The sequence below is a fragment of the Amaranthus tricolor genome, chromosome 8, assembly GCF_026212465.1.
Source record: "Amaranthus tricolor cultivar Red isolate AtriRed21 chromosome 8, ASM2621246v1, whole genome shotgun sequence".
NCBI classification, from domain to species: domain Eukaryota; kingdom Viridiplantae; phylum Streptophyta; class Magnoliopsida; order Caryophyllales; family Amaranthaceae; genus Amaranthus; species Amaranthus tricolor.
Genome location: NC_080054.1, coordinates 24,070,569 through 24,202,734, shown reverse-complemented (window position 1 = coordinate 24,202,734; position 132,166 = coordinate 24,070,569). Strand labels below are relative to the sequence as shown.

At 34.0% G+C, this 132,166-nt stretch overlaps 12 protein-coding genes across 25 annotated transcripts; 4 read left to right on the top strand and 8 right to left on the bottom strand.

The window, feature by feature from the left end:
• Positions 1–265: 265 nt before the first annotated feature.
• LOC130821387 (replication factor C subunit 1) lies at positions 266–14,031 on the top strand. 2 transcript variants are annotated; one of them, XM_057687133.1, is made up of 23 exons: positions 266–392; positions 773–871; positions 979–1,101; positions 1,382–1,873; positions 2,008–2,075; positions 2,255–2,330; positions 2,420–2,481; positions 2,564–2,712; positions 3,826–3,983; positions 4,113–4,301; positions 4,389–4,510; positions 4,588–4,795; positions 6,332–6,385; positions 6,491–6,660; positions 7,019–7,109; positions 7,395–7,576; positions 7,693–7,732; positions 9,785–9,909; positions 11,356–11,428; positions 11,539–11,631; positions 11,705–11,948; positions 12,479–12,535; positions 12,622–14,031. In XM_057687133.1, exons 2-23 carry the CDS (start codon positions 869–871, stop codon positions 12,777–12,779), a joined length of 2,937 nt encoding a protein of 978 aa, XP_057543116.1. In that variant the 5' UTR covers positions 266–392; positions 773–868; the 3' UTR covers positions 12,780–14,031. The 2 variants fall into 2 exon arrangements, with proteins under 2 accessions (XP_057543116.1, XP_057543117.1); XM_057687134.1 differs by having other exon boundaries at positions 267–642.
• Positions 14,032–14,756: 725 nt separating this feature from the next.
• Positions 14,757–24,601, bottom strand: LOC130821388 (uncharacterized). 2 transcript variants are annotated; one of them, XR_009045362.1, is made up of 8 exons: positions 24,211–24,601; positions 23,349–23,503; positions 22,968–23,077; positions 22,787–22,872; positions 18,078–18,182; positions 17,854–17,988; positions 16,968–17,079; positions 14,757–15,118 (listed from the first exon to the last, which is right to left on the bottom strand). XR_009045362.1 is itself a non-coding variant. In XM_057687135.1 (7 exons), the coding sequence occupies exons 1-6, from the start codon at positions 24,318–24,320 to the stop codon at positions 17,868–17,870; spliced, it is 687 nt and encodes a 228-aa protein (XP_057543118.1). In that variant the 5' UTR covers positions 24,321–24,600; the 3' UTR covers positions 14,757–15,118; positions 17,854–17,867. The 2 variants fall into 2 exon arrangements, 1 of the variants encoding a protein (XP_057543118.1); XM_057687135.1 differs by lacking the exon at positions 16,968–17,079 and having other exon boundaries at positions 24,211–24,600.
• Positions 24,602–35,434: 10,833 nt separating this feature from the next.
• LOC130821386 (choline/ethanolaminephosphotransferase 1) lies at positions 35,435–49,360 on the top strand. Of its 2 annotated transcripts, none has more exons than XM_057687132.1 (20): positions 35,435–35,672; positions 35,826–35,996; positions 36,172–36,181; positions 36,301–36,351; positions 37,096–37,173; positions 40,208–40,283; positions 40,698–40,720; positions 40,792–40,892; positions 41,271–41,365; positions 41,946–42,014; positions 45,186–45,255; positions 45,472–45,535; positions 45,628–45,668; positions 45,740–45,824; positions 46,200–46,262; positions 47,108–47,166; positions 47,246–47,298; positions 47,597–47,669; positions 48,879–48,932; positions 49,011–49,360. In XM_057687132.1, exons 2-19 carry the CDS (start codon positions 35,860–35,862, stop codon positions 48,898–48,900), a joined length of 1,170 nt encoding a protein of 389 aa, XP_057543115.1. In that variant the 5' UTR covers positions 35,435–35,672; positions 35,826–35,859; the 3' UTR covers positions 48,901–48,932; positions 49,011–49,360. The 2 variants fall into 2 exon arrangements, with proteins under 2 accessions (XP_057543115.1, XP_057543113.1); XM_057687130.1 differs by having other exon boundaries at positions 49,002–49,360.
• Positions 49,361–51,326: 1,966 nt separating this feature from the next.
• Positions 51,327–52,781, bottom strand: LOC130821385 (photosystem I reaction center subunit II, chloroplastic-like). The gene is made up of 2 exons (XM_057687129.1): positions 52,401–52,781; positions 51,327–51,853 (listed from the first exon to the last, which is right to left on the bottom strand). Exons 1-2 carry the CDS (start codon positions 52,639–52,641, stop codon positions 51,483–51,485), a joined length of 612 nt encoding a protein of 203 aa, XP_057543112.1. The 5' UTR covers positions 52,642–52,781; the 3' UTR covers positions 51,327–51,482.
• Positions 52,782–53,758: 977 nt separating this feature from the next.
• LOC130821384 (photosystem I reaction center subunit II, chloroplastic-like) lies at positions 53,759–55,401 on the top strand. The gene is made up of 2 exons (XM_057687128.1): positions 53,759–54,327; positions 54,875–55,401. The coding sequence occupies exons 1-2, from the start codon at positions 54,087–54,089 to the stop codon at positions 55,243–55,245; spliced, it is 612 nt and encodes a 203-aa protein (XP_057543111.1). The 5' UTR covers positions 53,759–54,086; the 3' UTR covers positions 55,246–55,401.
• A 1,113-nt stretch (positions 55,402–56,514) lies between these two features.
• On the bottom strand, positions 56,515–63,067 carry LOC130821383 (transcription factor BIM2). 3 transcript variants are annotated; one of them, XM_057687125.1, is made up of 8 exons: positions 63,019–63,067; positions 62,795–62,920; positions 62,397–62,481; positions 60,406–60,475; positions 60,215–60,310; positions 59,074–59,474; positions 57,251–57,380; positions 56,515–57,006 (listed from the first exon to the last, which is right to left on the bottom strand). In XM_057687125.1, exons 1-8 carry the CDS (start codon positions 63,050–63,052, stop codon positions 56,905–56,907), a joined length of 1,044 nt encoding a protein of 347 aa, XP_057543108.1. In that variant the 5' UTR covers positions 63,053–63,067; the 3' UTR covers positions 56,515–56,904. The 3 variants fall into 3 exon arrangements, with proteins under 3 accessions (XP_057543108.1, XP_057543109.1, XP_057543110.1); XM_057687126.1 differs by having other exon boundaries at positions 63,009–63,061; XM_057687127.1 differs by having other exon boundaries at positions 63,039–63,057.
• A 4,926-nt stretch (positions 63,068–67,993) lies between these two features.
• On the bottom strand, positions 67,994–73,944 carry LOC130821382 (serine/threonine-protein phosphatase 7 long form homolog). Its single transcript, XM_057687124.1, has 5 exons — positions 73,622–73,944; positions 69,376–70,282; positions 69,201–69,288; positions 68,706–69,125; positions 67,994–68,627 (listed from the first exon to the last, which is right to left on the bottom strand). The coding sequence occupies exons 1-5, from the start codon at positions 73,851–73,853 to the stop codon at positions 68,106–68,108; spliced, it is 2,169 nt and encodes a 722-aa protein (XP_057543107.1). The 5' UTR covers positions 73,854–73,944; the 3' UTR covers positions 67,994–68,105.
• Positions 73,945–81,267: 7,323 nt separating this feature from the next.
• On the bottom strand, positions 81,268–83,769 carry LOC130821381 (UDP-glycosyltransferase 89A2-like). Its single transcript, XM_057687123.1, has 2 exons — positions 82,976–83,769; positions 81,268–82,149 (listed from the first exon to the last, which is right to left on the bottom strand). Exons 1-2 carry the CDS (start codon positions 83,720–83,722, stop codon positions 81,502–81,504), a joined length of 1,395 nt encoding a protein of 464 aa, XP_057543106.1. The 5' UTR covers positions 83,723–83,769; the 3' UTR covers positions 81,268–81,501.
• Positions 83,770–91,941: 8,172 nt separating this feature from the next.
• LOC130821380 (uncharacterized protein At5g64816) lies at positions 91,942–97,865 on the top strand. 7 transcript variants are annotated; one of them, XM_057687120.1, is made up of 4 exons: positions 91,946–92,155; positions 92,249–92,292; positions 94,201–95,647; positions 97,248–97,865. In XM_057687120.1, exon 4 carries the CDS (start codon positions 97,308–97,310, stop codon positions 97,686–97,688), a length of 381 nt encoding a protein of 126 aa, XP_057543103.1. In that variant the 5' UTR covers positions 91,946–92,155; positions 92,249–92,292; positions 94,201–95,647; positions 97,248–97,307; the 3' UTR covers positions 97,689–97,865. The 7 variants fall into 7 exon arrangements, with proteins under 7 accessions (XP_057543104.1, XP_057543103.1, XP_057543098.1 ...); XM_057687115.1 differs by having other exon boundaries at positions 94,185–95,647; XM_057687121.1 differs by lacking the exon at positions 94,201–95,647 and having other exon boundaries at positions 91,942–92,155.
• Positions 97,866–98,737: 872 nt separating this feature from the next.
• Positions 98,738–109,446, bottom strand: LOC130821379 (uncharacterized). The gene is made up of 15 exons (XM_057687114.1): positions 109,248–109,446; positions 108,115–108,518; positions 107,605–107,682; positions 107,062–107,117; positions 106,466–106,585; positions 106,308–106,378; positions 105,928–106,021; positions 105,575–105,784; positions 102,068–102,319; positions 101,550–101,658; positions 101,389–101,456; positions 100,935–101,004; positions 100,714–100,788; positions 100,519–100,610; positions 98,738–99,058 (listed from the first exon to the last, which is right to left on the bottom strand). Exons 2-15 carry the CDS (start codon positions 108,433–108,435, stop codon positions 98,983–98,985), a joined length of 1,692 nt encoding a protein of 563 aa, XP_057543097.1. The 5' UTR covers positions 108,436–108,518; positions 109,248–109,446; the 3' UTR covers positions 98,738–98,982.
• A 2,596-nt stretch (positions 109,447–112,042) lies between these two features.
• On the bottom strand, positions 112,043–117,448 carry LOC130821378 (uncharacterized). Its single transcript, XM_057687112.1, has 5 exons — positions 117,127–117,448; positions 116,670–116,802; positions 113,475–113,599; positions 113,221–113,367; positions 112,043–112,402 (listed from the first exon to the last, which is right to left on the bottom strand). The coding sequence occupies exons 1-5, from the start codon at positions 117,325–117,327 to the stop codon at positions 112,268–112,270; spliced, it is 741 nt and encodes a 246-aa protein (XP_057543095.1). The 5' UTR covers positions 117,328–117,448; the 3' UTR covers positions 112,043–112,267.
• Positions 117,449–120,254: 2,806 nt separating this feature from the next.
• On the bottom strand, positions 120,255–130,552 carry LOC130821377 (uncharacterized). 3 transcript variants are annotated; one of them, XM_057687109.1, is made up of 6 exons: positions 129,983–130,552; positions 127,124–127,344; positions 126,517–126,749; positions 124,173–124,950; positions 121,893–123,884; positions 120,255–120,569 (listed from the first exon to the last, which is right to left on the bottom strand). In XM_057687109.1, exons 3-6 carry the CDS (start codon positions 126,745–126,747, stop codon positions 120,520–120,522), a joined length of 3,051 nt encoding a protein of 1,016 aa, XP_057543092.1. In that variant the 5' UTR covers positions 126,748–126,749; positions 127,124–127,344; positions 129,983–130,552; the 3' UTR covers positions 120,255–120,519. The 3 variants fall into 3 exon arrangements, with proteins under 3 accessions (XP_057543092.1, XP_057543093.1, XP_057543094.1); XM_057687110.1 differs by having other exon boundaries at positions 127,124–127,209; positions 129,983–130,488; XM_057687111.1 differs by lacking the exon at positions 120,255–120,569 and having other exon boundaries at positions 121,234–123,884; positions 127,124–127,209.
• Between the last annotated feature and the right edge of the window lie 1,614 nt (positions 130,553–132,166).

The following is a 132,166-nucleotide window of genomic DNA, read 5'->3' as shown; positions in this document are numbered from 1 at the left end:
TGAGTTGAGACTTTCATTTTATCTCTTCTTTTCAAGTCACAACCGTGACAAACAAGGGATAGACATTTTTATCTTCAAAGTCTTAACTTAAAAATCTCATCTTAAGTTTCACAAGTCTCATTCACTTATATCAAACATCCGTAATTATAATTAATTTATATAAATTATCACATTTTACAACAAATATTTAATTTTAATAACGATAATATTATCTATATCATTCGATTATATATTCCTATAATAACAATTTTATACCTTACAACTTGCACCTTGCACGGGTTTCATTCGAGTAGGCGTTTTGTTCTCTATATTCGTCATATATGACAAGCTAAGTGCCCCGTGTGGCCGTGCCCAAAGCAGTCGAGTGGCGGGAAAATTGTCTGACAAGCCAGGTTATGTGTCATTCTCTTCATATTCATCTCAATCTTCTTAGCAATTTGCAACAATTAGGGTTTTCAGTATATAATCTCTGATTCTTTGTGTTCCATGCACTGTATTCCACACCCAATCATATGAAGTATTACCCTAAAGAACCGTTGATGATTATACATTAGAGTCTTGTCGTTGAATCGTTAGATTATAGTCATTTTTACTTTCGTCGGCGTCTAAAATTATTTCACGTTTTCTTTCCAAGAACATAAGGTTGAAAAAAAGTCAAATTCTTTATGAAATTCTTTAATTTTTGATATCTTAAACCCTAAAAGTTTTAAACTGTCTGTTTAACCCTTCTGATTTTTGTGCATTGTCGTTTAATTTATATGTGTTTTTGCAGTGGTGATTAAGCGATTTAGGATTGTGCTTATATATGTAATTCTTATCCGTGTGAACAAATTTGAAACAATTTCGGTTGCTGATTTTGTATTCAGACATGGTGAGTAAACGAAATGGTGAAGTAATTTTAGTAATTTCTATTTTTTCTTTTAATTGTGTGTTTTTTAAATCTTCGTTATTTTTTAATTCCTTATTTCTTCTATACAGTCAGATATTCGGAAATGGTTCATGAAGAAACATGATACTGGAAATGACAGTGCTGCCAAGCCTTCCGCGATGAAGCCTTTGCCTGATAAACCTCCTGCCACTACTTCGCACACACCAAAACCGGTCAGTGTATTAATTTTTGGGTGTATTTTTCAAATTGTTTGTTTGAAGTTAAACCTCAATTTTTCTAGGTATCTTGTATTCTGTTTGACTTAGTTTGCTGAATTATGTAGTCCCATTGATAAATTTTTGTTGTATTGCGTCCTTCCTGGAATCGTGTTCCTGAAGTTGATATTTCCCATTATTGTAGTATGTATGAAGAATTTTCATTTGCTTAAGATTGATCTTAGAGATTTTAAGTTAATTATTGAATCTCCCTGTTGTCATTACTATTGTGAGTTAGGGAGGTCAAGAAAGTGCTGCGAGGAGGAAAACAAGCAAATATTTTGATAAAGATCAAGAGAAGTTGAAGGTTGAGACCAAAAAAGTGGAGGTGCCATCCAAAAGAAAGTCAGAAAAGGGAGATGAGGATTCTCATATTGATATCAAACCTTCACCTGCAAAGAAGGTCCACAAAGTAAAGGATGTAGATGATGCTGATGACGACTTTACTCCAATTAGTTCAAAAAAGAAGTCTGTTGATACTACTCCTAGCAAAAGACAAAAGGGAAGTTCAGGAAGTGGTGTCTCCAAGAAAAATGTAGTTGCTGATGAAGGTGATGATGAAATGGATGAGGATAAGGAGACACCAACTCCTGTCAAATCTGCTGGAAGGGGTCGTGGGAGGGGAGCACCATCAGGCACTTCGTCTGGTGGAAGAGGAAGGGGAGCTGGTGGACGGGGAGGATTTATGAACTTTGGTGAGAGGAAAGACCCACCCCACAAAGGAGAAAAGGTATCAAAATGTTAAATATGTGATGTTTTTACCATGTTGTCTTGCTTAGTGCCTGATGTTGTATTAAATCCATTTATTTTTTTTCTTCTCCATCCTCATTGTTGTATCTTACCTTTTGCCTTTCTGTGGTTTAGGAAGTCCCCGAAGGTGCCCCAGATTGTTTAGATGGGCTGACTTTTGTTATTTCTGGGACACTTGACAGGTATAGCGTTCTAGATATAATTGTTGACATGACCTTCTGTGGTTCTAGTTTTTGACATTTTTGAAAGTAATGGATTATTTCCTTTTCCTTTTAGGAAGTTCATTTGTCTTGTTTCATATATTTGATTTGTGAGCATTACATATCTTGTTGATTTCCTAACCTCCGACTCTACCTTATAGCTTGGAGAGGGAAGAAGCTGAAGATTTAATCAAAAGACATGGAGGTCGCGTAACTGGGTCTGTTAGCAAGAAAACGGTTTCCACCTCTGACCTTTGACTCCTATTTTTGTTTTACTCTCACCTGCATACATCCATTCTGCTGTTTACTAGAGTTTGTCTTTTCAGAATTATCTTTTGTGTGATGAAGATATTGGGGGACGGAAGTCTGCTAAAGCGAAAGAATTAGGGTTGGGTTCTTTTTCTCATTTGCTGAATCATCCTTATTATTATTAGTATTACATCTCACTAGTGTCGTGCTTTGTCATGTAGAACTTCTTTTCTTACAGAGGATGGCTTGTTTAATTTGATCCGTGCATCTCAAAAATCAAAAATCCTTGCTTCAGATAATTCAAAGAAACCATATGAAAGCACTCCATCATCTGCTGCAAAGAAAACTCAGCAGAATGTGGAAGTGAAGAGTATGTGTGATAGCTTTTAATGGTCAAGTTAATTTTGTTTACTTGTAACTTGTTTTGGTGCTTTTGATTGCAACTTGGATGATGCTTAGATGTTTCTAATCTCGTTTTATTAATATATTGGCGGGCCATGTGTGTATCTTATCATGTCAAATTTCATATATATATATATATACATATATATATATATATATATATATATATATATATATATTAAAGGTCACCAAAAAGGAAAAAAAATTCGATCTTAAGCTTCCTCTATCTAAGCACAAGATTTTATAGGATATATCATGAGAGGAAAGGATTGTATTGCATCAATGCACTAGATCTTATAAAATGTATTATAGGAGGGCATGGTGGCCCTTTTTTTCCTTTATCTTTTTTCCCTTCTTTCATTTTCCTTTTCCCCCCTTGTATATGTGGGTGTGTTTGATACCATCTCTGGCTGCTTTTGCTAAAAACTTGCAACCTTAAAGTTTGAGATCTGGGATCACCTTAATGTAAATCAACTTGATAATGCCTTAGTTAAATGCTTCTTGTCAGAAGGAAGCAACATATATATTAAGATACGACTTTCTCTTTCACAAGATAAGCCCACTTATTTTGATAGCATGCTAAGCGCTATAGGAACTCAGCCATAGTCAGATTAGATAGTTTTGAGAAAGCATTCAAGACGCTAGAAGACTCTGGTTTGCTGCTATTTGGGTAAGAAATTAGCGAAAATACACGTGCCATAATCTTTGTGCAATTCTATGCAATGTCCATCATGAATGGAACCAAAATATCTATAGTTTAGCTTTAGATTACAATGGACTATAGTGAAATGACTTATTTAATCATTTACACTTCTTATTTATGTGAATGCGTACATTCAACCTCTAAAGCCCTGCTTAGATGGGAACCACTTAATGACATTGGGACGATAGGACAATCTTTGCATTACTAAGTGCATAATGTTTGCTTGTATTTTGACATCAACTAAATAATGTTTGCATGTATTTTGACATCAACTAACAAACTTTAAGTGTATATTTTAATTTTATACTTGGTCGGTTATATGTTTTATGAAGTCATAAGCATGTCTTATGCGTGTATCTATTGATTTGTTTGATGCAGAATTTGGAGGGATCTCGTCTTCCAATAAGGCTCCAAATTCATCAGTTAGTTCATCCCCTGCAAAGAAAAAGGATATCTCAAAGAAAGGCGCTTCTTTGACATGGGCAGAGAAATACAGACCCAAAACTCCAAATGATATAGTTGGCAATCAGGCACTTGTATGTCCTTTATTGATTACGCTGGCTCTTTATTCTCCATGCTCATGCTTTTGCAGTTCAACTAATATTGAAGGGTGACATCTTTTTTGAGATTAAGGCTTTGGCATTGTTGTTGTTGGTGTGTTGCAGGTTAAACGTCTTCATGATTGGTTGTCACATTGGGAAGAGCAGTTTCTGCATAATAAAGGAAAGGAGAAGGGGAAGAAGCAAAGTGATTCTGCAGAGAAAAAGGCAGTCTTAATGAGTGGGACTCCAGGTATAGGGAAAACTACCTCAGCAAAGTTAGTTAGTAAGATGCTGGGTTATGAGACAATTGAGGTACTGCCATCATCATCAGTAAAATCTTTATTTTTGTAGATATGGATACTTTTGTTTATGTGTTTTGTGTCTTCTCAATCCCTTTAGGTCAATGCTAGTGATAATCGTGGAAAAGCTGATTCTAAAATTGGCAAAGGAATTAGTGGAAGCACTGCAAATTCCGTAAAGGAGCTTATTAGTAATGAATGTCTTGGTGGTAATCTGGATAGGTTGGTTCCCTTCATTGGCTAGCACATCTTTATGCGATATTTTACTCTGCTACTGGTTAATGAGGTTGAAATTATAGGTCAAAGCACCCAAAGACTGTTCTGATTATGGATGAGGTTGATGGCATGTCTGCTGGTGACAGAGGTGGGGTTGCGGACTTGATTGCTAGCATCAAGATATCCAAAGTCCCAATAATCTGCATTTGTAACGATCGTTATAGTCAGAAACTGAAAAGTCTAGTAAACTACTGTTCACAATATAATTTCCGGAAGCCTACAAAACAGCAGGTATTGTTAGTTTGTACTTAATGTTTATGAAGATTGTAACATTGAATGATTGTGCCTTTTTAGTAACTTATTAATCCTGTTATATGAGGGTTAGTTGTAAAATAGCTTATTTTGTCTTCATATTATGAATGAGTAGTCTAGTACTATTAGGAATCAACCTCACATACACAACATAGAACATTTGGGAAACAATGAAGAAAAAGAGAATCTTGTAATTTCCTTCCTTCTTTTTGTGGAACTTTTAGTTCTACAATGCCATTCACAAGTATACCTCCTCCTTCAATGTTAGGAATTGTGATTTGTGATTTTTTATTAGGCTTCAATTCTCTTCTCTTTAACTAAGCCTTAATCTACCGCACCTGTTTTCATTTTAGTTTAGTTTAGTTTTGCTCAATTGAATTCCATGTACGTTTTCACTGCTCTTGTAGTTTATTTTTATTCCATACAATTTTGTTCACTTCCGTTCATTTTGGAAGAACATGCCCTAATTTAAAATAACTAACATGATTAGGATGGGATGCACTTAGTCATCAAATTTATACTCTTTACGTTTGCTAAATACTATTACTTACCTTCTTGATTAGCAACCCCACAACAATAATGGCGAAACTTCAATCCCAAATGATCATTTAAATGGATTCTTCTCCATTCATTTCGATTTTCTACCATTTTAATTTGTAAGGCAATATCATTCATATCCTTTTCACGTTTGTCCTCCAAGTCATTTTTGGTCTTCCTCGTACTCTTTTTAAGTCTCTCGAGCTTCGACGTTTTATCTTTTTTACGGTTTCACTAATATCATGTCTTTGCACATGCCCAAACCATCTTAAACGATTTTCTTTCATCTTTTTCTCAATATTTACCCCTCCTAAACCTTTTTTATATCTTCGCTTTAAAATTTATCCCTTAAGGTATGCCCACTCATTCATTGAAGCATTCACATTTTCGCTACTCCCATCTTTCTACAATGATCCCTTCTAGAAGTTAAACATTCTAATCACATAGTAGCACCGGTCTAACGGTCGTTTGTTAAAACTTTCCCTTTAAGCTTAAGGTTACATCTCGATCTCATAATATTTTAGTAGCCACTTTCCATTTTTGCCACACACATCTGATTTTATGGATCACTTCTTGTTGGATGTCCCCACTACTCTGAAATATGTACCTAAGATATTTGAAGCATCCACTTAAAGCAATTATTTCTCTTCTAGCTTTATAGTGTCTCTCGCTATCTCATTTATGCTAAAATTACACCATGTACTCTGTTTTGCTTTGACTTAATTTGAAACCTTGTGACTCCAACTCTTGTCTCAATTGTTCTAACTTAGCATTTGCCCCCTCCTTGGTCTCATCTATCAAAACAATGTCATCAACAAACAAAGCACCAAGACACGTTTCCTTGTATCGATCATGTTATTTTTGGGGTTTTTTCTTTACATCTCACGAATTGCATTATTGGTCACCAGAAATGTAGCATGAAGAGACCTCTTTATCAAAGTTTCAACTATTAATCTCATATATATCCGCCTTTTGTAGATTGCAAAGAGGTTGTCGCAAATCGCAAATGCAGAAGGGCTTAAAGTGAACGAGGTATTTACTCAGAAAGAAATATTTCCTATTTTCCATATCATTTTTGAAACTCCTAATTCATCTTCTTTAAAGTGGATCATGGATGATTTGTTTGCATTTGTGTAGATTGCTTTGGAAGAGCTGGCAGAGAGATGTAATGGAGATATACGCATGGCTGTGAATCAGCTGCAATATATGAGCTTGTCCATGTCAGTTATTGGATATGACGATATAAGGCAGCGCTTTCTTGGCAGCGCCAAGGACGAAGACATTTCACCTTTTACTGCTGTTGACAAGTATTTACTGAAATCCTCATTTTCTCAATTGGTTTGCTTACCTATGGAAAGTAGTTGGCCATAAAGGTTTGCTAATGGGTAGCTTTTTTAATATATGCAGTTCTTAGAATTTTTTGCTTGAATAGATTGATTTTTTCGTTGTCTTATTTTTCAAATGGTTATATGGCCTGGAAATATTGATTGTCACAAAAAGTCAAAAATTAACATAGAACATTTCGAAGTATAAGCTGCATCTATAGATATTTTTGGGTATCTTGCCATGGTTTTTGGGAAAGAAGGGAGGCTTTTATAAGTATTGTTGCTGTCATGTTTGCATTGTTTATGGAGTATACATTAGCTTAACAGTGTTATCTTGTAGGCTGTTTGGCTTCAATGGTGGGAAGTTAAGGATGGATGAAAGAATTGACCTGAGTATGAGTGACCTTGATTTGGTTCCACTTCTTATCCAGGTCTCGTCTTCATTTTAAATCACTTGCTTGAACTTTTTATCACACTGGAAGTCATGTACTTAATGGCCTAATTATTTGATTTTTGATACAAAATTATTTTAACATTATTGTGTAAAGCTTCAACTGAATGCATAAAAAACTCGAGTTGCTTGCATTTTCTCGCTTGCTTATTTTCTTACATTAGAAACTGCCCAATTTATATGCTATTTTAGTTTGAACAAATAAATGATTGCATGATTGTATGTGAGCCTGGTTTTTTGTTTTGAAGTTTCTCATTCATGACAGGAAAATTATATAAATTATCGGCCAAACTCTGCGTGTAAAGATGATGGTGGGATGAAAAGAATGAGCTCTCTTGCCCGTGCAGCCGAATCAATTGCTGATGGAGATATTATTAATGTACAAATAAGAAGATACAGGCAGTGGCAGCTCTCTCAAAGTAGCTGTATTTCCTCCTGCATAATACCGTATGTTTCTTCGATATTTTTTCTGTTCTTTTGTGAATTAATGGAATGCTTCCTTTTCTATTTAATTAATTTCTACTAATTTTCTGTACCTGCCTGCTTTACTTTCTTTCCATTAGGGCCTCATTGATGCATGGACAGAGGGAGACATTTTTGAAGGTATAGGCTTATTTCTACTTTTGTGGAATTACATTTGCCTCCTTATATGATCAAATATGCTAATTCATGGCATATTCCATTGGAGGACACCTATTCTATTTCTAGTGCTATATGCTTCCTGCAAACCGTTTTTCTTCCTATCATTATATAACTCCTGTCACCAAATTCATATTTGGCTTCCATTCTGTCTCTTAAATTTCGATACCCGTCTCTCCATTTTCTTAACATTGAATCATTTGGTCAACCTCATACATGCCCATATTCTTATCCATATCCGTTGGATAATGTAGTCGTTTCCTTCTTATCTTGTCCTCAATTCAAACTTTCCCTCATATATCTTCATTTTAAATTCTATCTCTCAAGGTACTTCTAAACATCTTTTTTAACATGTGCTTAGGTGCATACACATTTCTAATTGAGATAACGGTTTCCAGTTTCATCCTACAATTAGCTTTTTAAAGTACTTATATTTTCAAATAAATTCAAAGTATTAGCTGAAGCTAGCATTATTTAAGTTGTACCAAAAATTCATAGGAAAATTGTAGGTGAATTGGGACAAAAAACACTTCCTATAAATGAGGCATATATGTTGAATTGGCAACTGACAGTCTGACACATCAAAAGGAATGAATGCGGGACTCGTAGAATCCTTGTACTGCATGCTAAGGTTCAATGAAAGAACAAGTTCCAAGGGTTTTCTTTAACTTTGAGAAAATGGTTTAGGAAGCCATATACTAGATAAGAGCTAATAAATTCATTCACATAACATGATAGTTTAGTTATGGTCCATTGAATTTGAATTTCAAAGAAATTCAAAAGTTTAGATGGTAAAAATTTGAGGTGACACCGTGAAAGACTGACAATGATGTAGCATGAGAAGATAACGTTTTATATGTTTTTAAAGAAACTTTACTGTAATTGGGTTTTTCCTATAACTTTTGATTTAGGAAAATTGAGTTAATGATCAAGGTTAATTATTAGGTTAGTTGTGGTAATAAATATAAATTTTAAATAGGTTCATACAATCATACTTCGAATCAGGGCTAATTAATTTAGATAACTATGTTAAGTTCAAATAGGAATTCTAAGTTCTTTTAACAATTTAAAACAAAGTTGAAATAAAGCGAATGAGTTCAAATAAAAACTTAAAATGTTAGATAATAGTTAGTTACTTGAGATTGGTGTCATTATGTTGAGATTAGTTTAAATAACATTAAAAAGTAAGGAAAAAAAAATCCAATTTTTAATCTACTGGTGGTAAAGTTATTAACTGTTGTTTTTTTTTTTTTGCTATGAGATCAATTGAGGATAAGTTTTTGTAATTTTTTGTGAGATTGTCACTGCCTCACGGTGAAAGCTCACACTACATATTGCTTCTCCATTCCTTATTGCAAAATATTCTTATTGTATTGTCATCACCACTCATTACTCCTTTTAGAAATGAGAAAAAATAGAGTTTGAAAAGTTGTAGATAATATTTTCAATCAGAAGTTAAGCTTAAATAACCTTTTTGTTATACAAGGGTAAGGTTGTATACATCCCCCTTAAACCTTGCATGAGTAGGAACAATTAAGTTGCATTGGGATAATGGAATGTTATTGTTAACATTCTTTTCATGATAGTTCTCTATTTTTCCTCTTAAAATGGTCAAATATCGAGCTATTGTCAATTTATTATCATGACTTTTTTAATCTTGTCACATCTCTATTGTAAAGTATTCGCAAGCTACTGGTGTAAACAAATAATTTATTTGAACCAATTTATTAAGTTGATGAGAGTTTGGCTCATCTATTATTGAATCTTCTCTTTTTTATTTGGAGTACTAGATAAAATCTATTAAAAATGGAGTTATTTCACTCTGTTTTGTCTTCAAGGTTAAATTGCCTGAATATTAGTGTTGGTGCTTCTGTTCTGTCCTGTGTTGTTTTCCGATGGCCAAGTTTAGATGACTAAGGTGATTTGGCAGTTTTAATGACCCATTTTCATGCCGCATCGCAATAACCTAAGTGGACGCTGCCATGTGTAGCTGTAAATCTGACATGAATTTTGCAGGGTGAAAGAAATTTCAACAGGTTTGGTGGGTGGCTTGGAAAGAATTCAACAATGGGAAAGAATCTAAGGATTCTAGAGGATCTTCATGTCCATATGGTTGCATCTAACAACTCGTATTTAGGGAGGTACATCTATGCTCTTTCACGTGTCGATCCATCTATGGTTAATATTTCGTACTCTTTTTCATTTTTGGAAATATTCTTTCATCATGGCCTATATAGCTAAATGAGTTATTCACTTCGTATAATTTGAAAAATACAATTCAATGTTACTTATGGAATACAACAAATGTACTTTGCTTTTGTATAAAAAATTATATTTATAGGTCGTTTAAGAATTTTTTTTTTGGCATGTGCATGGTTGCTTGTCTTCCCTTGTATTCTCTCATACGCTTAACTATTTTGCTCATTGTTGATCCTATGCTTGGCTTTTCCAAGATGTATGTGTGTGGTTGCTTAAAGATATGATTTTGATGCATGTATGCCTTATATATTGAATGCAAGCTCTTCTATTATTAGTTCTATATTCTCTTGGATGCCCGTATATTTTTTATGTTTACTTTGACAACTTTGATGTGTCTTTTTGCTACGATCTGGGAGTGTGATCAAGTTTAGTTTAGCTTTACAAAATTAATCTATGCCGTTTCATTTATCTGCCAGTGCCCACTGTGACTCCCTGCATAATTTTGCCTTTAGCTACCTTGCTTTTTACTCCCATTAATTTTACTTTTACTACTAGAGTACGCGGTGATAATATACCGGTACTTTACTGCGTAGGAGCACCTGATTATTCTTGTAAAGTTGAAAGCTTGAAGTATCAAATGCTGATTGATCGAATCACATGTTCGTTTTGGATCTCATACATATTTAAAGTTGGATATTATCCAGTAGCTATATTGCTATACATGAATAGTTTATTGATGTATATGGTGTGTGTGTGTTGCTGTAGTTCACTCTGAGGTTTGTGAGTGTTGCAACTTGCATCTTGTGGTCTTCCAAGTCTTGAATAGATGAGCTTGAATTGAATCTGCCTTTTCATGTTTGTGTTGTATAAAATATTATGTCATACACAGTAGTGCATGTATCATCCATATCTCCATTACGGTTGTAGGAGTTGAGTATTGGGTTTTGCAACTTTCGGTATGACCGTATGAGTACGAGAGGCTTTAAGCAAGTATCACAAAGGTGGATGCTTCAATATAGTTGTTTATAATGGATGTCTTTTTTTTCTGTTTTCTTGTATTTGCATTTCTCTACTTATTTTTTTGTCAATGTGATGGTTTTGTAATTATCCTATTAAAGTGAAGTAACTTTTGTTTCTATTGTCTCTGTTTAGAGAAGGGATAAATGAAAATTCTAACTTAGCTTTTATGCTTCGTATGTTTATATGGGTTGAAATGTACTTCTTGGTTGTTTGAAGCTTTCTTTTATCTTCTTTTTCCTAGCTTAGCAACTTTGTTTAATCACCTATCCTCTTATAATATGTTTTTGTCACAACTGCCTATTCCTTCACCTGGTTTTCTGGTTTTAAGAATGCTTACTCTTCATCTCTATTTTTTTAATGATATGCAGGGGAACTTTACGTCTTGATTTCCTTACACTTCTTTGTAAAAAGTTGACTGAACCACTTCGGGCTCTTCCTAAGGTCAGGATCTATTTTATCAGTCAAGTCTGATGTATTATACAATATCCCTACTCTACTATTACTGTCAACAGTGGTTTGCACTTACTGGCAGTGCTTTTTTTGATTCGCAGGAGGAAGCTGTAAAACAAGTTGTAGAATTTATGGATACTTACTCATTGAATATGGAGGACTATGAGACGCTAATGGAGCTGTCGAAATATCAGGTGTTTACCCGTCATTGCATTTTTTAGTTATGCGTGTATTTGTCACTTGAGCTTTTCATTTGTGCTGTATTAGGGACGTCCTAGTCCAACAGATGGTATATTGCCAGCAGTAAAAGCTGCTTTAACAAAAGCATATAAAGAAGGTAGCAATTTACGCGTGGTGCGGACAGCTGACATGATCACCCTTCCTGGATTGAAAAAGGCTCCTAAGAAGAGAATTGCTGCTATCTTGGAGCCGGTCGATGAACTTGGTGAGGAAACTGATGATATCAACGAGGAAAATGAAGAAGAGAATACTGAAGATACTGAAGAGCTCGGTAAGCTCTCTCCTAATGTCTGTTTACTTCCTGTTTTTCATGCCAAGTACCTTCAAATATCTATATAAGGAATATCATTAAATTTAAATTCTTTTTCCCTGTATAATAGCAAACAGGTTGTCTTAAGAGAACAACTGCATCTGAGATTGCTTACACATCATTTGTCAACCCTACATTCTTCAGTAGTTTGACTCAATGTTATTGCATTATCTTTGACCTTGAACTTATTGCCCATAAGCTGTAAACTTTGGCTCGCATGAAAAAGCTCTTCTGTGTAAAACTTGTAACTTTATGGACATAGTAGGACAGTGTATTGATATTACGTTGTTCCTGAATGACTTGTGATCATTTTGCCTTTGTTTTTGCTTCATCATACTCCCATGTTGTGAACGCTTGAGAATGAGATGGAAATGAAGTCTTTTGTATATTAAGCAAGTAATGGATTGTTTTGTCTATATGGCATTTTTATTTTTTAGGTGTATCCTATGATTTTTCTGACTCAAAAATCATATGATTTTCATCTCGTGCAGATGATACTGATGATGTGAAGAACATCAAGTTGGATCTCGAGAGCAACCATGCAAAAGGTCAGCTGCGTAAAAATTACTTCATATGCCTGTCTTCAAACATATGTGTTTTTTAACGAGCAAAAATTATATTGGCTATTCTCTAGGGGTTGTGGTACAATTGGAACTGAAAGGTGCTGGAAGTTCAGGCACCAAAAAGGCGCAAAAGGCTCCAGCAGGGAAAGGCAAGGGAGGTGCTGCTGAGCCCGCATCAGGGAAGAGAGGCGGGCGTGTGTCAGGAACTGCTGCCAAGAGGAAGAGATGATTGTTGAGCAAAAAAAAAAAGTTAAAAAACGAGTTGCCAGGTCTAATCATTTATCAATGGTACTACTCTTCTTATATTTCTATTGTTGGGACTAATTGTTTATGTAGATTTTTGGTATATTTTTCTTGTAGTGTTTAGTCTTCTGATTGCTTTTACGATCTACCCTATCAAAATTTTGTATGTAGTTCTGATAGGATGAATTTCTATGATATAAAAAGGGGGCAAGTCGTTCATTAATGAATTACGAATTATGAATTATGATCTCAGGGTGCATAGGATAAATTCTTGCTTGTAATGACTAATGAAGCGGGCCAAATAGGATTAGGTTCTAAAGCCTAAGGAGTTATACAATGGTCTGGTTCCGCTGTGGATCTGTTTTGGTTCGTAAATTTGCAAACCTCAGTTGTGCTCCGCTGAGTTGTAAAATTTTAAAATCTACCAAACATGGATTTACACATACAATACAACTTGAGATATCTATCTCAATTAATTAGAAGTTTACTTTGGATTTTCTACCGATGCTAGAATTTTTTTAGTTTTTTCAATTTCTTTCCTAATACTTTGACTTATTTCCTGTAAATTATTGTTCAGAGTACAGACTACATAGGTACAGGTTGTTTGCATGATAATAATATGTTGAAAAAGTAATCCCTTCTCCTTACTTAAAATATGAATATGATGAAGAGTCTATTACTCAATCTAATAGTTAGAATTACTTGATAGAGAAAAATATGGGGAATTTTGAGATTTTATTTTTTATTCTTAAATAGATGTCATAATCTTAATAAGGGTAATAGTAAAAAGTAATAGAGAAACCTAATATCTGCTCCATAAGCTATTATAATTGTCATGTTTTTATTCGACACTGCTTTTCTTTCCCTTGGTCAACGTAACCCCTTTGAAAAGTATTTTTCAAACTAAGCGTCTAGGAAATAGTTGTCCAAAACAGTGAGTTGGAATCCTATTCGGCTGAAGTATGAGTTTCAAGGGAGAACTAGAAGTCGCTGGTAGTGATAGTGATCTAACTTAAATAAAAATTGTTATTCGTAGCATTTTTTTTACTGCTCAAAATGGTAGAAAATAGAGGAAACTGAATTTTTCATTTAAGAAAAATCTCAAAGTAATTTTATCAAAAAACAAGGAAAAATTACTTCAATTGTGTTCAAATTTATGCTTCCCAACTTTCAAATCATTGAAATAAATAGTCTATTAAAATCAAAAATAAGAAATTAAGCGTTTAAGTCGAGTGATTTTTAATTTCTTGATCAAATGAACCCAATTTCTTTAAAAGAAATTCTAATCATTATATTTTCCAAAAAATTACATTTTGGATGTCTAACTTTCTTTTTCGAATATAAATGAACCAATGGATTATTTTTAATTCTTGAACAAGGGAATTTTGATTTGAAATATAAAATTTAAATAACAATTAAGTCTGACAATATTTTCAATTTCTTTAAGCCTGGACTCTTTAAGATTTGAAATTTTCAAATTATGATTAAATTCAGTCAATTTTAAATTAATTTCGAATCAAATTAAACATCAACAAATCTAATAAAAAAATATTTTGTTTGGATTGAAATTTGATCACTCTGATTAACATTACTGCTTTTCTTGATTGATAAGACTAAAATAAAACACGTAATTTATGAAACATACTTAATGATATTATTCAAGTAAAAATATCAAATTAATTTTCAAATTATTCATTTTCATCATCCATAATCATTCTAAATAGAATATGGTAAAAATGTTCACCAACGTATAATTCATGGCAATGTAAACAATACCCAAAACTTTAACAAATAATCCAATTCTTAGGGTGATCCACATCTCAAGTATCTAGTTTTATTTATAAAAAATATTTTTTATAGAAAAATTAATTTAAATTATAAATATAGATAAAAAAAATATTTTAAAAAAAAAAAAAAGCCACATATACTATCACATCAAACTAATGGGTTTCACATTTTGCCATGTCACCAAAACCTAATTTTGCAAATTATCAATGGATCATAACCCAATAAAAACAAATTGACCCCTAAACCCATCTAAAATAATTTTTTCCACAAAGGCAACTCCAGTTTCAAACTCCATACACTTAACAACATGCTTCAAAAATAATTGAAAGGTAAATGTTAAGTAACGAACAAAACTTACTTAGCCGTTATCCTATCGAGTTCACAAATTTCCAAAATTTTGGGCCAACAATTTTACATAATTCCCGTAATTTTGTTCTACAATCTACTCCGTTGTTACATTTCTTTTCTTTTCAACTTGAACTCAGCACATTCACCTAATAATGTGATTTGAGCGTCGTCTCCAACAAGCAGACGGATCTGCAAGAGCCACGAGAAACGTCATTACATGGCACTGGTCAATTAAACGTGTTGCTCCCAATAGAAAAAACAAACTAATCATCTCATAGTGAAATTTTGACATAGGGGGTTTTTGGTTTTTGGTAACTCAACTTATTGGGGTTTTTCGGCTGAATGGAGGTGGTAGCTGATTCATACGTTCAAACAAGTTAAAAATAGTGTTCGGTAACTCAGCTGATTCAGGAAGCTTCTTGAGGCAAAATCAGCTAATTTGAACAAGTTGCACAAAGCACTACATCGGGTCAAAAGTTAATTTTACTGGTGGTCAAATCAGCTACCTATCAGCTATCAACCGTTTAGCAAACACTCCCATTGTTTTTATAGTATTTGCTCAACACTTTGATTGTCTCCGGTTAAAAATGAATTCAAAAAAACATGAAATTAATATCTACCAATCAAGGCCTTCAAAGTAAAACAAAGGTCAAAGCTCTCCATATGAGGATAGTCCCACGGGCCACAACAGACGAACAAAAAGAAAGTCATACTTGTCAACGTATTCAAGTAAAATCAACATCAAACTATATAAACACTATAAACAGAAAAACATACTAGATACATACTAGTATAAGTCATTGATATCTCATTGAAAGAAGTTGGTGGGTGGAAAGAAATGAAGTTTCAACAATTAATTTGTGATCCTAATCTTTTTTTTTTGCATTCACTATAGATATCAACATGCCTTCTATATATCCTTTAAATAGAATAAGAAAAGCAATTTTTCTAGAGCCTCTACACAAAGCACGCTTTTTAAAACTAATAGTGCAGCAACGCAAATACTCATTCTGATAAAGTTCCTTGTTAAACATTCCTACCAAGCTCTATCTTTCTCCTACAAAATAGATGGCAAAATTCCTGAATCTGGTGCTCCTATTCGTGGCTACATTGAGGTGATCCTATTCTCTCTTCCTACATGTTCCCGATACCTTCTCGCTACGTATATCAAGGCTAGCTAGGGAGAAATTATATTTGCTACAGCATATTTACTGGGTGCAGTAATGTTCGGTCATTGCTGGTACAATAAATACACATGAGAGAGCTTTGGGTCAAAAATTAAATCTTAGCAAGACACAGGGTTTGTTTAGGAAATGTCTTGTAGTTACTAGACTTGAAGAAAATTGTTGGTGTTTCTGGGCACGAGAGAGGTAGGTAATCATAAGAATATTGTGGTCTATGCACTATAATTGGAAGATAAAAAATAAAATAAAATAAAGCAATTATTTCTTGTTCCGGGGAGAGGATGGAAAAGACATCAATGGGCACAAGGATAAATTACTTTTATCTGTCAAATTGCAGATTGTAATCACAAAGCAGTGGACTGCATACCTGAAAATGATACCAGTTCAGCTGAATCTACTATGGGCAGTTTTCTAAATGGCTGGTTTGACTTAACCAGTCTGAAAAAGGGCAGTTTTTAGTTTTTGTTGTGTTATTTTATTGATTGTTATGAACTCCAAAATTATGTACATAATAAAAAATGATGATATTCCATATTAATTTTGTTATTCATAGTAAACTACGCCCAATGAAATATTGAGCTTAATGCTATTCCAGATAAACAACTACTAAGCTTTAGATCAATGGTAAAGGATGCTGCCAAATCATGCATTGCTTAGAATCCGAGATTAGTATTGTAGGTTTACACAAAATTGCGCCATTGCATGTCAATATTTGGTTTAACTCAACAAAATGATCAAAATGAGTTTACTTTATGAAGCAAAGAGATACTTCTAATATCTAGCAGCTATTAAAATGTTATTAACCTATAGGCCACGAATTACAAATTGTTGTAATTAGTTAAATGTTTACTCACCTAATTCAAATATTAGATTTTCTTTTGTATACTTCAAATATCCAACTGTCTAATGCAGATAAGCAACACCCACACTCTCAAGCCCCTTCAACACCTATCTTTAGATTGTCAACTGCACCAATAAGGTTTTAAATTCAGAACCTTGGGAAAATGACCAATCAGCAGATCAAATTTGCTTATCTAAATTTGATGGAATGAAAATCACTCTCTTTTCTCTACCTCCAATTCAACAAACACTAAGCAAGTAGTAATGGTGGTTAACTTCCCAAAACCTCATAACTTAAGACCTGCTTAAAGGTCTTGGGTGATGATGCATTGTGTAGGCTAATGGCATCAAAAATGGCCATGTAGCAACAATCAGAGATGAAGGAGGAAACATTGTTGAGTTATGACGAGGAAGGGTGACCACATACTGTTATAGTGATGGCATGTTGTTTGAGCTTGGCTGCTATTACCTTTTCCTAACACAGAATGAAAACGAGACGTGTGATTAGAACCTAGGATAAGCATATCAGTGCTCTAGCCTCTAGGTACCTTACCCACAACTCAAGGGTCATGAAAGTGGTAACAGTGATTGGAAAAGGTGATAACGCAGCACGAGAAGTGAGATATGGTTAAAACATAGGATAAGGATATCCAAAAACTTTAGGAAGTGAAGGGAGTCAAGAAATCTCCAAGTGAGTGAGCTTATTACAGAACAAGGAACTTTTCAAAAATATATCATTTTCCAGACTACCCCTGCCAACGTACCTTAGAAGTTCAAAAATGCAAAGGGATCTACGTACCTTGCCCACAAAGTATGCACCAAAACATAAGATGAAAATTGCATGGACATGGACAATTTGTGGACAAATCAATATGACAACCCCAAGAGGAAGGAACTCACAAATTAATACGGCTTCAATGATGCCCTCTTTTTCTCTTAGATTTCCTCAATATGTGATAATCATCAGAAATTTCTCCTCCATCAACTGCTCCACTATGGAGCTCCTCTATTATTCCTTCATTTTCCCTCTGTTTCCTGGCACAACAAGACAGTTAAATCAATTACATACACTAGAAAATACAAAACCTAAACATTATGTTGCCTGAGGTTTACAGTAATAGTACCTGTTAGTTAACACAGTTTCCGGTAAGTTCTTGTTCAACACGTGTATACTTCCAGTAGTAGGTGAAATCAGGGACCCAGATATGTGGATTGTTTCCTCATCAAAACTACAAGAATAGACAACACGTCACACTAACATTTTGCAATTCAACGAAAGATGCTCTAGTAGAAACAAGAACCCAGCAAGCAAAAGAAAAACAAACAAACCACATAAAATGCACTCAACAACTAGGAACAACAAACAACAATGCAAATATACAATATAAACATAAAAAGCAGTCCCCACTTGAAATTTTATTTCTGAAGTCGGATCATTACCACGTTAGTGATCATGGCCTTGACTTTGATATCATGTGACATGTAGCAAACCCTATTCTAGTGTGTGTGTGTGTATAAAGAGCAGCAATTGACAATGATAACAATATGCTTGACCAGTTCATATGCGATTAACGCCCAGCTCCATGTGATGTTACCAATTGAGTTAGTTGACTGACATGTCCATGTTCTATAAAACAAAAACTACGAGGATTTACTAGAATTTTTAAACAAAAACCAGCTGTAGCCCTTTCATTTATGCCATTTCCGAAAATCCAAAAACTCATCGATAAATAAAAATTAGTACACATTCTACTTCTTAGGCCATTAATTTACAAGCCCCTCACCACAGACACACACACACATTCTTGGGTGTTTTTGAATGTTTTCTAAGTATTTGCCTTGTTTGCTTGGATTTTACATCCTTTTTGGGTTGGGTGTGTGTTTGACTTGTTTGTGTAGGTTTTTACCTAATTTAAAAGCATTGGCATGCATTAGGGCGATGTTCCCTAAACCTTTAAAGGCTTGGGAAAGCTCATAACCAAGTTGAGAATAGTGAGTAGACCAAACATGCTCAAATGGCCTTGAGTCAACACTTGATGACTCGAAGAAAAGAGAAAATTTTTAAAATGCAAGTGGAGGCGCCCTAGCCCATGCCAATTGAGTAGGATCATCCTCCAAGCATGTTCCATCCAAGTCCAACAACAGCACCAAGATAAGCGACAAGTCAATCATGTGCTCGCCCATGTCACACGGCCACCAATGCTCATGTCACACGAGTGGAGCAACATTCAAAATTATTGGTCAAAGAAATGTCAACAAAGACCGTGCTCGTCTGTGTAGCGAGCCGAATTTCCAAATTTTCGCCCAATGAGACTGTAGCGTTTAAGATAAACGACACTGGCTTTTGCTCTGAACTTCAATTTTCAGCGGAATTCTGCATTTTGATGAGAGTGGCCTCACTTTAAAAGGATTATATGCTTTGCCACATTACCATTTTCGGAAATTCCACCATGTTCTAGTTAGTTCCCCTCTCTCCTATGAATACCTCCCATTGTACTCAGTATAGAGAATCGTCTTTTCCCTTAAAGCTTCTTCCACTTTACGTAATCCTTTAATTTTAACCTTCGTAAAATCTTATTGTATCTTTCATTACTGCAATATAAGCTTTTCTTCATTACTCTACAGCAAGTTTCCTTTCCTAAATACAAATAGCCTTCAATCCTTGTTGATTATTGTTGATGTTCTTGGTATTTCTGAATTTTTGGGTATTTGATCATCTTTCATCTACATTTAGATTTTTCTAATTAAAGATTGCTATATTTCTGAAATTTTGCTTGAAGATTATCTCAATTATGGATTTCTTTGGTTTTATTCCAATTTTCTATATTATTCATCAAGTTTTTCCTTTACTAATTTTGTTGTTTAGATTATTGTTATTTTTTGTTTTTATCATGTTTATTATTAAATCTATGATAATGGTTTTGCTTCGTTCTAGTTTAACCATGTGTGAGTAATTGTTTAGAGTTGCAGTCTAGCCTATTATTATAATGTGATGATGGTTTGATTTAGAGAAATTGTGTTTTATGATTGTTGAGCTATCATGTCTCTATTTACACTTTGTGGGTTTATATGTTCGATCTCAAATAACCGAGCAAGAGTCGAGCTTTGAAGTTGATCTAATCTCCTTAGTGTCAATTTAAGCGGTTTCAACAAACCATTGCAAAAACTAGACTTAGAGACCAACTGACTTTCTTTAGGTTAGAGATCTGCACAAGAGTGATAGCCCACTAATAGATGTGATTTTTTTTAAAAAAAAAAAATTGGGTTTACGCCTAAGACTGATGCAAGAGTTGAGTTGGACATAACCCTTGAGATCCTCTTATCCCGAGAAAAGAAACGGTGTGTTCGGAAATCCTCTAACGAGTGCATGATTAGATTAGATTTTTCCATCAGATTGCTATGATTAGACGTGCACAACTGATTGAATAAGGGTTTGATAAGTCTCAAATAGGAACGTTAAATGGAAACAAGCTGTGATGGGCCAATCAGGCCTTGCAAAAATGAAAAGGGGTCAAAAGGGTCGAGCCAGTTTGGATCGGCTCAATCCATTCAAAACTTTGGTCTTTTAAAGTTGAGTTGCATCCAGACATACTCTTATACCAAAATGAAATTCTCTAAAATTATGTAGTAAAATTACACAAAAGATCACTCATGGTCTCAATTTTAAAGAGCACTAGATACAAGATTTGAGGTTTGGTCGGGCACATTTCGGCACTTTTTAGACTGCAAAGGTAGCCACCATTGTATTTTGTTGAAGCAGCTTTGATTATCAAAAGCAACAAAGCCAAAATCATTCATGGCCAACCTCATTACTACTTTGCCAACAAGAAAACACTAATACAACCATTGCGTGAATTACTAAAGTGCAAAATTCAAGAAGAAAATTAATAGTGTGGTTTCTTTTTGTGACACTTTACAAACAAATGAAATACAAAATTCAATGATAATTAAACAATACTCCAAAAAATTAACTCTTTGATGAGAAATTTGTTAGTTCAATTACAAGTATTACAAGTTGTCCTTGTTTAATCTCGAAAAATAAGTAGAAGTAGTAGTACATAACAGTAGTTGAGCTACTTCATACTTTCATCATTTAGAACTCTTTAAATATAATAAAGGCCCTTTAAGCCCCATTTTTGGCTTGCTTCATTATACAAATAGAAGGTTCGTTTAAAACTTACTCATTTGAGACTCCACCCATATATAAGGGTCGAATTAGAGCCCCAATAAGCCGAGTCTAGATATGAAGATAGAATAGCTAATCCTAGCTCGTCTTTTTCTAATTGTTTTGAAACCCTAAAAATCTTAGATTAACTCTAATCTCAACAATTTAATCTTGTTTTCAATTATTGTCGTAAGTTATTGTTTTGGTTAAAAAAACAACAATGTCAGAGCCTTGATCCCAAAATATTAGAGTCCGCTACATGAACTAATATATCAATTCCTAACTTCCAGTGGTCGTCCACATAGATTTTTCTCCATTCATTTTGATATTTTACCATCTTAATTTGTAAGTCTAAATCCTTCATATCTTTTTCCACTCATGTAATCCAAGTCATCTTCGGTAATCCTCACCCTCTTTTTGAGTCTATGTTCCTTACCGTTTTAGTAAAAAAATCTTCCAAAAATTTTGTGCAACTCTTGCTCAAATAATAAGTAAGATTTTAACTCCCCCATTCCCAGTCTACAGTTATGTTATAGATAAAAGAATTCAGTGTAATCTTTAAGAAATGGCACTCTAACAACCTGATTTTATCATCTTAACAATTTCATTGATACAAATGTGAATTCTGCGTGAAGCCATTTCTTTTTGATTGAAAAATAAATTTCAACAAGGGAAAAGTATTCTTTCTTAATACATTATTTGTATTCATATTTGCAGTCTTGTCAACCATAACAATCAATGATATAGATCTAGACCACCATTAAACTTAAATCTCGATTTCATAAACATATTACTTGACGGATATAAATTCAATACATTAGAAGTTCACCATATACCATAGAATAAGCCGTACATTTTGACATAGAATTTTAGTAGTACAAAGACATAATTTTGTTCTAATATCTTTTTGAAATGAGAGCCTAATATCAACTTTTTAGACTTTAGAAACTCGACTATTAATGAATATATTGAAAAAAATATGCAAGATAGTAAGTTCTTTTCATGCATTTAGATTATGTCCACGCTAAAGTTCCCCTATAAAAAACAATTAGGCATATCTCATATTGATGATCCATCTTCAAGCAGCATTGGGAAAAAGCCATACGAACTAAGTATCAACTAATCTTTTAAATTTGGAAAAGGTTAACTTCAAGATAATACTGTTATAAATGATACAAATGTAGAGAAACTTGAAAGCTAATGTCTTCAACGTGTTTCCGAACCAGCATCACATGATTCGCTAATCTCCTCGTGAATCGCGAATTGAAAAAAGCGAACTATGGTCAGTTTTGGGCTATTCTTGGACAAATTCGAACGAATCGCGCATTAGCTAGCGAATCATGTTACACTTTTCCGAACATTGAATTTTAGAAATAGGAATTGAGAGATAGTCCAAAGTAAACCCCTTCATGTCTTTTTCTATATCTAGGGATGTTCACATGAGAAACAGAATTATCACCAAGTCACCAACAAACTAAGAAAGGTTGACTAGGTAGCTTTTAACCGTCAATAATAACTTTCTCAGAGATGGCTCACTTCAAGTTTTTACCATCTATATAAGTTCAAGAAAAAGCTAAAGCTCTAGAGAGCAACATGCATGGAAGTATAAGCTAGAAATAAGTCAATTTTTATCACAAACTGATTGACTAGAAGAATAATGTATCTCACCTCTTGACTACGAAACGTATCAATGATCCAACTTTAATTATATGAAGCTTATTTAATTTGCTCCTGAACACTTCTTTTCCATGTTTCTACAACAAATAAAACCAAATAATAATTGGCAAAAAATATGCAGCAACAATAAATCAAAAGGAAATCATGAAACAAACAAGCAAATGGTACGTACAACTTTAAATTCAAATTCATCACGAATGTCTTCTTGTGTGATAATAGCAGCTGAAAATCCAAGAGCAACAACATGAATTGATTCTTCTGCCACCTTTACAACTTTACCTTCTGGAAAAAACAAAGATAAGAAAACATCATCAATTCAAAATATATTTTAACAAACCGAAGCTTTGGACCAAAAACAGCCATCCGAATCAAATGAAGTACTCTACGTAACGAGAAGGCAACAAAATGTGAAACAAATCCTTTGATTGCTAACAAAAGTTGAGAAGGTGGGAAACCCCATGCACTGCAATTGATGCAGCACAAGGATGGAAGATTACAACAACGAAAAATGTGACACAATAGTTAATGATTGAAGTTAAAGGTGACAGCATACCTAAATACATATCTGGCTTTGGAGAAAAAAGTAAAAGTTTGGCCGATACTCTAACACCAACATAAGGATTCAGGCCACTTAAAATTTTCCCGCGTTTACTTGGAACATCCACAACCTCATAAGCCAATAAAACACCATCAAAACTTTCACTGAACCTGGGGACCAAAGCATAAATTGAAATTCAAAACAATAAGAAACATTACAAAAATGATCAGTCCAAAACATTATGAATTACACATGTAATACAGAACCCAACAAAAAATTGGACAGAATGCTTAACATAACTGAAACTCTATCAATACATACACTCCAACAGTTCAATGACACATAAAACTCCCCCGAGAGAATCATATTCATCTTGAAGAATTGCTCAGTTGTGAATCAGAATGTCCTTTCAGTGCAAATCATGGATTTTGATTATAAAAAAATAAGGATGATTCCGAGCATGTGCATCATGCCCGATCATACAAGGCTTACAATTCACATTAATTTTACTTGTTTATATAAAATAAAGAAGTCATAAAGAAACTATTGCATATTATTGAACAGACCAAATAAATACAATCATGCTTTTAACCAATTGAGAAGCATAAACCATTTGTTTCTTAACGACCCATTCAACAGAAACTGCCAAAATCATAAGAAAGTTTAATATTATAATCAGTTAAAAAATTTACATTACACAGACAAACCCAGAAAAGGGTAACAAGCACCTAAATTAACAATTATGTTTAAATGACATCGAATTGAAATTAGTGAAATTGAATTGATAGTGGGAACAAAACAATGGAATAAAGGATTCAATCAAGATAAGTCACAAATTATTGAAAGCAAAAGAAATTTACAATTACAAGAGAAATACTTGAATAATAGAGAACTAAGTTCCTGCTTAACGGAATCTGGAACGGCTTTGGTCTTCGAGGGGTGAAGATAAACAACCAAATTAGCTTTTGAAACCTTCAATGCCTCCATTATCGACCACCGCCGATAGTTTGGAGCTTCAAAGTTTTAGGGTGCTTTGTTACACCCAAAACCAAAACACCTGGAAAAAAATTAATTTTGGGGAATAAAATTGGGTTTTTGGGGCAGTTCTTAATCGATTTCCAGGCCAAAGGAAAGGAAATTGTTGCTGATTTCTTCACTTAATCAGGTGGAGGAGAAGGGATAGAACATGCTCTTGCTTCTAAAAATTCAGAGCTAACAAGGAGGAAGCAAATCTAATTTTTAGGGCAAATCTGGTTTTTAGGGAAGTAAGAAATGTTAATATAACTTTTTTTTTTAAAATATCGTACTTCTTCCGTTCTAAAATACTTACACTTACGGTCCGTTTGGTTGATGGTAATGAGGCTCGTTTGGTTGATGGTAATGAAGTAATGGGAATGAAATGTTGTAATGACAATAGTAATGAAGAAATGGATATGAGAATTGGTAATAAAGATTATTTTGTTTGGTGTGCATGACTAAAGAATGGTAATGGAAGATAATATTTCATTGATTGAATTTGGTTGTTAGTAATAAAAAATGGTAATGACTCTTAGTTTCATTATTGTATATTTGTATCTAAAAGCATTATTGTATCTAAATTATTCTATCTAATGATTCTTTTTTTAATAATAATATTTTTTTTGGATAATTACATACATTACCTTTTTTTTCTTCATCATTTTTTTCTTCGGCTCGAAACAACATTACCTTATTTTATTACCACAGTAATACTTCATTACCATTACAGCCTAATACTAGGTTGTTTGATGGTAATAAAAATGGCCCTTTTTGGTAATTTCATTACCTTATTTTATTATCATCCATTACCATTGAAGGCATCCAAACAACCAAATTTTTTATTACTTAATTTTATTACCATTACCGCCCTCTAATACTATGTACCAAACGGGCCGTTAAGGTCTTCTCTATCATCTTAGTTCAATTTTCAACTTATTCAATAACATAAATTCTTAAATAAAATGATCTTTTAATGAGATATTTAGCGTGTTAAAATGATCATTTACAACTTTAAAATGATCAATTATTAAAATGAGTTATTATACGGGCACATCTCACAGTGAGATAATTTCATACAACTATAAAAGATAATTTGATTCAAAAAAAACTCTATGTATATTTGGACCCAAAACTACATGTTTGATTCAACATTAACATCATATAATTATTGATCCAAATGATCTCATATCCTCTTCTGGATCTTCAAACCTTATAATTAATTAATGATTAAATATTTTAAAATTTAGATGTATTAATATTAATTTCTACCCAACTTTAAATAAATTTCATCCTTAAAATTACAATCTCATATATTTCCTAAGTAAGGTATTCTCCAAAATGGTAAACACACAAATCTCAATATCAATATTTCAATTTCTACCAGATACGAAAGTATTAAAACAATTCACAAAATATCACACACACATTCCCTGAAATTTTACGATTTTATCCAATTTAAAATATTCATCGTGAAACTTACCCACGTCTGTTAGCATAAGCAAATACTACCTCCAATTCATTTAAAATGGGACATTTCTTTATTAGGTCAATTCACTGAAAATGTCTCATTTCTATTTTTGTCATTCTTTTTTACCTTTTTACCCTTACTTCAACAACACAATAACACATAAATATCAATGCTCTTTATGAAAAAAAAGAATTTTCCACCCACTTTTAAGTGGTGTCCCACCCCTCTTTAATTTTAGTGCAAAACTCAAATATTTCATTTTAGATGAATAGAAGATAGTACGATTTAAAGAAGAAATATTAAATCCTAGATAAAACGAGTGGACAATTTCATATACACACAAATGTTTATACCCCTTAACGCTTATGTCTCCTAGTTGACATTTATGACCCTCTCACTTTATTTCTAAAATGATGACATACTCAGCAATTTGAAAATTTGAAAAAAAAAATAAAACTTTTTAATAATTTTAGTCAAAAAAATATGCTTTGGCCAAACTTTATTTTCAAAATAAGCATCTTTAGCCCCAAAGCTAGTTTTGCTACATAATCGTTGTTACTAACAACGAGTATAAAGAAATGATCAAAACTTTAGTTGAGGTTAAAGTCGTTGTTACTAACAGCGACATATGGTGTTGACTGGTCAACTTTAAATTCGCAGTTAGTAACAGCGACCTTTTGCTGCCCTAAATATCAGCAGTCTTCTTCCTCCTTCCTCATTTCACGTTCGTCTCAATGCCCTAACCCACGAAAATCTCCCTCTTCTTTCCACCATTAAAATCAACTTCAATCCTTCAATTAATCTCATCAAATTCCAACTTTCTACTACTAATTAGTTCTGTCATGTTCCTACATTCACTTCAGGTATTAATTTTTATTTTTCTTTCCTTTATCGAAAATTTAGTTTTTATATTTTTCATCAACTTTCACATAAATGCAGGTTCATAAACTTGCAAATTACTATTTCTTCGTGATCTACAGCTTATTAAGGTACCTTTTTATTATAAATTTTTTAGTTCTTTTTGTTTTTAACAAGTATGTCATTTATAGTGATCATTTACACTTAAACTCTATAAATATGTCAAATGTAGTTGTTATTTGCCATGATCTTCATAATGAGGTTGTTTGTTCATGAATTTAATGTAGAAAATTTTTTAATTTAATGTAGAGAATGTTTGAATGCAAACCCTAAATTTATAAATTATATATATATATATATTTATACAATCAATCATCAATGTTCCTTGTTTTTAAATGTTGTTATGAATGTTTTGAACTCTAGTTGTGAGGGTTGTTGAACAATGTACTTACTTTCTTATAAACTTGATGGTGATGTTGATTTTTTATGTATTGTTGTAGAAATGGCTTCATTTCATGTGACTATTGTATGTTTTTTGAATGGTTCAATTCGATCAAATAATAGCAATGTTAAGTATGTTGGGGGAAGACGTAAACTGTTTGCATGCAACTCAAACATGGATTTGAATGAATTTAAACATCTTATATGCTCTAAGATTGACATTGACACTACAAGAAGTACTGTTAATGTAAGTTTTAAATATAATATGAGTGGAGAATTGTTAGCTCTTCCGGTTGAGGATGAGGAAGGTATAAATGCAATGTGGGAGTATTCAAAGTCTACCTCTATTCCTTCTTTAGAGTTATATGTAGAAGACGTACCCCCAGGGAATCAAGATGTCAATGTTGTAGAAACAAATGCATTCCTAAATGTAACTTCTTCTGCTCCTTCTCATACGCCCTTCCCTACCCAAGAAACCCAAAATCCCATTATGCCATCTTCATCTTCTCCTTATAATGAACCCAATCAACTTCAAATTCAAGTCTCAAATGATGATACTTTTAACTTAGAAGATACAAATAAGCCTTGGAGTGGTGTTAATAGTGAGAGTAATGAATTTTTTGAAGCTCTTTCTGAGGACGATGTGGGTGTTGACGAGGAGGCTCTAGCTAATGACATGAGCTTAGGCAACATTCCAAAAATCATTGCTCCTACACCTTATGCACTAGTTCCCCCTCTAGATGAACACGTTGAGGACAACTCTTGGAGGTCTTGGGCTTGTGATACAACCTACACCGATGAAGGAGAGTTTCAAAAGGGTATGATGTTTGATAACAAGGATACGTTGTTGGATGTTGTTAGATTGTATCATATTCGTAGGAACGTTGAGTACCAAACTGATACTTCAAATCAAACGGTGCTCACCTTGAAGTGTAAGAGAGGGTGTGCTTGGAGGCTTAGGGCTAGGAAGAGCTCTTATTCACCTTCATGGGAGAATGTTACATATTAAGGGAAGCATGGGGGTTGTGCATTAAGTACTGAAAATGTGTCAGCTGGACACATTCATTTGACATCTTATGTTATTAACAATGTTATTAGAAATTGTGTAGCTGAAGACCCATCAATTAAGGTCTCTGTGGTGCGACAAATGGTGAAAGACCAATTTGGTGTCGAAGTGACCTATAAGCGGGCATGGTGTGCTAAACAACAAGCCCTTCTCTACATCTATGGGACATGGGAAGACTTTTATCCTCTCCTTCCACGCTTCTTGAAAGCAATGCAAGTTTCTAACCCCGGGACTGTAGTTGAATGGTTCTTTAAGCAAGATAATGATGTTGGTGTGTACGTCCGTCCTAGTATTAGAACTTTCCAGTGTGTGTTTTGGGTTTTTAAACTTAGTATTGAGGGGTTCAAGTATTGCAAACCCCTTATTGCCATTGACGGAACACACTTGTATGGTAAGTATCACCATACATTATTGACTGCGATTGCTCAAGATGGGAACAAGGGAATCTTCCTGCTTGCCTTTGCTTTGGTAGAGAAAGAATGCATAGCTGCGTGGTCTTGGTTTATGGCATGTATTCGTAAGCATGTGATGCATAGTCTAGGTTTATGTGTTATTTTTTATAGACATGCGGGCATTCTAGCAACCATGGAGGAGCCGAAATGGCAACCTCCAAATGCCCATTATAGGTTTTGCTTGCGGCATTTGTTAAGTAACTTCAACTGTCAAATGGGTAATGTGAAGCTGAACAAGATGTATGGTAGGACTGCAAAGCAAAGACAACCACATAAGGTCATCGAGGGATTGAAGGCTATTGGTTTTGCCAAACGAGAAGCTCTTTTTTAGATTGATCAAGTTGGTGATATGTGTAAATGGTCAATATGTCATGATGGAGATTATAGGTATGATGTTACTAATACCAAATTAGCTGAAGTATTCAATAACGTGATGAATGGTATACGTTTCTTGCCTATAACTACACTTGTGGAGTTCACCTTCTACCGTGTTAATGATTATTTTGTTAAAAGACGCGAGAATGCAAATGCATGGCTAATTAGGGGAAGTAAGTACACTTCACACACCACAAGAATTATCACCGCTAACACTAAGAAGGCAAACATCCATGAGATCGTCGCATTTGACTATAGACGAAGTCTTTTTCAAGTTAAGACTGGACGTGGTAATAGAGGATCCGCCAAGGGTGGTAAAATACAAAGTGTGGATTTGAGAGAGAGGAAATGCACTTGTAACAAACCCTCCATATATCACTTACCTTGTTCTCATGTTCTTGTCGTTCTTATTAAAAGACACTTATCGTATGAGCTTTTTGTGGACTCCTGCTACACTACGCAGAGCTATGTTAATACATATGAATCCATATTCATGTCGTTGATTGATAAGAGGTCATGGCCTCAATACACCGATGTTGAGGTGATACACGATCCAGATGACATTCGTGGACTAGGAACATTCATGGACTAGGAAGACCTAAGTCAAGGAGGATCACCAACGAGATGGACAAAGGGTCAAGGAGACGCAATGCTTGTCGACGGTGTGGTGGTGAAGGTCACAACACTAGAACTTGCACGTCAAGGTAAACTGTATCATTATTTGAGTATAGAAACATAAAGATTATGGAAACAAATAAAAAACATAAGTATACAATTTGAGTATTTCTTAAGTTTGTTACATATAATCATAACTACAACTAAGTTATTATTGAATTACACTAGAGATGGATCCAGCAACTCCAGGCCCTCGCAACCCTAGTGTGCTGACGATACAGTCGGATCATAGGAGCAGTGTACTATGGGATGTCCAGGTTAATTAAATTAATTTTTTAAATGTATATGTCTTAATACTTTAACTTTATTCTAATATAATCTTTGCGTTTAGGTGTCCGACACAAAGACCATATACACCAGGCATCCCGACTCTGCTCCGTGGCAGATTGACGCACGGATCATTCCCTTCATTCAGCGAGCGAGGTTGTACGACTTCCACCTCATCGCTTATGGGAGAGTGGATCGGGCTTTAGTCACGGCTTTAGTAGAGTAGTGGCGCCAAGAGACACATACCTTCCACCTACCTCTAGGTGAAGCTACTATCACTTTACTTGACGTAGTTGTGCTTACATAGCTTCCCATCGAGGGACATGGCGTCTGTACCGTTGGACGCCAACTCGATAGTTGGCTAGATATAGTTCATAAGGTCTTAGGAGTCCGACCTCCCCCAGAGGTATCCAAAGGGAGTGGGTTGCGCGTGACATAGCTTGCGCAGAACTTTTCGCACCTCCCTGAAGGTGCTGATGAGGCTACCATTGAGAGATACGCTAATATATCTAATTGGTGTTGTCTTGTTCTCCGACAAGACTGGCAACAGGGTACAGCTTTTGTACTTGACGTTGCTTGATGCGCCATGGGAGGTCATCTCCGGTTACAGCTGAGGTTACGCAGCCCTAGGTTATCTGTACAAGAGACTATGTGACGCTTCACGGAAGAACGTGAAGGAGATCGATGGGCCCCTAATTATTCTCCAGGTAATACTAATTTTACATGTTATTGATTTGTTTCTTAATTTGTTCTTATGTTTCGTTTACTTACTTATATCTGTAATTCATAGCTTTGGGTGTGGGAGCACATTCTCATTGAGCAACCGATGAGGACTGTGGGACGTGGTGCATTTGCACCACTAATTCTTCCACCACTAGATGTGCCATATGGATTGCGGTGGTCTTTTGATAGGCGTACAAATAGTCACAAAGGATCTGGCGTGGGCTTCTATCGCGATCAATCCGATCTACTTCGAGCTGACCAGGTAAAGGCTTCACTTTCTAGTCTTGTAACTATCATATAGCGTAATTTATTAATTACATTTTCACGTGTAGTTTGATGAGACCCTTACCCCGCTAAGGCATACGCTGCATTGCCTCATCACTCAGGGATATTTTCACGGGCGTGGAGAGCATCTGTACCTTTGATATGCTTCGATATAGTCGAAGTGCATTTCCCTGAGTGCGTACTGCGCCAATTTGGAATGGTACAAGGCATCCCACCGCCTTGTGACACAGAGGGAGAGCTTCATCACAGCTCACGCAAGGGTTGGGAACCCAAGAACTGGTTGGAGATCAACTGGCGCCATATCGCTCGTTGGGATCACAAGCTAGAGCTGCTGGCCCAAGGTGCACCGATCGATGCTGTAGGCGCACCTACTTCGGCGGATTATATGCCGTGGTTCCTCTCCATCACTCGTCGATGGATGACACCACGAGGCATCATCGCAGCCGCCCAGTACGCTCCCGCAGCACCGACGATGACACAGTTTGTAAGTATTCTTCCATATTGATTATTATCTATAGAACTTACATATTATAGATGTCATTAACTCCAAATTGAATGCAGGCACAGGGCATTGCAACTGTCATCAGCTCCAGCCAGGAGGAGCCTGTATGGGAGATTGCCCAAGGCATACTCCTAGCGACATAGTTTCAGCACTTCATTCCATAAGTCGTTGTGCCTAACACCACTATGGACGCTCAGGGGTCATCTCCTCATCATGCCGACGTTCATCTTGAGGAGGTAGACTTAACGTGCCCCGACTATGGTGCCGGGTCCTCACAGGGTGCTAGATCATCCCAGTATCAATCACCTCCCCTACCCGAGCGTCATGCGACCGCCTCTTACTATCGTAGGAGGCGTCATAAACCATCACAGTTAGAGAGGGTACGGGAGGAGGATAGCATTAGTATATTGTTTTTATATATTAAACATTAGTAACGTTTTGTATACATTAAATATTTGTAACATGTGGACTGTTGTGTATATTTTGTAATATATATGTAAATGTGTATATGTTTATTGTATTATCACATGTTTATTATGAATGAAATGATGTTAATTACTCAGAGTTTTCGGCGATGAATCATTCCGCCAAGAATTAATTATGCATTTAATCAAAATCAAACAGACAATCATATTCAAATAGGAAAAATGCTCTCGAAGATTCAACACAATTTCATTCATGAACGAATCCATATCAAATTACATAGTTCATTCGTTAAGTTAAACCACCATTGCTAACTAAGGTTGCTTCTTAAATTTTCTCATAATCCTTTCAGTCTCTTTTTTCCTATGTGCCATATCATCTATTTGTCTCTTGATATAAATACCTCATCTTTAAGCTCTTATTTTCCATTTTCAAGCCGTATTATTAAGGCTCTCTGCTATTTGGTACTCTCCGGAGCAATCCATCTAAAGCATGTGCAACCTAATCCTTCAACCAATTAGAAAGGACAAGCAACAAAACACGGCCAGGATCGATGTCGCTCCAATCTGTATTAATCTCAACTTCATAACCACAATCACAAAGTTCTTCAATAGAACGCTCCTGTGACATCTACGGAACACATATGATATAGTAACATAAGTAAACATTAAAAAATAATATTAACATTTATAAATTGAGAATAATACTAACATAATACTTTATGTTATCTTCAAAATCAATTAACTAGAACAAGAATGATGGAGTTTGGATACAATGAAGTAGGGAAATGATGGAGTTATTTATTGAACATAATAACAATGGCTATTTTCAATTTTATAACGACTATTTTTCAATTTTACAACGGCTAGTTTAAATCATACAAAAAAGTCAATAAAAGTCAAACATTTGTTCGCTGTTAGTAACAGCGAATAGAAGTAAACCTGGTCAAACCAGGTCAAGCCTTTGTTTGCTGTTATTAACAGTGAACAAATTTTTGACCTAGTTTGACCAGGTTTGCTGTAAGTAACAGCGACTTCACACTTGACTTAATTTTTTACCATTTCCTTTAATTCACTGTTAACAACAACGAGTATACACCAAGCCTAGCTTTGGAGCCAAAGACGCTTATTTTGGGAAATAAGTTTGAACTAAGCTTGTTTTTTGACTAAAGTTATTAAAGACTTATTTTTTTCAAATTTTCCTCGCAATTTCTACTAATACACACGAACATTATCAATAAGGAGTTACTCCGACTTACTAATAGAGTCCATCTCGCGAAACATTGAAATAATTAAGCAATTTTAACAAAAAAATAAAAAAATGAGCTTCAGTTAAACTTAATTTCAAAAATAGTGTTTTTATGTCCGAACCTAAGGTTTGGTATGTTCGCAGTTATTAACTGCGAACAAAAAAATTGGTCAAAAAAGTCAAAATTGTTTGTTCGCAGTTAGTAAGTGCGAATAAAAGGGAGATAATGTCATAACGTTAGAAGGGACGGGGAAGTGGAAGTCATGTTTGTTTGCAGTTACTAATTGCGAACAACAATGTTTTTTTTCGTCCCTTTTAAAGTCATGACATTGTCTCACTTTTGTTCGCAATTATTAAGTGCGAGCAAACAATTTTGATTTTTTTGACCAATTTTTTTGTTCGCAGTTATTAACTGCGAACATACCTAACCTTAGACTCGAACATAAAAATGCTTATTTTTGGAATTAAATTTACCCAAAGTTTTTTTTTTTTTAAAAAAATTGCTTAATGTTTTCAAATTCCTATCTCGCAAGGCAGACTTGTGTGTGATCCAATTCTATCCATTTGTAACCATATTTTATGAAAGTGAACGGTACCACTAACAAACATAGCAAGGAGCGATCTCAACTGGTTTAATACCACAACGTACCTATGTTTAGAAAATTTGAAAAAAGTAAGATAAATAAACAACTTAATTCCAAAAATAAGGTTCGTGAAAACTTATTTCCCAAAATAAGCGTCCGTACATCCAAGCCTAGCATCGGGATAAGTTGCTGTTAGTAACAGCGAAAGAGGAAAAAAAAAAAAAGAAAAATAAAAACCTCAAAGTCGCTGTTAGTAACAGCGAATGAGGAAAAAAAAAATTAAAACCCCAAAGTCGCTGTTAGTAACAGCGACTTTAAGGTTAACTGATAACTTCTTAATCTCGTAGGTTGGAATGAGGAAGTAACTGAGAACTGAAAACTTAAAAAACATTAAGTCGCTGTTACTAACAGCGACTTAAAAAAAAAAAATATATATATTTTTTTATTTTTATTTTTTTTAAGTCGCTGTTACTAACAACGACTTTGGGCTTTTAATTTTTTATTTTTTTTAGGTCGCTGTTACTAACAGCGACTTTGGGCTTTTAATTTTTTTTTTTTCACTTTCGCTGTTACTAACAGCGACTCTACCCGAAGCTAGGATTTGATGTACGGAAGCTTATTTTGGGACATAAGTTTTTTCCAATCTTATATTTGGAATTAAGTAGATAAATAATCTCGTTTTTTTCAATCTTTCCCTATGTTTATTGGTCTTCATTGGTATGACAACAGTTCAATCTAGAGACTAATTGCTTAATTGATTTTGCAATCCATTGTTTTATTAATTTAACATTTACAAATTATTCTGAGAGACGGTCTCTTTGAGAGACTAAATCTACTTGGGTCGGCCCATAAAGAAAAATATAGAGTAACTTATTTGGTGGGCATTAAGGATATCCTAAGTACTGCACGCTTACTTAGTGGGCATTAAGAATATGATAAGTATGCATTAAGGATACAATAAGTAGACATTAAGGATGATGTAAGTACGCATTAAGGATGATATAAGTAGGCATTAAGAATACTATAAGTAAGCATTTTCAAGGATATTGTAAGCAGACATTAAGGATACGGTAAGTAGGCATTAATAATGATGTAAGTAGGCATTAAAGATACATTAAGTAAACATTAAAATTTAATAAATTAGGCCTAAGAGACGTCTCTCAGAGAAACGGTCTCCTGGAGACCGGCTGAACAACATTGTCATTAAACATTTTTTTTACTAGATAGGGTGAGGGATTAAAAAGTTACAAATCAATCAAAGCCAATACCTTATACAGAAAAATGATACTTAATCAACTAAAATAGCACCATATTCTTTTTTTTTTCTTTAAACATGGAAGTAGAATATAGACATATAGAAGTATTCCATAATAATCCCCTCATGGAAGTAAAAAATATAAGTTAATGACGGTAATTTGTAAATCACCATAAAAGACCTAAGAAAAACTAATAAATAATTAAAATGAAAAAAGAAAACAAAATCATTAAAATTATAGACCTATCACCTATAAGTACTTATAATTGGTAAATCACGGTTATTTACCTAGCAAACATTTCATGAAAAAGACAAGCAACATGCAATTTTAGTATTTCTTTATTATTAATATTAATTAATATTAATTAATAATATGGAGTATATTTTATAGCGTTTGCTGCAATATCTTAAACGCTAAGCTGTCACTTACCAAGTTGCCTGAAAATGACAAGCAACGATTCAATTTTGTATTTCTTTATTATTTCGCCTTCATTTTTTTAATCTTTCTCCTCAAAAAGGCAAAATCGAATCAACGTAAAAAAAAATTTCATAACTTTGCTAACAAAGTGAAAATTTTGAACCGATCCCACATAAATTCCCATTTCCCTTTCCCCCTCATTTATTCCATTCATAATTCGTATATCAATTCTTCAACTTGTTAAAATTTAATCGGTTTCTACATCAATTAAGTTCATTTCAGGTCTAATGTATTTCAATTATTATTTTTATAATAGCTATAGAAGATTAAAATATTCGTGATTGATATTGTGAATTTGATACTGTATTATTCATTGCGAATTTCCCAATTTAAGGATCTAAAAATTAGGGTTTGTTGTGTTGTTTGGTGCAATAGGTTGTTGATTATATTGAATTGAAGGAAAAGAAGAATGGGGTATATTGGGTCTCATGGTATTGCTGCTCTACATAGATACAAGTATAGTGGTGTAGATCATTCTTATGTTGCCAAATATGTTTTACAACCTTTCTGGACTCGTTTCGTTCATTTCTTCCCTCTTTGGATGCCGTAAGTTTCTGCTTTATCAATCACATTCTATCTTTTAAATGGGTTTTATTGGAGTAAAATTATTGGGGTTATCGATTTTGTTCTAAAATTAGGTTTGCTTAATTTTACTGTATTATCAAATTTGCTGACTTTCTACCTTTCATCTTGCAATTGTTCTTTATGGATGCTTCTTCAGTCCAAATATGGTAATTCTTACTTTCATGTTATTTTCTTACTAGAAATTCTGCCACTCCTTTTATGATATTTCTATATTTTGGCGAATTGTATGTGCATTGTCTGAGAGGTACCTCTTTTTTGGGTGCAGATAACACTCACAGGATTCATGTTCTTAATGACTTCTGCCTTACTTGGATATGTAAGTGATAAATTTTTACTTTTTTTAATTTGTTTTTGCAATCTTATTGTCCATTTTCAATGGAACCAAGGATTTATAGCTTTCTGGCTAGTAAAATTACTTAAATAATATACATTTTTATATACTTGCAACTGTAGATTAAACAACCTCTTTGTTTTTTACAAGGAATAGGCTGCACAAATTTGACCTTTCCTAGGTTGAAGCCATTTAATGGCATTAGAGTAATGAAATGTTGTTGATTTGTAATATTGGTTGTTCAAAAGAGTTTCCAGTCAAATGTACTCTTCCGTGTGCATATGTATTATGTTCTCTGATAATTATGCAAGGCATTTTCAACAGTTAATACATTGATAAAAGGAATCATTCTTTTTACCTAAAGGGCTCTTGTTAACTAGTTGCACCGACATATCTATTATGTGAAAATCATCATTAATTTTGTCTAGTAGCGAAGGAAATTTCAATATGACCCTTGTTTAGAGATGAATGGTGGAATCCACAAATAAAGTAGTGGAATTGTTAAAATAGCAATACAAGCAATAGAGAGGGCAAGTAAAAAAGAAAATAGAGGAAGTTCTCATAGATTTGCTTTTATATGTTTTAAATTTAATCCTGTAAATTATCCTAGCCTTGGATGATAGTATTCTTTGAGATGGTTGAGTTGTCTTTGTTTGATAATGTCTGTGCTTGCTGACTTATTAATTTATTTTGTTGCTTTAATGACTGTTTCATTGTCATCATTTTCAGATATATTCGCCTCATTTGGATTCTCCACCACCTAGATGGGTTCATTTCATGCATGGATTACTACTCTTTTTATACCAGGTTTATTTTTATTCTATGAGTGACTTGATAACACGACTTTGGTTTGTTAAAGTTTTCCTGATTTTGTTGTCACTTCTTGTTTTGTGCTTCAGTATTTGGTGTTCTCTTATTTCATATTTTTCTTGCTCTCTTAGCCTTGCATAATTGCATGTTTGACTTTTATTGACGAAAATGCTTGAAGGGAAAATTTTTCAGATGTAATAAGGGATTTGTGATGGGTTTATTGAAGACATTTATATGCTCCTTGATACATAGAAATGGAGTATTGCTTGTTATAGGCTCCTATAGAATGTGCATATTGTCAACACCTTCCAGCGTTTTTGATGGAGCATTGATGTAGCTTTTTGATGTCTTAAAATCTATGTACCAGCCTCCGCAAGTGCGCTTTTTATGTGGAAAATATGGTAGCCCTCCCGGCCTCACACAATCATGCTAATGTTTTTGTAGAGCATTGATGTTAAAATTTTTATTTGGAGATGATGTGTGCTTGAAATGTGCACTAGATTTCCTATAGTAGAATTTTGATCCTGCAAATCCCTTATGATACACCATATTTGGCTCAATTATTGATAGTGAATAGATCCGCCATTTGTTGAAAATTTTCTTCGGATTCCAACTTGGTGTAATGTGTATCCCCCCTTGTTTCAGTCATGGAATAGATGAAACTAGTAAGAAAATGAATTTTGTTCAAGAATGAATTCTTATCGGAACCGCCCATATTTGGTTCCAAAGGTTAATTTCCCTTCAATGTTATGTTTAAATTTTAGTTTTACAGTCTTTGGAGGAAGATTATGTGCTTTTTGTATTTTGTGGTGAACAAAGAGTATTGTTATTTGCTTTCAATTTTTTTTAATTTTCTATTTGGAATAAGTAACTTTTCTATTTGTTGTTTTGGAATGGAATTCACTTCTTTTCTTGAGATTTTCCACCAAGTTTACTTATTAACTTAAATAAAGTAACTTTCTCAGCTTTCATTAGAGCTAGGGCACTAACATTTAACAAATTTTAATTAGTTTAATAATTCAAATATATTTTATTCTTTACTTTAATTTGTAGCACTTCTTTTATTTGGAAGTTTGCAAGTGCAAGGATTTTGTCAACTTCCTATTACTTTCACGTTTTGTGAACTACATAATACATTCTTTTTTTCAGATTTTTATTTTATTTTTTTGAATCATATCTAAAAAAACGTAAAATTTCTTTCCAAGTTCTAGTACCTGTACCACTACCAAATTTCCCTATTTTTCTCCTTTGGCATTATTTTTCCAACCTTGGGCCTCATCAAATAATGTTCCGGCAAATTCATCATTTCCTTCACTTCGTCTCATACATTCCAACCCTCAAATCAAACCAATTTTTAAAAATAAGTGAACACAATTTTAAGCCTTCAAGTGAAATTAAGGAAGAGTCTTTGCTAGAGTGCTTGGAAATTGGAATACCTTGTGTCCGGATGAGCTTGCCCTGCACATCCAAACAAGCTGTCACATTTTTTTCTGCTGAGAATGGGATAGATTTATAAGGACCGAGGAGTATCTATGATTTCAACTATTAATCTACTGTCTTGTGTATGAATTTAGGCAATTAAAATTAGGGGACTATTTTATAAATAAAATCAGGGTTTGCAAAATTATGGAAATCTGTTCAATAGATAAAATAATAATCAATAAACAATTCAACTAATTATGAGAAAAAGTACTGTTATGCTCATGAGTTTTGTTCCTCATGTCAATAAATTTACATTTTATCAAGAAGATAACCAGATTGACTCCATTCTCCTTCATTCATCTTTGCTCCTTGAAACACTCTTTCCCAATTTAGGCTTAAAATCTCATAGTGGAACTAATTTTATGAATCAAGAATATGTACTTTTTAAGTTCTGAAAGCATTACTTTGGGAAATATTTTGGTAGATAAAGTTAAAATGTATGCTACAACAATGTCAAAGCTTTAATCCTAAAAGATTGGAGTTAAGATGAATAACGTGGTGAAATTTGACAGGAAAAAGGCTCTGGTGGGGCTATATCCAGAAAAAATGAGTCAGGGAATTTGATTGTGGTACTACCAGAAAGGTTTTGTAAAACTTGAAAGCTGCCAAAAATTCTATTTACAAATTACTACCTATAGACTATTTATGCTCATAACATTCCACCCCTGTCTCTTACTTTCCTTAAAACTACCCAATGTGCAAATTGCCCTACCTACTTTTTTCATTGGCTAGAATGGGAAGTAGCTTCCAGGCACCACTTTCTCAAACCTTCTTGTTTTACTGAATTATAGTTTCTAATGACCACAGGTAATCACAGTGCTCTGATTTTTTGCTCTTTGAACATTATATAGAGCCTACTTTGAATGAGGGTGATGTTATGAGCATGTTTTTTTGTGACTACAGACATTTGGTTACTCTTTAATTTTTATGAATCTTTCCATTTCACGGATTTGTTATCCAAGAAGTTCTATATTTTCTTGAAAGTAGGCACCAGTATTTGTTATTCATTTATCCTAACAGATTCACTGTGATTCTGTGAGGCATGTACTACAATGATTCAACTTGTTAGTTATGACATTTAAACTTGCAATGCATATTGGTGGGTGTTTTGTACTTCTCTACTTGAGTTCTCAACTTTTCGTGCTGGTTCATTCTGAAACTATCTCCTAATTTTCCTGCACGTGTTGAGGGCTGGATTGTCTGTTTCTAGGTTTCTAGAGACTTTGTCATTGGAGGCATCCTAACTAGCTTCTGTTTATTATTTTGTATTATGGGAGAGATGAGTTCCGTCTGATTCTTGTTTTGTCTAGCTTCTAAGTTGACCCAGAGTCACAGTATTGCGTTAGTTTGTAGATTCAATGCCGAATAGGGGAGCTGTTATTTGTGCAGCAACCAAGGAGTGATTTTCGCAGTTAGTGTGATTTTAAGTGTAATCCTGTTTAATGCTTAGTTTTAAAGTCTCTCAAATACTTGGCACTTAAAATTATTGTTAATTGTACTGCTTTTGAATCAATATGTTGTATCTTATTCTCATTTGATTAAATTCCAGACATTTGATGCTGTGGATGGGAAGCAAGCAAGACGTACCAACTCCTCAAGCCCATTGGGCGAGCTTTTTGACCATGGCAAGTTATATATATATATACATATATTAATTTTTCTCCAATGTCAACTATTTTGTACTCCCTCCGTCTTAGCATCAATTGCTATTTTTGTCAGTCCCACTTATTTTGAATCATTTCTACTTTTGGACAATGATCCACCACTTTTTTTTAATTTCATCCATACATATTAACTCTCTTTTAATTTCATCTACACAATTCAATTTCTCTCTACATTTATTACCCAATATACATGTTTTCTTAAAAACTCTCCATTTTCTTTTTGATGCTAATTCAAAGGGACATGTTGTATTTCATATCCCAATCCAAGTTGTTTTTGCTATTGGCCTATTCTTGTATAAGAATGCCTCTTACTTTTATCTAATGTTTTGAAGCAATGTGATACATTCTTTTAACATATTAAATTCTGCATTGTAGGATGTGATGCTCTCGCTTGTGCTGTAAGTGTTCAGTTTCATTTATGTTTTTTGCTTCAAAGTAGATGGGTACCAATTTCACTTTTTCATCTCAGTTTGAAGCCATGGCTTTTGGGAGTACTGCTATGTGTGGAAGGGCCACCTTCTGGTTTTGGGTGATTGCAGCTGTTCCATTTTATGGTGCAACATGGGAACAGTATGTGATCTAAATTTTGCTACTTGCATTTAAAAAATTTGGGATGTATGTTGATTCTTTCATTTGGCTATTTATTGAATTTTTGTACAGAATTATGGGAGTGGTATCGTTGAGCATTTCCTTCCTTTTCATTCGTCAGTATTTTGCTCTGAAATATGAACTTTGAAGCATAATTTTTTATGATGCCTTTTTTAATACTTTTCAAAAGATTAAATTGTACTTGATTGATTCTTTATAAAAGACTAAGGGTTCAGCTGCGTACCGTTGCTCTTTATGTTGAGTTGATATCTAGTGTTCTTGTCAATTGCTGGAACATGCCTTTATTGGTCAGCTAATTCTTATTGTTTTGACTGCTGTTTTTTTGCTTGTGATATTCAGCTACTTTACGAATACTCTAATCCTTCCCGTAATCAATGGACCTACTGAAGGTCTCATGCTGATCTACTGTTGTCACTTCTTTACAACCTTTGTCGGTGAGTCATTGCACCCTAGTGAGATACAGCCGAACTGTCATAGCAGTTTTATGCAATATATATAGTTGTAGTATTTAGTTGATTTGACTTCTCATGTACTGCACTATTTTGAAAATAGTTTCTTTTTTTGAATCATTTCATTGTATGAGCGACTTAATAAATGGAAATCTGACTCAATCTTTTCTTTAATTACTCATAAGATCAATCATGATACTTTGGGATGTTTGTATGCAGTTGACTGTTGTGGATGATTATGCTCAGTGCAAGCATATATTACTGTGTTTTCTCCTGGATTATGGGGTTGATGATGGTAGTTACTAGTGGCAGGATTTGATATTCTAATGTAGTTGCTTTAGCATATTTCTTAGAGTATTTGGACTTTAAAGAATAAGCATTGGACATTCATGCGTATAGATTTAATAGACTAATAAAATATTGATCACAATAGTGAGGAGATAGGGTATTTTTGTTGGAGGGTGCAATTGATTGAATTGTTTACCACCAGTTTTAGTTGCTGCATTCATTTGAAAAATGACTTTGTTGCTGTCAATACTCATTCCTAAACTTTGCTGCTTACTAGGTGCTGAATGGTGGGCTCAACAGTTTGGAACATCAATACCCTTCTTGAGCTGGGTGCCCTTTTTTAACGGTAATATTGCAAGCACCAGAGGACATCTTCCGTAGCTGTTATGTTCGATAATTTATAATAACATCACTGAAGTTCCTTCTCACGCATTTTATATACGTAAAGTACATGATTTCTTGTTTTATAAGACCATGGGTAGATGACTTTGGAACAATCATTTGCTTGTGTTCCATTTATATTGAGGAACTCATGATTATTAAAATTCTTAGATTGCTTAGCTTTGTGTAATATGATTGTTCGGTACAACAATGCATAAGCCTTAGTCCCAAAAGATTTCAATAGATTAGGTCCTATGGTCCTCTTCATGGATTCTGCTTCTCCATTCAGTTCGATTTCCACCATCTCAACCTGTAAATCTAAATCCTTCATATACTTTTCTACACTTTCCTTACAGATTATCTTCGGTTTACCTCGCCTTTTTTTTAAATCTTTCAAATGCCAACTTTCTTTCTCCCTTACTAGCTCACCAACACTCCTTCCTTGCACATGCCCAACCATCTTAAACTATTCTCTTTCATCTTCTTAAAATATGCTTCTAAACCCTTTAATATGTCTTTGTTTCAAATTCTTTCCCTCAAAATGTCCACTCATTAATCTATGCATTTGCATTTCCGCTACTTATATCTTCTTACAAGGGTCCAATTTAAAAGTCCAACATTAATTCATATAGATTCATATAGTAATAATGGTCTAATAAATGGTTGTTCAATTAAACTCTTCCTTTAGCTTTAAGGGCCCACTTCGAATGGCAACGCTCTATTTTTGCCATTCTCTAGGTCATATCTTGATGGATATCTAAACCACTCTAAAAATGGATCCATGGTATCTTGAAGCATCCACTTGGAGCAACTTTTTTCTTTTCTAACTTTATAGTGTCTTTATTTATCACATTTGTGCTACATCGACACTATATGCACTTTATCTTACTCCGAATTAATTAAAACTCTTGTGACTCCAACTCTTATCTCCACTGTTCGAGGTTAGCGTTTACCCCATTTACGGACTCGTAAACTAAAACAATGTCGGCAATAAACAATATGAACCAAGACACATCTCCTTGTAATGATCATGTTATTCTATCTGTCTCTTCTCCACATGTCCTAACATTTATCTACACTTCTCGATACATATCTTGTGCTATATTAATCATTAATGTACTTTCTCGAAATACCCATCTTTATCATTTCTCACCAAAGTACTTCTCTTGATACCTTGTTGTATACCTTTTATTAAGTCAATGAATACCATGTGCACGTCTTTTTTTGTAAATCTATAATATTTCATCATTTGTCTCATCAAATGGATTGCCTCCATTATAGATATTATTATTAGTACTATGTAAGGCCAAATGCTCTTTGTAAGCAACATTTCTCCACAATGATTTATTTTGGTTCATGTATCCGATCCCATATTATTGGGAATTTGGGATTAATGCTTTAGCATCATTATGTATGCATTGTTCCCTTCTATGTATCATGGCCTATTTTAATAGATGTAGCTAACAAATTGACAACTGGCTCTTTCCTGTTGGACCATAGTCTAGTGGATTGAGTTTGCATGTAAAGGTAGATTGAGTTTCCATCTCAATCAACTATAGACATACAATGTAAATTGTTCTATGTGACGCATTCTTTTGTAGACACTAGACAGTCTGGATAATACAGATTGGTAACGTGTCAGAATGTTGCGCTATGGTCTATTGTAATAGGTGCAGCTAATAACATGTGTTCCAATACACCATATCCATAGTGCAAAAATCTCGGATGCGGTCGCAAAATTACTTCAATGGTCTTGTGGATGGTTCCACAATTTTTGTGGCCATCGCGGTAACCTCAAAAACTTTTGCAATGCAATCCCCATGCGGTGATGCTGTCTGATATTTTGCAGTATGGAGACACCTTCCTTGTGCACCTGAGCGTATGGATTTATATGCTCTTCAGGTAGTACTAGCACTGGCTTATACTCTAAAGAATATTACCTTATATAGATAGGTACAGAGCATGAATGAAGCAAAACATCACTTTACCAATGTTTCTAATGGAGTTACCAAAGATCTTTTTAAACCAAGGCCTCTTTACAAATCAAATTCTAGGTTACAGATTGAGTAAGATGTTCCTGCATCCACTTATTCATTAAATACTTAGTTGCAGACTTGCAGTTGCTTACTGATAGTGACTATACTAGTTGAAAGTAGTGTACTTTGTCATTTCAGATTGTTATGTTTTTGCAAACAAACTCAAAATATCTATATCTTAGTTAAAATGCTGTCATTGAGACATAGTGCTCCTGTGAAGTTTCACTGTTGGGGTTTTATGCAATATTTTTTTTGCATTACTTACTAGCTCATGGAAGTTCATAATTGTAGTTCAACAGCTGTTATTTGTTATATTTTCATTAAAAGATGCCATAGGTTGGTTATCATGAGTCAAAATTAGTGGAAAATGAAATACTTTGCATGTACTAATTTTCAACATTGACATTCTTGCGGATGTTGAGTTTCATATTTGTACTCTGGAAGGACATTAGTAAATCCAATAAGAGGAGTTCAAAAATCATTACAATGATGATGTTTTAATATAGAAGGATTTCTCCCTTAATTTCATAGTTCTTGGCATATATAGTAGCACTCTAGTGTGCGCGGAGGGAGCATACAGAAAATGGTGAGCAAGTGGATTGAAGATAAGTGAAAAAAGCAGAAAGTGTGAAGAAAACTATGGACTACGTGTATGTAAATGTAAATAACACTAAGAATGGAGGGCGTACTATTGATGCGTCCTTCTCAATGTTGGTAATTTTTCACAGTGAAGCGATGCCTGCTACAACTTATACTATACTTGCAAGTTGCAAGATCAATCTTGAAGAGTCTTATTCTGTAGTAATTCGGTTAGTGATCAATATCCCTATTCTACATCCCATATAAAGCCTTTTTTATACGAAAAGAACTAAAAGTTGACTGGCCATAAAAGCTGTGGGTTTTGTTCTCTTTGGTTCTTTTACTTGGAACTATTTTTTTTTTCTTTTGGTTATTTATATTTCTGTTGGTTATCCTGATTTTTTGGTTTTTATGTTTTTGGGTGCAAGTCTTACTTACCTCTTTGATATATCTTCCTTCTGTGTCGTTCTCTCTGCATGTGCCACCGGATGCTGACCCCCTTTTTTTGTTCTCTGCTTCAGGGATTCCAACATATGAAGCTGTACTATACTTAATGATAGCAGTTGGTGTAATACCGACTGTTATATTCAAGTTTGTATTCTTTTCTAAGCATTTTAATCTTATTCATACATTTTGTCTTGCATATTGGGTGTTTTCACATAAATTTTGACTAACTTGCATGTTGAATTGGTAGAACATATGAGGCTGGTTGATCCTTAATAGTTTAATAGTAAATGTTTCATGCTTGGACTTGTTCCATCTGAATTTATCCATTGCAATCTCATCTTAGACACTCTGTCTATGCAGCATACAGAATGTTTACTCCGTGGTTAAATTAAGAAAAGGAAGTATGCTGCTTGCATTAGCTATGGTAATTATCATTGGAAGATTTCTGTTTTTGCTTTCCTTTTACCTTTATTATGTAATTAGCTGTGAACTCACTATTAATGATTTTGATATCAGCTTTACCCATTTGTGGTGCTCATGGTTGGAGTCCTTTTGTGGTATGGTTCACTACCGTAAAATTGCTTTAATGCCCTTGGACCGTCTGTTAGTAATAATTATGCTCGTGCAGGGACTATTTGTCTCCATCTGATCTACTTGGCAACTATCCTCATCTTGTTGTATTGGGAACTGGACTTGCATTTGGTTTCCTAGTGGTAAGTAAATTTCGTCTGGTGAAATTGTTTGGAATTATCTTTAAATTTTATTATTATTTTATTTTATTACTCCCTCCTATTTTAATCAAATGTCCCATTTCCTCTTTTGGCATATTCACATTAAATGTCTTATTTTTTTATTCGGTAACCTTTTTCTCTTACTTGTGCCCTCATGGGATCCCCTGTTTACACAATCACCATTAGATTATCACTTTTTGCCTTACTCACTCCTCCCATGTGATCCTTCCCCTTTTTTTCAAAAAATTGACACATTATCAAATGGGATATTTGATTAGAATTGGAGGGAGTATTATATTTCTCGGGTTATCTATTATTCGATCATAAATTTGCTGATGTAATATTATGTTATTGCAGGGAAGAATGATTTTGTCTCACTTGTGTGATGAGCCGAAGGGTCTCAAAACTAGCATGTGTATGGTATGGCTTTTGATTGATGAATAAAGTTTTCGTATGATATTTTTCTATGTCATGGAAACGTGTATATTCGCTTCTTGCTGGTGGTTTCCTTTGTTTTATAATTTATCAATGTTTTAGTTTGTTTTAGTTTTACACGTCTTTTGAGACAATGAAGCCTTGACGGATGCATTGCTAAATTGGAGTTTTTTTACATATGCTTTGTTTGGAAAAGATTTTGGTCATTTTTTTGTCGATAATGTGATTTATGATTTGTGAAGGAGCTTGTAATCTACCTGTTGGGATTTATAAGAATATGGTTCTCTTTAAGCAGAATTTCAAGAAGTTTGATAAAAGCTTATATGATTAAGATCCCAATGAAGGATAAAAGAGGCATTGATGTTCAAGATTTCTTATATCTTTAGGCTGTTCTAAGGGTTTGCAATTAGGAACACACTTGATTCAGGTGGTAACTGGTAATAATAAAATCCTAGTTATCATCCCATATGAAAGAATGTAAAATCCCATGCAAATGAGTGCACAGCTGGAACTTTAGATTCAATCAATATTTTTAATTAGGAAACAAATAATCATGCTTCATGTATTTTGGATGATATGATAAAAATTTCTCCAACATCCCCTGAAGCGTTGTCCAAGCATTCTTAAGTTTGGATGCAACTGTGGGATTCTACCAGTGGGATGGGCTTTTGGATAAACCAAATAGAAGGATCAAGTGTATATGTTTGTTGAGATATCCTATTGTAGTTGACTGGTCAATGCTCTTTTCTAATACACATTCATTGTGTTTCGTTTCTGATTTTGCAGCGTCATTCTCTATTTTACTAACTCCTGCAAATTATTTGTTTCAGTCTCTTTTGTATCTGCCTCTCGCCATTGCAAACACTTTGACTGCTAGGCTGAATGATGGGTAGGATGTTCACCTGTTGGGTGTTGCTGTTTATCCTCATGATTAGTGATGTTGATGCTTAACTTTAAATCATTCTCAGGGTTGCTTTGGTTGATGAGCTCTTGGTGCTGCTTGGTTATTGTGTTTTTACTGGTATGAAACATTTGACCTTTTCTGTAGCTAGTTATTTTTATTCTTTTGGCCATTCTTACTGAGCATTGTATTTGTTTTCATAGCTGACAGTATTTTGAAGGAATAACGTTTTTAATACGTGGATGACTAGCCTTTTCAAATGAACGTATAATAGATTTTGCTGCTAATTTCCCAAATCTTTGCCCTTGTTTTTTCTGTTAATTTAAAAATTTTATTTGGATATCCAGGAATGTTGTTTCATATTTTTGCATTTAATTTAACTTTGCTTTGCTTGATGGTGCTTTTTGTCTTGGCCAAGCTTGTCTGTACTTGCACTTTGCAACTTCAGTCATTAATGAAATCACAACTGCATTGGGAATCTACTGCTTCAGGTGACTTTCTATCTGAATTTTTTATACAATTGTGCATGTATTCGTGAGTCCATATTGTTTGTCGAATGAGCAGAAACATATTTTGCCTTGCTTTTTTGGAATGAAAGTATAGGAATCATGTAACGTAAATGTTGTCTATATTGACAGTGCACACTAGCACAAGAGTTCTCTATAGGCAACCGCATAGATAACTTGTATGCCTGGTTTGATTCTCAATTTCTCATGTTGTTGGGCGAGGAACAGTTTTAACCCCACATTTTCACAGTTGCCTTGGTGACTATGTTCCATGTGAAAGCAAAAAGTAGGCTTTGAAGTGTAAATAGCTTGGTTCTATTTAATTCATTAAGCCTCAACCGTTAACCTTAGGGATCTGAGTGTTTGCCATCTTTTGTTTATGTTATATATCTTGTATCAGTTTCACTTGTTGATGGTCGACTACCATGAAAACAATGTACGATGATTGATGCTACACCCACATTGTTGCCTCAGGTTTAAAGCTAAAGAGAATAATGACCACTAAGGGTTTTTTATCGTGTAATAATAATGCGGTTTGATTAAACCTATTAATTTTGTGACAAGAATTTGTGTTTTTGGGGTAAGGGAAAAGGAAAAAATTGTTGATGGATAAAGTAAGCATTTTGCAGACTGGCGTCCTTTATTGTTCTAGGTTTAATCCAAGGAGAGAGGATACTAAAAATGCCAAGGCTTGGTCGTTTTTTTATAGAAAATATTCAATTTTTTTGGTTCAAAATTAAATGTCTGGTGTATCTATTTTAGTGTGTGCCATAGTGTAAACAAGGCCGCATCGCATCGCATTGCATTGTAAAGGTTTCCGAAAACAACGAACTGAAATTTCCCGTATTTTAAATGGGTAAAAAGCCCGTGTTTTGGGCCATATCAAGGGATATCTTATGGTTTTGACTGATATCTACATCACGCCCGTTACCGCAATCTCGACTGTTACCACAATTTAACACTATGAACTTCGTGCATATCAAGGATTCGACATGGGGTGCGTGAAGAGTCAACACCACATAGATGATGCGAAATATGCCATAAATAAGAACATTCTTCCTGACATAATTATTTATTTCATTGTAATGCTTCAATTGTTTGGCCGTGTTGGAGATTTGAGCAATAATTGAAGTATGTCATGGCTTGGTATTGTCTTCTACAAGTTCTGACCTGTCTTGTGTTTATGAATTACAGAATTACTAGGAAAGAGGCATGAGGAATGCAGAATGCTCCTGTCTCCAGAATTTGGTAAATTCTTTCCGTCTTATTTATACATTGTACCTTCTTTGACTGCCAAAACTCATTATATAATCTTAGATGGTGCAGGGTAATGCACCGATTGGTTTGGTCGAAATCTTTTGGATCAAGCTTATGAACTGCATAATTTCAACATGTAATGGTTATTATTTACTACTTGCACTACAAAATTGACTAGTATTCTCAACTCTTGGAATAGCCAAGTTGTGTATTCATGTCTCCAACCCAGGAAAAATTGAGGGGTTGGAGAGATAAGAGTACCTTGGTGTAATTTTGGTACTTTCATTGTGTTCACATTTGCTTAAGCTTAGAAATCTTGAGTTTTTGGCCTTTTTATTTTGAGATGTGGTGCTTTCCCTTGGAATTTTGCATGTAAATCTAATGATGCTCCATGTCTATGATACCAAAGATTTCTGACATGTATTTTTCTTGTAATTTCTATATTTAGACTCTACACAAACGTCTGTTTTAATATTTATTTTTTCTTTCCTGAAAGGATCTGCAAGATTGTCTTTTAGATCTTACAACATCTAAAGCAACCACACTATGCTTAAGCAAGTGTTTTATGGCACGGCACTATGCTGTAATCGTATACTCCTCTTCTTTCCGTTATACACTTTACTCAAAGCCACATTATATTATATGAGAAAATTTGAAATAAATAAGTATTTTTAATAAAAGAAATAAAAAAAATGAGATTCGGATAAACTTAATTCCAAAAATAAGCGTTTTCTTGTCCGAGCCTAAGGTTAGGTATGTTCGCAGTTACTAACAGCGAACAAAATAATTGTTAAAATTGTTTGTTCGCAGTTATTAACTGTGAACAAAAGAAAGATAATGTCGTAACGTTAGATGGGACAAAAAATAGAAATTAAGTTTGTTCGCAATTAGTAACTGCGAACAAACATGGCTTCCCTTTTTTGTCCCATTTAACGTTATGACATTATCTCATTTTTGTTCGCAGTTAATAACTACAAACAAACAATGTTGATTTTTTTGACTAATTTTTTTTTCAATGTTAGTAACTGCAAATATAACTGACTTTAAACTTGGATTTAAAGATACTTATTTTTTAAATTAAATTTACCCATAGCTTATTTTTTATTTTTTTTGCTAAAATTAATTATTTGTTTCAAATTTTCATTATATGTAACACCGAATTACATATAATGAGGAAATATGAGCATCTCTACTCCACAATGGGACGTCTATTAAAAGTGTCCCGCAAGTTCTAAAGCTATGAACTTGCCTTACATGGCAGATGTAGCTATACAAGATAGTTTGGTTGACTTTCATTAAATTGCACCTCCACCTGAAAGGTATACCTCCACTAGTAGAATACACTTTCTCATTGTCACTTTTTCGAAGAAGTCTTAATAAATAACGGTGACTTATAAAGTTAACAAATTACCTTTATGTGATAGGATATAATAGGGCGAGAATTTTGTAATTTTAATTTACCTTTTTTAATTTTATTTATTTATTATTAAAATTTTTGTCTTTTTGTAGTAATTTACAAATCACAGTTATTGATTATGAATTATTACACTTATTCAACTTGCTATTTTTATATCTTTGACAACATTGAAGATCCATCGAATAATGCAAACATAAATTCGTGATACCCTTAAAAATAAATATGTATACCAACTACATATGCTATATTCGGCCTAGTACAGTTCATAAGAAACATAATCCTCTTGAGACACCCTAGTCTCTTAGTTCTTCCCCAACTTAACACAAGGATCATAAGGGACTCTAAAAGGAATAATTTTTTGATTTTGATGAATGAACTTGAGATCTCGATCGAGGGAACTTGTTGTATTCGATCAAGAGATCGATCTTACACACTGAAGGGGAAACTGCAAATAAAAGAAACAAACGGCCGAATAACAACAAGGAGATCCCACATTTATCCCGGACTCTTGACACAAGGAAGCTGATTTTTGAGACACAACGAGATGCTCGAAGACTACTGAGAAAGATTCCATCTCGTCTAGTTTTCTTACATCCCGCATCATCAAGCCAACTACTTTCCCAAACTATCTTTGAAGAACACAAGTCCACAAATAAATGTTGTAGTTGTAGTTAATAACCATTATATTTATAGAGTCCTATGTCCACATTTTAGTTCATTTTAGATGAATAAATAAAGTCATTTGAGTAATTCCAAAAATGTTAACTACGTTGTATATTTAGTGAATTATGATAAATCATGTTGCATTAAGAGTAGTTTTTATTAGATAATTTGTTGTTTTTATCATCTTTTATCATATATAATGCGTAGTTTTTTGATGACTAAATATAATCTCCTTGCAGTAATTTATACAGTTTATAAGCCTTGCAACTTTGAACAAAATCTTCATTAAGGGTGCTCGTTGAATATCCTATATCGATAAAATGTATCTTTTTATCTGATGTAATTGTAATTTTCCACATTGAAAAGAAAGAACAAGAAACAAATTAGGGTACAATGATATAATGTCAAATAATATGTTCCAAGGCAATGACAACCAATACTACATAATCACAAATAACGATTTACAAGTCATAAGGTTGCTTTCCGGTGAATTTAACCTCAATGGGACTAACATTCTTACCAATAGACCTCATGTTTTGACCAACGCCTTGTCTACCAGGGTTAACCTTTTCTGGGTAAACACCATCTTTAGGGTGCAAATATTGGACCTCTCCATTGGGAAACACCCTGTAAAATTGGTACTTAATCTTGTATTTTGATCTAAGTCTGGTTCCAAGAGCCAAACACTGCTCTTTACGAGCCAACTTAAGCAAGTTAGGACCTTCCCTCATGATGGCTGCTCCTCCTGTTGGCATCTCAAAGATTTGCTCTTTTGGTGATTCCCATGTTATCACATAAAATTCCTCTACTTGTGCCTTCCTCAATAGACCACCTATCACACATCAAAATCAATTTACCCTTTGGATTGAATTGTGTCGAGGATTTAACTCAACCAAATGCTTAAGCTGATGGTTGGGGCCCCAAGATATGTTATATGCTGTAACATGCCTCCTCACACGAGAGGCCTTTGGGCTAAAAGTGTGGATGCACACATACACACATACACCTGAACCACTATAAATCAAGGGTGATGGGAATTTGAGATTCGAACCCATGACTTCTTGTCACGCTGGCTTCTGATACTATATCAAGGAACCAACTCAACCAAAACTTAAATTGATGGTTGAGCGCCTAAACCACTCTAAATGAGGGCAGAGAGGTGGTTGAGATTCGAGCCCATGACCTCTTTTCACGTTGGCTCTGATATCATGTCATGGAACCAACTCAACCAAAAACTTAAGCTAATGGTTGACGCCCCAAAATACGTTATCTACTCTAACAAATTGGTTCCTCGACATGAAGAATATAGCTTCTAAAAATTTATCATGATCATAAGTAGTAATAAGTAAATGGAATGTAGGAATATAGAGAAAAAAGACCTGTGCTGCCAGCAAAGATGGGAGAAGGAGTGTTAGGATCCAAAGTCGGGGGAGTGAAACCAGCTGGTGCCTCTTTCGTCTCGGCCGCTTTCCCTTCTGCTGCTGCAGCCCTGATGGTTAAGCGAGACGATGATTTTGAAGACAATGAAACACTTGATGATGATGATGATGATTTCAGGGAGACGAGCCCAGAGGCCAAAGAAGATGGGGTAAATAGTGAAGCTTGTGTAGCCATAGCCATTTTAATTAATTGATTAGTGGTGTTTTTGGATGGGTGATTATGAAGAACTCAGAAATGGTAAGAGGTGGATGAAGATTGATAGTTGGGAGTATTATGTTATGTGTATGGTATGGGGCTTGAATGAAGATTTCCTTGAGTTGTTGATAAGATGATAGAGTGATCATGTAACACCAATTAGATGCCCTGTTTTTGATACAGGGTGGGACCCATTGCCACATCTTCCACTACTCTTTTTTCATCCCCTTTTTAATTTACCTCTTTTGCGAGAGGCTGTTTCAAAAAGATAACTTAAAAATAGCTAAAATAAGGCACGTTTCACAATAGGACCATCTTATATAGAGGTGTTCATTCGGGGCATCGGGTTGATTTTGGGTTAGGTGTTTCGTATCGGTTTAATATCGGGTCTTGTGTCTATATTCACTTTTACATAAATGTAAATAACTTTTAAGTCGAATCAAACCAGGTAAATATCGGATCAGTTTTGAATACCTCTAATTTCATACAATTTGTGTTAGATTTATCTTAGAGATGTACATTATGTTCTTTTTAGAGGTTTGAGTTGAAGGATTGTGTTTGAAATCAATCTTACAATACATATGAAATGCGTATAAGATTAATATGAAGATTTAGATTATATATTTAATATATGGACCTTATTTGCTCGAGAATAACAAAAAATTTTAAAAGTAAAAGGGGTCGAATCGATTCGAACCGCCTTAAAATCAGTTGTGATTCATCGAGTGGCTATGAAACTATAATCAAAACTGGACTGAACTGGAACCAAACCATGCATGTCATATACTCTCTTTATCCCTCTCAATTTGCACCTCTTTTTATTTTAGTTTGTCCCATTCATTTTGCACTCATTTCTTTTTTGGCAATGACCTCACTTCTTTCTTTAAATCTTATCTACAAACTTATTTTCTCTCTTTATCTTAACCACTTATTTCTATCATCTACATATTTTTTTGTCTTATTTTTCAACTAAATTTTACTTTCCACTAAATTTCACTCATAATAATTTGGGTGCATTTTCATAGAGAAGGAAGGGACTAACAAAAGGAAGGGAATGGAGAATTACATGTCAAGATTATATCCAATATTACCATTTAAAGAAGATTTGTTTTGTATACATCTACTTTTGAAAATTACATACAAAGGTAAATATTTGTAAAATTGCCAAAGCTATTAACAATTTGGAGATAAAACTACAAATGGGATGAAATAAGATGGGGAAAAAGACAGGTAGTAGATGTGGTAAAGCTAGGAAAGTGGGTCCTAATATCAAAAACAAGGCATCTAATTGGTCTATCTATCATCTTATCCCCAATCCCATAAATCATACAATCCACATAACATAAGGAAATCACTTGGGCTTGAAGTATCAATTATCATCTGAGTTATTTCTCCATAATCAGTGATCCATAAAGAGTGATCAAACAAAAATGGCAATGGCTACTCAGGCTTCACTATTAGCCCCATCTTCTCTGGCTTCTGGGCTCGTCTCCCTGAAATCATCATCATCATCATCAAGTCTTTCATTGTCCTCAAAATCATCATCTCGATTAACCATCAGGGCTGCAGCAGCAGAAGGCAAAGCGGCCGAGACGAAAGAGGCACCAACTGGTTTCACTCCCCCTACTTTGGATCCTAACACTCCTTCTCCTATCTTTGCTGGCAGCACAGGTCTTTTATCTCTATGTTCCTACATTCTATTTACTAATTACTACTTATGATCATGATAAATTTTTAGAAGCTATATTCTTCATGTCGAGGAACCAATTTGTTAGAGTAGATAACGTATTTTGGGGCGTCAACCATTAGCTTAAGTTTTTGGTTGAGTTGGTTCCATGACATGATATCAGAGCCAACGTGAAAAGAGGTCATGGGCTCGAATCTCAACCACCTCTCTGCCCTCATTTAGAGTGGTTTAGGCGCTCAACCATCAATTTAAGTTTTGGTTGAGTTGGTTCCTTGATATAGTATCAGAAGCCAGCGTGACAAGAAGTCATGGGTTCGAATCTCAAATTCCCATCACCCTTGATTTATAGTGGTTCAGGTGTATGTGTGTATGTGTGCATCCACACTTTTAGCCCAAAGGCCTCTCGTGTGAGGAGGCATGTTACAGCATATAACATATCTTGGGGCCCCAACCATCAGCTTAAGCATTTGGTTGAGTTAAATCCTCGACACAATTCAATCCAAAGGGTAAATTGATTTTGATGTGTGATAGGTGGTCTATTGAGGAAGGCACAAGTAGAGGAATTTTATGTGATAACATGGGAATCACCAAAAGAGCAAATCTTTGAGATGCCAACAGGAGGAGCAGCCATCATGAGGGAAGGTCCTAACTTGCTTAAGTTGGCTCGTAAAGAGCAGTGTTTGGCTCTTGGAACCAGACTTAGATCAAAATACAAGATTAAGTACCAATTTTACAGGGTGTTTCCCAATGGAGAGGTCCAATATTTGCACCCTAAAGATGGTGTTTACCCAGAAAAGGTTAACCCTGGTAGACAAGGCGTTGGTCAAAACATGAGGTCTATTGGTAAGAATGTTAGTCCCATTGAGGTTAAATTCACCGGAAAGCAACCTTATGACTTGTAAATCGTTATTTGTGATTATGTAGTATTGGTTGTCATTGCCTTGGAACATATTATTTGACATTATATCATTGTACCCTAATTTGTTTCTTGTTCTTTCTTTTCAATGTGGAAAATTACAATTACATCAGATAAAAAGATACATTTTATCGATATAGGATATTCAACGAGCACCCTTAATGAAGATTTTGTTCAAAGTTGCAAGGCTTATAAGCTGTATAAATTACTGCAAGGAGATTATATTTAGTCATCAAAAAACTACTCACTATATAATAAAGATGATAAAAATAACAAATTATCTAATAAAAACTAAAAAGTACCCTTATGCAACAAGATTCATTTCAATTTTATTTTGTAGCATCCACTCAAATTACTTCCCTTATGCATAGTAAATGAATTATAATGTTTGGATATTCCATGAATATCGGATTGATTCACAATTTGTCTTAGCCAGTGAGTTAACTCACAAACATGTTTTTTATGAATTTTTGATGGAATTTTATGGTGATAAAGAACAATTACTTTAGTGTTTTGAATTAACTTAGTAGTTTAAACTTTTTCCTTTTACCTTCGTAATTATGGTTCGATACTCACTATTTACAAATAGGATTAATTTCCTCTTTTTCATTTTTAATAGGGAATCTATAACCTAATTTGAAGAGAAAAAAAATTAACTTATCTTGCCATGTTTATTGGTTAGAATCTAATCCACCAATGAGCCTAATTTTTCCCACACTTGAAACAAAAGTTTTAGCTCCATTTTCTCTCTTCCTTCACCTAGTAGATTAGTATTTCCTCCATGATGAATGCAATAGAAATATGTCAAAAGAAAGCCCAAAATAGGCTACATCCTATAACGAAGCGACTTCAGCTTCCCAAGAAAACAAAAATTCTAACACACTCGAGTCTGGAACTCGGAAGCCACCATATCTAATGCCCCTAGTTGGCTCCCTCCCATAACTTCCACTGCATCCCCGCAATCTCGAAGAAGATCAGGATATTCAAGTCTAGATGGTAAGTTCTTAAGTACATGAAGAAGATACTCTAGCAAGACCAGCAAGGAAGCATCTTATCCAAGCACTTACCATTTCCATTTCCGTTGCCATGCCATAATTCATCCCTTCCAAAACGTTACCATATCAATCGGAGAAACACAGGTTTCTAAGAGATAGTACAAACAGTGGTCAATCTGTGTGGAACATTCAACATATAACCAAAACACTTTCACCAAGAAATGGTACGAACAGTGGTCAATATATCCATTGATGACAGGTTGAAACACCGAAAACAAGCAAACACAAACTTTTATTACATAAATCATCTTCCATATCTGTTCTGAGCTCCCTCCAAAAATAGAAGTTGAGACTAATATTTGAATACCAACTTCTGGAAAAAGATAACTAGAATTCTACATAGTTACAGTAATACAAATAAGCACTCTGAATGGTCTGAAAGAATCTACATGGTATGTTCTTCAAAAGAACAGAAACTTACCTCAAACTTGTCCTCATTTTGGTCAAAACAATTAGTCATTTACCTCTACAATGATGACTCTGGCAACGGTGATAGATAACAAGAATAACAGGTACATCATATACAATGGCCAAATTATGAGAGGAGCACCCCAAATTAGAGCACATTACAAAGTTTCGGTATACACTTTTCATGATTTGAGTTTTTTATGGGGTTGCTCCAGTTCCTCCATGCCACTTCCATCTCCAACATGTCCCATATTTAGATCATGGGAAGCAGCGTTTTCCGATTCCTAGCACCAAATCAGGCAGAAAATTTTCAGCATGACAGCAACACGAATCAAAACCTATATTTCCTTGACACGTTGAACTCCTTTCAAATCATATTCTCAAGCGAATAAAATCTTATATTAATGAAAAAGACATAGGCCTTGTGTTTCAGGCAGAACAGGAGTACGGGCACTAAGAGAAATTTTAGAGGTTTTAAATGTTTTTGGCAAAATTGTACGAGAAGATAAGGGCTAAGGCTCAAAGTACCTTATTACCAGATATCCCAGGAGTTACACCCTGTTTTGCTCGTTTACCAAGATCAATCTGTATGGAAATGCTAGCCTGACAGAGATCCACACCAGAACTCTGCAAAGCTTGCGTTAATGTCATCAATAGCCTGCACCAACGCACAACCTGTTTTAGCAGCTGCATCTCAAGTCTCAACACTATATTCTCACAAAGTAGAGAGTAAACAATTTGTATGTAAACTATTTTCTTTAAAAGACTAGAGACTAGCAAGGTTATTAAAGTTTCTTTCACATGGGGGTGTTTGGTATGATGAGTGGAAATGGAATGAGATAGAAATAGATACTATGGAGTAAGAAGAGTAGTGTTAAATGTTATTATTATAAAATTGTTTGATACAAATATAGAAGGATAATCACTTGAGTTAATGTACTTTTTTTAAAAGATGAGATGATGCAACCTACATTAAAGGAGGCATCAAACAATAACCAATCATACGAAGAAAATTGCAATTTAACCCAAAACAGCCCCAAATGTAACTTTATCCACAAGCAAGTGTACAATCCAAAAGATCATCATGTAGAGACGGGTCCACTCGGATTTGATTGAATGAAGACAGTGCTTTATGCCAAATTAAAGAAGGGAAAATATTAAATATTTCAGGGGAATGATTTCAAGAATTCATGCCAAATTCAAATCTCCATCAATAGATTCATTATGATGACTTTGGGTTAGCAAGATTGATTCACATCCCCAACCTAAATAACAGTAGTATAAGTCCCATTACTGTTGTTGTTGACGACGTTGCCTATGCATTTCCTAATACTAGAAGGAAACTGGTGGAATTGTGAACTACAAAAATTAGGGTACCAAAAGAAATAGAATTTAGGAGCTAAGTGAGAGAAAGATCAAGAATCACATTATTGGAAAAAATGTTACTGCAGGAGAGAGAATGTGAGGACTGAGGAGAGCAGAGAGAGCGTTATTTGAACCAGTTGTAACAAAGAAATGGAATCAGTTCCCAAAGTAAACATCGGGTAACAACACAAATACTCTATTTATATATAAAAAATAAAGGACTCAATAGTACAAAATCAACATTTTCTTGCACATAGAAAGCATTAAACAACACTCCAAAAAAAAAACTTGTTTTCATCCTAAACTCAAGAAAAAAATATATATTAATAAGAGCAAGTAATCATAACTGAGCTTCTCCCCCCTCTTCTTCTTTTCCAATTTCAGTTTCCGTTCCCTTGACCATTATGGCCCATTTGCTTGTTGGTATAAAATGGCGAAAATGGTACAGAAATTACAATGTAATTTAGCTAGAAAAAATAATAGACAAGATAAATACTTTCCTGCTCTAATTATGTTTTGCGTTCACAAAATTCATTCTCATCCATCGCCACTTGGGAATGTGATATTAGGTGGTGATAAAAAATGGTGAAGAAAAAAATTGTTTGATGATAACAGCTTTATTACTATGGTAATGGAATAGCATATTAAATCACAATTGTCAATTAATATTCATTCTTATTACCACCATTTTGAAAGGATCTAGGGCTGAGATCAAGAAGCAAAGAAAATACGAAGGGAAGGTGGATCGAAAGATGGCCAATAATGTCAGTTGAAGAAACACCTAAAGCAGAGAGAAGAAAAACAGATCCTAGACATTGTAGACAACATTAGGCAATAAGAAACATTTGTCAAAAAAGAAAAAGGCCACAGCATATCATGTTCCAGATCCAGATCATAGATAAGACAGCATAGAAATAATTTACGATTCATCAAGATGTTCACAGCTCTCTCTTAATTGAAAAAGTTGGTAAGTCTTAAGTACATACCCATGAGAATAAGAACTTGAGATGCTAATAGTGCCTCCTTCAATTGTATGCTCCCCCTGTTGATCATCATTGCTAATGGGACAGGGGGCTGACGGTGAGCCAGAAGCTGGTCTTTGGGGAAGACGGGAATCCTCTCCATCAGTCGGAACAACAGTAGGCATCTGCAATGAGAAGGGTGTGGGCAGGGTTGCTTCCTTATCAACCAACTCTGACTGCTGATCCAAAGCCCTAAAGGCATCATGGACAGAATCGGTGGTCACTGAAGTTTGCACATTAGCAGCCACACCAAGATTTGTGCTGAAATTCCTCTCATCAAACTTTAGTGTTGATCCAGAGTTGGGACCATTCTTTACTGCTGGAGGATGCCCGAGAAAACTCTGAACTCGCCAATGACTATGTCTCTGTTCCCAGATAACACTTCTTATAAACTAAATAAGCAAGAACATACAAACAGTGCGTAGTCTAGTCTAAGACTTCCATTGGAGAGTAACTTTTATGACATACAAGAAACATAATTTAGCAGCTGGCCACCTAACTCTTGATAGAACTAAGTTTTGATCTTCAAAAATCAAGTGGAAGTTCTAAAATGCTGTATTTCGGCAGTTACAGCCTTACAGGCTGTCACAGTCCAATCTAAGAACAATTCAAAAATTGCAATGAGAATCACTCATCTCACACATGAGTTACCCATCTGGCAAGGAAATTAAGCATGAAAGGTAATGCTGTTGAGCACCACCAAAATAAAAACAGAAACACCCAGCACCATCAAAGGAGAAAAGTGTTTTTGGATATTTTTCGTAATGGAACAAAAGATTTTATTTGCTCTAAAGAATCAGAATTTACTGGGTCCACCAAATAAATCATTAAAAAGCTGATGAATATCATGAAGTCATCTTTTTAAAATAATTTTGAATTCAAATACAGTGAACATTGTCATCTCAAATATCTATTATAAATCAGATAGTAAGCAATAAGGAATGCACTAATAAGCCAAAGCGATGCTTATGGCATACAGAAACTCCAAAAGTAATACGTAGAAGCCCATGATCAGATGATTTATGACAAGTTCAAGTATCCAAGCCTCGTGATAATAAATACACTCAGAAAATGGATGACATAAAATGAAAGAACCAAGTCCTACCCAGGGCATAAGTTTTGTAGGCTCTGCGCTCCATCCTTGATAAGATCCCTCAAACTTCTGAACTTTTTCTTGCAAAAGTTGAACATATTCTATTACCTAAATTTTGTAGAAGAAAATTAGTAAAGTGTAGTTTACTAAAGCAAGAGGCCATTATTGTAAAAGAGTACATAATGCTAAATTCCATATTTTACCTCCAAGAGAAAAGATGCAGTGTCTCTCTTCTGATCACCATGTGGTATTAAATCTCTTAATATCTGAAATCTGTAAGGAGCAAGATCAGAAACAATTAGTTCTTAATTTTCTTACCTAAAGATGAAGAAAAGATAATGCATCTTACCTAGACATTGTAACAAAATCTTATCCTAAAAAAAATAGGTATTAATCACATGAAGTCTAACATAAGGTATTAGTACTACTGGAATCAAACCCTAAACAAGACAACCATTGTCTTGATGAAAACTTATTAATAGTCTTATAAAACACTTGGTCGAGAAGGGTTGGGCTAGGATACTGTAGACAACTTAATTTTTCCATCAGAAAATGATTGATAACGATGAGTTAAAAAGGCCTATTTCTGTACAGCGATGTGCACTAACAGTCTTCTTCTCAAAATGTTAAGACTTGAAACCCTTTTCTCAAACTAAAAAATAGATGCTAGTGTTAAAATCCTATGGAAAACGCTTGTGAAAAAATAATTAGCTCCAAAGTAATCAAAAATTTTTGCTACCATCAGTATCAAACTACTCGTTAAAAAGTGGTTGAACTTTCCAGCTAATTTCCTGATCATTGAGATTTCAAATTTGTAGCATCACAGGTCATCTCCAATCCTTTTCTATCCCATGCGGGTTTAGCCTATAAAGTAAGTTTTTGGATGGATCTGTTTTTCGCAAGTTCTAATAACCAAAAGAAAAACATCCACCTACTTGTAGCAAAGGTTATAAAGCTCTCTCATAATCTCATATATTTAACCAAGAACAAAAATTCAATCACCATCCACCTCTTACTATAGTGTACTTAAATTCCCATATTAAATTCTTATCTCCTTTAGATAACTCATAATCGTGCAGTCGATCATTTTAATCGGTAAAACACTATGACAATTGTGGCTTCCAAGTTAATCTCTAGAAGGTCCAAGCCAAAAACAAAGAACTTCACAATGGTTCATATAATAACATGACTATTTTTTAAGCCTCTATCCTTGAATCATATCCAGTCAAAAGAAGACCAAATACAGAGGTGGAAGGATCAACGGATTGAGAGACACTTATATTAGATCTGTTGTCCTTCATTAATATTATGAACATCCAAATGGTCCTTGGACATGCATAACAATAAAGTAGAAACTTTTGCTACAGAAGAACATACAGATACAAATACCGAAAAAACCATAAAACGAATGCATTTTTAGGTTGGCTGGAGCCTGGAGGCACCAACAAAGAGATGAGCACGAGATGTTATTACTCATTATAACACATGAAAAAGTTATCAATCTGTTGGAAAGGAACGTGACAATTTTTAACCAAAAAGGTATCACGCCTGAGACAGAGGTGGAAGTGGAACCTAGGTTGAAGACCTATCAGAGGAGGCGTAAGAAAGGCAGTAAGTCAGGATCAGTGCAGATGGGGGGAATAGGTGTATCATTAGGAGTGGGAGGAGAAAACATTTCGCTATAAATGTTTTTTGTTATGTTCTGTTATTTTTAGTTGCTGTGTCTTGAGGCCTATATAAGAATATGTTGTATTGAACAAAAGGTGTGAAGAAATAAATAAAAGAAAGGCTTAGGAGTTGTAGTGCTCGAAACTGTTGGTCATTCGATTCATGAGTGTCTTTTCTCTTAATTCTTTTATGTTAATTCTCCTAATCTGTGGGATAGAGACTTGGTGTGTCTCAAAAAGCCTCACTAAGGGCTATGATACAAATTACAAAGGGTATAGTGTACATTGTACATTAGACTAGAACCTCAAATATTCAGCATAATCAGCTTAAAGCTTTTGGTTGAGTTGGTTCCTTGACAAAGTATACTCCTAACTCCTAAGTCCTAATTTTTTCAATTCTCCCTAACCTCTCCCTACTGGCCTACAGTATACGAATGGAGACTTTTAAGGTAAGATTAGCATAATTATCATTAAAATAAAAGGAACAAATGAACTTAGCAAAATTTGGGGAAATGGAAAAAACCTGCCTCTCATTAATCTTGCTCCTACGACGTTGCTCAGTCACCGAGTGCTTTGAACGCATTGCACTTGCCTTATCATTGTTCTTTGAATCTGATTTCCACAAAATAAATATAAAACACAACGATTAGAAACTAGAAGAATATAAAATCCTCAAAATAATTAACCAATTGCACAAGTATAAGATCAATCACAATTCACAAACATCAAACAGAAACCAAGAATTATCACTCATACTTTCTTTCTCTAAATAAAACACAAAAATAAAAAAAAAAGATATATTCCTACAATAAAAAGATAATTACTCCACCTGCTAATAAATCAGAAAAATAACAACGCTAAAGCCATAATTCCAATAAATAGTTTCAAAATTTGGATAAAACCAACCAAAAACAAAAGAAAGAACCTTTATTAGCAGAAGAGGACTCTTTTTTAGAAGTGAAATCGTCTTCATAATCTTCATCATCATCCAAAGTGTTGCCTTTACCAGATTTCATCATCGTACAATTGTATAAGAGTAAAAATTGAAGATCTAAACAGAAGTTATTATAAGTAGGCAAAAAAAGATCTGTTAATATAAGAATCGAGGAGTTTAGCAATAGAGTAACTCGGATATTTACTAATTATTACAGGAGAGACTGGACGAGGACCTCTGTGTGTTCATGCCTGCCCCTGACCTAATCACCTAATGTTCATTTGTCCAAAATTCCTAAACAATTACCTAATTATCTAATGTTTATTTATATACGTTAAAAATTCTTAATTAATTTCCGGAAGCCACCAAAAGATACAAAACAATTACCAATAAAGTAATAAAATAAAAAAGATAAATTAAAATCCTAAAAAGTTTCATCCTATTAAATTTTTCTACATAAATGTTACCAATATTACAAATCACCGTTATTTACTTAGACTATCTTTATTTATGTTTGTCCAAATCAAGTTTGTCTCATGCATTTCACGAAAAATAAGAAAAATGAGTGAATTGTTATTGTGGAAATAAGAGAAATATATGAATATGATAAAAAGATAAGTTATATACTTATATGTAGATGAAATATAAGTAAGAGTGTGGATCATAGGTCTAACGAATCGGAGCCCATTAGAGACCTGGATCGAACCGAAAGATTGAAATAAATAAGATTAATTAACATTTTAATTCCAAGTATAAGATTGGAATAAACTTATGTCCCAAAATAAGCTTCCGTACGTCCAAGCCTAGCCTCGGGTAAGTCGTTGTTAATAACAGCGACTTAAGGAAAAAAATAAAATAAAATAAAAAGTTGTAAGTCGCTGTTACTAACAGCGACTTATAGCTTTATATTTTTCCAGAATCCTACGAAGTTCCTCTCCATTACTCGCCGATGGATGACACCACGAGGTATCTTGGCGGCATCCCAGTACAATCCTGCAGCACCGACGATGACACACTTTGTAAGTATTCTTCAACTTTAATTATTATCCTTACAACTTACACTTTAAACATTTCATTAATAATTAAGTCTTACTGCAGGCACAGGGCATTGCATCAGTCATCGGCTCCTCCCAAGAGGAGCCCGTACGGGAGATTGCCCAAGGCATACTCCAAGGCACGCAGTTTCAACACTTCATTCCGGAAGTAACTGCGCCCCACACCACTACGTACGCGTACGAGTCATCTGCTCATCAACCCGACGTTCATCTTGAGGAGGTTGACTTAACGTGTCCGGACTACTGTGTCGGGTCCTCACAGGGTGCCACATCATCAAACTATCAATCCCCTCCCCTACCCGAGCGTCATGCGACTGCATCTTACTATCGTAGAAGGCGTCGTAAACCGTCACAATTAGACAGGGTACAGGAGGAGGATTAGCATTACAATAGTTTTGTAATTATTGAACATTTGTACATACTCATTTGTAACTGTTGGTCTTTTGTGTGTAAATTGTAACATATATGTACATGTATATATTTTTACCGTAGTATCACACGTTTATTATGAGTGAATTGATGTTAACTACTCAAACTTTTGGGCGATGAATCATTCCGCGAACAATGCAGCATAAATTTAATCAAAAACATACAATCATATTCAAATAAGGATGTTGCTATTCAACATTCAACACAATTTCAAGCAAGTTCAACAAATCCAAATCCAATTACATACTTCATGCATTAAGTTAAACTACCGTCGCTAACTAAGAAGGCTTAGTTAACTTTTTCATAATTCTTTCAGTCTCTTCTTTCCTATGTGCCATATCATCCATTTGTCTCTTTAGATTAAATACCTCATCTTTAAGCTCTTGTTTTTCCTTCTCAAGCCTTATTATTAAGTCTCTCTGCCATTTTGTACCCTCCGGAGCAATCCAGCGAAAGTATGTGCATCCTAATCCGTCAGCCAAGTAGAAAGGGCAAGCAACAAATTCACGCCCTGGATCGAAGTCGCTCCAATCATTATTAATCTCAACTTCATAACCACAATCACAAAGCTCTTCAATACAATGCTCCTTTGACATCTACATAATACATATAATATATTAACGTTAGTGAACTTTCAAAAATAATGTTTACATTTACAATAATAAAACTAACAAAATACCTTATGTTAACTTTAACAATTGATGGAAAAGAATAAGAATGATCTAGAATGGATAAAATGAAGTATAAGAAATGATGGACCTATTTATACAACAACATTACAACGGCTATTTTCACATTCTAACGGCTATTTTTCTAATTAACAACGGCTAATTTAGTTTTTAAATTTAAAAAAAAAATAAAAATAAAGCTATAAGTCGCTGTTACTAACAGCGACTTACAACTTTTTATTTATTTTTTTTTTTCCCTTAAGTCGCTGTTACTAACAGCGACTTACCCGAAGCTAGGCTTGGACGTACGGAAGCTTATTTTGGGATATAAGTTTATCCCAATCTTATACTTGGAATTAAAATGCTAATTAATCTTATTTATTTCAATCTTCCGATCGAACCCTTACATATACCAGCTTTATAAGGGCCTAACCTTTAAATAGCTTGGGCTTTATACAAGTCTTCTATTTAAAAATTTAAACTAACAAAAAAAGACTATGTACATGCCATTATTATTATTATTATTATTATTATTATTATTATTATTATTATTATTATTATTATTATTATTTTGCTTGGAATACTAAAGATTTATAATTGTCAAGTCTAATTATAATTCACAAAAACAAATAATTAAGTTATAAGGTGTTTTACTCAATCTGACATGCTTATTTTAATGGAAATTCATAACAAAATTGTAAAACACGTCGAAGTAAGCCGAGAGGGTCGACCCATTTGAGCCTATTTTATTTTTATTTGAGTTTAGTCTAACCTGGTCTAAACCGATCCATTTTTATTTGAACCCGACCCTTGTCTGACCTATTATACATGTCAAGTCACGACCAAAAATACAAATTGGATTAATTTAGTGGGATGGACTAAAAAAATTGGCCTAATTTCACGGAACATACAAAGTATTCACAATAGAAAGAGATTTGAATCATATCTAAATTAAAGCACTCACCACTTTTTCTAGGAACAATATAAGTTTAATTTTTACTAGTCTTTCTTTTCCTCGTACTAACATATAACCAAAAAAAAGAATATAAAAAAATAATTAATCCATCACCTTATTAACAATATTATATTCTATAGAATAATAATAAAAAATTAAAAGTAATATAATATATATTTTTACATATAATTAGGCGTTGAATTTCTAAATTTAATGTCATGTTTATAAGGAATCCATATTCAAAATTCTAAAGAAAAAAAAATTACTCAACACTGCTCAAATGCCAATGCATTTCTTGTACAATTACTCGAAATCCAAACATGTTATTCACAATTATTAAAAAATAATTGCTAAGAAAAACTATTTAAACAAATCTAAATTATAGCTTAATTTAAACTATTACAACCCTACTGAGTAAAGATTAACATGAAATTATATTACACCCTTAAGTCTCAAAATACTAATTATACATAACACTATGGTGCAAAGGAAATATTATAACTATATTTACACAAAATGAGTGGACGTTGCTCTTTTCCCCTACCCCAATTATCAAAGTTCCCGCTCTTATTACCCTTGTTCTGTTGGGTATTTTTCATCATAGGAGTTTTCCTCATTTCTATATCTTTTACTCTCTTCGATTCTCTCAGCATTGTTGGCACGACTATAAACCTCATTCAAGGTCGCAAAGTCAGTAACTCCCATGTTACTAAGAAGTTCAAGATTGAGTTTTTCCTAGAACCTAGGAGCTTTTTCTTGCTCGTTTGAAACCAATTCAGGCACAAAACGAGACAACTCAAGGTATTTAGTATAAAGATCTTGAACATACATATCTCCTTGCTCGAGCTGCTCGAACTCAGATCACTTCCTTTTTCTCGTGTGAGGTGGAAAGAACGCAATTCCAACAAGAGTTGTTGTTAAGAGAAAAGAGACGTCTCCCACAAGTCCAGCTCATTTTGACCTTAAAAAAATAAAACAACTATTGCCGCGCGCTTAAAAAACAATTTCTCCACTTGTCGTGAAACAACTTTCATCAATAACCCTAAATTCAAAAACCAAAAAAAATAAAGATTTAATACTTGAATTTAAGAACTTCAATATCTTTACCCTTAACTAGCTTTTCAATATCTTTAAAGAAATAGGATAGTTAGTGCTCATTTTCCACAATATGTTTCATCTGTGCATCAAGTTGGATAATGCAAGTGCTTGCTGGAATGATTTATTGCTTTTTCTACGTTTTTCTCCGAATTTGAAGGTTCTTTCACCTTTGGGGCAACATAGGGAAATCCGCCTTAACTAGCGTTTCAATTTTGGAGTATGATCACATCATAGCTTCTATTCAACTCAGATGAGTTCTGCACATATAAATTCTAGGTTTTCACCATGTTCTCGTTGTTACAATATATGCGCTTACTATCGCATTCGATAAGCTCTTAAGTTCACAATCGGTGTCGATGTTTTTGGTAATGTTGATGTACAACATTTATTCATCTTTACTGTTTGGTTATGTTGATGATTAGTGACTCGAATCGAGTCTTGGTCAAGAAAACGATGAATCAAGATGGTTGTCAAATTCACGGGTCGCGAGTATGGTTGTGTCTCGCGAGAAACTTGAGAGAAGTTTCTATTTTGGGTTAGCTCAGGTCGCGGGCCGCGAAGAGCATCGCGAGTCGCGGAAAAACTGAGGAAAAGTTTTTGGTCCTGGAGTTGAGTCATTTCCCAGAATAATGTTTAAAAAAAAAAAATTTCCCACTTTACCTAATTTGGGAAAGAATTTTCCAGAATACCGTCCACGTAGAAAAGTCTTTTTTTTTTTTTTTTTTTAGACCAAACCGCCACTTGAAATGGCGGTTTACATAAAGCACAAAAACGCCACATGAAGTGGCGGTTTGGTCAAGGCAAACCGCCATCTCATGTGGCGGTTTGATCCCTGGTAAACCGCCACTTCATGTGGCGGTTTGCTGGTGGCCTGCAACAATTTTTTTTCTTTCATTTCCCCTAAATAGTGAACGTAACCTGCATTAAACTAGTTCAATACCATCTATTCCATATTAATCAATTACGAACCAGCTTGATTTGAAAAAATTAATTATGAAAATAATGCGAAGATATATTACAATCATGAACATACAAAGTTAAAATCATACAAGAATATACAAGTTAAAATAATATAAGAATATACAAAGTTTGTTAAACTACAACCCCCGGCCCCTTTTATTTTGCGCACCGGTGGATGATGATGGTGTGAACTCGTCAACCTCCGCAATGACATTAAGAGTAGGAGCTCGTCGTTGACTAGCACGCTGATATGTGATAATCCTTTGCGGAGGCGATGAATGTGGCGGAGGAGTGTTGATGGAAGACGGGGGAACGAACGGCGACATAGTAGCGGATGTCGATGGCGATCTGGAAGACCGACCCTGAGTAGATGAACGTTGGCGGCCTCTTGTGGACCGAGAACTGAATCCTCCGGAAGAGCTACCTCGATGGGCTGAACTCCTTGGAGAAGGAGTGTGGAATGTGTCATCTACGTCGCCAATGACGGGTGGAGTCGGTATGAGGTACTCATAACCCGCTTGACTCAATGCATCGGTCAACGACGCATTAATGGAGCCTAAGGTCTGAGAACATAGCCGATAGCCCACGTCAACTGGCGATGTAGCGGCCCCTTGAATCGTGTCATTACATTGTATCAACACCGATCGGATGCACTCAGCCTGTTTGTTATCATTATATTGTTAAAACAGTTACTTAAAACTATTACTATTTGTTATGAGTGTTGAAAGAAAACGTACCAGTAACGTAGATGTCGGATGGTAATGTGATCCTGGCTGCGCAAATGCGGTGTTCGTTAGGCGTAATATGGAGATGCGCCTATACCAACTCATGTACATAGCAGAGCTATGACCTGTGAAGTTATCTCCTCCAACCAATGTAGATGCTCGGTCGTTCCACGCATCTACATGCGATCTATGTCGTACGAGGTAGTTCTTGTCCCCAGTCCTCCGATCGATCGCATGTAGTTGACGTTGGGTGTCACAGGCTTGCGGAATTACCTGCTCCAAACCGAATTGACGCATGACACGATCCGGGAGATGTAGCTCGACAATGTCAAAGCAAATAAGAGGACAACGCGATCTCCAAATCTCGTGGCCCGATGTACATATGTGCGGTAGAGCTTCCATCTTAGCCGCTGTGTAAGGCTGCCATGTCATCTGTAATAGAAATAAATATGCTTAGTAATGTATACAATTTATTCATAACTAATACAAATAGTAAATGTTACTAACCTGCTCGTCCCGTTGTCGATCTAGTGCGTCCCTGTAGTAGACGAGAGTATGTGGGGAGTGGGATCTCGAAAGATATACGCGAAGCCAGCTGCAAACAAATAAACATTGATTAACATTTTCATCTATCATAAAATAGTGAAATTATGAATTTGAATAGTGAATTGAGTGTTGCTACCTTACTGCCAAAGGATCCATCCCGCGCCGATGCTGTGACCCTAATATCGGTTCAAAATCATCCACGTCATCTTCCTGATCATGTTGCCCATCCGATCGAACCGTCCGAATAATGGGCCTCCCTATAGGAATGTGCTCCCATGACCATATCTGTAACAACATCAAGCATCCACCCATGTCCTTGGCACCCTTACGAGATGCTCGACATAAGTTACGATACAGATACGCTAGGGTAGCACTTCCCCAACTGTACTCATCTACGCGCTCCAAGTCTCCCAGTAGAGGGAGATAGATCAACTGTACCGAGTCGCCGCTCTTGTCCGGAAACAAGATGCATCCAAACAGGTACAAAATGTAAGCTCGGGCATGTCTGTCAACCGTCACATCATCTGCATCATCCTCAAGCGCGCTAAAATGCTGTCGAAGCCAAGTCAGCTTCAATGACGATCCAACGATGATCTTCGGCTGGGTGGGGTCTTGAGGGTTTTCCGGCCAAACCCCTAGCAGCTCATGTACTAATGCTGGCCAATTTCCCTCCCCATGGCCAATGACTGCTTGTCCTTCAACCGGCAGTCCCATGATAACTGCCACATCTTGCAACGTGATCGTTGCCTCGCCAACTGTGAGGTGGAAGGTATGTGTCTCCGGCCTCCACCTCTCCACCAATGCAGTGATAAGAGCTCGATCGAGCTCTAAGCCCCCGCCCAACAACCGGTGAATGTATCTGAACCCAGCTAGCTCGACTACGTCTAATACCCTGTCATCCACCTCCCACCGTAACGTACTCGCCTGGTAGTGCTGACGAGTAACCAATTGGGCAGTGGAGCCCTCCCACGCAGCTACGCTCCTGTGTGTCGCCTGAAGCGTAAGCACTGATGGATCAACTGGGCCCGACATCGCCATGATCGCTGTTACGTGTTTTTCATCGCCATAAGTGTTATAAAAATCATAAAAATATCATGACTTCCCTCGCATTATCCAAATTTGCAACCAATTCAACATGTTTTTCAATGGGATAATGATCTTTCATGTGATATCTCCACCAATTTGCTACCAATTTGCAACCAATATCATGACTTCCTCACCCCATTACACTATAACGGGAAGTGTAAATTTGAATACAAGAATTTGTGATACTAAGGTATTAGAACACTTATTATAAGGTTCATTTCAAATATAAAAGCTAAAAATACCATGAATATATACAAAAACCATTAAACTAACCCTACAAAGTAATAAACTTTCATTGAAGCATTTCATCAAACACTTTATATGCATACAAAACAAATCCTAAAATTCAACTACAAATGTGTAAAACGTAAGCTTAAATCATGAAAACAATAGAATGTAACAAACAATTAACGTTTTTATAACTTCAATTCAAACAATAATGAACAAAAAAAACAATTTGCATATTGAACAAAAATTAGGGTTTTATTCATACCTTAAATGAGGATGAAAATGAACTAGTACACAAGGAGAAGATGGGAATGTAGTTGATTAGCTTAGTTGAATGAGAGGAATTGTAAATTTGAAGTAAATTAGAGTGAAGAATTTTTTTTTGTTTTTAGCAAAACCGGCAGCAAGTTGAATGAAGAGCAAAATGGAATGCAGTGAACAACATCTCACGACATTCTGGAGATTTGTACTAATACCAAACCGCCAAATCAAGTGGCGGTTTACTCCATTTTATTTTTTTTTTATTTTTTTTAAAAAAAAAAATTTACCTTAACCAAACCGCCATCTCAGATGGCGTTTTACTCCAAATGCCTGAATAAAACCGCCATTTCATGTAGCGGTTTCAATTAAAAAAAAAAAAAAAAAATTCTCAAAGCAATCCTACGTGGACGGTAAACTTGGAAATACTTTCCCATTTTAAGGAAAGTGGGAATTTCTTTTTAATTTGGCCATAGATTGGGAATAGACTCCCTGGAGTTTTGGCAAGTCGCGAGCTGCGACATTTGGTACGGTCCGCGAGCATCAACGCAAATTTTGCGATTTTGCTGTTTTCGTGTCTTTGACGGTTTATTTTATTTTTCTTTGATGTCCAAGTATCTTTTACGAAGGATTTACTATATAAACACCCTCTTATTAGTGCTGGGATGGATAATTCACAAATTAAGAAAAATCACAAGAGAGCCATTATAATTTGTGAGTGTGATTGTAATTCATCTTGAAAATTATTTGCGATCATAGTGAAATTATTTGATTTCGGTGCCGGTGAACGTAGCTATCACATTGATAGTGAACCACGTTAAATAACTTGTGTCATTTTCTTATTGTTTGCATTGAATTTGTTATTGTTTCATTATTGTTCATCGACCTTGCTTCCGTTGTCGCACAACAGGTTAAGTTTCACATTGTTTTTGTGCTACATTCCATTCATTTTTTTTCGAATTACAGTCACCAAAGCATCAATGTCTACAGCATACAAACCAATTCATCGAATTCTTAACTTATTATTTCGACCACTTACGTGGTAGGAATCTGATGAACTAGCCTAAAATTTGTAGACATTGAGATTTTAATGGCTATAATTTACAAAAAAAACTTAAACTTTAAGGTTATAATTCGCAAAGCAAATTATTTTATAAGAAATGTGAACTAACCTTTAGAACGTCTTATATTGTATAGTAATCATATGCAAAGCTAGTTAGACCTTAAAACTGTACTACTGTTAAAATTATGATCATTAGTACATACATCTTGAGCTAATCTTTGAATTTATGCTTCATAGTATGGTGATGCGGAAGCAACACCATTCATCATCTTCTTTGTCCCAAATCACCATCATCCGTGCTGGTGGACTGTACTGATTTTCAGTCGTGCCACCACCACACCAGCCAACGTGTCCAACATGTGCCCGATCCTTCGACTCCTGTCATAGCACGCCTGCAGCCCATAGCCTCGTTCCTCACGGTCTCTCTTTTTGCCAGGAGTTACTTATCATTATCATCACAACGAGTCCTGCCCAATACAAAGTCTGAGGAGGGCGAGAAAAAAAACAGACCAATACTCATCATGAGAATGCTGCGATTGAAGGAAGCCCCTTGCCCAGCATAAAGTCATAATTCAATCAGACAATTTGCGGCCAAGATAATTAAGTCTAACACCACGTGTTCCCTCCTCAACCATATCCTCACTAGATGCTTGAGTTATGTAAAACCCCACAAACACAACCTTACAAGCAGATGATTTCTTAGGAAAACTCAAATAATTCCCTACAAAACCTGTATTCCATCCATAATTAATCTTTTTCCCCATTCTCACTTTCATAATCATCCAAATTTTCAACCCAAATTTCAAGTTTCTCCAATACATTTGCATTATGCAAGATATACTTTGCAAGCTTTACATCATTATCTTCCCCCAACACCTCCACCATTTCTACATACTTTAACTTTCTCAATAAACAACATGGTATTGGAGCTCTCTCACTCATTTCCATCCCTGAAAGTTTCCCCAATTTCAGCTCCCTAAGATTGTGGAATATTGGCCTAGTTTTTACACCCATGTATTGATATCCATCAAATATAGCAAGATTGTTGGATGACACGAGAATTTATAGCAGAAATTCCTTTGATAAGATCTGAGAATGGGCTTAGGTGCTCGTTTGCGTCTTCCCGAAATTGAATATTTGTATTTTGTAATCTACATGGTTTGCTTACAAAAGTATAGAATGCCAAACTACCACATAATGCGATTCCTTTCAGGCTAGGCGCATCAATCACAAATCTGCTTCTATGCTGTGATATTCCAAATAGATCGATTCCACAATACTCTAAATTTGGAGCACATAGATCAAACCTTCAATTGAAAGTTCTAAACTCAAACGAATTTGATTATTGTTGTTATTAATCCGAAATGCAAGGCAGGGAGATAAATATCAAGGTTCTTCAGATTAGGAAGAATAATAGTTTGATTATCAGTCAATTTGCAATCAAAATTTCCGATTAAATCGAGAACCTCTAGCGATTGACATGCAAAAATAGAAGCTAGAAGTGGAACTAAAGGACTGAATTCGCAGATATCACTTGAAATTTTGAATTCTTTGACATTTCGGCTGCAGATCTGACGAATCCAGGATTGTAAAAAAAGTGTGCAAGCATCCTTTTAATCTTCATTCGAAGAAGGTTTCAATCGAAGATTGAAGGTGCGTGAGTTAGGGGAGGTAATTTGTTGAAGAATGTTGTCAATTAAAGTGAGGAATTCATGAAATGAGCCAGAGTAATTGGGATTGAACTGACCTGGGAAGTCATTGTAGTTGAAGAAGAGGTGCGTGATGAACTGAGTCCAGAGACCACGCCATCGACGAGATAGAATGGATGAGGAAACTGCTGAATGAAGAGGAAGGCGCGATATAATGTTGCCCAGAAGAATGTCTAGAAGAGAGCTCAATCTATCTTCATCGTCGCTGCCATTACTGGTGGTTTCCTGTAAAATTTTTCTCTTCTTTCCTTCTTTGAGATTTTCAGCCATTTTTAATGGGAGATTTTTAGGTATTTTTAAAGGGAAATTTCAGACATTTTTAAAGGGATATTTCCAGCCACTGTTGAAGGGAGATTTTCAGCCATTGTTAATGACTTATGAGCGGGAAGAACATAATTTTGAGTACATTTTGCGGGAAAGCTTAAAAAATGGAACATATTCACCATATGTTTTATTTGTTATTTTTAACATGTATTTTATTCTTAATTTATAATGAAAAATATAGTTGAGTGGAATTTTATTTGATTTTTTAAAAGATAAATTTTTTAATATTATTTTTTTATAATTTTTAATTATGTATAATTACAGATATTTTAAATAAAACAATACTTTGGAATTTGGATAGAGTATAAAAAGTAAATGGTCATATATGCTAAATAAGAGGGAGTAAATTATTTACGAAAAATATGAGGTTTGATCAAAATGATAATACTACCTCGGTTCCATATTAGTTGAACCATTTCGGCTTGGTACAAGTATTATAGGAATGATTGGTTAAAATCTAATTATTGTTCTAAAATAATGACAAAGTGTAAGGGTTAATGAGGTATAATAGGGATAGATAAAACAATTTATAAATTATTTTATGACATATTATAGAGTTTAGTAACAAGTATTTTGAAACAGATGAAAATTAGAAGTATAGTAAGTATTATGAAACAAATAAAATACGTAGTAATCTATTAGATGATATTCTTCCGTCCAACTTATTTTGCATTATTTTAAATTACAATATAAATTTCACTTAAATAATGTATAATGATTGCAACAAATGAGTACAATATAGTTATAAAAATATATATCAACAATATTCAATTGCTCTTATGTAAGAAGGTAACTCAAAACTAAGGGAAGTTTAGAGATTGAGTTTACTTAAAATTATGTTAGGACGACTTAGAAGTAATACTCTTTTTGCTTCATGTGTTTCAGTGATAAAATTAGAAAAGTGCCAAACATACTTAAAGTACCTAAATATGTGGAGTTATCAGAGAAAACTGTTGGTATATAATGTTGGAAGTGCTTATGATGCCACTGCTGAAAAAACTTCGAATCCTGCAATATAACATTAGTCTTGTCCGAATGGTTTCTCGGAAAGCCTTTTTAATGCTTAAGTCATATTAAGAAATGAAAATCAAAGAATGAATGACAACTAAATAGATGTGAGATGAACGGATTGTAAGATGAGTTTAGACTAATTAAGTATGTATTTGGTTAAGTGTAGATTATATCTGGGATGGTTGTATAATTTGATAGAGTAATGACAATTCAATGAAAGCTTGGAGGTAAATATTAGTTACTGTGGGGTATTGATAGGAATTGCTGGAAGGTTTATATGGTAATACAATATTACAATGCATGAGATAGTGGATATCATGGAGGTCATTGGAAGGAAGGTCAAAGCTGACCTACCATTATAGATCTAGGGTTATATTTAGGTTATATACATCCGATCCTCTTAAATTTTATTATAAGTGGGAGCCACTTTATAGCGTTGCAGTAATGAAATTTTGTTGTCGTTGTATAATATAAATGAAATAGATAATGTTTTATTGGGTTAAATAAATTACTTGAATTCTTTGTAACTTGGAAAAATAGTACATACAGTAAGTGAATTAAAGGCATGTGTAGATTTAACTAGAAGATTATAAGATGAGTTTGTGGATAAGATAATAAGAAATGATTAATTCATTTCTAAAAAAACAGAAAAAGTGAATGTGATGAGCGATGAAGCTATATTAGAAACTGAGGGTGGCCAAACCCCAAACTAAACGCGTGATTGTTATATTTTTAACGTGACACCCTTAAAATTTATTATACATGATATAATCGTCAATTAAATATCTGTAAATTAAATAAAGTTTAGTAGTTAAAGTATTAGAAATAAATTTAAAGTTTGTTATTCGAATCTTTATTGAAGTTATAATTTTAATATTTTGTTATAATCTATTTAATAAACTTTTGCCTTAAATTATAGAATTCACCCACTGAAAAACATTAAAATCTAACTTATATTTATATTATTATTGTTTTATTAGTGTATCAATTATTCAACTATAATAATTTTACTAATATATAGACTATTTAAATTCAAATTCAAATTTCCTACTTCACCCTTATATGTGATACTCTATCAAATCCAAAAAATATGATAATGGTATAAAAAAATCTATTGCATTATATATATATATATATATATATATATATATATATATATATATATATATATATATATATATATATATATGTATATCATGCATTACCATGAACATAATGAATTCAATGGTGTCCAATATGAGAGATTCACATATGGCTCACATAAATGAAAGCTACATGCGTGAATGGATAAAGTCAGGCTAGCTCTACTCAACTTCTATGTCAAGTAAGTGGATTCTTTTCCCAAAATATTATAATTTAGGAAAATAATTCTCATTTTATGTCAAAGGGGAAAATAATTTCCTATCTACCGTTCATGTCAGACAGATTTTTTATAAAAAAATATTCAGAGCAAACCGCCATCCTAGATGACGATTTGTTAATTTGACCAAACCGCTATCTAAAATAGCGTTTTGCTTTATTCTATAATTTAAAAAAAGCAACATAAATGCTAAAAATGTGAGGCACAAGTTTTGATCCCACAACCCCATAGCTTAGCAACTTAAGTGCTAACCACTAAAGCAAAGGAACTTCTATAAAAAAATAATACCTACGCATTAATTTAACTTTGTATTTTAAGATGAGGTAAATCTCAAAATTATTACACGAATTATACTAAAGTAAACAGCCATCTCAGATAGTGGTTTGCTGTCTTCATAACCAACAAAAACCGCCACCTTAGATGGCGGTTTAGTAATATTGTAATTTTTTTTAAAGTACTGTTTTAAATAAAACGCCAAGTGAGGTATCATTTTATATTAGATGTTACACCAAAATCGTTGTTTTAAGTGGCGGTTCTAGCAAAAAAAATAAAATTCTCTCACCAATCCTACGTGGACGGTAGATAAGGAATTATTTTTCCCTTTGACGTAAAGTGAGAATTATTTTCCTAAATTACAATATTTTGGGAAAAGATTTCAAGTAAGTGTCTATGTTGCAACTGCCAACAAGAATATGACATTTGTCATGTGCTTTATGGATTTATGATAGATTTCTACTTTCAATTATCCTTACAAAATAAGGCTAAATTTAAAGGGAAAAGGATACTTCCTGTTCTATTGTTTTCTTTAATGCATACCAAGCATTATGTCTCTCAACATTATGTGTTTAATGTAAGTATTAAAAGTTAATAGGATAAAATTATTATGAGTTTGAATTTTATTCGCATTTTATTTGTATAATAGAATATATTTTGCTAGTTATGAGGAAAATATCTATTATATTTATTTTATAAATTTTAAAATGTTTTTATCATTATTATCACAGTCTACACAAAATAAACTCACTCTTCAACTCAACGTACAAACTCTTGTTAAAATGTTTAAACCTCCTTAATTAATTTATATCTAAAGTTAATTATTGCATTTAAAATAACGGGTGAATAAGATTTATTTCAACCCGTAATCTTAAGAATTTAATATTAAGTCAAAGGTTTAACTCTAACTATAAATGTGATTGATAGGAGCACATGCAAGATCGTTCAATGTTGTGACTAACAACATTTAAGTTATGTATAATTAAACCATAAACTTGAATATACTAATATGTGATGGTTAATTTGGTAGGTGCTTTTCAGTATTTACTCAAGTTTAAACATTACTTTATGTATGTTTTTTAAAGGGTTCAAAATCAATTATTTATTTATATCATTGACACTACAAAAAAACAACTTTCTGACTATCCAAAATAGTCGGAAATCAGTCGGTATAGAGCTATACCGACTGATTTCCGACTATTTTGGGATAGTAGGTTCAGAATGGTCGGAATTTCATTTTAGTAGGAAAACAGTCGGAATTTCCGACCAACCATTGTTAGTCAGCAAATTAGTCGGAAATTCCGATTACCAAGTTAGTCAGAAAATAGTAGGAAGTTTTCGACTAATTTCATACTAATAATTAGTCGGAAAACACTATTTCAGAATTTATCCCAAAATGACAAGAAAAAGTTTTTTTTTAAATGTCTGACCACATTTCCGACCACCAGGTTGGTCAGAAAAAAAAAAAAAATTGGTTAAATGATTGTGCCACGTACAGACATGGAACCCACATGTCAACCATTAAGCGCCCACATGATGTTTACTACTTCAACAATCAGCTTGCACACAAATGTCTTGGAGAAGGGTCAAACCTAAGACCTTATGGATATTACATTCATACTCCTATTCTAAGCTATATTATTAAACTTATAACATAATTAACATTCTTACGACTTAATTAGTGTATTATTATTATTATTATTATTATTATTATTATTATTATTATTGTTAATTGTTAATTTGTTTATAGAAAAATCATGGGATGTTTTTTAATTAATTAAAAGAGCCATTACATGATATTTTTTGGCCATGAATGTGATGAAAAGTTTTCTTGAACGACACACAATAGTTTTTTGATTTTAGCGGTTAGGAATACTACCATTGAGGTAGCTCTACGAGGTTGTATGTTGTGAATTGTGATAATATCACGAAGACAAAGTGAATAAAAACTAAAAGATCATTTCACTATTAAAATTATATATCATGACTCATTTTAGTAGATCACATTTAATAGATGATGTCATACAAAAATAATTTCTTTTTTTCTAAATGAATAAACATATTTTTTTTATGTAGTCAAATATATAATAAACTTGAAGCACAAACATTCCAAAAAATTAACTTGATATTAATTAAGATTGGCCATGTTTGATTAAGGATATATTATAATTAATTAATTAAATAAAAAGCAACATAATCATCAAGCCATGACATAATTCTTGATGACAAGATAGCTTTAGTTTATTATGAGTACCTAATACCTAGTAAGTTTTGACTTAGACTATATAGATGTAAGATGATAGATGCATGATGGACATGGTAAACGTGTTCGAGATTAATTAGAGTTAATTAAAATAGCTGCGCCCATTTTTCTTTGTCCTTTTTTGAAAGGCCGGATATAAGTACAGTTTGTCTGTCATCTTCGAGCTTCGATTATGGATATGATTTGTCCATTACCTTTAACCCCTCTTCGGACTCCGATTTATAAGAGATACTGTGTTGATGACTATGACTATAACTATATTTGAAATTGATGAAAAGTCATAAACACTCTTTAACAAAAATATTTTTATTCTTCAATCAACAAAATTAATGAATAAACTACTTGAAGCAACAAGAAGACAATGTAAACTATGTGAGATTGCAAGAAGCTTCATGCTTTAAAGGTTGAATTTTCAAACCTTACTATTTATTTATTCTTGTCACCCAAGGCTATTTTTCACTTATAAAGCATTAAGCATCATCCCATAATCTACATAATAAGCCAGAATCATTTTTTCAACTTAGAAAGCAAGTACCATTTTTAGAGAAAGTTTCGTAATTCTCATCTAGTCATTTCTTTCTTTCATCCAATCTTATAATCCAAAAAAATTAACATAATAATATAAAAATCCACATTAAAATGGGAGAGAATAGTAAGGTTTTTAAGGAAAACTTCAAATCTAAGATCATAAGAAGATTTGTTACAAGATGCTTTCATTTTGATGATTGTGAAGATATTATCAGCAAGAAAAGCCATGTAACAAGAAAGAGTTCATCATCTCCAGAATCAGACCTTATGATTGCCGCTTCCAAGCATTTCTCCTCGGCTCATAAGGTTCAATTATAATTATATAAGTGGTGAGAATCAAACTCTTGTGATAAAAGATAAAAGAGAACGCCTTTAATCATCAAGTCTACTCATGATTCCGAAGGGCAAATCAACTTTTTATTATTGCTTTTACCTTATATTGATTGGGATTGAAGCTTATATATAATTATATGTTGTGATAGACAAGAATAATTTTATTGAGCTCATGCTAAGGGTGCGTAACAATTTATAAATACACAAATTCTTGTGAGAGACAGTCTTTTTAGGAGATTATTTTTAATTAGGTTAGCCAATAAAGAAAAACATAAAATAAGATTAAACATTAAACTTTGATCGACTGGCCGGACTCTCAGAAAGTTGGTATCTCAGGAGACCGGTTGTTATAAGTAAAATTACGATCTTCAAATGATGAGCCGGGACAATAAAAAGGTATCAGGTGTTACGGCTCAACAAATAAAGATGATGGAATTCTTGAGGAGATTAAAACAATAAAAAAATAAAAAAGTAAAATAGAGTTTGTACCAAAAAAAACTACTGGTTGTACAAGATAATATACACAAAAAATAACTAGTATTTAACAATCAACCTTAGGTAAATTGTTTTATGTTTTTGTGTAGTTTAATATGAAAAATCTTATAACTTTGTTTTTATAAGAACTTTTGTATTACAAGTTAATTTATCTTAGCTTAAGCTCCACTAATTTTGATTATACCTTAAAAAGTTAAAGAGAAAGAGCCAACTAACATTTTCATATATATATATATATATATATATATATATATATATATATATATATATATATATATATATATATATATATATATGAAGAAGTTCAAGTGAAAACCATTCTTGAAAACCGTGAGAACTATAAAAACGTGTTACTTTTTCTATAAAAAGGTGTTAATTTTCCAGAAAAACATGTTACTTTGTATTTATATTTTTTTTTCTTAAAGTTACACTTTTTTGGTAAAAAGTACCAGATTTTTTTAAAAACAAAAGTAACACATTTTTTGTGCAAAAGTAACACCTTTTCTGTAAAAAGGTAACACATTCTTTTGATTCTCACGGTTCTCGTATAAGCTTGGTTTTCACTAGAACTTGACCCTATATATATATATATATATATATATATATATATATATATATATATATATATATATATATATATATATATATATATATATATATATATATATATTCCTATAAGTTTCTCAAAATTTTTATTTTTATATATATATGTTTCTTTTGTTTTGTAATATTTTTATTTTGAATAATGTTGTACTACTTTATTTAATATTTATGCATATATATTCTCTTGTTATTTTTTTTGTATTTAAGAGCGATGAGACGAGGGAGCATATTAAAAAGGAAAGATTCGATACAAGGAATTCGTTGATATCGCCATATCAGCAAATGCAATGCCCATAATTAGGGTATTTTTATATGATTTAAATTTTTTGTATTTTGAGTTTTATTATAGAGGTTACATAATCCCTTAAATAATAATATCAAAAATTGTTTGAATCGGTGTTAACACTTTAGCTATTTAGAATGACCTATAAACGGATGATTCTAATACTAATTATTGAAAACACTGAGCGTCTGAGCCTAAAGATACATGAAAGTAAGATAAAGGCTCAATATATATTCATTAAGGGTTCACAAATTTTGTACTATAGTGAAAAATACGATAACAGAACGTTGATGTAGTAACGAGATTGATGCGGTTATCATTATGCCTAAATATTTATCAAAACCACAAGATATTCGTTGATACAGTCCAAAACATATATTAACCTTTAAAACGCGACCGATGCGATGCGATGTGATGCAACCTTATTTTTAATCTATATTATGCACTAACATTGTTCCATTTCATATTTTGTGTACTTAATTTGTTTCAAATCCTCTACCAATTCATCGATTCGAACCCATGACCTTCTACCAGGTTTCATTGCCTCTAGTGCCTTCTCCCTTATTTCCTTAGCCTTTACCTTTTGTGGTATATCATGCCCAAATGATTCCTTTATAGTTTGAGCCAATTTATCAGAATCAGGGATTGTATATTCTCCTTCACACAACTTCACTGCAATCCCTGTGAATTCAACTACAATTTTAGCATTAACAAACTGATCAGCCTCCATTGGCCATACTAAAAGCATAACACCTGCCATTACACTTTCCAATATCGAGTTCCATCCACAATGATTTACGAACCCACCTACTGCTTTGTGGGTTAGTATCTCCACTTGTGGGGCCCACCCTCGTATTACGATCCCACGATCAGAGACTTGTTCTTCAAACCCATTAGGGATTTGTTCACCGTTAATCAACTTGATGACCCAAATAAATCGGATTTTGCTCTGCGCAAGACCTGAAGCTAAAGCTTTAATTTGAGGTTCTGTCAGCTGTTTTTGACTTCCAAAACAGACATACACTACACTATCATCAGGGCATGTATCAAGCCAATTAAATAGGGCATATGTGGTATCTGAATCTGGGTTTACCTGTAGAATTTTCAAGGTTTAAGAAATAGATTAACAAAAATAACTACTGACAGACTAACTTAATATTCTATTTAATAATCTTTGCCCCCTGAGTGAGAAACTAGTATTTAATTGGAAAAATTATGCTCAATAATTTTACCTATTGCTCGTCTATCATGAATAATTTCTATTAGTCCTTAATTATTTATTTTTTGTATATTTTTTTTGCTGACAGGACCTTTAGTATAATTTTAACCGGCTACTGTAGGTACCTATTAGCCATTACACTCACTTTTTCCTACTTGTGCTTCTTCGTTGACCTACTCCTCCTATTTGGTAATAGGTATCCACAGTAGCCAGTTAAATATGACAGGGGTGATATCAGTAAAAAATATATAAATATTGGATTAATTAGAAATATTCAATAGTAAAGATTATTCACAGCATATGAGCAATAGACGAGATTATTCAAGATAAATTACACATAGTCAACTTTAATGACATATTAAACAGTTAAAGAGACCAGGTTGACTAATATATAACCTTGATAGACTACTTCTCCTATTAGCAAATGATTTTAAGATGATATCTCAGAGGATTTATGTACAGTCAACTTTACTGTTATTGTGTATAAACACCATAATAAATTTATCGCGGTATCAGAGCTAACGATTCCAGAGTATTAGATGTAGCTATATCTAAAAGAAGTCATGTAGCAAATAACTTGGAATATACGTAGCAAAATGAAAACAAAGAAAGTATTTTTTTAATTTTTAAAAATAATTATAATTATTTCAAATAACAAAAAACCATAAACAAATATTTGGAAAATAATAATCAAACTTACCCTTTTAATAGTGCTTAATGGTCCAATTGTATACACACGTCCATGGCCTAATATCTTGGGTATATGATCCAAAAACTCCCCTTCCAAGGCATAAAATGAATTATAAACATAACCCCAACTCTTGGAATTCATAACCAAACTCTCTTTAACAGCCTCCCAATCAGGATCACCTTCCTTAAACTTCCTATATATAGAGGGAAGTTGGTCTATTTTCAAACATGGGGTTCTAGGAAGTTCTAGAAACTTCACAACATCACAATTTTCCTTTCTTGTTTCCAAATTCTCCCATAAATGTTTAAGAATACATGTTAAAAAAGAAGAAACAGAGAAAAATGCAAGTCTAGGAATGTTAAGTTGTGTAGCCCAATATTGAGTGAACCCAAGGAAGAAATCAGATATAATAGCTTGCGGAGGAAAAGGGTGGGACCGGAACCATGTTATGACTTGATCTTTTAGCTTACTAAGAGATGAAATTATAGGGGCATTGCCCGAGTTTCCGATATCCTTCACATTCTCCACCCCCGACAGAAGTCGGGGGTGGAGAGGGAAGGGTAATACTAAGGTTTCTATGGATGTTGGGTGGGTTGAGAGAAGTGGGGTCAAGGAAGGGAGGTTTTTGGGTGTGACTAGAATGGTGATTTTTAGGCCTCTAAGAGCTAATTGGTGGGTGAGGTCTAGGAGGGCTGGCATGTGACCATGAGCAGGGTATGGAAACACTAGTATGTGGGTGGCAATGGTTGTAGACATGATATTTTTTTTGGGTGAGTGTATTTGAGATCATATGATATGATTTCCTCAAGGAGTTACATCTCTATTTTCCTTTGTATGGTTAACAAATTTTTGTGGGAGATAATCTTTTTGAGGGATCATTTTTAATTAAATCGACTTATAAAGGAAAATATAGGGTAAAAGTAAACATTAAGCTTTAATCGGCTAGACTTTAGGGACGTCTCTCGCACAGACGGTCTCTCAGGAGACCGGCGGTTTATAGTTGTATCAATGTTGCTTTATTTTTATTTTCAGCAAGTCTTATACTAGCCCATACAAGCAGCTCAAAGTTAAACTTACATAACAGTAACTAAATAAAAATAGTTTTTTCATTTAATTTTAAGAAATTAAAAAATGGGTCAGCCCATACTAAACCGTCTCACAGTGATACGATTTTAATAAAGAATTTATCTTTTAGTTTTGGCTAAATCTTCTATATTATTTATTATTTATATGTTTGAGTCATTTCTCTTGTTATTCATAAAACATACTCCCTTATATTAAGACAAGAAGAGGACCATAATAAAAAATATTTACATCTATAAATTAGGATGAGTTCTCAATAAAAAGGTTTTCACATGTACAAATTAAGGAGGAAATCACTACAAAAAGGTATTTATATATGTTAAAAATCATTACTTAAAATAAAAATTAGACAATTATGGTGAAATGACCTAAAAAGGAAATAAGATATTTGCTCTGAATTGGAGGGAATATATTTTACCAAGCTATTCTTGTAAGAGATTGTCTTTTGATGAGACGATTTCTAAATAAGGAGTTCATAATCTCATAGTATGTATTAATAGAATATTTAACTTGTGTATATATGAGACGAATCTCTCGGTAAAACTGTCTAATTTTCTTTCATTTCTTGATTTACGTAAAACTTGTATTTTGGGCTAATTTGGCCTTTGAGTATTGAGAAAAGTCTCATGATAGATATTGGAAATGGACTACTAATACAGAGGCAGTTCATGTTGTGGAAATTTTGTAGCACCAAGACTTAAAAGTCTTGTCGTTGGACCTTCTTGTTGTTCAATCATATTCATATTATTGTCGTTATTGTTACTCATCAAGTTGCTCAATTATATTCATGGAAGAATCAATAATTGAACGAAAAGATCTATGAATAATAGTGTTTAAAATGGATTTATAATTATCTAAAAATTAATGTAAATATAAAATTTAATTTTAACTAATCTAAAATACTTAATCTGATATTAATTTGATAACTCAAATAAATACTTTTAATAAACAAAATGAGTAGCTAATTACGTGAAAGAACGGTGGTAGTTCAACAATGAGTTCTATGGAGTATGCACGAAGTGAATAATTGATCATAATCATTACTCCCTCTGTTTTTTTTTTATTTACTCTACTTTTGCACGTATTTTTTTTAGCAAATTTTAATTCTTAATATCTCTAAGTACGCATCATAAAAAATTATAAAGTTTATTTATTAAAAACTTTACATCAAGACAAACCTAACGAGATCTCACATGAATATATTTTATCTTCAATATATACTTCAAAAATCTAAAATTAATTTCTCTTTTTTAAAGTGGACAAATAAAAAGAAACGGAGGGAATATTTTAAAATGTCTCGAAAATGATTTTAATTTTTTTTATTGATATTTTTGTTAAAAATAATAATATTATTATTGCCATATTTGTATGAGTGATGATGATACTAATAATTTCAATCTGTCACTTGACCTCACAAATTGTTTAGTGATTAGCCTAAACAATTGAGTGCATACCAATCTCATAACTTGAAACAATATAATGTAATCCACTCTTAAATACTTACAATATAATGATTTAGATTGTGTGTATGATTTTAAGAAACTAAGTAATGAATGAAGTTAATAAAATAAAGTATGTAAGGAGCTCAATCCTCAAAAGGATCCACGACTTCACTTTTAGATTTTTCTCTAACCCTTGGAATTTCCGATGCTCTACTCCTTTTTATTACTCTTTGGTCTTCTTGTATGTTACACATTTACACTCTAATTAAAATAAATTTTCTTATTCGCTACGTTAAATGTTACGCATTGACTAAATAACAAATATGTTTAGCTTGATTACATGCTTGTGTGTTCATCAACTAAATATTAAAATAAATTAAGTCACATAAAGTAAAATTCAAGAAAAATAAAGTTTCTACTACTTGTTGTGATCCAAGTATAGGAGAGTTGAACATGTTGCTCTATTTGCTTTGTTTAGCTATCAACATGTCTTTTTTGATACTTGATATTGATGATGTCTTGTCTTCCTTTAATGTATTGTAATCCAAGTAGAAAGAGTATATGCACTAAGGTTACCTTTAATACTTTATTAACCTTGATTTTTGAAGTAACAGCCTCCTTGATAAAGTAGGTATAAGTATAAGTCCCCTATCTATTTTCGTTTTGTTCCCTCAAATTAATAATTGTAAAATATGATTATCATTAATAAATGTCAAATGAAATAATGAAGTACAACAAATCAAACAAAATCCTACATGACGATGTTTTATTTTATAGATTAAAAATAAATACAAATTAAGATAAATTATTGAATCAGTACCAAAATCACAAATTAGGCTATAATTTTGGTAGGGATGGAGTATCATGATCGAAAATTTGAAAAAAATAAGACGTTTTAATGAATTTATTCAAAAAATAAACTTCGTTCAAACTTTATTCCTAAAATAAGTGTCATTGGCTCTAAACTTAGGCTTGGTGTATTCTCGCTCTTACTAACAACGAATGAAAAGAAATAGTCAAAATTTTGGTTAATGGATATGTCGCTGTTACTAACAGCGACCTAATGTTTGCTGGTCAACAAGGTCAAGTCGCTGTTAGTAACAACGACTTCATGCGTTGAAGATACAAATGAGCCTTGGGGTGATGTTAATAGTGAGAGTAATGAATTCGTTGAAGCTCCTTCTGAGGACGATGTGGGTGTTGACGAGGAGGCTCTAGCTAATGACATGAACTTAGGCAACATTCCAACAATCATTGCTCCTACACCTTATGCACTAGTTCCCCCTCTAGATGAACACGTTGAGGACAACTCTTGGAGGTCTTGGGCTTGTGATACAACCTACACCGATGAAGGAGAGTTTCAAAAGGGTATGATGTTTGATAACAAGGATGCGTTGTTGGATGCTGTTAGATTGTATCATATTCGTAGGAACGTTGAGTACCGAACTGAGACTTCAAATCAAACCGTGCTCACCTTGAAGTGTAAGAGAGGGTGTGCTTGGCGGCTTAAGGCTAGGAAGAGCTCCTATTCACCTTCATTGGAGATTGTTACATATAAAGGGAAGCATGGGGGTTGTGTATTAAGTACTAAAAATGTGTTAGCTGGACACATTCATTTGACATCTTCCGTGATTAACAATCTTATTAGAAATTGTGTTGCTGAATACCCATCAATTAAGGTCTTTGTGGTGCGACAAATGGTGAAAGACCAATTTGGTGTCGAAGTGACCTATAAGCGGTCATGGTGTGCTAAACAACAAGCCCTTCTCTCCATCTATGGGGCATGGGAAGATTCTTATCCTCTTCTTTCACGCTTCTTGAAAGCAATGCAAGTTTCTAACCCCGAGACTGTAGTTGAGTGGTTCTTTAAGGAAGATAATGATGTTGGTGTGTACGTCCGTCTTAGTATTAGAACTTTCCAACGTGTAACCTAATATTGAGGGGTTCAAGTATTGAAAACCCCTTATTGCCATTGACGGAACACATTTGTATGGTAAGTATCGCCATACGTTGTTAATTGCGATTGCTCAAGATGGGAACAAGGGAATCTTCCCGCTTGTCTTTGCTTTGGTAGAGAAAGAATGCATAGCCGCATGGTCTTGGTTTATAACGTGTGTTCTTAAGCATGTGATACATAGTCCAGGTTTATGTGTTATTTCTGATAGACATGCGGGCATTCTAGCAACCATAGAGGAGCCGGAATGGCAACCTCCAAATGCCTATCATAGGTTTTGCTTGCGGCATTTGTTAAGTAACTTCAACCATCAAATGCGTAATGTGAAGCTGAAGAAGATGTATGGAAGGACTGCAGAGCAAAGACAACCACATAAGGTCATCGAGGGATTGAAGGCTATTGGTGTTGCTAATCGAGAAGCTCTTTTTTGGATTGATCAAGTTCGTGATATGTGTAAATGGTCAATATGTCATGATGGAGGGTATAAGTATGGTGTTACTAATTCCAACTTAGCCGAAGTATTCAATAACGTGATGAAGGGTGTATGTTTCTTGCCTATAACTACTCTTGTGGAGTTCACCTTCTACAGTGTTAATGATTATTTTGTTAAAAGACGCGAGAATGAAAATGCATAGCTAATTGGGGGAAGTAAGTACACTTCACACGCCACAAGAATTATCACCCGTAAAACTGAGAAGGCAAACTTCTATGAGATCGTCGCATTTAACTACAGACGAGGCCTTTTTCAACTTAAGACTAGTCGTGGTAATAGAGGATTCGCCAAGGGTGGTAAAATACAAAGTGTGGATTTGAGAGAAATGAAATGCACTTGTAACAAACCCTCCATATATCACTTACCTTGTTCTCATGTTCTTGCCGTTTGTATTAAAAGAAACTTATCGTATGAGCGTTTTGTCGACTCTTGCTACACTACCCAGAGCTATGTAAATATATATGAATTCATATTCATGCCGTTGATTGATAAGAGGTCATGGCCTCAATACACCGGTGTTGAGGTGATACATGATCCAGATCACATTCGTGAATTAGGAAGACCTAAGTCAAGGAGGATCACCAACGAGATCGACGAAGGATCAAGGAGACGCAACGCTTGTCGACGGTGTGATAGTGAAGGTCACAACACTAGAACTTGCACGTCAAGGTAAACTGTATTTGTATTTGAGTATATAAACATAAAGACTATGAAACAAATAAATAACATAAGTAAACAATTTGAGTATTTCTTAAGTATTTTTACGTATAATCATCATTACAACTTAGTTATTGTTGAATTGCAGTAGAGATGGATCCAACAGCTCCAGGCCCTCGAGACCCTAGTGTACTGACGATGCAGGCGGATCACAGGAGCAATGTACTATGGGATGTCCAGGTTAGTGAACTTAGTATTTTGAATGTACATGCCTTTATACTTTAACTTTATGCTAATATAATCTTCGCGTTTAGGTGTCCGACATGGAGACCATATACACCAGGCATCCCGACTCTGCTCCATGGGCCATTGACGCACGGATCATCCCCTACCTTCAGTGAGTGAAGTTGTACTACTTCCACCTCATCGCTTATGGGAGAGTCGATCGGGCGCTAGTCACTACTTTAATCGAGCGGTGGCGCCAAGAGACACATACCTTCCACCTACCTCTAGGTGAGGCTACTGTCACTTTACTTGACGTAGCTGTGCTTACACGGCTTCCCATCAAGGGACATGTCGTCTGCACCGTTGGATGCCAACTCGAAAGTTGGCAAGATAAAGTCCAAAGATTATTAGGAGTCCGACCTCCCGCAGAGGTAGCCAAAGGGAGTGCGTTGCACGTAACATGGCTTGCGAAGAACTTCTCGCACCTCCCTAAAGGTGCTGATGAGGCTACCGTTGGCGTATCTCTCACATCTGATTGGTGCTATCTTGTTCTCCTACAAGACTAGCAACAAGGTTCAGCTTTTGTACTTGACGTTGCTTGATGCGCCATGGGAGGTCATCTACAGTTACAGCTGGGGTTCCGCAGCCCTAGATTATCTGTACAGAAGACTGTGTGAAGCTTCACGGAAGAACGCGAAGGAGATCGCTGGGCCCCTGATTATTCTTTAGGTAATACTAACTTTACATGTTAACGCTTTATTTCTTAATTTGTTTTTGTGTTTCGTTTACTTACTTATATCTGTAATTCATAGCTTTGGGCGTGGGAGCACATTCTCATTGGGCAACCGATGAGGAGTGTTGGACGTGGTGCATTTGCGCCACCAATTCTTCCACCCCCACATGTGCCATATGGATCGCGGTGGTCTTTTTTGTTAAACGTACAAGGACCCACACAGGATCGGGCGTGGGGTTCTACCGCGATCAACTCGATCTACTTCGAGCTGACCAGGTAAAAAATTCACTACAACTAGTCTTGTAACTATCACATTGTGTAATTATTAATTGCATTTTCACGTGTAGTTTTGATGGGACCCTTACCCCGCTGAGGCATACGCTGCGTTGCCTCAGCACTCCAGGGATCTTTTCAGGGGTGTGGACAGCCTTTGTACCTTTGATATGCTTCGACATAGTCGAAGTGCATCTCCCTAAGCGCGTACTGCGCCAATTTGGGATGGTACAGGGCATCCCGCCGCCTTGTGACATAGTGGCGGATCTCCATCACAGCTCACGCAAGGGTCGGGAGCCCAAGAACTGGTTAGAGATCAACTGACGCCATATAGCTCGTTGGGATCACAGGCTGGAGTTGCTGGCCCAAGGTGCGCCGATTGAGGCTGTAGGCGCACCTACTTCGGTGGATTATATGTCGTGGTTCCTTTCCATCACTCGTCGATGGATGACACCACGAGGTATAATCGCGGCAGCCCAGTACGCTCCCGCAGCACCGACAATGACACAGCTTGTAAGTATTCTTCAACGTTGATTATTATCCATAGAACTTACATGTTATATATTTCATTAATACTTCAGTCTTAATACAGGCACAGGGCATTGTATCTGTCATCAGCTCCACCCAAGAGGAGCCTGTACGGGAGATTTCCCAAGGCATACTCCTCGGGACACAGTTTCAGCACTTCATTCCAGAAGTCACTGTGCCCGACACCACTATGGACGAGCAGGGGTCATCTCCTCATCATGCCGACGTTCATATTGAGGAGGTAGACTTAACGTGCCCCGACTATGGTGCTGGATCATCAAAGTATCAACACCTCCCCTACCCGAGCGTCATGCGACGGCCTTTTACTATCGTAGGAGGCATCGTAAACCGTCATAGTTAGACAGGGTACAGGAGGAGGATTAGCATTAGTATACTGTTTGTATATATTGAACATTAGTGACATTTTGTATATATTGAACATTTGTAAATATTCAATATTTGTAACATTTGGACTTTTGTGTATAATTTGTAATATATATGTAGATGTATATATTTTTATCGTATTATCACATGTTTATTATGAATGAAATGATGTTAGGTACTCAGAGTTTTCGGCGATGAATCATTCCGCCAAGAATGCAGTATGAATTTAATTAAAAACAAACAGACAATCATATTCAAATAGGGAAAATGCTCTCGAAAATTCAACACAATTTCATTCATGTTCAACGAATCCATATCAAATTACATAGTTTATTCATTAAGTTAAACCACCGCCGTTAACTAATATTGCTTCTTCAACTTTCTCATAATTCTTTCAGTCTCTTTTTTTCTATGTTCCATATCATTTATTTGTCTCTTGAGATTAAATACCTCATCTTTAAGCTCTTGTTTTTCTTTTTCAAGCGATTTGGTACCCTTCGGAGCAACCAACCTAAAGTACGTGCATCCGAATCCTTCATACAAGTAGAAAGGACAAGCAACAAAATCACGGCCAGGATCGACGTCGCTCCAATTTGTATCAATCTCAGCTTCATAACCACAATCACAAAGCTCTTCAATAAAATGCTCCTGTGACATCTACGGAACACATATGATATAGTAACATAAGTAAACATTAAAAAATAATATTAACATTTATAAATTGAGAATAATACTAACATAATACTTTATGTTACTGAAATAGGCTACATTTAATAAAGCTTAATTATAAGTGATTAAGCTGATTGAGGTTATTAAGTATGTTAATTCGAGTAATAATATTATTATTTTGATAATCTTGACTCGAGTATTTCATTTGTTAACATTTTCAAGAAAGAGGTATATTTTATTTAATGTATAAGATTCGTACAAAGAATACTTCGATAAAAGTGTATTTTGATTATATTTATTAATTGATTACTATCTTATCTTTATAAAAATAAATTTAAATAAAGTATTGAAAAATAAATTCCTAAATGTAATCTTTATTTATACTACCAATTACTTATTTTATAAATCGTCTATTGTACCCTTACAGCATGTCTTATATAAAATTGTCTTACGACGAGACGACTTTAATAGAATTTAATAGGTCAAAGCTAAAAATAAAACCATTTTACCACAAACTAACCGACATACCCTTACTCCCTCATATTAAAACAACACCAAATCAGTACACCTTACACCCCTTCCCCATTTCTTTCTTCATCCTCATCTTTTATTCCTTCAATCTCTCAACACTGCCTCCTTCCCTCTTCTCTCACGTTCCACTCCCCTCACCCACAGCGGCGGCACAACCAAGCCCAGCCACGAGCTCCACCACCAACAGCAACTACTTCTGCTCCTTCCTTTATTGTTGGTAACCACTTTTCCTTCTTTTGTTGTTTTGTTTTCAAATTTAAATGTTAGGATTTTGTAAATTGATTTGGGAATTTTGTGACTCAAATTGAAGTTCATCAAGATTGAAAGTTGAAGGGTCCTTCAATGGTGATTGAGGTAATCCACAAACTACTCTATTTAAATATTAATTGAATGTTTTAAAGTAGTTTGGTATGTGGATTCAATTTGGTATGTGGATTCAATTTGGGTATGAACTTGAATTTAATTAGAGTATATGAGTTTAATTAGTAATTGAGTTGTGTTTAGTATTGATTAGAATTGGTTATGTGGGTTATATGGTTTCTAGTATAAAAATTTAGTATTGGATATTGAAATTTCAGCTCAAAAACTGAGCATTCTGTTTTGGCCATTTTCGAGTTAGTTGTGATTGTTTTTGGGTTCTTATATCTTCTTGAGATTTGTAGAGCTTTGAGTCGCGGTCGTGTGGGCACTTGAATCGCCCCGAGATGATTTCGTATGAGGAAGTTATGTTCAAAATACTAGTAGACTGTCATAAAATCGACAATGAGGTTCCGTTTGTTCTGTCCGAATTTGTATTGCTGTTTTTGAAATAGTTAGAGTCGTTTTGGGGTTGTGGTGTCTTCATGAGATTTGTAGAGCTTCGAGTCGCGATCACGTGGGCACTTGAATCGCTCCAAAATGAGTTTGTGTGAGAGAGTTATGTTCAAAACAATGACATACCAGCAAGCTGTCATGAAATCAATGAGAACCTTCTGTTTTGGTTATTTTGGGATAGTTTGATTGTTTTTGGGTTCTATTGTCTTCATGATATTTGTAGAGCTTCAAGTCGCGATCACGTAGGCACTTGCGTCACCCCAAGATGAGTTCGTATGAGAGAGTTATGATCAAATTACTAACAAGTGTCCTGTTATGGTACTAAAATGGAATTTATTATGTGGAATTAGGAAGTATAAATTAAATTGGAGGTTTAAGGTTATTTATTGAGTAATTGAGATTAACTTAGGTTTATTGTTTTCCCTTTATGGATTGGTATTGTTGGGTTATGGATCGGTATTGTTGGGTTATGGATCTTAATTGAATAATATGAGTGTTTGGTTCAAGTATAAATTTGGGAACATATGAATTGATTGGTATTTTAATTAGTGACTGTTATTCATGGTGTAGGAAGGTAATCCACAAGCAAACTACTATCCTATCTTTTAAAATTAAATTCAAGTATTTGAATGTTCATACGTTTTTATATATGAGCTTTTAAATATTGTATTTATTTAATGAGATTACAAAAGCATGTTTTGTATGTTACTAATTTATAAAATACGAGTCTTGAAATATTGTATTATGAAAAGGAGGTATGATTGTTGATTTCAAAGAAAATCAATTGAATTATTGTTTTGTGTTATATTGAAATGTTCGACATTGAAAAATGTCCGTTTTTGGGAATTGGCAACGGATATTTATATCCGGATTATTGTGAAATCCTATAGCTTGATAATAGGTAATGGTTATTCGGATCGGTCTCGAGCCCCCGATCCCGTTTCGTTCTTGCAAGAACCGTATTTTCGGTGATGACGATCACCCGTGTTCTCAGGATTTAGATCAAGCCTACTTCCTGACGGTCCATATATTCCCACGTTTTAAAGTGCTGTGAAATTTATTGATTTAATATGAGTTTTGAATAAATACGTTTGGTACATAAAGTTTTGTTTGTTTCGCAAATGATATCATATTTGTCATTTGCCGTATTGTTTGGCTATTGACTTGAAAAGTAGTAGCCGCCTTTTGATTTACGCTATTAACTTGTAAAGTTATAGCCGCGTTTTGATTTGTTATGAACTAAAGATTCATAACCGTATTTATGTCGATACCAAACGGACTTTTGAAAGAGTTTTGATTTGGATAAAATATTGATTATAAATGATTACCAAGTGAACAAGGAATTTGATTGGAAATGTTTGTTAATGACTCGTATACAAATGTAGTAGTTTGTTGGATTACTCAACAATACAATTGTTGACAGTTTTTTTTAGGACCTATCTCTTACAGGGGATAGATCCACTTTCAGGTTGCCATCTTTAGTGCGGATGGATGTGCTGCTCGTTTATGTGTCATGTGTTGCGATTGCGAGGACATCGTTTTCGGAAGGTTAACTTATAATGATATTTTGACAAACCATGTCTTTTAATAAAAAAAAATAGATATTTTATAATGTATTAATTTAGTTTATAACTGGGTTGTAAGTAATTGTATTACAGTTATGTCAAGTTTTTAAATACTCTGATATTGGTTGCTGTGGTTATCGAACCACAGGTCGGATTCAGCCTAGACTTCTATAAGTCTTCCGCTGTGCTTTGTAGACAATAATAATATATTGTTTACGCTGGTTTGGGCTGTTTCAGTTACCTTCAAAATCGATTAACTAGAACAAGAATGATGGAGTTTGGATACAATGAAGAAGGGAGATGATGGAGTTATTTATAGAACATAATAACAACAGCTATTTTCAACTTCATAACGGCTATTTTACAATTTTACAACGGTTAGTTTAAATCATACAAAAAGATCAACAAAAGCAAACTAGGTCAAGGGATATGTCACTGTTACTAACAACGACATTATGTTTGACCAGTAAAAAACATTAGGTCGCTATTAGTAACAGCGATATATCCCTTGACTAAAATTTTAACCATTTCTTTTAATTCGCTGTTAGTAAAAGCGAGTTTACACCAAGCCTAGCTTTGGAGCCAAAGACGCTTATTTTGGGAATAAAGTTTGAACGAAACTTGTTTTTTGAATAAAGTTGTTAAATAATCTTATTTTTTTCAAATTTTCATCATGATCTAATCTTTAATTTTATTTCATTGGGGCCAAGCCCATCCATTTCCATTAAACAAGCACTTTAAATTACACAAATTCTCAAACAACCCGTTTTGTATCAGACCGTCTCACGGTGAGACGATCTCAAAACAAGATGTCCATAAGCTAGAAGTTTCCATTATTAGACTATTTAACCCAAGTATGATGCATGTCTCTCGGTAAGGCAGTCTCATACAAAAATTTGTAATTCTCAAAAGAGATGTTTTCATATCATCTCTATTAGGCTGATCAATTATAGTTATAAAGTGAATATTTTTATAGTCTAAAAATGATTATTTATCGCTTTAAAATAATCATTTACAACATTAAAATATTTACAACATTAAAATATTCGATTGGAGAAATAAATTAGTTATATAAACTCATACAACTATACAAGATTTGTTATTAACATTAGTAATTTTTTACTTTTAAAATCAAATTACATTTAAACACCAAACAAGGAACATCCTGTTACGGTCATTAACATTAAAGAAAGTGAACCCACGTTTTTCTTTCCAATTATCAAACCCTAAACCATCTGTGCCTTTTTCTCATGCCTCTTCACGCCGCACAATCTATCTTCCTCAACTCTCCATTGATTCTAAGAACTACTCTTTAATGGTGGCATCAATGTGTAAGTTCCTATCTTCTTCTCCTCTTCTTTTCTCTTCGATTCTCTATCTGGATTCGCCGGTGAAGTGAGCGATTCATATGACACTTCACAATATTGGGCATTTCGTCGTCAATTGTCATTCTGATGTAGGATGTTAGTCATATCTTGTTCTCAAGATCAAGGCACATTCAGAATCGTCTATTAAGGATAGTCTTAATTTCTGCAATGATAACACGGAATCCGTTTTGAATATATCTTGAGACATGCTTGTTATGCTAGGTTTTTGAATGTTGGTCATTGCATGCTTTCCTGAAGGTGACAACGGGTGTGTTTAGTTACATTTGTAGTTGTACTTAGTAATATTTCAAGCAAGCATTTGGTTTTTCATAGCCTTCTTAGTGTCCTGTTGCTTGGGTTATTGTTGTGGACTGTAGAGAATGTGAATTGTTTTTTTTAAGGGTAATCTCAACCTGTACCTCAAATTTAGTTCACATGTAATGGAGTTCAGGTATACTCTTGAGTTATTATTTCTGAATATTTAAGAAAACGGAGTCAGATCTAATGGCTTTGTAACTGAGCACGATTTCAGTAAAGTTCAAGAAATGGGTTCTTATTCTAATCCTGTGGGAAGGCTGGTTAACTTGGTTGTGTTTCCTGAACATCTGGATTGATTCATCTTATTGTAGTATGGTGAATTGTAGAGATGCTAGGTGTAACTGAATGAGCATTTAACATGTGCTTCTTTTATTAACCTTTCCTGTTTCTAGTTTCTAAATTGCTTGAAGTCACAGAGTGCAAAAATGCGGTCATAGTCACAATTGCAGTAACAAACATAATATTGTGATTACGGACACTGTGATGCAGTAACGGAGATGATGATGCATTCGTCGTACTAAGATGCGGGTAATACAGGTTTGGTGAATTTGAAAACCTTTAAACACGAACGATACGATAAAATGCGGCCTTGTTTTTGCACTTTGGTTGAAATAGTTACTTTGCAGTTTTCAATGTTTGGGGAGTAGAAATTAAGTAGATGTTTTCTGCATTGCATTTTTGTCATCGAAGGGGTGTGCGTCATTGGGTAATTCTACTGGCTTGATAACTCAGCAACTTTCTACCGTGAGCTGGTTATTCATTCAATTTATACTTCTCCTTTTGTTTCAAGCCACCAAGGTTTAATCAGAAACAACTTCTTTATTATCACTAATGAGGTAGTGAACATCCGACCCCTAAACTCTGTCTAGGTGAGAACTGGGGTAGTGAAATGTTGTACACTACTCAATCCAGTAGTTACAGTCTTACAGATAGTATTAGATTAGGCTTTTGTCAGAGAAAGTATGGTCATGATGCATATATTTCTTCGTCATTGGGTATGTAGTACAAGCACTACATTATTGTTGATTTACTAGGCCATTTGAGAATTCCTAGCTGTAACATATAGTATCATGAAATCATATCATGTAGCCTTGCCGAATACATGTGTTTTGGTCGTAGTTCTTATCATGTGCTTTTATACAATCTGTGCTAATTTTTCTCTTCAATTTTGCTGAAACTATGTGTTGAGATTTTTGAACTTGTTTGGAAATGTTTTTCTATAGTGATTTTTTCCCTTGTGGTGCAGGATAAAGCTTAGTGCAGTAACAAAGAAATACAGAAGAAAAGGCGTAACTAACCAAAACCGATGGTGGAAGTATGGTGGTCCCTTTTGGGAGCTGCTATTCCAGCTGTTATAGCAGGACAAGGCTGGAGGATGAAGAGAAGGCGGGATGAAGAGCAAAGGATTAGGATCGCACGAGGTCGGGAAAAGAGCTCAGATGAGATTTTTGTGTGTGAACGGGTTTGTACATCAAAGCGTATGTTGAAGAAGGTAGGAGCCTTCTCTAAGGATCCGATACCAGATACTTGCGTCACTGTATGTGGAGTATCTGAGCTCGATGCATGTACCGATGCTTGTGCACGAACTGTTTGTGTCAACCAACATCATGTTCCAAACTGGAATGATATTTGCCTTCGAAGATGTCAGAGTGAATGTCTTAAACTCTCTGCATCTCGCACTTCATAAACCTGTTAATATTTGGAAAATTGACAAGAATTAGACAATGTTTTGTTTGTACCCTTTGCTCAATGCCTGGAGTAAAAACTTCGGAAAATTTGTTTGTATCCTTTGAACAAATACTTGGCTGTTCTAACGTGTTTTCTTGAATTTGTCATAATAGAGTTAGCATATCTTGTAATCTTATCTTGGTCATGTATATTTCCATATATAAATCAAAGATTAATTTTATAACTATTATCAGATTCCAAAAGTTACTTTATATTAAAATAAAAAATCCACCTTTTCTTTTATTTTCAAATTTAAAATGATTCCATGACACATAGAGGATCTGTTTGTATAGTTAAATCAATAACCAACTACAAGTGTTTCGCGTAGATTTCTAGTACTGGTAGGTTTTGCCAAAAGTGAAACCGATAGACTAACAAATTATAATGTAATAATCGATATTTTAGTAACATTATTATATAAAAACGACTAAACAAGCTAGGTTGGACCCGGCTATAGCCAACCAACGTCGAAGTTCACATATTGGGCAGAATTAGAAAAAAAAAAACAAGTAATGTCGATAATCTAAAAAAGAATACAATTAACTGCATTAGAAAATTAAATGAACGATTGATTAGGACAATTGTTCACGCCGAGTTTTCATATTTAAAAAATAACACATAATATCATTTGACAAATTTTTAAACTAACGACATTCAAAATAAATTACAACAATATCATTTAACTCATCACATATCGTGTTGCGCAACTCATTTTTGATAATCTTCATTGCTGAGAACATTCATTTAATTGTTGTGGATACTGGCAAAATCAACGCCAACTTCAAAAGTTATAAGGTTTAATTTGAACTTGTAACCTTTAAGTTAAAAGTCTATTTCCTTGCCAAATTAGCCAACATAACTTGTATTACAGTTTTTTCACTAAAATTTGTGTTTAAGTTATGTCAATTGACACTAACGACTTTACACTAGTTCCGCCCTGCATCTTTGTAATGAAGACCATACTATATACAGTACATAAAAGGAGATAATTATGTACAGAATTGTGAATTTATGTACAAAAAAGGAGATAATTTATCATAATCATCAATATTACAGGCAGCAAGACACTACTTGAAATCTTCACCTGATTTACATTCAACAGAAAAAATAAGCAAGAGAGAGAAAACTGAAAAAATTGTAAACATTAATATACATAATTGAAGCCAAATAAAATATCAAACTGATTATGATTCACAAAAAAGAAAAGAAAATAAAGAATACACAACCCCTGACAGTAAATTCCACAATCCGGTCTATGGTCGTTGATACACATACTTTGTTCTAGGATCAACAATAAGACCTTTTCCTCCGTTCACTTCCAGATCATGCCTGCAGGAACCCGTCGCCATTAGTTGATATAAAGCATTAACAAAACTATCCAAAATCTACTTTCTATGAACTTCAACGAGTGAACGGGTAATTATATCTTTTCTTTGAATTGATAATATTAGGCCCTGCACTATATTCAATTGGTGCAGAAAAAGGATCGAAAGACGGATTATTTGGCCAGTGTTTGACATTTAGGTTCGATTTGTTTTATGTCTGAGGTCAAGTCTTAATGGATCATTACCCAACTTACGGTTGCGTAATATCAGTTGGTACTTGGTAGTTGTGCTCTAGTAGAAGTTAAAAAGTAAATGCATGAACAAATTAAGCTGAAGCATCCCCTGGGTAGTTTGTTGGTCAAAAACTGCGATCCTGCGACGAGTACGCACTGCATCTGTGAAAAGTCGGCATTACAAGGATTCGGCGTGTCATCTAGCTAACACAAGTTTGTGGGTCCAATAATTTGTTCAAATGACGATTAGATTATTTGTTGTAGCAATTATCATTTTCATAGGCACTTTATTTGACTTGGTTTTTCTTAGCAGTTTTTATTTGTTTCCTAGTAGGAATAGTCACGGATTAGGTTCAGCTAGATCAAAAAATTTATTCTGAGTGAACCCAAACTCACAGTTTGAAAATTTTAGACACTGATCTTGACCCGCCGGATTGAGGGTCTAGGGTTCAAGTAGGTTTTGACCTTATTGTTCCCATTAGCTAGGTTTAAAAAGAGCCTATGGGTCCCGATCTCAAATGATTTTAAAATAGGCTAAATGGTCTAAATTGGTCATAGATCGGGTCTTATTTATTCTTAATCATTTATTTTCAAACACAATCATTGAGAATAGAGTAATCATCCTAAAAAATATCTCTCGAGCCTATTCATCTACTCAGCTATTCGCATCAAAGCAAGGTCAAAAATTCATGAGAAATAAGAAAAGTCGAGCAAACCTTTCTAGAAAAATATATTCATTCACGCAAGTTCTAGAATTTTTCACATAGTTTGGATTTTTTTTTTATGATGCTAACAAAAATATAAGTTGATTTGATTTGGCTTCTTTAATTATTACCAATCTTCACCTTGGATCAATTGCAATTGATAAAAATGAATTTGCAGCAATTACAAGCAGTCCTGTTTTCAGTAAGTCTGGTTTGTTTTGGTTTTGATTGAGTTTTGATTGGTTTCAGAATTTTCTCTATGAGAATATGCTGATGATCTTCAAACACAATTTTTAAACAACGCTGCATTCTGTGTTATTGTCTTATATTGATTGTTATAGTGCAGGCCCTATATCTTCCTCGAGGTCCCATGCTGTCCCCAGACAACCCCAAACCTATTGAGGTACAGGAAAGCCTAGTTCACCTAATCAGGACCTTAGCTTTACTACAGGCTCCCAAATTACAAGTCTAGGTATATAGAATATCATTTTATAATAGGCTTTATCAAATGAAAGCGAATACTCAACTGGAATACAAAGTCAGGGATGGTTAACTGTTCACGAGGAACATATCTGAAGAGCTGTAGTAAACGATCGACATAAACCACTTTCTTCCACACCTAGACATCAATACATGGTAAAACTCACAGATATCAGTCACTGTGGAGTGAGAGCAAAAACAAAACCACTTAAAATTGATGGTAAAATATAATGGACGCATACCACATTATCCACAAACATTTGTAGGGCAAGAATGGCTGATTTCAATCCAAATGTTGGATGTAGAACATATATTGCCTGTAAAGAAAATAAATCAAATCAAACCATAAGTTGTAATGTTGAATTCTACGTAATTTTCTTAAATTTTTGTTTCCTTTTCTAGTGAAAAATACAAGAGATCTAAGACGAGAGAATTATGTGATTAAAGTCATGTTGTAGCATACATGCAAATTACGTTGGTGTTTGCGACCAAGTATTTGCTGCAATCTTCTCATCCACCCTAAGTCTGGTTGACTGTACAACAAAAAAGAAAAATATATAAAATGTGTGGACATAGGTCAATAGAACAAATATAAACTTCTTTATCATGCAATTATGATACCACTATACCAGAATCAATAAAGCACATAAACAGCATCAGGTCCTAGATTTTTCATCCCATTAGCTCAATGCCATTAAGTGGCTCCCACAAGCTCCTATCTAGGGGAAGTAGGGGGTCGGACGCAACCTTACCCTTGTAAAATCAAAGAGATTGGTTCCGATAAACCCTTGATAACAAACAATCATTAGCAGATTTATATGACATTTCATTTCCTACATCAACCACAATATCAGCAATTTTTATATGAAGATAGTAATAGCATCTCATATAGAACATGGTAGAGACATTATACTTACGGCTGTAATGACGCAGCAGAGTGGAAATAGACAATAGAATATGGCTTCTGACTTATGGGCTCGAACTCCTAAAAAATCAAACGGACAATATTAGTTTGGAAATCACATGCCCTTAAAGGCCACACTTTGAGAAGAAATACCAGCTCAAAGTTTTTCTATACCTTCACTACGTACAGGATAAAACGCTCAAGATCAAGGCAGCGCAACAAGAAATGAGCTCCAACCACTACCATAACTGGACGTCCTTCACTGTCTACTCCACCACGATATCTGAAGACAAACAGAAGCAAGACTTTATCAATCTGATATAAAATACTAAACCTTTTATCAAGGTCGAAGCAGAAAACCAAGATCATGTGATGAATAAAAAAGCATATTGTAGCCCCAATATTTTTTGACATTGTCGTTAGAAAAAAAATTGGAAAGATACTTGTGATCACCTTCCACAATGTGGCACAATCTCGGCCTTTTCTAGAAAGAAGTAAAACCTGAAACTTCAAACCTCCAACATTCCAGCTCAAACAAAAACCCACAAGCACTCACCTTAGAAAAGCAAAAAATGTGTACACTTTCCTGACTTAACCAATAAGAAAGCACATTCAAGTCTCCTTTTGTGTGGATGGATGGGGTGGGGGGAGGGAGTTGCAATTACAAAATTTAGCAGGGCAGTGATGCTTACACAATTTTCATCTCCGCAATCTCTGAAAGATTAGAGGAATTCGCTTTTGCAAGATATCTAGAATGGAGAGAATACTCCTCAGCAGCAGACAATGGAGGACCACCCAGATCACCAAATCCAAGCAATTTTGCAAAATTCCATCCACTTTGAGCTTGAGCAGCCTTTTCCCACAGTTCTTTGCGTCTCTGGTCTGGATCCTTCATAAGTGACATAAACGCTGGATCCAGATATGCATCCAAATAGGATGAATCCCTGCCCAGTAGTATGGAAAATACTTGCTTATGTCCAGCATAGTGATTATGTGAACAAAATTCAATTGTAAGAACTCGAAACATATTACTGAGTTGTCTAAATATTCTAGAACAAATAAGTAGGTGGGGACGGGAATTAGTTCCGAATATGACCCTAATTAGACTTGACCCGTGGAAAAAATTTGATTCGAATATGAGGAAAAAATTGACTTTGAGTCCAATAATATAATCCAACTCCGGTCGAAGTCGGATCCGAGAGAATCTCTGAAAAAGTCCGATAATCTGACTCGAATCCGACTCCAGCCCTACTTCTACTATGACTCAACTTGACATCCAACTCAGACTTGGACTTTGTCCAAATATTTAAGTACATAGTCTACTATATACAAATATTTATATTTTAACATTGATAGACATATTATGTGCTCATGTTATGCAAATTTTTCTAATCTAAGATTTTACCAAGCGATTAGAGAGTCGCAAACTCGTAGTTGATCGAGTTTAATCCATCAATTATTACAAAAATTGATCATAAAACAATATTAGATTGATCAAGTAAAACAATTTTTAATTAATGGTTGAAGGATTGACAATCCAATACCATAAGCTAAAACAATCTAGCCATGGTGCAAGAACGCGGTCTCAGTCACGATCGCAGGTCACGATAATGGTAAAAATGCATTTATCACAAAACGGTTGCGATTGTGATGTAGGATGATTTTATATAATATATTTTGAATAATTGTTTTTAGTATCGTAATTATATTTTTAATCACTCTATCGAAATATGAGAACAAAGATAGAGCAAGATCATGAAGAATGAAGAGAGACAAGTCGAAGCCCGAACTTCAAATCAAGAGCTCAGATGGGAGGAACACAACAAGCCTAAGGAGTATTTGACTATTCCTATTCCCTAACGCATGATGGATTCTAGTCCAACATAGCTCATGAAATTCAAGTCCTAGTCATGATGAATACAAAATCAACAGAGCCCCAGTTGATAATTCAAAGTCAAGAAGTCAAACAAGGAGTGATAAGAAAGCAAAAATGCCCATGAAACAAACCCCAAAAAATTTGAATTCCGATCACAAAAAGCTAAGTACAAGCAGTTGACTACGTCAAGGACATAAGAAAAATGTGATCAAATCTTATGTTACACGTGAAGAAAATAGAATTACAAGAGGATAAAAATGTGATAAAATCTTATGTTACACTGAAGCAAAAATGCTCATGTGAATAGGAAAAGTGGCTTTGAAGTACTCTTACAGAGAGTAGGACAGTCATCCATGCTTATCAAACCCTAAGAAAGTTTGATTGCTTAGAATATATTCCGTAGTATATCCTAGTTTAGTCTATTTTTGTTCTATATCCCTTTCATTACTTTTGACATTTTATCATCATCATAATTTATCCATCATTCCTTCATCATCCATCATCCACAACTACAAATAAAACCTTAAACCCTTCATCAAAACCATCCTCCACAAAAGAACACTAAATACTTATTCCTCAATCCCTAATCATCAAAATCATACTTCGGAAACTTCAAATCAAATCCTGAAAGTACAAATCCTCAACATCGTTCCTTAACTACAAAAAAGAATATATCTTTCCCAACGCTAACACAAAAACTTCCATATACATCATACCCTAACGAAAATCCTAACCTGAGTCCAACTTGATTTTGCATCAAATGTGTATCACCTGACTACATCACACTAACCTAGTTAGATAACAAATTCTAATTGTTGAAAGTCAATGCCCCAAAGACAAAGGCAAGGAAACGCTAACCATGGCTGCCAGAAACGACTGATATACGACAACCTTAATCATGGGGACCAATATGATCTAAAAGTTAATTCATAACCATATATAATATCTCTTAGATCATGTGGCAAATTTTACTTGTTTAGTGATCCGCAATCCTCGTGTACCAAAATTTAGTCACTAACGTAGCAACTAAACAAGTTTAAGATACATTATCCATATTTATGACTAATCTTAGCTAAAATGTTGAACCCCCATTCAATGGTGTAACAAAGAATGAGAATTTCTATCATGGGTGGCTACCTTAGTTTTCTTTTGTTGCAGTTTAGAAGACTAAACAGTTTTCTTACTCGTTCCAACAAAAAGCACCATAATGTAGCACTCTCAAAATCTCTAATGTCTTAACTAAAGAGTGATGACAGGATTCAACCAAAATTTTAAGTTCACATCCTTTACAAGTAAAATATGCCGTCATACAGATTTAAGATACCAAAAGAATCAACCCATGACGGCTTACCACAAATGGAGCATAGTCTACTATCTCATAACTATTTTAAAACTCAAAGGAGAGTAAATCTATAGAGTGAAACGCTCAAAGACTAGAAGATTGTAGTTATCTAGCTCTAGAGAGAAAACTAAAGGAAATTAGGAAGCACATCACCATGGTAAATTCATAAATAGCATTATGCGTAAAATATCTTGATATAAAAAGCATCATAAAATATTAGATGAGAGAACTTTCACAAACAAATTCCATAAAGTCTACACGTTATGGCTACAAGATATTGTTGTCTCTATCAGCTTTAAATTTAAACAAAACTACAAGACAATTTGCTAATTTATCATTGCAACATATATTGCAGTTGGCATAATAATTGTCAGCTTCTTGGAATATAACACATTTATTTGCTTAATTATTTACCAGAGATATGAACATAAAAAATGTCCATTTCAATGGAAAAAAAATCAGCTAATCCATTCATTTCACATTATGATGCCATATGGTAAAATGAATCCTTATATCAAGTGCCCTATTTATTAACGTGAATTTGAGGATGATGTTTGCAATCAAGAGGCAATCTAAATCAACCTCTTGTCATCAAAAGGGTAATGTCACCTACATCCGACCTTTCCAACACCACATAAGATGGGAGCCACTTAGTGGCATTTGGATGATGAACTATTGTAGTGTGCAATTATTTATATTATAGTAAACTAAGTATGACTATATAACATATTATACACCAGTCATACTTCTAGATGTCGACAAAATGTCTACAAGAACGTTTGGTTTGGGATACAGACAATAGATAAGAATTTCAGCTGTTGAACACATTATACAGTTCAAATTATTACAGAAAACTTCAGACAAATAGCTAGTGCTTCTATATGCGTTATATGCATCGCAGCCAATAAATTTTAACCAAAGGAAGAATTTTAATTGGTATAAGAACATGTTAAGTTTGTTAAAAGAACAAGAGAATCTAACCTTCTAACTAATCCAACGTCACTAAGTGGAAGTTGATCTGAGATTTGAGAAGGTCTGGAGTCTGCCTTCCTAGCATTTGGAAGTGGCTGTATTCTGATTTTACGTTCATCTATGACCGTTTCACCATTTTCATCGCCAACATCAGCAGGAAGCTTTGATATGGCAACCTCTTCTTCATGTTTATCACGGGGAAAGTAAAGTGGAAGTAATCTATAGACATAGAACAAATAAATTCCACAACAATTGATTCATAAATTACATAAAGCCAAGAAATCAAATAAGAACACCTTAAAAAGACAACTTATACAAATTTAGATTTTAAAAATAAGGCCAACTAGAAAAAGGTCTGTTACCTTTTATATATTTCTGTATCTATTGTTGTGGTAGTGCAAAACACAATGGCTGTAATTTTATCTTTATGCTTCTCAAGAAATCGCCTTACAGTCCCTAAGAAATTAAGGAAAGAAATGTTAAGAGCATTGTTAAAGGGACAAATAAGAGCAACTTTAACCACTTAAAGAGGCTAAAAGGTCAATAGACAATAGTTAATGAACTCGACATATAAAAAGCAAGCATTTTGTAATACTAATGAGCATAACGAGCTAGGGAAACTGGGAAAGCATCATGTGTCCACATTTGTGAAGGCATTCTACTTATTAGATAGTATTGTACTATCAAAAGAACGCGTCAAGGAAGAAGCTACAATTCTTGAAAAGGTGGTGAAAAATCTTACTTATGGCCACATGTGCCGCTGGCTCACGAGGATAGTTTTTTGACTCCGTATATATACAGCCCATTGCTATGCTGCAAAGCAAAAACCATTTGAAGTTATACGAGAAAGAAGCTAATACTTAGAAGGTAAAAAAAATGAAGATCATAGGTGCTTTAAACCTTCGAAGCCCATTTTCTATAAGCAGTTCAAGGCAAGAACGGTAGCAGTGACTCAAAGCATTTTCTGCTGCTGTGTGATATTTGACTGCATACTTTGGTCCAACAGTATGAATAACCTTCCTAAATAAGTAGAAAGAAAACAGTTTAGCTGGATACCAAGAGAGACAGATCAAGAGTGTAAAAGAAATAAAAACCGAAGCAGTAGAGTCACATGAGGATTCCCAAAACCTAAAAATCCATGATTAACTTCCATAGTCCCTAAATTCTTTTTAATGACTTTCCTCTACAATATGAGTCAAACATTCTACAAGAACAGTGATCTTAACACTACCAAGGAGTATGTTATAACCTAGATCCAAAGAATCCAACGAGTGCATATAATAAAGCATGTCAACGTCAACACCAAAGTACGTTGAGCGGCATCTTGAACAGATGGACTGCAAACTCCAATCAAAAGAGCATCAAATCTAGCACTTAAAGAACTTTCACTGAGAAGCCAGGACATTAAAACAAAGAATGCTCCTCACTTGGAAGAAATGAAACGAGATTTATTCAATGACACATAGAAACTGAAATTTTGCAACTTATTCACCTACCTAGCGGGAAGGTCATATGCACTTGTCATCTTTGCCATCCCCGTTCTGCATCCGCCCTTACAAAAACACATGGCCACATCAAATTTTCAGCAAGTACAAGAATAGCTAAATCAATTAGAAGGCAAAGGAGCAATGGGTAACATCAACAAAAGTATTATATGAAAATTCAAGATAGTCAAAACAACCAAAAAGAATGGTACCCCATATGCTTCTAAATATTTTCCAATATTTCAACTTGAATTCTAGCTTTGACACATTACAATATATTGATAAAACCTTTTTAAAATTCTGCTACTAGATCTGTATTCAAAAATGCTTGTACAATATTTTTCTATGATTTTAACCATAGTAGTCTCCAAGAAATTTACAATCAAAATTCCACCTTGGGCATCAATAAAACAACAAAATTTAGAAACGGAAAGATTATAAAAATCAAGTCAAAGTTAAACGATGGCACAACAAAGTGGTACATATATGATTTTAGTGGGAAATTACAAACGATAATGATAACTTGATCTAGAGTTAGAGAGTCCAAAAACCTACCAGTGTAGCACACTCTTCAGCGAGACCAGGACCGGCTGCAGCATGTAGACCAGGACTGCTATGTGCTTCATCAATATTCTGTTCAAATAACTCTTATTGAGATAATAGGTCCTCGTTCAGAGAATGATAACCATGTTTGCTGAAAAACTTAAATGCTTAAACGTGCATATCACCATATAGGCAATGTAACAAAAATATTCTCAGCTAAGATTGATGTCCATGAATTTACCATATGCATCTTTTAATCTTTTGTTCGAAGTGAGAGCAATATAACAATAGAAGTAAAAGAAGAAATCAATGTGGATAATAATGCAACCTTATTCTTAAATCATAGTCATCATTACAGGTCCAGCAATAATTATTGTTTATAATTCTACTAAACAGCAATTATCAAACTACAACGTTTCTCTCACAAAGAACCATCAATTTAAGAACCTGAACACCTCATCACCTACATTTTGATGCATTGGAAACCGAGTGAAATATCACAAAAGGATGGAAACAAGCTACCTCATTTGTCGAATTAACAACAGCATCTACTTCAATATTCCAAGGGTGTCCTCTCCAGAGATAAACCTTAGAGTTAATTTCATGGTCAACAGGAAATCTAGACACCATACCATTACTTCCATTCTCTGAAGTGGAAGCTGATGTAAGAGGGTCTGGGAAATGAGTACTAGGAAAAATAGAGTCTTCACTATCAGGTTCCAAAGACCAGCGAACCTCAGCATCAGTCCAACGCGGAACTTGATCCAAAGTTACAACAGAATCTCCTGTATCGGTGGGCGATCCACCCCTAGTGGGGGATTCTGTAGGCATTGGACGATACATTCCTCCCCAATCAAATCAAAATTTTCTTTTTAAGCCCTTCTAACTCAATCTTCATAAGATAGTGGTGCTTGTTATATGCCCACCTAATGTAAAATCAAGACAAGGATATGTAAAGCATTGCAAAAATTATAAGTTCAACTTCTTTGTGAATCAAACTATTGTAAAACATTCTCCCTAATTAAAAATCAGAGACCAAACATTAGTAATCCATACTTTGAGAGCAGAAGAGGCAAAAATAAAATCTTTGGCGTATTCAATTAAACCCTAACACAACAAAATCGAAGCAAAATCAAACTCAAATTATAACTTTTTTTACTAACAATGCAGACCTATATACACAAATTTTGCACAAAATTCAAATGGAAAAACCCAATTCAGAAACAAACCAATGTAAAGTTAAGACAAAGGTATGTACAGCATTGCTGAAATTGAAAGTTCAACTTCCATGTGATTCAAACTATAGGGAAATATACTCCATGTTCAAAAATCAGAGACTAAACACTGGTAGATCCATGCTTTGAAAGCAGACCGAAAACAAACCTTTGGCATATTCAATTAAACCTAACTCAAAACAAAATCGGAGCAAAATCCAACTCAAAATTGATGACAGTAACTTTTGTACTTACAATGTAGACCAACAGCATACAAAAATTTTTCACAAAACGCACATAAAAAATCCCAATTCAGAATCAAATTAAGGAAAAATCAAGTCAAAATAACATCAGCAAGATTAATCTAAAAACTACGCAATTAAATTGATGGTAATTAACTAGTTACAGATTTTAGGGAAGTGGATAAAAACATAAACATACCTGAAGGTGGGGATGAAGAAAGAGGGAGAGGAAGGGAAAAAAGCGATGACGATTTTTGGAAAATTAGAGAAATTGGGTCGATTTGAACTTGGTAGGATGAGCTTGCGACATAAGACCACAACCCGACAGACTCAGTCACTCAGACTCCCTCTGTCAAATTAGTTTCGTTTTCTGATTATTCCGTATTTTTCCCATTATTTTGTGCGGAGTGGCTTTTTTATATACAGGCTAATAGTCCAACTAATAAAAATATAAATATATAATTTTTTATTGAGATCATCTTATTAAAAGATAGTCTCTCACAAAAATAACTTTCTGTATTTGGGTAATTTTTATTTTGGTTTTGACTTAATTATCTTTTAAAAAACTTAATGTGATGACCTTGAGTTTTTTGCTTTTTACGTGGTAGACGATAAATCCACTTGGTGATCCTAAGCTTCAAACTTTTACGATAGATAAAATGTTAAATTTTTGTTTAAATTAAGAACTCATTTCTACTGAATTATAAAATGTGATTAATTAGGATTATGACGACGTCTATTAATTGAATAAAATGTTAAAAAAATACTTTTTTTTTCTATCATATATAAAAGTTTGAGAGTTTAAAATAAATCATATTTTGTTTTATTTATTTTTCTTGTTATTTATTTGTTTATAATATAATATAGTTATTGTGCAAATTTGACTTTTTGTTTTGGGTAAATGCCAGCCTAGCGTTTGGGTATCACTTAATTCCAAAATATGGAGAATAATTTGTTTTTCTGACCGACTTTGTTATTTAAAGCAGTCGTCGGATCTTTGAGTGTCGAGGTAAGAATATACTTTCTCGCTTGTTAGTTTATTTACTTTTTATATACTTGTTATTTATTATTTTTAGTTTAAAAGTTAAAATATAATTAAATATAATTTTATTGATCTCAATGCATATATATATTATTAATATCAACTTAAAAAAGGTAAATAGGACTAATAGGTTGAATAGGATTGAACATTTTTTATTACCAAGTAGGATGAAGAGAAAGAAATCCTAGCAAAAATTAAACTTAGGTTTCTCTAATATTTCAACTGATATATGACTCGATTTTCATGAATTTAAATTACTTGGATATTAGAAAAAGGTTTAAGAAAAATCAGCTAACGCTAGGTATTTATAGGAATAGTAAAGATATATTTCTCTCCTACGACGTTTTTTATATGTGCAAGTTTAGAGAGACTGCTATATTCAAATAGCTATAATTTTCTATTTTAATGATCATTTGAGTTATATAATACGTCACTGGAAAGTCCTTAATGTTTAGTTTCCAACGCGACTAGCTAGTCTGCAACATTTAGACTTCTAGATCAAACATTATGATCAAAATAAAGAATTGCGTGAGATTTTGCCTCAAAACCCTTGTAGATGTGAGCTCTTTGTAGTTTTGTTTCTTCTATTTAGAGACGGTCTCTTTGAGAAACTATCTCTAATTAGGCCAGCTCATAAAAAAAATGTAGAGTAAGAGTAAGCATTAAGCTTCAATGTACTGGGCTTGAGAAACATCTCTCATAACACAAAAACTTGGGTGAGACCGTCTCACTTGTGAGACGCGTCTTATTGGCCGGCCCAATTGTATATATTTTTTTTTACCAATTTTATAAATTAAAATGTCAATTTTAAGAGTTGAAAGACCAATTTGAAGACTTAAAAGACCAATTTCAATGATTTGAAATTGACATTTAAGTCATGAAATTTGACAGTTTTAAGAGTTAAAAGTTCAATTTCAATACTTTAAAAACCAATTTTAAAACTTAAAATTGTAAGACTTAAAATTCTCATTTCAACTTTAAAATAGGATGACTCAAACATAGTTGATATTAAAACCTTTAAAATTGACCTTTTAAATCTTAAAATTGAATATTTTTAAGTCTTAAAATTAGTATATCAGAATATTTTTAAAAAATTATTGGGCCTAGGCCAGTTGCACAACTAAGGCCGTCTCACAAAAAAGTATCTGCTCTTAGAAAAACGGTCTCTTAAGAGACTAGCGAACAAGTATTAAGCACATATAATGCAGGGCTTATATATTTTTTAATGCAGGGCTTATATAATGCAAAGGTTTAAGTTTTCACAAATTCTTATACAAGTAGCCCAATTAATGTTTTTTCTAAAAAAAAACAACTTAAGTAAATTAAAAATAATTATTTTTTAGTTTTTTAAATATAAATATTAGACCAACCCATATTAAGCCTTCTCACGATAAGACGGTCTTAATAAAGAATTTATTTTTTAATTAAACAATCATAAAAGGATATTTTTAAATAGTATTTGATCATTTTCAATGTATAAACAACTTTTAAAATTTAGATTATGTTTATGCCTGTTAATTATTATTAATTTATTTTCTTTAAAAGAAAGAAAATATAAAAAAAAATTAATAGGAATTACTTGATGTAGTATTAAATAAAATCTTACAATATACACCGTATCCTAAATCAAATATAATTAATAATCAATAATATATATGTAAAACAATTTTTCTAACTTATGCATCAGGTGCATATGTTTTATTTACAAAATGGATAAATTATCAACTAAATTATTTTCTTCATTGTCACTAGTTTTACAAAACTAGTAAAATAACTAGTGAAGTATTGTCACATGTTGTATGACTTTCTAAGTTTAAATTGACAAAATCTCTTTCATCCACAAAAAAAAAAAAAAAAAGACTTAGGGTATGATTAAAATTGGCCTCCTAAAATTCTAGCCAATAATTCATTAAATATTTTACCGTGAACCAAATCCAAGCAAGATTTTTACCTTGATACGATTGAAATGGCATGTGATTCATTAAATATTCGTATTCGCGTTTGAAGTTCATATTTCGAATTTTTTAGAAGCCAATAAAATACAGGTGACAACTAGTGTTAGACAATGTCAAAGGCAAGCTTTGGGTTTGTCAAGACATTTAACGATAAACGCAGAGAATCAAAAAACCACTCTGCTGTACGTTCTTCCTAAAGTTAGAAACAGCCTCGTTTTTGGTTTAGCCTTCCATCATGGCTTTTGCAGCATCAATAATGGCGTCTTGAAGATCCTTTGGAGCACGACCTAAGGCTGTATAACCTTCTTTGTCTTCTACATCCACATCTGCTCCATGTCTGACTAGAAGAAGAGAAACCTGTCACCAAATTCAATACCTGAAATCAGCCGAGCTAATTTTCATATGTCATAACGCCCTCTGCAAACATCAATTTTCGCAGAACGATGGAACTAGTTGCTATTGCTGGCAGCAATGAACTACTAGTGATAAAAATGGTAAATTTTTATTATCCGAAGAAAAATAGCAAGTCGGCAACATCAAAATTTTGGTGGCATGCCAGTGGAACACGAAAAATATTACTCCCTCTATCCCCAATTGATCTTCACGCTTATGATAGACATCTTAAGCATAGTTAATTGTAGAATATAAAAATTGGAACTGCGTAACGAGGAAAAAAGTGAGAGACAAGAGTGTTAAGACTTGAGAAAGAGGGAAGGACCTGAAGGAGAGTAAAGAAAGGGATGGACGGAAGAAACAGTAAAAAAGGAACCTTCCGTCCCCAAATGATCTTCACACTTAGGATTGACATATTAAGCATAGTTAATTGTATAGAATATAAAAATTGGAAATGGATTACAAGGAAAAAAGTGTGAGACAAAGTATCGAGACTAGAGAGAGGATTTAAAGGGATGGACGAAAACAGAACGGAAAAAGGGAAGCATTCACCATTCTCGCGATTTTCTTTTGTAAAACCCCCCATCCTTCCCCCCCCCCCCCCCCCCCCACACACACACACACACAAAAAAAAAAAAAAAACTCCTACACTTACTTCCTCGATATTTTTATCCTAAAAACCCAGAAGGTTAAACAACATAAAAGACAAAATGCAATTGCCAGTCTCCAAACTTAAGTGAGGCAGAACACAGCAAAAAAGGGCTGCTTCCATCAAAAATTACCTGTCTGTTATCACATATGACAGCAGTCATAAGAGGAGTCTGATTTACTTTGTCAATAGCGTCAATGTCAGCTCCCTCTTCGATGAGAAGTTCACACAACTCTGAATTCCCTGTGCTAGCTGCACGGTGCAGTGCAGTGCATCCAACCTAAAAAAATTGCACCAAAAGAAATAAGACAAAAGACAAAAAAAAAAAGTGACACATGAACTAAATGCTTGTATTATATGATGAAGTGCTGATTATAGGTAACGAACCTTGTCCTTAACATTGACGTTTGCACCATGGGCAAGTAACATTTCAGCAATTTTTTTCCATCCCTTGCTAGCAGCATAGTGAAGAGCAGTACGACCACCATCATTTTTCAGGTTAACATCAGCTCCTGTTCATATTAAACTCTTTGACTATTAATACCAGAAACAAAATTTTAAAATATTGTATGCAACTGCACACAGAATTCAGCAACTAATAAGGCTTCTCTGAGATTTGCAGTTACAAGAAAAATACTGTTTGCAGCCACTATAGACAGGGTTTTTGAAGATCAAGAAGGCAACAGTCTTATCATTAAAGATGCAAACCAAGATACAGTTTCAGAAAGACCTAAGATAAAATTTGTCCTAATGAACGAATTATAGGAGGAGAAAAGGTTATGCAAACACTTCTTACCCAAGTTGCTTAAAATGTGATGAACTAAAAAAAATTGTAAAGAAACAATAACATCAAAAAAAAGGGTCATTTCGGTGTCACTATTACCTATATAACATTAATACAAGTAATTGGAGAACAAAATGAAAAGGGGGAGGCTAGCGCACAAAGATTTTCTAATTTGGCGTATTCTTTGGTTAAACATAATCAGGCCATCTGTGCAATTACTTGTTTGAAAAACTTTCCTCTTATAGTTATTGCTATCAAAGACCTTCCTCCTAAAGAATTAAATGGGTTCTTAAAAGCTTTTCTATTTCTAATACAATGCAATCTATACTTGAACATTGACAGATGTCGACCTGAATCTTGAGACCTATAAACCAGTAGTTGGAGTTGTCTTACAATCAGGCATACTTAGCTGATGTGAACTGTCAAAAGTGCAATGACAAATTTCTCAAAGGATTGACCACCATAGCTCCCTTGATTCTTTGCGGAGCATCATGAACAAAAACGCACTAATATCACCATTAACAAGCAGAGAGTAACAGCAAATCAACATAAATATAAACTATGCTCCCTTGATTCTTTGCGGAGCATCATGAACAAAAACGCACTAATATCACCATTAACAAGCAGAGAGTAACAGCAAATCAACATAAATATAAACTATGCTGGACCTCCTAACAAATTAGAAAACCACATTGACCCAATGGCTAAAAGCTCACCTACTACAACCATTAATTGAAAAAAAAGCATTGAGGTATCAAGTCGCACCATGATACTAGATTATTAGCATTCACCGTGTATTATCATCATATCAATTTTAAAGTGTTATCATGAATCAATTGAACAGAGTTCAAATCCCGTACAAGTACGTGAGCTTAGATAAGTGGGCTAAAATAACATCCAAAAAAACATTGGGTCTTTTTATTTGTAGCAACACAGAGTTTGCTACACTAGTGGCAACCTTAACTTATGTTGGGATTTTGTGACTCGAACCGAGTCTAAGATCGGTCTAAGATGAATCAAGTGTGGGTCAAAAAGGCTAGATGCGCGGGTGCGGAGATCTACGCGAGGCGCGGATGCGCGGGGTGCGGAGTATTATGCGGGGCACAGAGAAGCTTCTGTCTTGGGCAGAATGTTGGGCGCGTGTCGCAGAGTTCTATGCGGGTCGCGCTTGCACGGGGCGCGTAGATCTACGTGGGGCATGAAGCACTGCAGTTTTTGAGGGAAGTTGGTTTTGGCACGTTTTTGGCCGGTTACTCATAATTTTTGACGATTTCTTTTGTATTTTCTTAACCCTAATTTCTTTTTATTATGAGGTTTACTATGTAAAGGCCCCATGTAATAAGAATTAGGGCATGGGATGCAAAACAAAGTGAGGAAAACTAAGAGAAAAAGCTTGGAGAGCCATTGTTGTGGCTTCTTGTTCATCTTGTAATCTCCCGGTTTATAGTGAAATGTTTATTCTCAGTACCGGTGGATGTAGCTATCACGTTGATAGTGAACCACGTTAATTTCTCGATGTGATTTTCTTTATTGTTTGTTTGAATCTTTATTGCTTTCCGTTATTGTTTTCGATTTTTGCTTCCGCTGTCGGACAATAACTTAATTGGTGATAACTTAATATTTTCGTTATCCATGGGTGTGTTTGTTAGGCTAGTTCATACAAGCATGCGTTAGAATTTGTTAACCATGCATGTGTTAAGGGCTTAGGGAAATGCATGGAAAAGAAAAGAAGGTATTTGATGGGATAAAAAACTATTTGCTTGGATAACATGGAAAAGTGAAGGAATTTAAAGGGAAAACATTAATAATTAATCAGGAGTGTAGATAGTTGAGTGATGGTAGCAGCAAACTTTTAACCATGGATTATGTCTTAGATCAAAAGAAGCACAAAAGAAGGAGCTTGAACAAGAATCATATCCAGGTTCACCACATATTTAGCAAAGCAGCAAACTAGATATTTGAATGGAAGCACGTACAAAATACAACTATGATAAGCATCATATATTTTCTAAAGCTACTATAAAGTGATATAGTACCAACAAGAATGTCTATAGAGATCACGTTCATGAAAAAAGGGATGAAGAAGGTGCAGGATTTTCCTTCCAAATCTTAACAAATTTGACAAAAATCCTTTCTAACCAACCCGCATTTCCGTCTCAACTCAAGTTTTAACCAAATGATAGATGGACATTTTTTCTTCCCCTCCATCCCTTTTTTTCTGTCCTGAATACATTATTTTATTTTCCTCCCCTTCCTTGTTTTTCCCTCCCCCTTATTTTTCCTCATAAGCGGCTATCCAAACAGAATAAAATACAATTTCAAGTTGTGTCGGGATACTTATTGCCAAATAAAAAGCAACGTAGACATCCGAATATGGAAGATGGATATGATTTGAGACTTGCAAGAGCAGCGATATTGATACTTCTTAGTAAATTCAATGATATGAACACATATCTGAACTTTATAAGGCATGTCAATAAATATTTGTGTGAGTAGCCCAATTGCTTATCGCATAAAACCATGATCAAAAGCTAGAATCTGAATTCATCCACAGATCTATTAGCCTCATGAAAGCAGGAAAACACAACAAAAAGCTCATGGCAACTATTGGCAAGCACAACCAAATCATACCACAATTTCAGCCTAATCCCTTTGATGGGCAATTCAGAAACCAGCCATGAACCTAAAACCCATCTAAAATCTAAAGCTTAAATGACAACATTCTTTAAAAATTTTAAATTGAAGTTAATTTCCTCCTTAATTTTACAAATAATTAGGAAATAAAATGTTAAGCTAACCTTTAGAGAGGAGAATTTGGATAATATCAATATTCCCAATACTGGATGCTGAATGAATAGGTGCCCAACCCTCTTCATCCTTGCTATTAATCACTTTCCCTTCTAAATCAGCTCCTGCTAGAATTTCCACCACCTAATCCAGATAAATATGTAATAACGATAAATGTTTTGATAAAAAAATAAAGAATAATTTACGAATTACTGGGTGTACTTTTGCGAATTACAGCCTAATGTTCATTTGCTCACGCCAAATTACATAATTCCGACCATTTAACCTAAAATTCCAACAACCAAAATGGTTGAAATTCAATAATTTGGCTGAACATTGTAGATTAATTCGCAAAAAAAAAACAATTGAGCTGTAATTCCCAAAACTGTAAAACTTTAACGCTATAATCGCAAATTATTCAAAAATAAATAATCCAACCCTAAAAATAAAGAAAAATTTAATTAAAACCTTGGACTGAGCAGAAGAAGCGGCAACATGAAGAAGAGAACGACCATCGTCGTTTCTAAAGGAAAGGAATTTAGCAAGCTGATCTTTCGAGAAAGAACTGAAGAGTGAAGTGTTACCCAACTCAGCGGCTTTGAATAGCTCACTTGCCTTGATTTCTGTCTCCTTTGAAGTCTCCATCTCCATCTCCATCTCCATCTCCATTCTTACTTGATCACTATTTTTTGGGAGGGTTTCAGGCTTTGCAAAACGAAGACTAACAAGTAGGCGCCGCAAAAGCAAACCTATCTAAAACTTAATTCGAAAGTTAAATTAAGATCAGAATTTAAAACGTGAAACAAACATGTAATTTTTATTTCTTTTTGAAAACTTGATAAAATATTATAAAAAGAGAAAACACTACTCCCTCCTATTCAGCTTATGTGTCCCATTTCTTTTTATAGTCAAGTCATCTTAATTGTCCAATTTCTATTTTTGGCATGGGTTCTTGACTTTTATGCCCTTAATAACTTTATCCTATTTTCAATTATACCCTCCATTATCCATACTAATTTTCCTTCCTTACATTAAAAAATCCATAATATCACTCTCTTTCCTACCCTTAGGGTCCCACTTTTGACTCTTCTTAAAATCCGTGAAAAGTCAAATGGGACCCCTAAGTGAATAGGAGGGAGTATTAAATACTCTACACCATCGGCATAAGAAACATGTAATTTTCATATCTCATACGGCCCGTTTGGTACATGGTATTAGAGGGCGGTTATGGTAATAAAATTAAGTAATGAAAATTTTGGTTGTTTGGATGCCTTCAATGGTAATGGATGGTAATAAAATAAGGTAATGAAATTACCAAAAAGGGCAATTTTCATTACCATCAAACAACATGGTATTAGGCGGTAATGGTAATGAAGTATTACTGTGGTAATAAAATAAGGTAATGTTATTTCGAGCTGAAGAAAAAAAATAATGAAGAAAAAAAAAGGTAATGTATGTAATTATCCAAAAAAATATTATTATTAAAAAAAGAATCATTAGATAGAATAATTTAGATACAGTTTTTAGATACAAATATACAATAATGAAACTAAGAGTCATTACCATTTTTTATTACTAACAACCAAATGCAATCAATGGAATATTATCTTCCATTACCATTCTTTAGTCATGCACACCAAACAAAAGAATCTTCATTACCAATTCTCATATCCATTCCTTCATTACTATTGCCATTACAATATTTCATTCCCATTACTTCATTACCATCAACCAAACGGGCCGATAGTGTTTATGTATTTTGTTTTAGTATTTTTTTTGTTGGATTATATATTAGGAAGCTTTTTTTATGGAAATTTTTTTTAATTGGTAATTTGGTATATCAATTCAATTAAACAATTTCATTTGTCAATTAATGTGAGATAAGATTGCAAAAATATTAAGCGTTTTTAATTATTGCTTACTCAAATAACAAAATCAAAAATTTATAAATTTCATATTAAAGTTAATCTCTGATTTCTTTCAATATAAAACTTAAAATAAAATATTTTGTAATTACTTCTATTGATTATATAACTTAACAAATATTGTAAAACGTAAATTAAACTATTTTGTATATTAGCGATTTTTCTTAACTCATTCATTAATTTGTAATGGTTAAATGTAACTTATGTTATAAATTAAAATTTTCTTTCCAATTACGATTTCTTAGTTAAAATTTTATATCATGAGCCTTTTTCAAGTTTGATTTATGAATTGCAAATTTTAATGTGAATATTTGTTCAATATTGGTGATTTGGTATAAAATTATGTTATATAACTTGTAATTTGCTTGATTATTTAACTTAACAAATCATTGTTAACTTGGATTGACCCGAAATAAATGATCAAACAATCTTTTAAATGTCTTAAATTTGTCTATATAAATATAAATAGATTAAATGGATTTAAAAATAGTCAAAAATTATAATTTTCAATCTAATTAACTAAATAATTTATGTCTAAAAATAAGCCCAACCCTATTAATTTATGTTTTTTTTTTTCTGGTCTATGTTGGTAGCCCTACTAATACATAAAGTCTTGGACAATAATGGGCCAAGTTTATCGCTAAACATATGACCTACTAACCTTAAATAATACTATGAAATTGTCTCATATAGGTTTTTATGTTTGTCAATAAATTAGTTTAATCCTAAATATTATTAAGTGCACATAATAAAACATTATAAAATTAAATATTAATAAAATTTACATTGAGATGCTTTAACATCCCATTCAATCATGTTTAAACTTATAACTTAAATATTAAATATTCTCATATTAAATGTGATCGATGAACACTGTCAAAACAATGAGACATTTGCATATAGTTGGAGGAAGTATAAAACTTGTTTCGTTTGATGTGTCTAATTTTTTTCAGCTATTCCATATTTTTAGCATAAGGGTATATATATACATTCATATTTTTTTCAAAGAACAAAAAAAATAAAAAATAATAATAAACTAATATAAAAACACGTGCAATGTACGAAGTAAGCAAAGATATGATAAACGAAATTCTACTTAAAATCATTTAGAGAGGTAGGATCGAATTGGTAGTTGCAAATCGTAAAATTGTATGATCCTACAAATAAACTAAAATCTACTAAAAATATTTAGTACCCATTATTATTATTATTATTATTATTATTATTATTATTATTATTATTATTATTATTATTATTATTATTATTATTATTATTATTATTATTATTATTCATTATAAAAGTTTTAAATTGCAAATTCAAGTTTTGTTTGACTTATTTTTCATAAACAAATGCAAAAATATAGTACAAGAATTGGTTTAAATGCAATATCAATAAAAAAAACTTTAATGTTTTCAAATCATTATTATGGATTTTAGAAACAGAGATGTGTATGTAAAATAAAAAAAGTGAAAGATATACCAAAAATTATAATAATTTAGACTAAATTTGTTGAATATGATGTTTGGAACGTAAAATCGTGTTATGATTCCACCTCTCAAAATTTTATTTCAATTAGAATTGTAAGATTCTACCAACAACACGATTCTACCTACAATCCGAATCATTTGCTTATTTTTAAGTCATACAATCGTAGATCAAAAGCGGAATTTTAAGAACTATGGTTGTTAGCATGAGCCTATGAGGATATATTTGATGTGCCTTGTCAATTATACGAGTAATCTAAGTTCATAGTTGATATCCTTCTTGTTAACGTGTTTCAACTATAAGGGTTCAAAACAGACCTATTCGACATTTACTCGACCTTGTAATCGAACTTGATCCGATCCGACTATAAAAATATTACAATTATATAAAACCAACATAAATACAAAACCCAATTTTAAACCCACGTGATTTTCCTCGACGTACCTTTCCCTCAAAACGTTTCAATGTTGCATTTAGTACGATCCAAAGGATGAAATTTCACTGCAGATGCAGAGACACATTCAAAATCATGCTTCAGACAGTCTCATAGGATGAAATACAAAGACTTTTTCCCTTCTCTGATTATTTTGGGACATGATAATGCATATTTAAATGAAGCAAGTATGTTGATCATGATTAACATACAATAATTTCTATCTGATTGTGACCAAATTATGCTATAAAGTAGCAGTTTTCAACATCAAATGTTCCATGGAAGAATAAGAATCAAGTGTGAACTGATGATTCATGCTGTCACATGATTTACTAATCTCCTTGCAAATTACGAATAAAAAAGCGAATTATGATCGTTTTTGGACTATTTTAGGGTCATTTGAGCAAATCGCGAATTCAAAAAGCGAATTAAATAGAGAATTATGTTATATTGATGCAGAAGCACATAAGCACTGAATTAGACAGGTTAGACCACACTTACAGCATGTAAATATGGAGTACCAGAGATCATATATAACATACTTGTAAATTGTTTTTGGTTTTTAGTAAGAGTGCAAACCCCAAAATTCATAGAACAAAACAGATAATTCTCGAACACAAACCGAGAAGAAAAAAAAAACCTAGAAAAGGTTAAGCTGGCTCGCTAACACGAGGCCAAACTACACTTGTAAATTGTAATGATCTACTCCAGTATGACAGGATTACGACAGGATTACATCAAAATAAATCTAACAAGATTGAATATATTAATCAAAGTCCAAAATTTCAGTTTAGTGTACACACCGCGCTGAACGCCTCATACTCGATGTGCTAGAGATCTTAACAATCGAAAAATCAAAGCTAACCTATGTAAGCTCACATTCAAATACAATAATATAGGAAACGAGACAAGAAAGTCAGAAGTGATCGCATTATATAACCTATATGCTCGCTACTCGAATTTAGTTTTACAATATTCCTATGCGGACCGGGACTTGAAATGCCGCGGTAACACAGCTGCCCCGACTGTTTCTGACCAAGATGGGAATATAACAGCATAAAACTGCCTTACCATTCCGAGACAAGCACACATGACACATGAGCAGAATCTGTTCTAGGACAAGAAACCCATGCAACATTATTCATGGAATAATACAGGGTTGCAAAGATCCATATTTGACGGGACCCAAACTTTGGGGTACCGAGTACCGACATGTACAAAGACGATCCCTTTTCCCTAAAAAAAGAAGAAAAAAGGGAAAGCTTGATTCCAAATGCATCACAGAACAACTCTACTCGGGTGTCTTCTCGCTATAGATTCCAACAATTTATAAAATCAGAGGCACTCACAAATAGATTAGGTCAAAGGTACTGGAGGAGGCGTACGATTACCTGTAGGGTACCTTTGTCTTCGGGGACGTCTAGTTTTTCCCCATCCTGTCAGATTCTGATCTTCCAAAACCCCTTCAGTATTGTTACTTAGCAGCTGATGGGGCTGCTGAGTCAATGGAAGGGCGCATACTGTGTTTAATGGTGCTGGGGCGGCTGCGGCTGCTGCTGAAACAGACCTTCGCCTGCCTCTACCACATCCATTTCTAGAAGCATTCTTCCGATTTGGTGCGGAATGCCAAGTATGACCAGTAGCTCTCATTAGGCCTCCGAAAACCTGAAGGTCTTCGGTTACTTCGTGCCTAGAAAGTGACGTAAGGCCCGGGAGAATGTCTCTCTGAAAGTCCCGTTTTTGCCTTCCTCTACGACCATGCCCTTTCCGTGTTCTAGTCGTAGTTAAGGCACACACACCCTTTTCTTCAACATTTGGGACTTCTGGGAAGCTCGATTTAGGAAAGTACTCGTCTTCATTGCACTCTTTCTGTCTCAGAATCATCAACTCAAAATCATCCAAACCGTCAGATAACCAATAATCCGTAAATTCAACATCATTTCCATTATTAGAGCAAGCAATATCGACAAACCAATGAAGGGGATTATCCAAATCAGTTTCTTCGTCAAGGCAAGTCGCTTCCTTGGGTTGACTTAGATTAACACACGACGAAAGGGAAACAATTGCGGCTGCCACCGACGTGGCAAGTTCAGTTTCTTCGTCATCATCATGTTTGGGAAACTCTAACATCTTTTCGGGATCTTTTATAAAAGAATCTTCATCCCGAGGATTCGCAATAACATCCTCGTTTTCAATTATTATGGGGGCTTCCAAATCTATACCGGTGCCAACCCTTATGCAGGTTCCCTTTTCTGCAAACAGATCACACGTTTCACATGAATATTCCTCGTCAATTATACAAGAATTGAGATCAAAACGATGTCTCCGATTATCAGATACAATTTGGGTTTTCTCTTCTAGAACCATGTCCTCTTCTGTGACGTCACAATTTAAATTAATATCAAAACCACGTTTTCTCCCAACGCTTCCACCTTCCTTGTTTCCGGAACAATTGTGACTAATCAAAGTGTTCGAAACCTCTTTCTTCGGTTTTGGAGGGTTTTCAAAAATGGGTACACCGAGAATTTTTTTGCTATAATCAGGAATTTCGGCTTTCACACCGACCTCACATGCTGATTCAAGTGAGTTGAAACCTTTCCTTGAATTCTCAGCCTCCTTACTGCAAGATCCCTTTCCTCGAAGCCAAGGCAAAATGGCTAGAGGATCCGACTTCTTGTCATTGTCAATGATTATAACATGGTGCTCGCCGATATGATCATCGGACAAGCCATTCGAAGGAGTCACATTCAAGTTCATATCTTTCACAGGATTGCCATCAGTATAACTTGTAGCATCGAAGAAATTTATACCGGAACAAAGCGCTTTTCTATCACTGTAATTGCTATTTACATAATCAAAACCTATAAAAGAAGACGAGGAACCTTCATGAATATCTTTTCTTGCGGGCATTTCTGTCCCTAAAGCTGAAGGGGAGCTATTTAGGTTCCACTTATTATTGCCGAAGAAGCCATTGCCCTGACAAGAAGATTGAGGACTCTTGCTCGTGATAGCGGAACTTAGATATGGACTTGTTTGGACAGATATGGGTTTATGGCCGAAAAAACTGCCGGGTTTCCCGCAAGAGGAGGCACTTTGATCCCATGACTTGCTGAAATCAGAGGGATTAAAAATATCAGTTTGTTTCGGAAGATGAGAAGCAACTGCTCCAAGAACATTGGAGCTTGACAAAGTTAAACCTCTGTCGGATTTTTCTATGATGCTACCAGATTTTGCTTTCCATGGCTCTCCGTTGATACGATCACAGTCCAGAAAAGCTGGAGGCTTAGTGGCTTGATCAAGCAGAAATTGTACTGGCTGCGTCAGTGCAGAAATTTTTTCTGGACCGGTATCATGATTGATGGATCTCATACAGCCGTTGCTTTCTAGAATAAACACAAAACTCTTCAACATACAGCTTAATTTCAAACAAAGAAACAAGAGTGAGTATATGGTGAATTTAAAAAGTTGAAACTGCGGTATGATTAGAGGTGCTCAATGGGCCGGGCCGAGGTGGGTCATGTAAAATTTTAAATGCGAACCATTAATGGCCCGGCCCATTATTGACACGACTTGCTAATGAGCCGTTAAAATGTGACCCGTCCCATTAAACACCTCTAGGTGTGATACTATATGAAGGAGAAGCATGTTTTATAAATGAGTTCCAATATTACCTGATTTTAATGCATTGCTAAACCAGTCTGAGCCCATAACTCTATTTTCAAAGTGTACATCATTCAACGCCCCATTTGTGCTGCCATTCTTGAGGTTCTGATTAACGTCCTTAGTCGGACTTAAAAATCTCGTAGAGATATCCCTGTAGTTAGCATCATGGTGACAGCCACCTCGATGTAGAAAATCAACTGAGACAGAGGTTTCCTCTTCCACATTTACAGGATCATTCAAGTCCGCCAAAGCCCTCGGTTGGCTGTCATGCAAATCAGATTTCGATGCATCGCCCTGACCCATAAATAGTTTTCCATTCCCATATGCAAAATTTCCATTTTTATCGGTTGATAAGCTCATGTAATCAGAATCTTTTACATCATTGACTTGTACCACTTCATCGGTGTCAATATACTCGTCAGCGGGGAGATCCAGATCAAGCATTCGTCTTCTATGTTTTGTGGGTCTACACTCTGACTCCAAATTCTTCGGGCTATAGCAATTTGGAAATGAAGTGGGATCCGTTTGTATGCTCTTTCCTTTGGCAGAACATGATGATGACTGAACAGTATCGAGAATCGATAGGGGAGGTGTGCCACAGGCTGAGTTTGAAACAGGAAGGTTCGGACACTTCCATCTTTGCATATCCTCACGTTGCATCTGGGATGGTACATGACTCGAAGAAGAACAAGTTTCATTAGGAATTCGCCGTTTAAATTGTTCTTTCCTTATAACCTCATCCATCAAATCTCTTTGTACGCTATACAGTCGATGTAATTCATTAACCTGAATGGAAAGCGTGTGCAAGGTAGATTTTATATTATTCGTGAAGCAATTTAAGAACTCAAAGAAAAAATAATTTCCTTCTTCATCTTAGTTTTAAAAAATGCGCCTCGTAGGTAGGCTCTAGAAAAGTATTTTTCTTAGTCTAGGCTTTGCGCTTTTTGTGCTTTTCCATGTCTTACGCTTCATGCACATATAATTTTTTTTTTATGTCTTCATTGATGAGAGAAAGACGAGGAAAACGGATTTGTTCTTGTTTACAAGAACAAATGGGAAAATGAGAATTTGTTTGGGATCCTATAACTCAGTCGACTTCTTTTCTAGTACCTCCAACAACACTAGGTATCTTCTTTTTTGTTTTTATTTACCTCTTTTCTTTTCGAAAATTGGGAAATTTTATTAATAAAATAGTCCCTAAGAAGAGACCAAAAACATTGACGGCCCGTTTGGTTAGTGGTATTAAATGGTGGTAATGGGAATGATTTTTAGTGTAAAATTTCATCAAAAGTTCTATATCATTCCCATGGTAATGAAATTTCGATCACTAAAAATTTTTTTATTTACAAATTTCCATTATCACCTAATACCACCTCTCCCAATGATAAAGCATTGGAATGAATTTTATGAAGAAAATGAGATGATTGAAGTTGGACAAACATGACGATCAAGATAACCAAGAGATTTTTCAACCAAAATTACACTAATTTTTCATTCGTATTACCACCGTTTATCACCACCTACCAAACGGGCCGTAAAGGGACATCTAATATACCTCTCCGGCATAAAAAGCCCCCTAGAGAAAAAAAAATTGAGAAAACAAAAGATGCAGGGCGCCCTTTAAAGGATATTTACCTCTTCTTCAGTCTTCATTCTTGTGAATTCTTCATCTTTTTTCTTTTCTTCTTCTAGATTGTTCATCTTTTTTTCATCTCGATTTTTTCATACTTTTACTTCTCTTTCTATAGGTTCTTCGATTTTATGTCTTCTTTCTTTTGGTTTTCATCTTTTAGTTTCTATTTCGAGTTTATGCCAACTTACTACTTTAGTCTTTGAGATTCTCTTCATTTCTTACTTAAATTTTTCCTCTTTGATTCTTATGTCTTCTTTCTTTTGTTCGCCAAATTATGTGCACTTATTATTTATGTAAAGTTGCACATGAAGCTTGCTACCAAGGATTAATTGAAAACAGTCTCTTTGTTAGTGTTCTCATTAACAAGGGTAAGCTTGCGTACATCCGACCCCCAAACCCCACCCTAGGTGAGAGCCACTTAATGACATTAGGGTAATTTAATATCACGTAGAAGCTTACTACAATTATAACGAATGTTTTAGATCTTTTATACAATAACAATATGAATATTATGTTGTTTGGAGTATCAAATATGCTTTAGAATTGATTATAAGCTTTTGAGAGAAGAAAGTGTGTCTCGCACCCTCGCCTACAAATTGTATTCAAAACCCTATTGCATCTCGGTGGCCGGTGCGACTTCATCTTTAAAAACTAAGGCCTTTATCAGCACAAGATTATTAGACCAAACTTAGATGACTGAAATGTATATCCATACATACCTGAATCTTGAATACGGCTTCATGCTCAAGCATCGTCTGTTTTACAACATCCTGTTCGTATTCTGGATGCGAATCGGCAACAGTCCTTGGAAGGAAACCAAAATAAAATTGTCCGTCGGATAAATTGCTCTCACCAAAATAAGGCCAACTAGCACCATTAGAGCCACGATTAAGATCGTTCATTGAGTAATGTGCAGGCAAGCAATTCTCAATCTGAAGTTTTGTTCCCATTCCTGCTAATTTATGGCAAATAATCGTATTACAATTCAATCATCAAATTCCTACACCGCAAACTAAGAGGGCGTTTGGCAAAATAGCTTATTGAGCAATTGTAGCTTATTTTGAGTCGATTAGAGGGTTGGGTGGCAAACCGGCCAATGCTAATGTTTGGTAAATTTTAGTTGGTTGAGATAGCTAATTGTTATAAATAAGCTGCTTTTGAACAAGCTGCTCATAGCAGTGGGTTTAAAATCAGCTGGCCAACCCAGTTAATGAAATCAGCAAGTCAAATCAGCCACTGTAATATAATCAACTATTAGCTACCAGTTATCAGTCGTTTGCCAAACGCCCTCTAAATCTTGCAAAAATATACATAGCAAAGCTAAACCTTTTCGATTTGGCAGTTCAAAAGAAGGTCGGAAGCCGACATCCTTGTAAGCAATGCATCTTCAACAACCACCAGCAAATACAAACCTAGCTCCCACAAGACAGAATTGTTTACACTAAGAAAGCAAAATCCGTAACACAAATATCATATAGAGATCAACAGCTCGTTATCCAACACTTAACAGCATATGCAAACTGGAGCAGCAAAACATGGCAAGGTACCTTCAAAAAACAAGACTCGAATGAAAATCATGCACAGTCTAACATAATTCGCAGATTAATTTTCCTTTTGAATACGCGTTTTTCTTAAAGCGATTCGCAAGGAGATTAGTGAATCATGCGACAGTGATCATGCACATTAGCAACAAGTCTCACTCAATAAATGAAATCATGCATCTTCTCATTGACAAACAGATTAAACATTATTTTGGTCCGAACTCTCATTTTGGACCCAACTATTTTTCCCCGACACCCATATAAATCAGAAAAACAAAATTTTGATCCAGTCCTCGAGCACTAGGGTCGATAGTTTTAGCTTTAATCGAACAGTTACAGATTACACAGCAGTCATTGAACGGAAAATTGTCAAGTTGCTTGAACGGGCATAATAGCACTAGGATGAAAAATTCAATAGGTGACATGAAGAAAATCCAATAACTAAAGAGAAGTATATAACTTCCTGAAATGAGCACCCAATAGAACAGCCAAATCTCCAAAAAAAAGGAAAAAAAATACACCAAAGTTATTGTGCTAGTTGAAAAATCTAAGACATTTCTAGATAAAAAAAGGATTCAACAACCATCATGACACAATCGTAGAGCTTTCCAGCTTAATGAATGTATCCATTTGATCCAAACAATAGCAGACCAACCTATTGAACTATTCCTAAATCTTGAAATAACAAAATGATTGAATAAACACTTCCTAGAGCAGACCCCATTTGACAATCGTTAGCATATTTTAACAAGTTGTTTGACGAAATTGCAGGTCACAAGTTTATAAATTTCACAAGTGAAGCTCTAACACTGTACTCGGATAGAAAGAAATGGAGGCAAAGGAAAGAGAGGGATTTGGAAGGATGGAGAATCCCTTGATTGGATAACAAAAAGGGAGGGAAGGAATTTGGAGGGAAAAGATGTACAAATTTTATTAAAAATATAATCTCTCCTAAAGCGAAAAGATTTGAAGGAAAAATAATAATTTTTCTTCCTTTTCCCTTCCCTTCTAAACAAACAGGGTGCACTCTTCCTCCTTACTCCTTCCCTTCCCTACCCTCCTAATTTGCTATCCAAACATAGTGCAAAACATACTCCTTTTGTTTACGTTAAAAAGGCATTCTACTCATTGATAAGCAAATTAGAAAGAAGGAAATTGTTGATAAACGTAAAAGTTGTTTCAATCCCATCAAAGAAAAGTGGGTGGTAATTTCTCAACCCAAATACAAAAGCATAAGCCCCAATTTGACAGCCTCATTAACACTATGTTTGGATAGCAAATTAGGATAGAAAGGAAAGGGGAAGGGAGGGAAAGGAAGGGAAGGAGTAAGGAGGCAAAGTGATTCTTGTTTGTTTAGAAGGAAAAGGAAGGGAAAAGAAATGAAAATGATTATTTCCCTCCAAATCTTTCCACTTAGGAGAGATTGTATTCTTAACAAAGTTTATCCATATTTTCCCTCCAAACCCTCCCTTCCAAATCCCTCCCCTCCCTTTTTGTTATCCAAATAACGGATTCTTCATCCTTCAAAATCCCTCCCCTTTCCCTTCATTTCCTTCTGTCCAAACATAGTGTAAGGGATGCCAATAACCCACATGGGTGAACATCCCCAAACCAAAACTATCTTTCTGAAATACTATGAACTGTCCTGGTCTGTTGCTCATTATATCAACACTTGAATTCCAGAAACATCTCCCACACAACTCAGAACATAACTTCACACCAATCAGATGACACTTTCAGTAGGATTAACACATTTGACATTAGTCACACTACCAAATGTTGTTAAAATGGATAAACCCTAAAGGCAAACAACACATTGTCCAAAATAGTAGGGGTATCTTAGAAACTAGAATAAAGACATTTATAAAATTTTGTTCTCATACAAGAATGTTCTCAAACTAAAATCACAATTGTTGAAACCTTATACTCTTGGCAAAACAAATCTAAAAGCATTGACTTACACTATGTTTGGATGAAAGTGATTGGCGAAAGGGAGAGGAGGGAAATGTTGGGATGACATTTCCATCATTTGGATACCAAAATGGGCGGGAAGGGATATGGAAGGGAATGAATTGACGACGAGAAGTCCCTTACATTTGCTACTAAACAAATCCTAGGAAAGATTTAGAAGAAAAACTCAATAACCTCCCCCTCCCCTTTCTTTTCTTCCTATACATAAAATGCTATTCAAATCAGTGTCATATGATTCGCTAATCTACCCACAAATCACCAATTGAAAAAAAGCTAATCATTATCGGTTTTGGGCAATTTTTGGAAAATTATGATATACTGATCCAAACACACCATAAATATGGAAAACCCACTTTCAATTCAATACAATGAAACAAGAAATCCCCAATAGAAACAATACACTCATCCAATTGAAATTGTATGCAATTCTCAAAATCAAATCCAAATCCAATCACATATCAGACATTTTAACAAGGAATTTCCAACACAATTTACACGAAATGCAAAGAACTCAATAATTAAAGAATTTAACATAAAGTACTAAACAAGACTAATCGCAGTATAAGAAGCAGGATTTAATTAAAAGAATAAATATTAGCAAATGATCAGAAAAATCCCCAGAAAACCCACAAATCTAAGATAAATATTTAGCAGTACAAGGTAAAGATTTTACCTTTAAGTTTAGACCCACATCCTCCAATAGCTCTTTTTAACTCTCTAAAATCTCTTAAACTAATTTTCTCTACATAATAATTTTGCAAAAGTATTTAATAATTCAACAAAAATATAATCTCTCTTGATAGATGATAAATAGAAGTCTTCCCAAATTCCATCATGAAAATTTAGCAGTCATAACAGAAAAAAGGAATGAACTTTATAAATAAATTATAAAAAATAAAATTAAATAAAAATAAAACCTTGTAATTCTATTAGTTTAGATAGAAAAACAAAAAAAAATTTAAAAAAAAAAAAGGAAGTTGGTCGAATTCCTATGACTATCTAAGAAAGGGATTAATTAGATTAACAGGCAAATAAGAAGAAAAGGATGAAGATTTCGATCTGCTGGGCCAGTGTCTGAAACTAAGAAGAGAGAGAAAATGAAAGTGGAGAATTTATTTTTTTTAGAGAGAGAATGAGAGATCCCAGATAAGAAATCTTCACACAAACTAATGAAGAACAAGTGACATAAAATTTGTCAATATCCGGTCTCTTTTTATTCTCTGCTTTTTCTCTTATTACTTTCCTCTCACTCAATTCCTCCATTATAATTTTGAAATTTATAGTCATAAATTTTTTTATCAAGTCATAGGCACTAAAAATTAAAGTAAGCATTACAAATTAAACCACATGTAATTAATAAGGTATTTAATATCGTTTTCTTTTCACCATTGTTAATAATGTTTTTAAAAAATTAGTGTTATGTTCACTTGTCAAATGTTGCTTACGTAAAGTCAAAGGTAAAAAATCAAAGTCAAACAAGTCATCTCTGATCAAAGCCATTAGAATTAGTCAACTTGGTGACAATGCTTAGATTTTTGAGCAATTCTTGTATAAAAATATCTTATGGTGAGACATGTTCATAAAATGGCTCTTTAAAATAATTAAAGTGAGCTTCTAATTTCCCAAGTATAAATTATAACATTTTGACGTGTTTAACATTAAACAACTTAAGTGAGTATTTTAATTACGAAAATAAATGTATTTAAATTAACTTAGTTGAACTACTTTAGTCAAATTTAAGATTACCTTGTCGAGAGACCATAATAAATGAAAAATTTTTATAAATAATAATAATAATAATAATAATAATAATAACATTATTTATAATCAATATTACAAAAATAATGCTAACCTTATCTCTTTTTTTTTAACGGAGTTGATATAAATATTTTTTTGAATCATCGTCATTAATCATATTTCTTAGACAGTATATTATTATTGTAATATCTTATTATAATTATGATATAGTTGATCTTATTCTTTGGAATTAAGAATTTCCTATTGTTGTATTATGATTATGATTTTTTTGTAATAATTATTATTAAACCTAATAATAACATTGAGAAAACTATTGTATACTATCCCTAAATATAACATCTTCATGATTGTTATTTAAAAAATTGTCCAAAATTAAAATTAAATAAAATCAATATGAAAAATCCTTTTGCTTTTTTTTTTTAATTTAATATTCAACTTTATCATAAATAAAAAGTTTACTTTTTTGATAATCAATGTTCAATACCAAAGTGGTGATTGTCATATAGAACAAGTATTTCAAGCTTTTCAACTACTTTATCCCTCATTGAAAAAGGTTGAAAAACAATTAATTTTCTTGAAATAATTTAGTAGATACCGCCTGTAATTGTTTGTTTCTTTCCATTTGGGATATGAGAAGAAATTAATGAGCAACAATAAGAAAACTTTTGTTTATAAAGTAATTTCAAATATTTATTCAAAATTAAAGTAATTTCAAATATAACTCATTCGCGCAAAATAATTTCTAATTCTTCCTCTGTTTCTTATCAATGTCTTATTTGCTTTTGGGTTACTATTTATCAATCATTCTTAATTCGAATTTATTCTTAATCAATGCGTTAAAACATAGTAAAATGAGATATTGTTTAATTCGTCTCAACAAAAGGTTTATTAATATTTAATTTTTATAATTTTTAATTATACACAATTATTACTATTAAGTATTGAGCTAATGCATTGACAAACGTGCAAAAAGAAAATGAGACATCTAAAAATAAAATAGAGGAATATTAATTAACTCAAAATATTTCATACTATCTACTAAAGTAATTTTCTCATAAAAATCCAAAGTTTTATTAATTTTCACAAAATACACATGATT

Excerpts from the sequence above, each read along its gene's own strand:
- LOC130821382 (XM_057687124.1), bottom strand. The coding sequence starts at position 73,853 with ATGGCTGAAAATCTCAAAGAAGGAAAGAAGAGAAAAATTTTACAGGAA. Across the intron at positions 69,289-69,375 it reads ATGGATCCTTTGGCAGTAAG|CTGGCTTCGCGTATATCTTT; the intron begins GTAGCAACACTC and ends ATTTGTTTGCAG. Across the intron at positions 69,126-69,200 it reads ATCGACAACGGGACGAGCAG|ATGACATGGCAGCCTTACAC; the intron begins GTTAGTAACATT and ends TTTCTATTACAG.
- LOC130821387 (XM_057687133.1), top strand. Across the intron at positions 6,386-6,490 it reads AAGGGCTTAAAGTGAACGAG|ATTGCTTTGGAAGAGCTGGC; the intron begins GTATTTACTCAG and ends GCATTTGTGTAG. Across the intron at positions 6,661-7,018 it reads CCTTTTACTGCTGTTGACAA|GCTGTTTGGCTTCAATGGTG; the intron begins GTATTTACTGAA and ends GTTATCTTGTAG.
- LOC130821388 (XM_057687135.1), bottom strand. The coding sequence starts at position 24,320 with ATGGAGGCATTGAAGGTTTCAAAAGCTAATTTGGTTGTTTATCTTCAC. Across the intron at positions 23,504-24,210 it reads CTTAGTTCTCTATTATTCAA|GTTCAGTGAAAGTTTTGATG; the intron begins GTATTTCTCTTG and ends TTTGGTCCCCAG. Across the intron at positions 22,873-22,967 it reads ATGAATTTGAATTTAAAGTT|AAACATGGAAAAGAAGTGTT; the intron begins GTACGTACCATT and ends TATTTGTTGTAG.
- LOC130821380 (XM_057687121.1), top strand. The coding sequence starts at position 97,308 with ATGGTGGAAGTATGGTGGTCCCTTTTGGGAGCTGCTATTCCAGCTGTT.
- LOC130821379 (XM_057687114.1), bottom strand. The coding sequence starts at position 108,435 with ATGTATCGTCCAATGCCTACAGAATCCCCCACTAGGGGTGGATCGCCC. Across the intron at positions 107,683-108,114 it reads TTGTTAATTCGACAAATGAG|AATATTGATGAAGCACATAG; the intron begins GTAGCTTGTTTC and ends TTATTTGAACAG. Across the intron at positions 99,059-100,518 it reads ATCCCTGACTTTGTATTCCA|GCATGATCTGGAAGTGAACG; the intron begins GTTGAGTATTCG and ends GGGTTCCTGCAG.
- LOC130821383 (XM_057687125.1), bottom strand. The coding sequence starts at position 63,052 with ATGAACACACAGAGGTCCTCGTCCAGTCTCTCCT. Across the intron at positions 62,482-62,794 it reads GTCCTCTTCTGCTAATAAAG|ATTCAAAGAACAATGATAAG; the intron begins GTTCTTTCTTTT and ends TGTGGAAATCAG. Across the intron at positions 59,475-60,214 it reads CTACAAAACTTATGCCCTGG|AGACATAGTCATTGGCGAGT; the intron begins GTAGGACTTGGT and ends ATCTGGGAACAG.
- LOC130821384 (XM_057687128.1), top strand. The coding sequence starts at position 54,087 with ATGGCAATGGCTACTCAGGCTTCACTATTAGCCCCATCTTCTCTGGCT. Across the intron at positions 54,328-54,874 it reads TATCTTTGCTGGCAGCACAG|GTGGTCTATTGAGGAAGGCA; the intron begins GTCTTTTATCTC and ends GATGTGTGATAG.
- LOC130821377 (XM_057687109.1), bottom strand. The coding sequence starts at position 126,747 with ATGGGAACAAAACTTCAGATTGAGAATTGCTTGCCTGCACATTACTCA. Across the intron at positions 123,885-124,172 it reads TAGCAATGCATTAAAATCAG|AAAGCAACGGCTGTATGAGA; the intron begins GTAATATTGGAA and ends TGTTTATTCTAG. Across the intron at positions 120,570-121,892 it reads AAGACAAAGGTACCCTACAG|TGAAATTTCATCCTTTGGAT; the intron begins GTAATCGTACGC and ends CTGCATCTGCAG.
- LOC130821378 (XM_057687112.1), bottom strand. The coding sequence starts at position 117,327 with ATGGAGATGGAGATGGAGATGGAGATGGAGACTTCAAAGGAGACAGAA. Across the intron at positions 113,600-116,669 it reads CCAAATTCTCCTCTCTAAAG|GAGCTGATGTTAACCTGAAA; the intron begins GTTAGCTTAACA and ends TAATATGAACAG. Across the intron at positions 112,403-113,220 it reads TCATATGTGATAACAGACAG|GTTTCTCTTCTTCTAGTCAG; the intron begins GTAATTTTTGAT and ends ATTTGGTGACAG.
- LOC130821381 (XM_057687123.1), bottom strand. The coding sequence starts at position 83,722 with ATGTCTACAACCATTGCCACCCACATACTAGTGTTTCCATACCCTGCT. Across the intron at positions 82,150-82,975 it reads CATTAAGCACTATTAAAAGG|GTAAACCCAGATTCAGATAC; the intron begins GTAAGTTTGATT and ends AAAATTCTACAG.
- LOC130821385 (XM_057687129.1), bottom strand. The coding sequence starts at position 52,641 with ATGGCTATGGCTACACAAGCTTCACTATTTACCCCATCTTCTTTGGCC. Across the intron at positions 51,854-52,400 it reads CATCTTTGCTGGCAGCACAG|GTGGTCTATTGAGGAAGGCA; the intron begins GTCTTTTTTCTC and ends GATGTGTGATAG.
- LOC130821386 (XM_057687132.1), top strand. The coding sequence starts at position 35,860 with ATGGGGTATATTGGGTCTCATGGTATTGCTGCTCTACATAGATACAAG. Across the intron at positions 45,536-45,627 it reads TGCTGCTTGCATTAGCTATG|CTTTACCCATTTGTGGTGCT; the intron begins GTAATTATCATT and ends TTTTGATATCAG. Across the intron at positions 45,825-46,199 it reads TTGCATTTGGTTTCCTAGTG|GGAAGAATGATTTTGTCTCA; the intron begins GTAAGTAAATTT and ends ATGTTATTGCAG.